This window comes from Pipistrellus hanaki (genome assembly GCF_964339955.1).
Source record: "Pipistrellus hanaki genome assembly, chromosome: 14".
In the NCBI taxonomy this organism is placed as follows: Eukaryota; Metazoa; Chordata; class Mammalia; order Chiroptera; family Vespertilionidae; genus Pipistrellus; species Pipistrellus hanaki.
In genome coordinates this window covers 18,265,609-18,390,241 of record NC_140516.1, presented here as the reverse complement: position 1 = coordinate 18,390,241, position 124,633 = coordinate 18,265,609, and the positions used below count along the sequence as shown (strand labels likewise).

Genomic DNA, 124,633 nt, shown 5'->3' with positions numbered 1-124,633 from the left:
GATGTTTCTGACTCTCTCTTCCTCTCTGTAAAAAATCAATAAAATATATTTAATAATAATAATAAAAAAAACCTTCTTTCTTGGCCTTTCTTTCTTCATCCATAAGTAAGACCACCGTCAAGGAACAGGGCTTAAGTAACTAACAAAAATGTTATGACGACCTTTGCAGACTTTAAGCAATGAGTCAATGAGTCATCCCTCTCCTGGCGTGTCTGTCTTTGGGGTTGAGGGCAGTCTTCCACCGCTCGCGACCCAGATACTGCTCTCTGGTGTCATTTCTAACCTGGCACGCCCTTATGTGTCACACACATTCCATATAGATACCCTAAAACTTTTCTCTCAGCTCGAGAGCACCTCGAGAAAAAAAAAGATAACTGACTAGACACCTTTCTCCCTCTCCCATACTCTGCTTTGACGAGAGAGAGAGAGAGAGAGAGAGAGAGAGAGAGAGAGAGAGAGAGAGAGAGAGAGAGAGAGGAGAAAGAGAGAGAGAAAGAGAGAGAGAGAGAGAGAGAGAGAGAGAGAGAGAGAGAGAAAGAGAGAGAGAGAGAGAGAGAGAGAGAGAGAGAGAGAGAGAGAGAGAGAGAGAGAGAGAGAGAGAGAGAAAGAAAGAAAGGAGGGCAGAGGGGAGGGCGCAGGGCACGGCGCGGGGCGGGGGAGGGTCGAGGGGCTAGTCCCACTCCTGGGTTGGGGAAATCCAGCTCGCGTTTTGTCTCTCGCTCGGCGGTGCAGGGTCCGGCGCAGGCAGAGCCCCAGCCTCACTCCCGGAGTCTGTCCCGGGGAGACCGCGGCTCCGGGGGGTGACCTGGCCGGAGGAGGGGCCGCTCCGGGGCCGCATGGTGCTCGCAGCCGCCGGCCTCTCCGCTCACGGGCCTGCGCCCCCCGATGCGCCCCGGCCCCGCTGCAGCCATGCACCCCTACCTGTCCGCCCGCCGCCCGCCTCTGCGGAGCCGCCGGCCGCCCCGGGGGCTGCAGCCCTGACCGCGCCGGAGCCGGTAGGTGTGCGCCCCGGCCGCCCGCCGGGCCCGGGCTCCGGAGAGGGGAGGCGGCGCGCGCTCGAAAGTTTGCTGGGACCCGGCGGGCGCGGTGAGCGGGGACCCCGCAGGGGGCAGGGGCAGGGGCAGGGGCAGGGGCAGGGGGCAGGGGGCAGGGGCAGGGGCAGGGGGCAGGGGGCAGGGGCAGGGGCGCCCTTTGGGACCCCGCGCCCAGGCCGGGGAGGGAGGTGCGGGGCGGCGCTCTCCTCGGCGGGACGTGGGCCCGGGCGCCGAGCCCGCGGGTCTCCGGGGCCGCAGGGCGGGCGGGCTCCCAGCGGCGACCCCCGCCCCGGGCCGCTGGGGTTGGGGAGCGGACAATGCCGTCGGCCCAGGGCCCGGCTGCGGGGCGCACTGGGGGAGAGGGGGGCGGACCTCCCCACGGCGGGGACCTGGGCCGGGGAGGGGGCGGCGTGGCCTGGGGGGGGGGGGGTCCCTGAAGTGCTGGCGATCGAGGCGCCAGGAGAGGGAAGGGTCCGGGAGCTTCGGGCGGGGAACTCGGGGTGTCACTTGTAAGTTTCTGCCTCCCAGGCTGGCGGAGGGGCAGGCTCCGGGGGACCGTGCTGGCGCTCCTCCCGCAGCTTTTGGGGAGGAAGCGGGTCCGGGGACAAGGGGGCAGGCAATGGAGGGAGTGTTTGGTCAAAATGGCCTTTAACAAACTCTCCCGGGGCCCCCCGGCCGCCGGCCGCACCGGCGCGGCCGTCACTCCAGCCCCGCGGGGAGGGAGCCCGGGACCTGGGGGTGGGAGGTACGGGGCGCGGATCCGCCGAGCGACACGTGCGGGGCCGCCACGCCTGGGGGGGTCCAGGCTGAGACCCGGCCAGGTCCCTCTCCCCCTTACCCCTCTCCCCTTCCCTTCCTGTTCTTTTCCCTTTTCCCTCTCTCCTCATTTCTCCCTCTTACCCTCCTGTCCGTTCACCCCTCTCTTCTTCCTCTCTCCCCCTTTCCCTTCTTCCTCTCTCCATTTACCCCCCCTCCTCCCTCCCCTTTACTCTCTCACCCCCTCTTCCCCTTTCCCTCCTGTTCCTTCACCCCTCTCCTCCCTCTCTTTCACCCTTTCCCTTCTCCCTCTCTTTTCCTTTACCCCATTAGTCTCTCTATTTCCCCTCTCCCTCCTGACCCTGCACCCCTCTCCTCTTCCTCTCTCCCCCTTTCCCTTCTCCCTCTCTTTAACTTTCCCCTATCAGTCTATTTCCCCTCTCCCTCTCCCTCTCTCCCTCCTATCCCTGCACCACTCTCCCACTCCCCCTCTTTCCCCCTTTCCCCTCTCCCTCTCTCACCCCCTCCCCTCCCCTCCACTCCCCTCCCCTCCCCTCCGTCTCTCCCCCACCCTCCCAACCCATTGAGCTTCTGGAGAGGCTGGGTGCGGTCCATATATTCCCACCACGTGAACGGGGAGCCTTCTGACCCCATAAAAATGAATGGATCACCCAGAGAGCAGATAATTGCCTGATCCGGGAGTCTTCCCCTCCCGCCCCAACTTCAAATTAGCCCTCTTGCCCAGGTCACTCCTGTGCCCCCGGCCCCCCCACCCCCGCCTTCCTCGGCCCCTCTGCCGGCGCAGGACGGTCTGCATCGCCCGCACCGCTCCGGGCATGGCGCGGGCCGGGAACGCGCCTCTGGACCTGGAGCGGGGACGCGGGGAGGTGCGCGCCGGCGGCCGCGGGGTGCGCTCCGCGCGCGGGTGGGTGGATGCGGGGCGGCCGCCCCGGGTCCCCGGGAACCCAAATGTGCTCCCCCTTCACCCCTCCCCCTCCCCGCAGTCTCCAGGGGAATAGAAAGGTTGCCTCCCTTCGGCCCCAGGATGTTAGAAAGAATATGGAAATGGCTCTTGTGAGCCAGGTTGGGTAAGAGTTCTTTAGGGCAAACTAGGAATTTATGGCCACAATTAAACCAGGGGAAGGGGGCTGCTTGCAGATAGGTGTGCAAATGAGATATTTGGAGCTCTTACTGCCGTATTACTCACACTCAGATAACACGAGTTTGGCTGCGTTTCCTGATTTTATTGGTATTGGTGAGAAAACAGAAGTCCCTTCCCTCCCCAATGAAGGGATTTTATTTTAACGAGGTGGCTTGTCAGCCTCTGGCAGGGTTGAATGGCCTGCTCTGATTTCCGTGAATCTTCAGCATCCCGTTCGGTGGGTTCATTTTACTTTGGGAAGGTGAGTGGCTCAGACTCCCGGCTCCGGGCCCACCGCGCACCCTGCGCGGTGAGAGTGAGCCGCGCTTTCAGCTCGGCTACCAGAGGGATGGGCAGGAGGCTTGGGTCACCCTGGGCTCTGCCCTTTGTTCCTTTCCTCCTCCTGCTCCAATCTTCTTTATCTGGTTTGCGTCTCCCCTCCCCCACCCTCTTCTTTGCGTCTTTATCTCTTTCCCTCTCTCTGTGTATTTAAGTTCCCCTTTTCCTCCGGTTTGTCTACCTTTCCTCTTTAATCCCAGTTGTCTGCTTCAGATTCTAGTTTCATTACTATAATTTCTTTCCTTTTCTCAGTTTATTGGCCTTTTAAAAGAATCTTTTTCTTTTTAGACATTTTTCTTCTGCGTTTTTTTTTTTTTTTTTTTTTTTTCTCTCCTTCCCAATGTGTTTTATGCTTTTCTTAGTTTTTAGAAGGGTCATTCCATCTCCATTTTAACTTCTGCCTTCCCTTTTCTGCGGCCGGTTTGGGCCCTTTTTCTGGCTCTCTGCAGGGCAGCGGGGTTGTTTTACATATGGAAGGAGCCTTTGACTAAATCTGCCGGGATTCTAGAGAGTTTCCTTGAACAGCCTTTCCATGTGCGAGGGCTCACACTTCCTGGTGGTGGTGGTGGTGGTGGGGAACTATCGAGGAACAGCCAGCAGCCGGTCCTCCTCCTCATCCCTTTAGGGGTAGAACTGAGTTCCTGGAGGAAGCTAAGCTAGGTGGTGCCTTTTAAAAAGAAATGTTTTTAAAGTCTTTTTTAGTCAAATGCAGTAGTAGCCTTTCAGTTCCCAGGAGCTGAATAGAGAGTGATTGTGAAATCAGCATTACTTTTGCAACTTGCTATGTATATGCAAATACGCGCCACTCATTGGGCCACTGCTGCTGGTGGGAAGGAGTGCAATATGATTTTAAATTGACATTCGGGCTGAATGATTACCATCAGTTCGGCCACTTCCTGTCCTGGGGGGAATTTGGGAGATCCAGAAGGAAGGAGGAATCTAGGTGAGAGAGGACTTTCTGACCTGGTGCTGTCATACTGTCCTTTACAGACAACTGATTCAGTTTAGGAAGTCAGCCTTTCATTTTCTAGGCAAGGTGATTAGTCCAATAATTGTAAATATAAAAAAGGCTCCGTGAAGAGTAAGACTGTGACTACTCAGTAAGCTCAAATGACACTGAGGCAAAAATCAGATGCTGTTGATCAATTTGGTTCAACAAATGTGACTGCTAGAGGTCACCGGTTTGGTTCCCGGTCAGGGCATGCGCCTGGATTTCCGACCCCATCCCCAGTAGGGGGCGTGCGAGAGGCAATCTATAGATATTTCCATGTTTCTCTCTATCCCTCTCCCTGGAGGGGAAGAGGGGAAGATAAATAAAACATATTTTTTTAAAAAAAAATTATAAAATTTGAATAATGAACAGATCCTTACACTGCCAGTTTGTCGTATTCACCCTGGGGCTTGTTCTTGCCACTTCTCCAGTCTGTCCTTAACCTTACTTTCTCTATGCTAGCATGGTGTTGCTTCATGTTTTAAGGTATGAGCTGGCTTCTTATCTCTTGGCCTATAATGTTTGGATCTCATACATTCCAGTCTCCTATTTCACAATGATATTTTAGGAAACTTTTAATGTGGGTTAGGTGTCTTGCTGCCCTCTAGTGAAGAGATGGGTCAAATAAGTAATCCCATAATTTTGTGTGTGTGTGTGTGTGTGTGTGTGTGTGTGTGTGTGTGTTGTTTCATTTTGTTTTCTCTTCCAGAAAAATAAGAACTCAGGATAGAGTCAATTAATTGCATATGGTTTCCCCTCATGGGCCTGCTATCTATATTCAATAGCAGTGACACCATTCTGTTATTTTCTGCTTCCCTCATATTATCCTGTAGCACTCAGACTCTTGCATAGCTCCTAGGATAGACTAAAACTGACTTTGAGAAATAATTGAAATGTCAGTTCTCATTAGAAATGAAAAATGGAATTAGTATTCAATTATAAATGTATTTTTTGTGTGATTTAAATACTCTACAATGAATAAAAGCACCCCCCCAAAAAAGAGAAAGAAAATGGAGCAATTGATAATGTTTACAAATTATTATTATTATTTTTAAAAAATATATATTTTATTGATTTTACACAGAGAGGAATTGAGAGGGACAGAGAGTCAGAAACGTCGATGAGAGAGAAACACCGACCAGCTGCCTCCTGCACACACCCCACTGGGGATGTGCCCGCAACCAAGGTACATGCCCTTAACAGGAATCGAACCCGGGACCTTTCAGTCCGCAGGCCGACTCTCTATCCACTGAGCCAAACCGGTCCCGGCTGATAATGTTTACAAATTATTAAGGAAAATACATTTAAGGAGATATGTAGGGATACTTCCATATTTAAATATGGACCTATTTTATGATTGAACTACATTTTCCCCCTCACAAATTTTTGAAAAAACAAACAACAACAACAACAAAAAAAAACCCAAAGGCTTGCTTCCTCTTCTAGAGTTCGGCTCTGGGGATAAGTTGGCTCATTACTAGAGAAGGTTATGTTTCCTTAGTGGAGCCAAGGGTGATAAAATTAGAATCTTATTTGGTGTGTGATGGTCTTTTTGGCTGGGTGGTGCCCAGTGCTTCCTCCCCTGCAGCTGGACTTTTCAGGGCTCTGTGGCCTCTTGCATCATCTTATAAAAAGGCTGTTATCATTTAAAGAGGCCACATCTTCCCCAATCCATTTGCTTATACCTTTCCCATTTCCTCCTCTGGCTCTTTTTCTGGAGATAAGGTTTGAATGGTAAACATTATCTTAATTACAAGCCTGAATTTCCAAAGCACTTCAATTTAAAAATAAAAGAGTATGTAAGAGACAGATTGATTCATAAACTACTCTTAAAAGCAGAAACCACAACACCCTCTGGCATATCCAGATTACTTGCCTTCATATATGAATTTTAATTTTCATGGATGATTACAATGCCTGGATTATGTGTTCCTAACACATTTTTAGCAATATGTTCTTGATAGAAGAGATCAAGAAAGCTAATATTGATATTGTTGAATTTCTAGAGAAAGGAATGGACTGCTTTTCATTATCTGAAAAAACAAAACAAAACAAAAAAGATTGCTGACTTTTTGGAGATTGCAAGTGGAACGGTTTTTGTTTTCTAAAGCTGTTGGTGCAAGAAAGACCATCCACACATTTTTCCAAAAACATTTGGAGAAAATATCTGATAGTTTTTCATAGCCAAAGAATTATTGCAGGAAAAAAAAATTATTTTTTAATATTTTTATTGATTTTAGAGAGGAAGTGAGAGAGAAAATCATCCATCAGCTGCCTCCTGCATGCGCCCTTGATTGGAATCAAACACTGGACCCTTTAGTGCTCAGGCCAATGCTCTATCCACTGAGCTAAACTGGCCAGAGCAAAAAATAATTTTTTTTTTTTTTTTAAAGAAAAAGGGTAAAAAGTGAGCTTAGATGCCAAGAACTCAAATGAAGCATTCTCTGGCCTGGTGCTTGTATTTGGCACAGATTTATCAAAATGTTATTTTTCTTGTGGTTAATGTTTTGTTTTTTTTAATTTTTAAAAATATATTTTATTGACTTTTTACAGAGAGGAAGGGAAAGAGCTAGAGAGCTAGAAACATCAATGAGAGAGAAACATCGACCAGCTGCCTCTTGCACAACCCTTTCCGGGGATGTGCCCACAACCAATGTACATGCCCTTGACCGGAATCGAACCTGGGACCTTTCAGTCCGCAGGCCGACGCTCTATCCACTGAGCCAAACCAGTTTCAGCTCTTGTGGTTAATGTTATCATTACTGTCTATTTAAAAAGTCTTTTAACAGGCAAAATGCTTTGTCTCTGTTGTGCTCTGTGATTGGACAGTTATAATATACAGTGTATTAGGTGGGAAACAAAAGAACTAGATTTTGCTTTGCAGGGTATGTCAGACTGGGTCAAACTGGTTCTATAATAATAATAACTACCTTAGAGCCTATTTTTCTTTTTTGTGTTTGTATTTTGGAGTTATGAACACTTTTTTTTAATCTCCCGTGCATTAAACACCTATTATTTAGCAGCCCTGTGCTAAGCCTTTAAACATAACATCTTATATTCTCATAATTACCAGTGAGGCTGGTACTATTGTGCTTCCCATCTGATTACCCATAAGGAAACTGAGGCTGTAGAGGGACCAAGGAATTTGTGAGAAGCACATGGCCAGGAATGTTTCTGAGCTGGGAACTGAAGCCAGGTCTGCAGCTTTCCAAAGGCCCTACCTTCCCCCGCTGCCCTCCTGCCTTCAGCCTCTTCCTCTGCCTCCCCCTTCAATCTCAGATATCACAGAAGGAAACTAGCGCCACTAGGCTTTCCCGGTAGGAGCCCATTGATACCTCAAAACAACTGCATTTCAGATGCAGAAACCTTGACTCAGTTAAGAGGTTTGCTGAAAAACATAGCTGCTGATCACAGGTTCAAACCGAAGGCTTTTGTGACAAAGGCTTTAGGCACTAAACCAACCAGTGCATCCCAGGATTACCTGGATTGGGTCAGTATGACAAAAACCAAAGCAACATTTGAGATTGATAGAGGGCTGTCAAATAATAGCATTAAACAAAAACAAGTAATAACATTTTTAATAAAATGAGCCTATCTCAGACACTTTCACCAAAGGACTTTGACTATATTTCTTAGAAGGACATTTTAATGAGAGGAAACAGGAAGGCATAATGTCAGTTGGAGAGTTGATTAAAATGAATAAATTCAACTTTATTAAAAACTTACGTTGTCTCATTTCCTTTCTCTCATTTTGCCACAGACTGTCGATCACTTGGTTGCAGACCAGTTTGAGTAACCATTCTCCTCCACCACGCTTTCTCACAAGTCCAACAACCTATTGGCTGTTAGAGAAGTATGGCCTGGTCTGTTGTCAGTGTGTTGATTCTGTGGTCTTTGGAGAGTCTACTGATGTGTTTTGTGTGGTGAGCTTCAGTCTCGTTCATCTTGGTCTTATTTTGGGTCAGGAGATGAGAAGGCAATCGGATGATGGCTCTTGGTCAGCCCCTTTTCTCCTCTTTTCTTGCTTATCTTGCCGCCCTCGCATTCTTTGCTGTGTGAATTATTTCATTTTCTCCTTATCTCCAATGTCCTTGGCTTGGCATTCATAGTGAGGCCCTTGGGACCTGGGTAGAAGGACTTTAGTACCAGCAGGCTTTGGATTAAGTCAGGTTTATCACTTCTGGGTGTGGGCAACGCCCACCACAGAGCCTTCCTTGTACATCGTAGGTTCTCAGCAGTTACTTGTTGGACTAATGAGTCTTATTTTAACCTAATCTGTTAACACTAACTCTAAGATTTTATGTTATTTTTGTGTGCAGTTGAAATGTGGTATTAATATTATTGTATCTCCAAGAAGTAGAGTTTCTTGGATTATATAAGCCTATTCCTCTGGCTTTAGACCAGCTTTGCTATCAAACCAATGATACCTCAGCCTTGTGTGGTGAGAGGTGAGGAAAGAGATTAAAAAATACTTTTGTTGTTGTTAATCCTCACCTGAGGATATTTTCCCATTGATATTTATTTATTTATTTATTTATTTATTTAATAGAGAATGGAGAGAGAGAGAGAGAGAGAGAGAGAGAGAGAGAGAGAGAGAGAGAGAGAGAGAGACTTCAATGTGAGAGAGACACATTGATTAGTTGCCTGCCACACACACCCCCATCAGGGCCGGGGTTGAGCCTGCAACCGAGGTACATGCCCTTGACTGGACTTGAACTCGTGAACCTTCAGTCCACAGGCTGACACTCTATCCACTGAGCCAAACCAGTTAGGGCAAGAAATACTTTTTAAAAGTACTGTATCCAAATTCATGAAGATTGAGATTTGAGCTTTAAACTCCATGTAACAACAATAGTGTGGTTTCTGATCTAAAGAAACCCCCATGCTCACTTTATTCAAAGAAATCCATCAACTTAACCAGTTGTCACAGTAAATAAAGTAGCTTTATTGTGAATCTAGAATTTAACGAATATGTTAGTGGCTTTTCTGTTTACTATATCTTTTGCAGTAAAAATCCCAGTTCCCTAATTTTAATTAATAATTGGTAGTAAATGTGTTCCAAATGGGAGAACGCATTGCAAAAAGACTCACCTCCGATTTTTTTTTTTTTGTTTCAGACCACACTTTGTGCGACTAAGCCCAACTATGGTGCAGCCAGATTCTTCTCGAAAGTGAGACCTGCCGAAGGACCAATGACTCTGTTCCCCGTGCCCTATCCTTCTCTCCTCCTACTCCGTCACCATGTCTCGATCCCGCCACGCAAAGCCTTCCCGATTAGTCAGGAGGGACGATCTAAGCAAAAAGAAAAACAGTCAGCTGAAGAAGACCTTCAAGCCCATCAACAAAAATGTGACGCCAGGCAAGACCATGAGCCCTCGGAAACTAAAGAAATTCATTCAGGCTCGAGATGTTAAGAAAAAAGCGGAACCCAAACCACCACCGCCCATGCCCGCCAGGAGCCTCCTGACCCGAGCTGGCGCAGCGCGGCTGAATCTGGAGAGGGCCGAGGCCCTGTTCCGGAACCCGGAGTCCCTAACGTGCAATGGGTTTACCATGACCCTCCGGAGAACCTCCCTCAGCAGGCGGCTCTCCCAGCCCCCGGTGGTCATAGCCAAACCCAAGAAAGTCTCACCTCCTAAGAATTTAGAAAAGCTACGTGAGTGTGATCGGAAGGGAAAGGCCTCAGGCAATGATTCTGTACCAACACAAGACCTCCCCGTCCCTCCTGATCTAGAGAATCTGATTGACGTACAAGATGCATCATCTCCAGTTCAAGATGAGCGCCGAGGGGCAGCCCAGTCTTGGTTCCAAAGGGTTGAGGATTCCAAAAGAGATTCCCCCACTCACGGTGGCCCTGCGGCAGAGATCCTTTCTGGGGAGCTGGAAGGGACACTGGCAGGGACACTGGAAGAGGCACTGGAAGGGACACACGATGGTGAAGGACTGTTCTCTAAAGAGACATTGGAGGACAGCAGTGATTCCCCTGGGATGTTTGCCCAGGAGGACCCTCCGTGTGCCCCTTTGCCCCAACGAGCAGACCTTCCTATTACCTCTGAAGGAAACAGCAGCGTTCAGGTAGACGATCTGGGCTCACAAGTAGAATCCCTGAAGCTATCTGATCCTTACCTGGACCCCGTCCCAAGTGAACATGATTGCTGCCCAACCTCCAGCTTCAATACGGTGATCCCCGAATTGGACCTTGGAAACTATTTGTCTTTCGGTGGGCGATTATATTCTACCTCATTATTAAAACTCTTCTTGGCCAGTTCAGCGCAAGGAGCCCTCGGTGCTAAACCAGATCATCTGGAGGTCCTCGAGGCTCCTCCAGATCAGCCGGAAGTTCCCGGTAACACCCCGGTCTTAGGACAGGCCTTCAGTGCTGTCCCACACCCATGGGAAATCCCCGGTGTGAATCTGGTTCATGGAGGGGCTCTGGGCGAGACCCCAGTCCCGCCAGAGATCGCTGGTGCTATTTCAGTCCAAGGAGAGGTGTTTGGTGCTATCCTCAACCAGGAGATCCTCGGTGTGGGCGGGAGTGCTGCCTCAGACCCCCCCGTCTTCCTTCCTGCTCCCCTGAACCCAGTAGCTACCTACAATGCCCTCCCAGGATGGCCTGACCCACAGAGCACCATTTCCTATGGGCTCGAGGTCCAAGGTACTATGCAGATTTTATCTTTGGGCTCAGGCCACACTCCTCAACCAACCTCAGTCTCGGAGGTCCGTGCTGAACCTCCCCCCATGGCTACGAACAACGTAGAGAGTGAGAAGCAAGTCCATCTAAGCTTTCCACCAGCCGACCCTCAGGGGTTCACGTTAGCCCCTGAGGGAGGACCGCACCCAGCTTCACAGGACCTCGCCCAACACTCCCAGGCTGGGCCCGGCCAATCGGAAGGAGGGAGCTCCCCCATCGACGCCCCTGCGGTGTCTACGCCAGTGCCACTTGCCAGTACCTCCTCTCCTCCTTCCCACACAACTGTGCTACCTGCTCTGGAAAAGAAGAAACGGAAGCGGTGTGGGGTCTGTGTGCCCTGCCAGCAGAAGGCCAACTGTGGCGAATGTACCTACTGCATCAACAGAAAGAACAGCCACCAGATCTGTAAGAAGAGGAAGTGCGAGGAGCTGAAGAAAAAGCTACCTGTGCCTAAGGTGAGCACGGGCCCAGGACCTGGGAGACATCTGGGAGCGGTGAGAGGGGTCTGTGTGGGGACAGCGCAGTATGGTGCCTTTTCCTGGGATGTGAAATGTTGCTGTAAGGCATTGTTTTTCAACCTTTTTTGGGCAAAGGCACACTTGTTTTATGAAAAAAATCACGAGGCACACCACCATTAGAAAATGTTAAAAAATTTAACTCTGTGCCTATATTGACTATATATAAAGTAATTCTCTTGAATAGGAATCAAATAAACACAAAGAAAGTATTTTATAATTACTTTATTATGAAATATTAAGTAAACAAAATAGTGAAAAATTATAAAATTCTTGTCTTGTCTGCACCTACGGCACACCAGGCAACATAGTGTGCCCCGGAACAGCGGTTGAAAACCGCTGCTGTAAGGGATTAGAAACGACCTACCTGCAGTAGGTCTGGTACATTGACACATGAGCTAATTTTTAGGAGTTCTCTCAGAAAACCAGAACATACCTTTTTTTTTTTTTTTTTCATTGTAGAATTTGATAGAGACCCGGGGAAATGGTGTGAAATGTGATTTTGTAAATACCTCCACTGTGCCTCCTTTGGCTAAGTATGTGTCTCTCTTGGAAGATTCAGGTTGGAAAATGAAGAGTGGAACAAATTCATTAACTTCGGTAGCCTGAGAAACCAGAGGAATTAAACTTCCTTTTATTTTTTATGATCCCCTTTTTAAAAAAATATATGATTTTAGCCTTGGCTGGTTTGGCTCGGTGGATGAGAGCGTTGGCCCGAGGACTGAAGGGTCCCAGGTTTGATTCTGGTCAAGGGCACATGCCCAGGTTGGGGGCTTGATCCCCTGTGGGGAGTGTGCAGGAGGCAGCCAATCAATGATTCTCTCTCATTGATGTTTCTCTCTCTCCTTTCCCTTAAATAAAAATGTTAAAATTTTTTGATTTTATATAGAGAGGAGGGGCAGAGAGAGGGAGGGAGGGAAGAAGGGAGAGAGAGAGAGAGAGAGAGAGAGAGAAAGAGAGAGAGAGAAACATGATTTTGTTGTTTTGCTCATTTATGCATTCATTACCTCTTGTATGTGCCCTGACCAGGGATCAAACCCGTAACCCAGTAACCTTGTATTGAGAATTTAGGGTCTGGCTGACTCAAAAGGTTGCATTTAAAAAGAAAGGATGAATGCCATGTTTTCCCGGCAGTCCTCCGTTGCTATCTGTGTGTAAGGAAATGAGGGTTGTAAGGATAGGTTAGCACTGAGTTTGATGTTCTTTCCTCTGACAAACAGCAATATAGTGTCGACTAAGTCACCCTTTAAAGACAGGTTCCTGGGGTGGAGATAGAATGGGCGTCCTTTTCAGAAAATTGGGGAGTCTGACCAGGACTTGTAGAAAAGCTAGGTTGCATTTAGTGCAGGTATGTATGTATGATCGAATCCTATGAATGAAATTTCTGTGTCATAGGATATGCATACTTTATTTTTATTTTTTTAATTTTTATTTATTTATTTATTTATTTATTTTTAAATATATTTTATTGATTTTTATACAGAGAGGAAGGGAGAGAGATAGTTAGAAACATCAATGAGAGAGAATCATTGATCAGCTGCCTCTTGCACACCCCCTACTGGGGATATGCCCGCAACCAAGGTACATGCCCTTGACCGGAATCGAACCCGGGACCCTTCAGTCCCCAAGCCAACGCTCTATCCATTGAGCCAAACCGGTCCCGGCGATATGCATACTTTATTGATAGGTACTGTCAAACTGTTCTCCAAAACGGCCATATCAAGACACACTTCCATCAATGCAATGGGTTTTAAGAGCAGAAAGTCTTTATTTGGAGTGGTTATCAAAGGCTGGGGGCAAGCTTTATTTCATACTAGAGGCCCGGTGCATGAAACCTGTGCTCTGGTAGGGAATAGGCCTGACCAGGGATCAAGGCCCATCTGCAGGGCAACCTGCGGGGTGATTGGGGGCCCCCTGCTGGCACCCACCTTGGCCAGCCTGGCGTCACCTACTTGCAAGTCCCCTCCCCCCCATCGCCTTGCCACCCTCATCACTGGTTTTCTCCCGATGCAGGGCAACTGGTGTGATTGGGGGGACACCCAGCTGGTCTATCCTGGGGCCTGCTGGCTGAGGGCAGCTCCTGCATTGACCATCTGCCTCCTAGTGGTCAGTGCATGTCATAGCTACTGGTCATTCTGCCATTTGGTTGATTTGCATATGAGGCTTTATTATATAGGATTTTTACTAATTCTCTCCCTTCGGTATGTTGTTACACTGTGGGCAGATTTTTTTCCTTTTTAAAAATTTAATTTATTGGGGTGACATTAGTTAATAAAATTATAAATTTCAGGGCTACAACTCTCTAACAACTCTGTGGGCAGATTTTTTTTTTTAATTCTAATTGTTTCAAGTATTACATATAATATTAAACATGTCTCCTTTCCCCCCCATTGACCTCTCCCTGGCCAGCCCCCTCGTAGTGGACAGATTCTTTTGCAGTATCCCAGCTTCCCCGCATGTGCATTGGTTTCCTAGGGCTGCCATAACAAAGAACCTGGAACTAGTGGCGTAGAATAACAGAAATGTATGGTCTCACAGTTCTGGAGACCAGGAGTCTGAAGCAAAGCGTGCTCTCTCTGAAGGTGCTGGGGAAGCATCTGCTCCAGGCCTTTCTCGTAGCTTCTGGTAGTTCCTTGGCTTGTAGCAGCGTAACTCCAGTCTTCACATGCCGTCTCCCTGTGCGCCTCCTTATGTCCCAATGCGTCCTCTTTATGAGTCATAACGGACTGGGGGCCCGCAATACTTCAGGGTGACCTTAACCAATTACTAGTTGACATTAAAACTCATCAACCGCCGGGACTGGTTTGGCTCAATGGATAGAGCGTCGGCTTGGGGACTGAAGGGTCCCGGGTTCGATTCCGGTCAAGGGCATGTACCTTGGTTGCAGGCATATCCCCCGTAGGGGGTGTGCAAGAGGCAGCTGATCGATGATTCTCTCTCATCAATGTTTCTGACTCTCTATCTCTCTCCCTTCCTCTCTGTATAAAATCAATAAAATATATTTTAAAAAAAACAAAACAAAAAACCCCCCCAAAAAAACCTCATCAACCTTTTTTGATTTCATCCTTTAAAAAAAAAAACCCCAAAAACCCCCCACAATTATATATGAAGTTTATTTTATGTTCAAAGATAGATGTCTTGAATGACCCATTCATGGAAGTTCACTTAGTCCAATGTAATGAAGCCTGTGTCCTCCGGGTACGGACGGAAACCGGTGGCACGTGTTGAGGCCGAATTTCCAGATCAGACCGTGCTGGTTTGAACAGACGCTGCAGGAACGAGAACCCTGGCCGAATTTTCTCGGGAGGCTCCAGTAGAGTTTCTGGTGACCCATCTTGCTTTCTCTATAGCAACGAGGAAAATAGTCTATTTCATTCTTGACTTAAATTATTTGTCCAAAAACACTGTCTTATTTGACTGAGCCATTTGGACATTTGACCAAACATATTTAAGGTGGATATTTAAGGTGTTTCTAAAGCATTTTATTTCGAATCTTACTGCAATGAACAATCTTCCTTTTACTCAGGAATCTTCACAATAGGAGAATCGTCCACAATGTGCCAGGAACTTAATGACTTGCAGACATGCATCTAAAGCACTTAGCAGCGATTTCTCCAGCAGAGAGGCCGCCCTCGAAAGCTCTTGCTTTGCCAAGAGACATCCTTGGCAGAGATGTTCTCTCTCTAATATGTATAAACAAACGTGCTCTTTCCTAAACTCACTACTCCTCTTACATCACATGGTGCAATGGCTCACCTGCACGGTCGCCCAAAATGGAAAGTTCAGTCATCTCTGAGGCCTTCCACTCATTCTTCTCAATTTTCCCGTTCTACAAGATCTGAGCGCTTCTACCTCTGCATTTTCTTGGCCACGACTCCAGTTGAGGCCTTTATCTCTTACTGGCACAAGTTTAGCATTCTCTTAATTGTCAGCAAGTATGTGTTGCACTTCTGCTTTGGGTTGTGCACTGCTGGGGTAGGGGCGTGGGGCGTGGGGGGTGAAGGGGAGATAGAGTTGTGAGTGAAGTAGATAGAGGAGTCAGGATGTTGAACAAGCTCTCATTAGTGCAGTTTACGTTTTTTCTGAAATCCTGATTCTCCTGCTTAAATACATTTAATACTCATCTGTATGTGTGGTATATCTCCAAATCAAAAGGAAATAGAGCAAAACTTTTAGGGCCTTCCAATTACAGATGAAGCTATTTGCCACGCAAATCAAGCTTATAAATGTAGACATCAGTGTGTGGTTTACATATATAAACTTGCTCGGGCAAGCAAGTGGACACTATTGTCAAGTTCTGTCCGAGTGAGAAAACACAGTATTTGTTAATGGATGGATGACTTTGGCTGTTGGTCATAATCTCCCAAGTGCTGTACATTTTATAGATGCGGATCGATTTCAGAGAGGAAGGGAAAGGGAGAGAAAGAAACATCAGTGGGAGGGAGAATCACTGATTGGCGGCCTCCTGCATGGTCCCCATTGGGGATCGAGTCCAAAACTCAGGCGGGTGCCCAGATCGGGAATCAAACCGAGACTTCTTGGTTCATTGATGGACACTTGGCCATGGAGCCATACTGGCTGGCCCACATATTTCATTAAAAAAAAAAAAAAACCCAAAATTCAGGGGCGGGGGGGGGGGGGGGGGGGGCTGACACCGGTTTGGCTCAGTGGATGGAGCGTCAGCTTGCAGACTGAAAGGTCCCAGGTTTGATTCTGGTCAAGGGCATGTACATTGGTTGCGGGCACATCCATCCCCAGTGTGGGGTGTGCAGGAGGCAGCTGATCGATGTTTCTCTCTCATCCATGTTTCTGGCTGTCCGTCCATCTCTCTTCCTCTCTATGAAAAATCAATAAAATATATTTAAAAAAAATTCAGAGGCGGTTGCAGGAGGTAGCCAGTCCATGCTTCTCTCTCATCACAGGTGTTTCTATCTCTCTCCCTCTTTCTTCCTCTCTCTGAAATAAAGAAAAACATTAAAAAAAAAAAAAATCTTTCAGCCCTAGCTAGAGCGTCAGAGGGCAGAGCTTTGGCTTTCAGACTGAAGGGTCCTGGGTTCGATTCTGGTCAAGGGCACATGCCCTGGTTGTGGGCTCAATCCCCAGGGTAGGCAGTGCAGGAGGCAGCCGATCAATGATTCTCTCATCATTGATGTTTCTCCCCCTCTCTCTTTCTCTCTGAAATCAATAAAAATATATTTTAAAAAGTCTTTCATACTGACATAATTCAGAGTTACAGAAAAGTTACCAGAGAAATACAGAGAATTTGGTATGTCTTTCAGCCCAAGAGACTTTGTCTCTTTATCTCCCTTGTCTCACTGTCTCAACTCTATTTTTTTTTCCTAGATCAAATTGAGATGACATGATATTTCTTTATCTCTACAGACTAAAGAGTGTATTTCTTAAAAAACAATAGGCTATCGCAACCCCCACCCCAATAGGGGGCGGGGCCGACCAGCCAACTGCCTGCAGCCCCCTCCCCCACCTGGCCCTCCCCCTGAGGGCTCCCCACCACCCTGATAGGCCCACAGCCCTTGCCCCACCCCAGATCGGCACTGCCAACCAATCAGGCGGAGGACTGGCTCGCCAACCACCCCTGGCCTTTCCCCCAGGCTACTGCCCTCTGGTTGGCACCCCCACCCCATTTGCGGGCCCGGGCCCACTGGCCCATCACCACCCACAGCCCCTCTCCATGTTTGACCCTCCCCGTCAGTCCCCCAACCCCAATATTGAGGCTGGCCAGCCAACCTCCTGCAGCCCCTTCTTCCAGCTGGCCCCACCCCAGATGGTTCTCCCCTCATGACCCCCTCCCCGCCATGGTCCCCTGCCACCCTGATCAACCTGCAGCCCTTCCCTGTGACAGACCCTCAGCAACCCCAATAGAGGGTGGAACTAGCAGGTCAGCCTCCTGCAGTCCCTCTTCCTGCTGGCCTTCTCCACAGTGGGCCCCCACCACCCTGATTGGCCTGCAACCCGCTTCCCACCTAGCCTGCCTGCCCGCATGGCCAACCCCAAGGTGGGGGTGGCGGTGGTGGTGTGAGGTCTGCTGGCCAATCACCTACAGCCCTTCCCCCCAGCCGATCTGGGCGGGCTGGCTAGCCAATGATGGGCCAGCCCTGATGTGCCCCAATGGTGCCAGGCTGGCTGGACCCCACCGGTGCACACATTCGTGCACTGGGCCTTTTGTTTTATATTATCAAGATTATTTAACCCATATACTATTCTTATTTCCGCTACAAGAAAATGTCCTCTTGAACTCCTTTAATCTGGAAACGTTCCTGAAATTTTAAGAACTATATTGAGATATAATTGACATGGAAAAACTGCACATGTTTAAAGTATGTAGTAATTTGGCAAATGTGACATTTGCATGCACTGTGTAACCGTTACCACAGTCAGAACCTATGACTGGCAAAAGTTTCTTTGTTCCTCCCCCCTCCCTGCATCCTGTCGCCTCCGTCAAGCAATGTCTTTGTCACTGTATTCGCGTTACCTAGAGTTTGATATACATGGAGTCACACCATGGAATTTTGTCTTTATTTTTGGCCTAAGGCAGCTCTTCAATTTTTGTCTTTTATGACTCTGCTACTTTTGCTAAGTGCAGATCATGTATTTTGCCCCTCAAACTTTCACTCCTTAGCTTTAGCATTTACTGGTGACTTTTGCCTAATGGTTGCCAACCAGTAATTCTCTATTTCCATCATTTCTTTTAAATGTAACTTTAAAGGAACAGCTTTTCCTTCTTGCTTCCTATTTATTTCAACATGAATGTGTATGTTTTTTTTTTTATATTCAATAAGTTATTATCATTTATTTTGATGCTGAAATTATCCCAGATTTGGCCAGGGAGCTCCTCAGCCATTTGTTGCTGTTGTCTTTTGTTTTTTAAATTGATTTTTGAAGAGAGACAGAGATTGGAGATCAAACCCATAATGTAGGCATGCGCTCTGACCGGGAATCGAACTGTGACGTTTTGGGGCATGGGAGGATTCTGTAACCAACTGAACGACCCAGGTGGGAGTCCTCAACCATTTTCTGTGTAAAATTTTATTTTCTGGCACAATTGTGCTAGGCTTTTCTGCTTTCTGTCCAGCCCCAGCACTGCGGGCAGCTGTTTTTAGTGGAGCATGGTACTTAGGAAGGTCTTGATGATAGATGCGATCATGGTTATTCGAATGTCAGTGCTGTGCTCAAAAGTTAATTAGGTTAGCCAAAACCGGTTTGGCTCAGTGGTAGAGCGTCAGCCTGCGGACTGAAGGGTCCCGGGTTCGAATCCGGTCAAGGGCATGTACCTTGGTTGCGGGCACGTCCCCGGTGGGGGGTGTGCAAGAGGCAGCTGGTTGATGATGTTTCTAGCTCTCTATCTCTCTCCCTTCCTCTCTGTAAAAAATCAATAAAATATATTAAAAAAAAAGAAGTTAATTAGGTTAGTTCTCTCTCTCATTCTCTGTCCTGCATACTCACAACATTGTTGCCCTTCATTGTGGTGATAGTCTTCATATACAGTTCAGTTTTAATTTATTTCTGTTTATTTTTCTACAGCAGGGTTCTCCCTTACTTGAGGATATTCATATTCTCTCACTTTTTCTTGCCTCCTCCTGCCCCAAAAGATCACCTGGATCTCTGGCAAAAGCTGATTCTGAAGAGTGTCAGGTTGTTCTTTTCTTGAACTCTGGCCGTAGATAGACCTACCCGTCCCGCATGAAGAGGCAGAGGAGCACACAGGCTCTCCAAGGGAAGCTCCTTCTGAGGAAGCAAGGAATAGTTGTTTAATAATCCTCTTGTTTTGGGGTGGCTCTTTGTGCTTAATATTATGATTATGAAATTATCCATAATGTTGCCTATAGTTATAGACATTCATTGTCATTTTTAGTATAGTATTCCCATTGTACATGAAATTTGTGCACTCGTGGGGGTTGTCCCTCAGCCTAGCCGGCTCCCTCTCACAGTCTGGGAGTCCACAGCGGATGTTCGACTGCTGGCAGAGGCCCATTCCCCTGGGCCTGTGTCCAACATGCTTAGCCCTGCCGCAGGGGCATGACTGGCTCTCGCCACAGCCGCTGTGCTCTGCACTCTCCAGTCCCCAGCCAGGCTCAGGGATTCTGGCTGAGCAGCACTCCCCCTGTGGGAGCGCCCTGACCGCCAGGGGGCAGCTCCTGCATTGAGCCTCTGCCCCAGGTGGTCAGTGCATGTCCTTCCTCCGTTCAGTCGATTTGCATAGTAGCCTTTTATGATATAGGATATCACAGTACATGCTGTTAATGAATAGTAATACTACTATGAACATTATCATAAATGTTTTTGGTGAATACATGTCCGTATTCTATTGAGTACATTTCTATCTGTGGAATTTCTTGGTTATAGAATATGCATAGCTGAGCTTTTGCAGATATTAGCAAACAGCTGTAGTTCTGATTATGAGTCTGATTGGAGGTGTTTGAGAGTTCACTTGCTCCACGTGCTTAACAACACTTGCTATTTTGTTGTTTTATTTTAATAATTTTGTTGGGTATGTGCTTGCATCACTACACTGCATTTCCTTGATGTCTAATGAAATTGAGCTATTTGTCATATGCTTGCTAGCTATTTGTCTGTTAAGTCTTCTTTTTAAAAAATATAACTTATTGATTTTTTACAGAGAGGGAGGGAGAGGGATAGAGAGCTAGAAACATCGATGAGAAAGAAACATCGGATCAGCTGCCTCCTGCACACCCCCTACTGGGGATGTGCCTGAAACCAAGGTACATGCCCTTGACCGGAATCAAACCTGCGACCCTTGAGTCCACAGGCCGACTCTCTATCCACTGAGCTACACCGGTTTCGGCTGTCACAGTCTTTTGTCTATCTTTAAATTGAGTTCTTCTGCCTTTTTATATCTTTTGAAAATATTTATTCATTTATTTTCTTTTTCAAACCCTTGGGGTTGACTTTCACTAGATCACAGTGAAGGATGCCTTTTTTTTTAATTTTTATTTTTTTCTTCTCCAACCACATTTATTAGGAAGATGAAACAGAATCTATGTACAGGACACAGCAGTGTCGGGGGTGAGGGGATCTCTGGGCTATTTCCAAGGAGGCCACAGTTGGGAGAAGCTGCTCTCTTCCATTTAGTGCCTGGAAAGGGGCCCGGTGCAGGGTAGGAACTGGCCAAGCAAGACTGCTTCCAGTCCACTATTCAATTCCTCTTGCTTGTCTTTGATGGCCACCCAGAATCGCTCTTCCAGCAGGGAGAGCTCACTGATGAGGTCTGTGAGGGCACTGGTGAAGGCCTCCTGGGGGCTGCGACTGGTGTGGTCTGCACAGGGATGATGATCTTGTGCTCCAAGGGGTGGGGGACTTTGTAGCCGGCAAACAGCACCTGTGGGTCCTTCAACAGCTGTGATTTAATAATGTTTCCTAGTGTGTGATCTTCTTTGTTGATGGTGAGCAAACAGGCATTGGGTACTTTGGTGTCCTTGTTAATGGTGATCTTCTTCTCGCCTTCGAACAAGAACAACTCGAAGGCAGGAGGGGCGTTCATCCTAGCATCTCAGCCGCCTCGAAAGCCTCCGCGGCCCCACCACAGCCTCCAAAGCACTTGAACGCAACCTCTTCCGGGGTGAAGGATGCCTTTTTATTTTTAATTTATAAGTTCATTAAGATTTGTTGTTAAAAGTTCTTTGATGAATAATTACCGGTATCTTTACCTTTTCAGATTGTGGGAACCCCTTTCACATCTCACGTAGTTCAGCAGTGCTTTGGCACACCCAGGACTGCTCCGGTTCAGGGTTCGGTTTCTGAAGAAGGCTGCACACAAATGAAAAGAGACTAGAAAAGTATTAATTTGGGAATATTGTGCCGGAGCCCACCTTTAGCGGGAGGACTGCCACCTTTATTTGGCCTTCCCATCCCTTTTATTCAGGTTTGGGATACACCCAGTGCCCTTAGGTCATTCCAGTAACAGGCAGATTATCTCATCAGTAAGGATTTACATGATTATTTGGTGGGGAAGTTGCCTCAGTTACCGTTGTCTCCATTATAGAGGGAGGGGTTGGCTCTGACCTTTCAGAGCTTAAAGGTTGACCACCTTCCACATTTTTCTACTAGTGAGACCATGATCGGTTTCCAGCATCAGTTGTACAATATATCTGGACTTGACTTTTATTTTTTAAAAAATATATTTTTATTGATTTTTTTTTTTTTAATAGAGAGGAAAGGAGAAGGACAGAGAGCCAGAAACATTGATGAGAGAGAAACATGGATTCAGCTGCCTCCTGCACACCCCCCACTGGGGTTGTGCCTGCAACCAAGGCACATGCCCTTGACCGGAATCGAACCACTTCAGTCTGCAGGCCGACGCTCTATCCACTGAGCCAAACCGGTTTCGGCTTGACTTGACTTTTATACATGGTGTGAGATAGGAAACAAGATTCATTATTTTTCATAAATACTTACAGTTTTCATATATACTTGAGCAGCACCATTACTGAAAGGACCATCCTTTACCTGATACAGCAATGTCAACTTTATCATAAGTCAGGAGATTGATTATTTTGGATCTGTTTCTAGACTTTGTTTTATTTGCCTTTTTGTCTATCCTTGTGTCTAAATTGACTTTATTTACCAGGCTTTATAACTGGCCTTATTAATTAGTAATGTAAGTTCTTCCTTCAGTTTTGTTCTTCAGTGATTATTTGGGCTATTTTGTTTGGTTATTTTTTTCTTCCTTTTTTAAATTTTATTTCAGAGAGGAAGGAAGAGGGAGAGAGAGGTAGAGAAACATCAATGATGACAGAGAATCATTGATTGGCTGCCTCCTGCATGCCCCTTACTGGGGATCCAGCCCTCAACCTAGGGCATGCTTGACCAGGAATTGAACTCCTGGTTCATAGGTCAACACTCAACCACTGAGCTATCAGGTGGGGGCGATAAATTTGGTAATTTTTTATTAGTGTTTAGATGAAACAGAACTGTTGGAATTTTGTTTCCCCCTATAAAATATACTTAGCCCCTTAAAGGCATATGCCATTTAGCAATATGTTAACTACTAATGTCAGGGAGAAGTAAATATAGTACAGTATTTTACTTATTTTTATGGGGGTTGCATTTTTGTCTCTCACAATAATTGAATTTCTTTTCATTGTACAACAAGGTGGTTAGTCTTCCAAAAGATATCCAAGAGATGTTGAGCAATATCTTTGGCCAAGAGATAAAATGTTGTTTTTCTGCCAAGCTTATTTCAGAAATGCAGATAATTAAAACCATTCACTATAACTCATAGTCATCTAGGAATTTGCTTTTGGCTATGGATTCCTGCTGTATATTTGTTACTTAGTATTTTGAGACATGTGCATTCCCCTGTTTTTAAATAGTGATAGAAGTAAAGCGGTGGGGGTGGGGGTGGTTTTTTAAAGATCTGGAGAGGAGATGCTTCGGCCAGGATACACTTTCACAAATAACTTTCAGTGTGTACTAATGGGAGAAAACAAAACATAGTTTTTGTACTTTTGCTTTTGAGGGTGGGATATTGCATCATGTATCTCTAGGTTGATGTTTTGGTATAATATAACTCAGTTAATTAACATTAATTTTTAAAAAAATATATATTTTATTGATTTTTTTTACAGAGAGGAAGAGAGAGGGATAGTTAGAAACGTCCATGAGAGAGAAACATCGACTAGCTGCCTCTTGCACACCCCCTACTGGGGATGTGCCTGCAAGCAAGCTACATGCCCTTGACCGGAATCGAACCTGGGACCCTTCAGTCTGCAGGCCAATGGTCTATCCACTGAGCCAAACCGGTTTCAGCAATTAACATTAATTGAATAACTAAACGAGCAGTTTTTTTTTTTTGCAAAGTGAAACCATGTCTCATTTATTCTACTTGATTTTCCCCTAAACAATTAAAGGGTTATTCTATGTAGGGTTAAACAGCTGTGTATTAAATAATACTGTAAGCCGAAACCGGTGTTGCTCAGTGGGTAGAGCTTTGATCTGTGGACTAAAAGGTCCCAGGTTCGATTCTGGTCAAGGGCATGTACCTTGGTTGCGGGCACATCCCCAGTAGAGGGTGTGCAGGAGGCAGCTGGTCGATGTCTCTCTCTCATCGATGTTTCTAGCTCTCTCTCCCTCTCCCTTCCTCTCGGTGAAAAAATCAATAAAATATATTAAAAAGAAAAAAAAAATCCCGATGTTTGGGGGAAAAATATAATACTGTAAAGGATGGTGTTTATTACCATCCTATCTTCTTAGCTAATGCAGATGATACCTGGGAAAATAGCAATACCTACTTATGTTTATGCTGGAAAAGCTGAAAGTATGATACAAACTGAACCACTGCCTGTCCACCATCTTATGGATAATGCGACGACAGTCTAATTCCAGATACGCTATTTCAGAATCGGTTGACGTATGTGTCTTATTTGATCCATTTTAGTGAGAAAAGGGACGGCCAGCCTCTGTTGGCTACTGCTTCTCAGTGTTTTCAAGCAGCCGGATCTCCCTTTGGCATACGTTGCTTATGGCATATGGAACCCATTTTTGCTACCAACTCCTTCAATTGAGGGCAGATGTTCTGTGTCCTTAACTATGCCTTTATGGAATCTCTTTGGATCGCTCCTGAGACTTCAGTAGCATGCCTAACCACAGCACTGACCATAAAGGAAAGGAAAAAAAAGCCTTTGGGGTCTAGGATCCTTGCCTGTGTAAATCCCAAGTATGTTAAAAAACCGTGCTGATCTTGACTGATTCTTACCGAGGGGGTTTATTTCTGGAATCTTGTTAACTGGGGTTCAAATCTTACCTTGCCATTTTGTGTATATCAGCTTAACTGGGAAATAAATGGGTGAAACTGGTGAACTAATATCTTTATGTAGTGTCTGCATAACCCAAGTTATATTAGTATGTAATAGTAAGCACCATAGTGTGGTTCTGTTTTTGTTGCTATGCAGTTCAATTCCACAAACCAGTTAGGGCAGCATTTCTATTTGTAATTCAGAAGTTGTAAAGATTAAAAAATATGTGCATAAATGAATCTACTAAATTTTTTTTTATACTGAATGCTTTAGTTTCATAACATTTTTTATAAGGTAGTGGACTTTTTTTATTTTTTATAAATCTGGGTTCCCATGTCAGATTATTTCCTCAACACTGGCATCAGTCTTTTATTTCAAACTAAAAGTATTAGCATAACCAAAATACTGAGTTAGCATATCCCTAAGGATTTCTAAATCTTTGTCACATTTGGAAACCTGATGTTTCTGGTACAGGTATTATTATTTTTATTTTATTTATTTATTTATTTTTATAAAAAGAAGTAAGGAACTGCTTTTTATTTTTTATTAAATTTTTAAAATATATTTTATTGATTTTGTACAGTGAGGAAGGGAGAGAGATAGAGAGCCAGAAACATCGATGAGAGAGAGAGTCATTGATCAGCTGCCTCTTGCAAACCCCCTACTAGGCATATGCCCGCAACCAAGGTACATGCCCTTGACCAGAATCAAACCTGGGACCTTTCAGTCCCCAAGCCGACGCTCTAGCCATTGAGCCAAACCAGTTTCGGCTATTATTATTATTATTATTTTTTTTTTTTAGAAAGTCAGGTCCATTTTCTTTTCCCAAAATCAGAAACTAGAGTTTAATTACATTCTTTTTGGTTCACTGATCTTAATACTTTCTCTAAGATGGGGACTGAGCTGGCATATCAGGGTAGCTTCTAACTAATGACTGGATACTGGCCACCTCAGATTAAGTACTCGGTGTATTTTTAGCTACCATGGAAAAATATTTTAATTTTTCTATTATTATATTAGTGCTTTGGTCTTGCTAAACTTTCCACATATTTTTGGTTACTAGACAAGAATTCCGAAATCAAATTTGATCCTACTTTCAATGATTCCAACACTCGCCTTTCTTTTCTTTTTCTTTTCTGTATTACAGGCATGTTCACATGGAATAGATTGTTATTTTTTTAAAAATATGTTTTCATTGTGTGTGTGTGTGTGTGTGTGTATGTGTGTGTTTAAGGGAGAGGGAGAAGAAGAGAGTGAAAAAGGAAAAATACCCCACCCACGTTAATGTGAGAGCAGAACATCAAACAGTTGTCTCCGGCACATACCCTGACCAAGAATCACACCAGAAACCTGGGCATGAGCCTTGACCAGGAATTGAATTGGCTGCCTTCTGGTGAGTGAGACGATTCTCAACCAACTGAGCCACACTGTCCAGGGTCCAACACTCATCTTTCCTATGATGCTTCAGAAATCATAAAAATAGAATTTCTACATCCGAGTTTTTTAATCTGGATGGGCTGCAGTGCTCCCTTGATCCCATCTCCACATAATTTATATGCAACAAGTTGTTTTTATATGTATTTTTTAAAAAGATTTATTATTATTATTTATTTTATTTATTTTTTTTACAGAGAGAAAGGGAGAGAGATAGAGAGCTAGAAACATCGATGAGAGAGAAACATCGACCAGCTGCCTCTTGCACACCCCCTACCGGGGATGTGCCCGCAACCAAGGTACATGCCCTTGAGCGGAATCGAACCTGGGACCTTTCAGTCCGCAGACCGACGCTCTACCACTGAGCCAAACCAGTTTCCACATCACATATTTTTTTAGACTTTGAAGGAATGAAATTGACAACTGTTCCTATCGTTAAGTAAAAAAACCATTATATTGAGAATTTAGATATTTCCCAACGTGCTTATCCGTGTGAGAATGGGTCTGTTTGTCGTGGAGTGATGCTCAGACTGCCGCGTGCGAAAGAGATGTTCGTACAGGGTCAGGCAGAGTGCCTGCTACAGAGGACGTTCTCCAACATGGCAGTTATTGTTGCATCGGGGAAGGGATTTGCATATTGCTCTAACTCTTTGCCCTCCTGCCCCTCGGTTCATGTGATTTAGAGGGAAGTAACTGAAATCCTCAGAAGTGGCCGTCACAATACCAAAGCATGTTTTCCCGCTGGAGACGACGTGTCATTAATGAACCGGCTTCGCTGTTCCCATGTGCTGGGGAATTACAGTTGTGGTTCCCAGCCAGACGCCGGGGCCGCAGTTATTTTCTTGTCCTTCCATAATGAGAGGGTTTGGTGTTTCTGCTCTATTCTACACATTTACACCGGACAGCTTATTTTCATATCAGATTTCACATGCCACACCACTGTGAGGTGAGTTTTCTGCTAAAGAGCGGAAGAAGGAAGAATCAAGGCAGGAGGAAGTGGGAGGACAGACAGGGGAAGCCCGAGATCAGCCCCGCCGAGGCATTTTGGATGGAGTTGATAGTTTGGATTTAGAGGGGAAAGTGTGTGTTCGTTTCTTCTATAGCTGCAGGAGTAAGACCTTATTTGAAAGTTAATGCAGAATTTCAGGGAGATTTGTCTACCAAGGAACATAGAAATTAAATTACCTTCTTTATTCACCTGATTCCACTTTCCAGGGACCTTTCCAATGCAGAGTGAGATGTTAAACAAAAATCAATAAAGTCAGGAACACAAAATAATAATGTTTAACTTCTCTCTCTCTCTTTATTTTTTATTAATCTCCAACCAAAGATATTTTTTATTATCTTTAAGAGAGAATAGAAGGAAGGGAGAGAAAGCAAGTGGGGTGGGGGCTGGGGAGGAGGGAGTGAGTGGGTGGAAAAGAGAGGGGAGAGGAGAAGGAGAGAAACATCTATGTGAGAGAGACACATTGATTGATGTCTCTAGCACATGACCCGCCAGGGCTGGGGATCAAACCTGCAATCCAGGTACATGTCCTTGACCCGTGCACAGCTTACACTCTAACCACTGAACAACACTGGCCAGGCCTCCCTCTGTCTCTTAAAAATATTTTTTAATACATATTTTTATTGCCCTAGTTGGTTTGGCCCCAGTGGATAGCACTGCGAACTGAAGGGTCTCAGATTCGATTTCTAACAAGGGCACATACCCAGGAGGCAATTAATTGATGATTTTCTCTCATCATTGATCAGCTGCATTTTGCACACTTCACACTGGGGATCGAGCCCACAACCCAGGCATGTGTCCCAAACAGAAATCGAACTGTGACTTCCTTGTTTATAGGTAGATGCTCAACCACCGAGCAATTGAGCAGTCATTCATAATTTTTCCCTCCCTAGCTCCTGGCAAGCATTAATTTGTTTTTGTCTTTGTGAATTTGCCTTTTCTAGACATTTCTTAGATTCCATTCCATCCCTCACTTAGCATAATGTTTTCAAGGTTCATCCATGTTGTAGCATGTGTCAGTACTTGGTTCAAAGTTCTGAAGTCTGGGAAGGTCAGCATTAAGATGCCAGCATGGCCGTGATCGGTTTGGCTCAATGGATAGAGCATCGGCTTGGGAACTGAAGGGTCCAGGGTTCGATTCCGGTCTGGGGCATGTTCCTTGGTTGGGGGCATATCCCCGGTGGGGGATGTGCAAGAGGCAGCTGATCGATGACTCTCTCATTGATGTTTCTAACTCTCTATCTCTCTCCCTTTCTCTCTGTACAAAATCAATAAAATATATTAAAAAAAAAAAAAAAAAAAGAAAAGATGCCAGTATGGCCCTAGGTGGTTTGGCTCAGTGGATAGAGCACTGGCCTGTGGACTGAAGGGTTCTGGGTTCGATCCCAGTAAAGGGCACATGCCCAGGTTGCCGGCTCCATCCCCAGTGTGCGGCATGCAGTGCAGGAGGCAGCCAATCAATAATTCTCATCCTGGATGTTTCTATCTCTTCATCTCCCTTCCTCTCTGAAATCAATAAAAATATATCCTATATATCCTATATGACCTGTCTCTATGACATGCACTGGCCACCAGGGGGCAGATGCTCAATTGAAGAGCTCCTCACTGGTGGTCAGTGCGCTCTTGCTGGGCCAGCCTGGCTAACAGCTGGCGAGCTCAGCGGAGGTTCTGGGAGCCTCTCCCCTGCTGCAGGCGGGCGGGCGGGCGGTAAGGAGCGAGGGGTCCTGGACTGTGAGAGGGATTGGGGGTGTGTGTGGGGGGTGGAGCCTAAGCCTGCAGACAGACATCCCCTCTGTGCTCCCAGACTATGAGGGCCTGGACTATCAGAGGGCGCAGGCCAGGCTGAGGGGCCCCCCAACCCCCAGTGTACAAAATTTCTGGTCAAATTCCTCTCACCCTGGTTCATAGCTTGCTCCTCCGTGTGCCCATGATAAAAGAGGCTAGGGATCTCTCTGGAAATTTTTTATGAGGCACTAATTTCATTCATGACTTAAGCCCCTACAAAAGCTCCACCTCCTAATAGCATCCCATTGGGCATTAGGATTTTAGCATATGACTTTTAGGCAGACAGACATTAGGGAAGTCCTTTGCTCAATTTAAAATTGCCTGGTCTTTTTTTTGAGCTGCAAATATTCTTTTTTCCGTTGTGGACACTAGACCCCTATTAGATAACTATTTACCAACGTTTTGTCTCTGAGAGTTGTCTTTTCACTCTTTTGTTATGTCCTTGGAGACACAAAAGTTTTCCATTGTGATGAATTCTATTTTATCTATTCCATTGTGATGAATTCTATTCTATCTATTCTTTGATTGCTGTGCTTAACCTTTTCTTTTTCTTTTGTTTTCTAAAGTTATAATTTTATTATGTAGAAGCTTCCAGGGCTCCCCTGAAGAGCCTAGACTTTTTTTTTCTCTGCCTTCATTTCCCTCCTTACTTAGTGCCTGGCATTTGGGTAGATAGGAAACACATGCATATTGGTTGAATGGGACGATAATGATCAGCAATGTGGAACTGGTGTGTAGTAAACATTGGTTACTGAAGGAATTAATAAAAACTATCATGTATTGAGTGCATTACCCAGTACTGGCATTAAGCACTGGCATGCTCATTGTTTCATTTGATTCAATTCTCATAATAATAGTGTGAAAAATACATTCTCTCATTGTTGCTTTTGAAAGTACCAATGATGAAAATTTAAGGATGGAACAAAAAAGTAACATTTCATACTGGAGTGGTGGAGAATTAAAGGCTGATTGTATCTCTTCATATGCATGATCAGTGAGCCAGCCTGTCACCTAAGTATCTTAAAAAAATAAATAAATAAATAAATATATATATATATATATATATATATATATATATATATATATATATTGATTTTCCACAGAGAGGAAGGGAGAGGGGTAGAGAGCTAGAAACATCAATGAGAGAGAAACATCGTCCAGCTGCCTCCTGCGCATCTCCCCTGGGGATCTGCCAGCAACCTAGCTACATGCCCTTGACCGGAATTGAACCTGGGACCGACGCTCTCTCTGGTTTCGGCTGCCTAAGTATCTTTTTATGCTTTTCTCCCCAGAGCCCTCTTCACGGCCACACTGGTGCGTGACTTCCAGTAGCCACAGTGCTCCTGGGTCCTTGCACATGTTACCTTTGTCTGGGATACATACCTTTCTCTATATATATTTCAGCAAGTCCTGCTTCTCTACCCTTAGGTTTCAGTGGAAATGCCACTTCTTCTTGGAAGCCATCTCTGTCCACTAACTTTCTGGGCTCATCCACATTCTGTACCACATCAGGATTGTCTGTTTCTGTCTATCCTGAGGTGGTAGGTTCCAGCAGACGGGCCCAGTATTATGTCTGTATATTGGAGGGGCTCAAAGTTTATTAGGTTGTTGTAAAGGTTTTTAGTTATTAAATGGGGGAAGTCCATTTTATTTTATTTTATTTTTTAAAATATATTTTATTGATTTTTTACAGAGAGGAAGGGAGAAGGATAGAGAGCTAGAAACATCGATGAGAGAAACATCGATCAGCTGCCTCCTGCACTCCCCCCCCCCCCCCCCCCACCGGGGATGTGCTTGAAACCAGGGTACATGCCCTTGACCCGAATTGAACCTGGGACCTTTCAGTCCGCAGGCTGACGCTCTATCCACTGAGCCAGACTGGTTTCGGCGGGAAGTCCATTTTAAAGAAATACATTAACGTGCCCTGGCTCCTGTGGCTCAGTGGTTGAGCATCATCCTGTGCACCAAAAGGTCTCCGGTTCGATTCCTAGTCAGGGCACAAACCCGGGATGCAGATTTGATCCCTGGTAAGGGTGTGTGTGGGAGGCAACCAATCAATGTTTCTTCCCCCCACCCCCTCTATCTCTTAAAATCAATAAAATTGTATCTTTCTGGAAAAAGAAATGGCTTTACAGCAGCGGTTCTCAGCCTGTGGGTCGTGATCTACTAGCAGGGTCACCTAAGACCCTCGGAAAACACAGATATTTACATTACAATTCATTAACAGAATCAAAATTACAGGTATGAAGTAGCAACGAAAATAATCGTGGCTGGGGGCCACCGCTACATGAGGAGCTGTATTAAAGGGTCTCAGCATTAGGAAGGTTGAGAACCACTGCTTTAGAGGGAGAAAGAGCTGCTGAAGATCAGCCTCAGGGAAGGCGGGGGGTGGGGTGGTGGTGGTGGTGGTGGTGGTGGTGGTGGATGGATGGAGGGGTGGGGGGTGGGGATGGAGGGTGGGGATGGGGGGAAAGCCAGGGAAGGCTGTGAAAGGGGATCAGCAGCCCTTACCCAGACTAGTGGTACTTGATCCAGTCTGTGAGGGGTTTCTCCAGTGTTAGTCCTCCAGGTTCCTATTCTCATAAGAAATAAACTAATAACTTAAAAATCTCCCGTAGAATTGTGAAAAGCATAAACCGTCTTTTCCTTATTCTTATTGATCAGAAGTTTACAGTATGATACTTGGAATATCTTTATGATTTTATCACTGTAAAACCTATAACCCCTCCCCCCCCAAACACACACACACACACACACACACTACACCAGAAGAGAAATGTACCAGGATTTCATGGGAGAGTGGCTAATATTGGAAGGATTTTGTGCTGCAGAGATGACAGTGTTGAGGAAGAGTGAATGAACTTGAGATGACTTTAGAAGACCCCTCCTAGGCAGTGTTTGTCTAGTTTCTTGTGGGTATAGAGTTGCTTATGCTTAGGAAGAGAAATGCAATTTTGAAATTTTTAATAAATTTACTTCATAGGGAACAAAACATTTTTTTTTACAAAAAGCACACCTAATGTTATGTTGCTTTAAAACACCAAACTTGTAAAAATATGAGTTATTTCTCTATCCTAAAAATGAAGCATGTGGTTTGAAGACATATCTGTTTTTTTGTTTTGTGTTTTTTTTAAATCCAATTACAGTTTACTTCAATATTATACTGTGTTAATTTCAGGTGTATGGTATAATGGTTAATCATAATACTTAACAAAGGGTTCCCTCTGAAGATAATTCTGTTAAGTTTATTTTGTGATATCTATAAGTATCTATTGCTGGATATTGAAAATGAGCAGTTGTAGAGACAGCAGCCTAGATGGTTAAAACTAGGCTCAAGTCAATTTCTAACTTGTGCAGTCTGAGCTAAGCAGTTACCTTTTTGGACCTTAGTTTATCTATAAAATAAAGTAGTAGTTAGGCTGCCTTTTCTGATTTTTAAAAAAATGTTAGTTCTTTTATAAATCATTGATTTTTTAAAGAGAAAAGATATCTCATTTTGTAATATTTTGAAGGATCTAATACACGTGTAGTATTACAAAATTGAATATCAACTCGTGGAATTTAATAATCATAATCCACTGTGGGGAAAACAAATAGATCGAAGTGAAAAAATAAGTTCTGAATAAGTAAGACTATAACACAAGGTTTCTTAGTTTCTAATTTGTTGTTCTTGCAACAGGATCTAGTTGTATGAACTTTGCCCTAAATAATAATAAGAGAATAGCTCTCTTGACGTCCAATTTCTCGGCTAGAATTCTCTCCAAGTTCACTGTTATGTAAAACCTCAGCTGAGCTTGTCAACTCTTTAAGTACAGTATAGTTTTTAGAACAGATGGTCCCAACCAAAAGAGGTTACCCATGAATTCTGTATTCAAACACGTGCAGATCTTCAGGGTGTGGTATCAGTTGGATATTTGGAGTTAGTGTGAGTTCTGGTCACGTTCATTAACCCTTTGTATTTAGCTGGGTTGAATTTTGTCATAATTCAGTAATTCATTTTATGGAACACTGCACACAGACCTTTGATGTTTGCTTATGCTGCTAAGGACAATGTTGTATGAAGTCATGAGTATCTCATGACTGTCCATGTCCATGGGGCTTTAAAAAATGACCTTCTCACCAGTGTGTACACCTAACACTAGGAGCCTGGTTTTATTTTATTTTTTATTTTATTTTATTTTATCTTATCTTATTGAAGCAAACATGGATTACATAGGTAATAGATTGACCTTAAATATGTAACTATATCTTAATGTATCATGGCCACTCAACTGGGGAAATAAATGTTGATCCTTTAAAAAATTATATTTAAGTATTCCCAGGCTAAACAACAAAAAAAAAAAAGTAAAGGAAAAAGAAATGCAGGGCTGCTCTAGCCAGTTTGACTCAATTTGACTCAGTTTGACTGAAGGGTCCTGTCCTGGGTTCGATTCTGGCTGTGGGCTCAATCTCTGGCCCTGACTTGGGGTGCATGGGAGAAGCAACCAATGTTAAATATTTTTATATTCATTGACAGAAATCAGATCTCTCTCACATCCATGCTTTTTTCATTCCCTCCCTTCCACTCTCTCTAAGTAAAATGATCAATTGATCATCAATTCTCAGTTCAGGATTACAAAAAAGAAAGAAATGCAGGGTTTATCCTTGTATGCATTATTGGTGGGAAGGTGATGGTATAGTTGCTATAGAAAATGGCTTGTGCACTAGCTGGTTTGGCTCTGTGGCTAGAGCATTGGCCTGCAGACTAACGGGTTCAAGGGCACACGCCTGGGTTGTGAGCTTGATTCCTCGAAGGGGTTGTGCAGAAGGTAGCTAATCAATGATTCTCTCATCATTGACATTTCTATTTCTCTCTCCCTCTCCCTTCCTTTCTGAAATCAATAAGAAAATATTTTTTAAAAAGAAAAGAAAATGGTTTGTCAGTTCTGGGACAAGTTAAACAGAATTATGATCCAGCAATTCCATTTCATGTATCTGCTTAAAAGAAGTGAAAATAAGGACTCAAATAGATACTTGTACACCCAATTTCAGTAGCCAAAAGATAAGAGACAACCCAAATGTACATCAGCAGAAGGAGTGATAAATCAAATTTATAAACACAATGGAATATTATTCAGCCTTAAAAAGGAATGAAATTCTGATATATCTTGCAACCTGGATGAACCTTGAAAATACCATGCTGTCCTGGGTGGGTGGCTCAGCTGGTTAGAGTGTCTTCCTGTGCTCCAAATTTGTGGGTTCAATTCCTCTAGGCTGCCAATTTGAACAGGAGGCAACCTTTTGATGTCTCTCTCCCTCCCCCTCTCTCTCTCTCTCTCCCCCTCTCTCTCTCTCTCTCTCTCTCTCTCTCCACAATCAATAAGAACATATCCTCCGGTGAGTATTAAAAAAAACAAAGCAAAACCTAAAACATTATAAAAGTGAAATAGGTCAGACACAAAGGGACAAATATTGTGTGTGATAATTAGAACAAGCAAGTTTATAGAGACCGAAAAGGAGAATATAAGTTAGCGATGACTCAGAGAAGACAAATGAGGGGTTGTTGTCCGATAGCTGCAGCGTGTCTGCCTGGGATGGTGAGAGGCTCCGGGAATGGAGAGCAGTGGTAATTTTACAACTTTGTTAATGTTCTTAATGTTACTAAATTGTACACTTATAAATGGTTAAAATGTCAACCTTTGTGTTAAAATGTTTAACCACAAAGTCTCCAAAGAAATAGAAATATAGGGTTTCCACCTATTTTTTTAATATATATATATATATATATATATATATATATATATGTATGTATTATGGATTTCAGAGAAAGGAAGGAAGAGGGAGAGAGAGATAGAAACATCAATGATAAGCCGAAACCGGTTTGGCTCAGCGGTAGAGCGTCGGTCTGCGGACTGAAAGGTTCCAGGTTCGATTCCAGTCAAGGGCATGTACATTGGTTGCGGGCATGTCCCCGGTAGGGGGTTTGCAAGAGGCAGCTGGTCGATGTTTCTCTCTCATCGACATTTCTTGCTCTCTATCTCTCTCCCTTCCTCTCTGTGAAAAATCAATAAAATATATTAAAAAAAAAAAAGAAACATCAATGATAAGAAAGAATCATTGATCGGCTGCTTCCTAAGGGGATCAAGCCCCCAAGCATCTGCCCTTGAAGGAAATCAACCTGGGACCCTTCAGTCCAGAGGCCAATGCTCTACCTGCTGAGCCAAACCACCTAGGGTTTCACCTATTTTTAAGAAAACATCATATATATATATATATGATTTCAAAGGGGAAGGGAGAAGGAGAAAGAGATAGAAGCATCAATGATAAGAGAGAATTATTGATCAGCTGCCTCCTGCACGCCCCCCACTGGGAACTGAGTCCGCAACCCAGGCATGTGCCCTTGACCATAATCAAACCCGAGATACTTCGGTCCCCAGGCTGAGACACTATCCACTGAGCCAAGCCGGCCAGGACTTAAGAAAACATCTTGCACCCACTTTTAAATCCCGCGTTTGATCCTGTTTCCCTACCTATCCCATCCCCGCAGGTTTTCTTCCTGTGGGCTCTGAGGTTGAAGTGGCTTTGGTGGGTGTGGTGAGGTCAGGATCCACTGGCTTTGCTACCAGTAGGGTTGCTTCTTGCCCTGGTTAAATGTTTTGAGGTTGGAGGGTGAAGGAGGGGCCGTTTAAAATGGAAAAAACAATGCATGTTGGAATTCCCATCCCAACCTCTAGAAAGCATGCTTTTGTGGCAAATGGAAAGGCTGGGGATCAGGGGCGATGACATACAGGCCTCAGTGCCCTCCCCGTGTCTGGTGGTGGGAATCTGTTCCGAATCCAACTGCAAGTGGGAAACCCATCTTGGGCCGCGCAGCCAGGGAGGCCCGCCTGCCAACCCCCAAATGCGCCGCCGAAAGGTTTTGGCCCCGGGAGGGTGGAATGAAGGCTGTCTGTCTTCCCAAGACCCGGCAGCTGTCAAGGCGGCCGTGCCGGGGCTGTCACCGGCCTCGCCGCTGAATCTTGGCAGTGACCTTGAGACTTGCCGGCTCTGGGCGGCAGCTGTCCTGGTTCTTGCTCTTTCGCCACTGTTGCATGGCCAGAGCTAAACTCTCCTGGCTCTGCCATGCACAGGGCCTGGCAAGTTCCAGCTTTGGTGCCGGCTCCCCCAGCACCCACCACCCGCTGGGCATGGGGGCAGCTCAGGTGTGTGCGTGGTGGTGGCGCCCTGTTCCTCCTCTGGCTCCGGGTCTCAATCCCTGGGAGGTGGGATTTCCCTGTCCATCAGCCTGGTCTGCCGGGTAGCTTGGGGGGGTGGGGGGTTGGGGGGGAGGGGATGCTTAGTGACAGTTGAGGGAGAGATTTCTGTGGGGAAATGAAGGTCACTGCCATGTCCAGAGCAAGAGATACATCTTTTCTCTCCAGCCACACAGAATGGCAAGTGTATTTTGACACCCCCCCCCCTCCCTTCCTGGTCCTCATCCTGTCCTTTTCCTTGTCCGTGGCTTTATTATTATTATTATTATTATTATTATTATTATTTTAAATCTGTCGTTGTCATCGGACGCTTATTGACAGAAGTCGGACCGCTGTGTCCGGGCAGGGCGCCCGCTGCAGAGAGGTGTGGCTCCGGGGGAAGGAGGCACACACGCAGCCCGGCAGCTGAGCCGCCCCTGTCCTCACATGACCTCCCGCCTCCAATATCGCCAATATTTCGCCTTTGCCTTATAAAGTAAAAATGCACAATACCTTCCAGGGCCTCCGCAAGCCCAGATGCATGCACACACACACACACACACACACACACACACACACACACACACACACACACCCCAGCGCCGCTATGTCTCCTGTATGTTGGAGGCAGGGCTGCGCCGCGTCCCCTCCGCCCCCTCCCCAGCGCCCGGGCGCGCAGACCTGCCCTCGGAGCCACCCAGGGGTTAGCGATCGGGGAGGCATCATCGATCGGAAGGATGGGATGGCGGGGCCCCGGGGCCCCGGTGGGCATCGCCGGCGCCGCCGGAGCCTCCTGTGACTTCTCGGCGGCCAGATCCTCCTCCTCCGCAGCAAACTCCATGTCGCAGCTTGGGGCTGCCTGTGTCCCGCGGTGAGAGCGAGCGGAGCCGCACAGGAGATCCTTTGTCTGGGAAGGCTGGGCAGGCGAGACCGCTGCTTGGGAGAGGAGCGGCGGCGGAGCCCTGCCCTGCCATTGGCTGCCCTCTCCGTGGGGCTGTTTTTGCAGAAGGCATGCCCAGCACGGCTACAGTGCTGGCAGGCCGGGGCCGCCCCGAAGCACCATGATAATCACACCAAAAAGCAGTGTGCAGGGCTGTTCCCCTGTGGAGGCTGCCTCTGCAGAAGCGGGCAAGATGGCTACCTCGTGGGCTTCGCCGTGAAGAATGCAGAGGCTAATTAAGACAGGCTTTCCGGGGGAGAAAGGGTATTTCCCGACTTCGTCTCTCTGCAAGGCTGCTTTTTTTTTTTTTTTTTTTTTTTTTTTTGGCCAGTGACTTTTAAGTATATGCATTTTTCCATCAGCTCTTGAGCTGCTGCTTAGCAAACATGTTGATGCTTTGACATGGTCTAAGGAGTTTGATAGAGCAATAGTCAAAATCATTTTTTTGGGGGGGGGGATGGGGGTGGGAGGTATTTTTTTTTGTTGTTCTTAAATGGAAGCTCATTTTGCAATTTGATTTTTTTTTTATTATTAATTTTTTTTTAGGTTATAAAGGAAAACAAGAGGCCCAAGAGGGAAAAGAAGCCCAAAGTTTTAAAGGTAACCAGCTATTGATTCAATCATATCAGTTTTTCCATTTCATCTAGTATTTTTCTGTCCCTGAGGGGTAAATCTGGAGTACAGGGGATGTGAATGTTCCCAGATTTTTCAGTAAATGGATTTTCACTCAAGGAAAGGGTTTTCTCTCTCTCCTTTTTTTTTTGATGTGTGCTGCATAATGTGCATATTAGCATCCTTTATTGTCAACTCCACACCAATCTGCAGAAGGAAAAGTTTATATGCAAAGTGTGCTGAATAAAATGTTTCCCTTTGTAGCTGCCTTTGTAGCATCTGCATTTGTGGTGTTTCACCAGAGTGTCAACTTAAGCTCCTGAGGAGAAAGACACTCTTTCAAGTTGACAGTTATGATCCATTATGATTTTAATAGACTTTCCATTAGACACTGTTTTAAAGCGTATGATTTTCCTTTCCAAAGGAAAAGATCCTTAGAGATTTTTTAGTTCAACCGAAAAATGTGTAAGCCATTGAGATCTTACAGCCAAATGATCCTCGCTTAATCCTAAATCATCATGCCATCATCTTTAATTTTGACATTCATAGAGCTGTAGGAATATGCATGTTTTCTTTATTTTCAGTCGTTTACCTGATGAGTCTAGAGCCGTCACTTAATCCGATAGAAGCTAGTAATTCCTGTTATGAGCTTTGTACAGTGTGGAAAAGGGTTAACTTAAAAGCATAAGGCACTGCTAAAAGTTGGAGGCTGGCTTTAGTCTAGCAAGTGAGTGCTAAAGGTTTCACTTCCAGTGGTGTGTTGCTATGATAAATGTAAGCAACCTGAGCAAGCAACCTTTTCGACTCAAGAAGACATTAGGCAATAAGACTGCTGGTCTGTAAGATTGTATTGTGCACCTGTAATGTGAAGTGCCTTAACCTTGTCATAGCTTTTCTTTTGCAAACGAAGTTTTAGCATTCAAAGAGGAACAGCATGTTGAATTGTGAATGTGGCAAATTTTTATTGCCCCCGTTGTTTCCCGGTGTGCAGCTTGAAAATGTGGTGGGCACGGAGAACCAAACCTTGCATTGCTCTCTAATTTTGTCTGATCACCTCGAGTTTCTGTTTTCTGTGTGTACACAACATTGCCATTTTTCATCAACCAACGCGCATTGATTTAATATTTACCGTACAGTCATCAGTGTGCCAGGCATGATAAGGGAATGGAATTGCCTGGCACAGATTCTTGTTTGGCCTGGACAAATAGAATACTGGTTATTTCCAAAGTGAATTAAACCCTCTTCTGTGTGTGTGTGTGTCTTCGTATGCGTTTTTTTCTTCTTCTTCCCCCTGCATATTGATCCACCCGCCCCCAACTATATCAGTATATAATCAAAAGTCCTACTTGGGTGTTTTGTCTTTTTTTCTTTTCTTTTAATAGAGACATTATTTTATTAGATTTTTTGCAGAGAGGAAGAGAGAGGGATAGAGAGTTAGAAACATCGATGAGTTAGAAACATCGATGAGAGAGAATCATCGATCAGCCGCCTCCTGCACACCCCCTACTGGGGATGTGCCCGCAACCAAGGTACATGCCCTTGACCGGAATCGAACCCGGGACCTTTCAGTCCTCAGACCGATGCTCTATCCACTGAGCCAAACCCGTTTCGGCGGTTGTTTTGTCTTGATATCTTCAAGGGAGAAATAGTTTTAGTCCTATTGTTAATAAATGGCTTGGAAATTTGTGGGAGGAAGTAAAAGGAAAAACTATATGGACAAACTAATCTAGACTAAGCTTGGTAGCTTAAATCACCCATCTTTGCGAGGACGCGGAATCGGGCCATGGTAGTACTACTTAATTCTGTGTTTGTTTTGTCGGTGTGTGGGTGTGCTGTGACCTGAAATAAATTTCAGAATAATAAATACACGGTGTGTTGCTTTTTTTGAATAATGGCAGTGGACTCTGACTTGTTAAAAAAAAAGCGGTTGAAATTCATGTGCCAGAACAGAACTGAATTCTCTCTCACTTTCCTCCATAGTTATCACTTATTGTACAAGAGTCGGGGGATGCCCTGAAATGGGGGGAAATATTTTTCTAATGTTGGCATTTTAAAATATTTTATCTCTATTCTGTGGACACATTTTAAAAAAAATTTTTAAAGAAAGCTTTCTCTGCTTTATAGAAGAAAAATTTGCTATTTTCGCTTGGTTGTGTAAAATACAGTTAGAGCAAATGTAGAATATTATAAAACCCTGAAGGAGATGTTAGCCAAACGAATTCCACATTTTGGGGAGGAGAGAGGGGGGAGAGTACAGCCTTCAGTTTAAGTTTGTCCGGACACAGACTTCATAACCAGCTGGCTGTACCCAGGAGAGCAATGACAGGACCTACAGGTCACAACTGGTCTCCTTTCTAACTCTCTCTTTGCCTTTGGCCTTGTGCCAGGGATCTAGTCTGCTTCCTCTGACTCTGGCCTCTTGGGTTTTCAAATATCTTGGGTCCTTTGTTTTTGGTGTTTTTGTTTTTAGGGTAGATGCTGTAGGTTACCCTGACTAACTTTCATCCTCATCATCTGTGAAGAAGTGGTTGGGTAATAAAGATTCTGATTAAGGAAACTGGGTATAGAATTGAAGCTCTCACTGATAAACACAGACTAGTTGTGGGCTCACATTTCTTGGTGTGTCTCACACCTCATCTTTGAACAATCTATATCTGTGACCTATATTCGTTCTACTGTAACTCAAAACTGTAAATTATAGACATTGATCCCAAATTCCTGACGAGAGAGACCCTTCTCCTCTCGCTGTAACGACAGTTTCTGGGAATCAAGGCAGGGATGGAGGGGGTGGCAGGCCAGCACAGACTCACGCCCCTCCCCATGCTATGGGACCAGCTTCCTGCCCAAGGCCCATCAGTGATCACAGGGGTGTTTTCATATGTAATCTGCGGCTTCTTAGCTGTGCTACAATGCATTCCATGACTCCTGAGTAAAGTAAAGGTGTGAAATAATTTCAGGCCTTGGTTCTTGAAATTTGACTTGTGAGTGGCATCATCTGGAACTTCCCTTGGTCAAAACATTTATGTAACAATAATCTTTGCTTTGTGTATTGGGGGTAGAAGGATATAATCCCTCAGAGAACGTCCATTTTGGGGTAATATCACTTTGGTTAGGTTGTCAGTCTTTACCCCCCCTCCCCCCCAAAGAAATTGGGGGTATGGAGGGTAACTTAATAAAGGAGTTGTTTGCACAAGGTGTGGGCAGGCTTATGGATAAAATAAGGTTCTAATGACAGCAGAGAGCCATTGCCACGCCTGGGCCTGCAGGGGCGGGAGGGGTTGGGCGCAGGGAGAAGGGTTGCAGGTGAACACAGCCAGCGGAGGTTCTGCGGTGGGCCTTGGGTAAAGGACCTTCCTGCACAGAGAAAGCTGTAGCGTGGAGGGAGTGGAGATAAATCCCGCCAGTTCCCTGTTGCTTTCTGTGGTTGCTCCGCCTCAGAAGTGAAAAGCAGAGGGAGCGCACTGATGGAGTACATCCTGGTCAGCCTTCCCCGGCTTGTAAGGACCAGGCGGACACACGGCATATGCAGCATCGCTGGTGACCAGAGGGCAGCCTGGGAGGGTCAGAAATACGTAGTACTAGACCCATGCGTACGTTACAGGGGGCCGTGGGAGACATCTGTAACACTGTCAACAACAAAATGAACTTCTAAAAGCTTTTTAAAAAGAAGGTAACATCAGGCAAGGCTGGGGGAAGTATATAGAACTCTATTATTTTTTTTCAATTTAACTATATAGAACTATATGCCCAAACCGGTTTGGCTCAGTGGTAGAGTGTCGGTCTGCGGATTGAAAGGTCCCAGGTTCGGTTCCGGTCAAGGGCATGTACCTTGGTTGCGGGCACATCCCTGGTAGGGGGTGTGCAAGAGGCAGCTGGTCGATGTTTCTCTCTCATCGACGTTTCTAACTCTCTATCCCTCTCTTCTCCTCTCTGTAAAAAATCAATAAAATATATTTTTAAAAAAAAGATTTTTTTTAACTATATAGAACTATATACTTTAATTTTTCAATTAAAATGTATGGAACTCTTATATTTTCAATTAAACTATAAATCTAAAGTCATTTCTAAATAAATGTGAGCATCCCTGAGAGAGTACCCTATTGGTACATTCTGTAATTAGATGCCCTTTTGAGGCTGGTAAGGGACATTTTCTAGCGATTTGATTATAAAATACCTTCTAAGTAGTATTTGGAGTCTGAGTGAACACATGTGAAGCAATATCAGTGGTAGGAAACCAGGACGCAGACACAGATGATTTAGAAAAGATGAAAACGAGGTGATCTGCCCGCCAGCTTCTGCTCTTCGTTTTCTTCCTTCCTTAATGGTGGTGATGAAGGAGAGCAGGTGATGTGGAGTGATGGGGAGTGGGGAACATATAAGATGTATATTTCACTTAGTGCAAACACTGGCATATTACATATATATTTGTTAATCTTCACTCGAAGATATTAACTGTTGGGCCCCATCGGTCCGGGTCATGCTTACATACCTTGAAATATGTTTTTAAAAGGAAAATCAAATCATATATTAATCAGTTTCATACATCATCCTGATTTGCATGACGTAGTGACATTCAAAATATTTAGTATTACTACATTGCACAATCAATGCTTAATAAATCTTCTTTCCTGAACACCATTCTTATTAACATTCTTAAATATTTTAGTACAGACGAAATGCTGGGGCAACAATAGTCTCTGCCTTCAAGGAGACTAAATGGTGCTGAGGAAAGGCGGGCCAATAAGAAAATTAAAGACAAATGGATAAATTGCAAGTTGTGGTAGGAAACCAAGAAAACTGCTGAGAGAAGGAAAACACCGTCGAGGGACAGTTACTTGATATCTTTGAGAACTATTCCCTTCCTTTATAAAGCAGCACAGACTCTTGCTGCCTTAAAAGTATCAAATTCACTATACTTGAGCTATCTTATTTATTTTAAAAACCCATTAAACTGTAACATAATGGAAGATAACAGTTACTGAAGGCTTTTCTCTGCACACTTAGCTAAATTTTTGTTTCAGTTAGTAAAACAAATCATTGGGGGAAATGATACACTTTTATTTTTTAATTTTTTATTTATTTTTATATTTTATTGATTTTTGTACAGAGAGGAAGGGTGAGAGATAGTTAGAAACATTGATGAGAGAGAGTCATCGATCAGCTGCCTCTTGCATACCCCTACTGGGGATATGCCTGCAACCAAGGTACATGCCCTTGACCGGAATCGAACCCGGGACCCTTCAGTCCCCAAGCCGATGCTCTAACCATTGAGCCAAACCGGTCTCGGCGATACACTTTTCTTAACTGTGGTTATAATGTAACATTCCACGACTTAGAGCAACATGTTGCAAGTTTAAGTGATAGGCCATTGTTGAGGAAATAAAACATGCCATTTTGATAGAGTCCTCCATGGTCCTAGGCAGTGGATCTCATACTTCTGAATATAACGGACAAGGGTGGAGGGGGACAGGGATGATTGAGAGTCTGTGGTGAGAGTATCTATAACAGGATTCCAGCTTCCTGTATACAAATGGGAAGAAAGTAATCTCAATACAGGATGCTCACATACATTTAATAATTTAGACTTATGTTTCAACACATGGTCCTTATTTTCCTCATTATGTCTTACGCTGGCATAAGCTGTCAAAGCCGTGTGTTCACCCATCAGTGTTTATTCACACAGTCAGAGTCACACATGCGGCTTCTGGTTTGCATATGGGGAAATAGAAGGCTAGCATTTTTGCCCAGAGATGATCAGACTGGTTTCAGGGCTGGGCTGTCACTAATCCAGCTCACACACAGTCAAATCATTCATTTATCATCGGAGCATGTGCATTTCCAGTGACTCAAGACTCCGCTCGGTAATTTCTAGGAATGTTCCCAACCAGAGAGAATCGGAGTGAATGAAAGCCAAGTGGGGTGAATGGGCTTGAGGGAAATTTCACTGAGGCCACAGAAAAAGTCTGCTGGATTCTTTCTAGCACAGAAAAGGACATAACGTCTTGCATCTTGAGTGCTCATGCTCAACTGATAATTGTACGCTGGATTCGTACTTTTTTCTGTGATCTATCTTCCTTATGGCATCACTCTTCATATTCTGACAAAACCTTACTAGCCTCTTAATTCATTTTTGGATTTATAATCCATTTGATAAATTTTTTTAAATTTCCAACATATGTCATAGAAATAATGTTTTTAAAGATTTGATGGCAAGATTTAGCTACCCATGCAAGAGAATTAAGATTACAGTCTCTTCTTTAAAACTGTTCTGATGCTTTATGTGGGGTTTGTTTGCATTTTTATATTTTTTAAGTTTATCTTTATTGTTGAAAGTATTATAGATGTCCCCCTCTTTCCCCCATGGCCACCCCCATCTCCCTCCTGTCTGTCCCCCTGATGCTTTGTAACTTTAAATAATATCTTCTTTAGTCCTTTGTGAACTCGAAATAGGTATTTCTTTCTGTATGTGACAAATTTTAAGGGAACAGATGCTATAATTTTATCAACTACCAGAGGCCCAATGCATGAAATTTTTGCAAGAGTAGACCTTCCTCTTTCTCCCCGGCCCACCCCTACCGGCCTGCCCCTACCATCTTCCCTCCGGCACCCGGCTCCCGGCTCCCGTTGCAGCCCTGGCTTCGTTCAGAGGTCCTCTGGAAGGACGTCCAGTCTAATTAGCATATCACACTTTTATTATTATAGATATTTAAAATTTAGTGATGTCATATGAATTTGATTAAGGTATAGGTTCTTATGATTCTAAGGAATTAGATGTTAAACTTATTTTGGAAACTTAGTTTTAGTTCTTTTATTTAAGTATTACGTTGTGTGAGTGTTTAATTTTAAACATAGTATACACACATAAGATCATGGAATTGTTATGGAGTTAAATGAATTTAATACATGTAAAGTGCTAGGACAGTAATTTCTTAATCAGTTGAAATTAATCAATTCAAACATTTATTATATCTTTGAATACAATAATAATATTGTATTCAAATTATATAATATTATAATATTCAATTATAATATTATGTGAATCTTTTAGAAATGTGTATTTTCTTAACAGTATATTCATTAAAGATTAGTACATCATAAATGTTAAAAAAAAAAAAATGATGGTTAGCTCTAACTGGTTTGGCTCAGTGGATAGAGCATCAGCCTACGGACTGAAGGGTCACGGGTTCAATTCCGATCAAGGGCATGTACCTTGGTTGTGGGCCATCCCCAGTGGGGGGTGTGCAGGAGGCAGTTGACCAATGTCTCTTATTGATGTTTCTAACTCTCCCTCTTCCTTCCTTTGTAAAAAAAAAATCAATAAAATATATATATTTTAAAAAAATGATGGTTAGTTTGAATTCTAGGACTCGGCTTAAAACATAAAGGTAAACTGAGATGAACACATTTGAAATGATACAAGTTACAGTGATGTTTTATACCTTAAATATGATTTCTTCCCGATAACATCACATAACAGTGCTTACTAAATTATTAACAAAATTATCTTAAGTATCTGAAGCTGTTTTCTTTTTTTTTTTCTGTCTTAGAAATGTTTTGGCCCTGGCTGGTAGCTAAGTTGGTTAAGAGCATTGTCTTCATACACCAAGGTTGTGGGTTTGACCCCTAGTCATCGCACATTTAAGTAAGAACCAATGAATGCATAAATAAGTGGAAAAACAAATTGGTGTTTGCTCTCTCTATATAAAATATAAAATAAAATAAAAAATAAATTTTTTTTTAAATTGATTTCAGAGAGGAAAGGAGAGGGAAAGAGAGACAGATGGAAACATCAATGATGAGAGAGAATCATTAATTGGCTGCACCCCCCCTCTCCCCCCACCCCCCACTGGGGATTGAGCTGGCAACCTGGGCATGTACCCTTGATCAGAATCAAACCCAGGATCCTTCAGTCCCCAGGCTGATCCTTGATTCCACTGAGTCAAACTAGCTAGGACTTACTGAACACTTTAATATATATATTATATTAATGATTTCAGAGAGGAAGGAAGAGGGAGAGATAGAAACATCAGTGATGACAGAATCATTGATCAGCTGCCTCCTGCAAGCCTGCCCCCCCCCCCCCCCCCCCCCGACCCTTGGGGATCAAGCTTGCAACTTGGGCATATGTCCTTGACTGGAATTGAACCCGGACCCTTCAGTCCTCAGGCTGACATTACACATTACGGTCAAGGGCACATCTCTGGGTTTTGGGCTTGATTCTCAGTAGGGGGCGTGCAGGAGGTGGCTGGTCAGTGATTTTCTCTCATCATTAATGTTTCTCTCTCTCTCTCTCTCCTTTCTTCTCTGAAATCAATACAAATATATATTAAAAATCTTTTTATTGTTTTTTTCAGATTGAAAGGAAGAGATAGAGAGAGAAGCATCAAAGATGAGACTCATTGATCAGCCACCTCCTGCACATCCCCTAGTGGGGATTGAGATCATAGCCTGGGCATGTGATTCCACCGGGATCTAACCTGGTTCATAGGTCCATGCTCAACCACTGAGCCAAAGTAGTGGGCTGTTTTCATTATGCTTTTAACTAGATTATAAACCTTTTCAGTTTAAAAGAGCATTTAACTTTGTGTCCTGCGTAGTGTCTTCATGTAATATCTTGTGCCTATAAATCAATAAATGTCAATTTAGCCCTCGCTGGTTTGGTTCAGTGGATAGAGCGTTGGCCTGCAAACTGAAAGGTCTTGGGTTCGATTTTGGTCAAGGGCACATGTCCAGTTGTGGGCTCTAACTCCAGTAGGGGGGGCTATGCTGGAGGCTGGCAATCAATGATTCTTTCTTTTTTTAAAATTTATTTATTTATTTATTTATTTAAAATTAATTATGGTCTCACATAATTGTCCTTATTCCCCCATTTTCATCCCAAACCCCTCCCTAGATACGCCCCCCCCCCCCCAAATGATTCTTTCTTAGTCACTCATGTTTCTCTCTCTCTCTTTCCTATCTAAAATCAATAAAAAATATATTAAAAAATCATTTGATTTGAAGATCAAGAAATCTGGCTAATAGCTCTGGCTAGTTTGTCCCAGTGGATAAAGCATCAACCCTCGCTCAGGGGCTAGAGCATGCATGGACCCTTGGAATGTAGGGTCTCGGGTTCTGCTCTGGTCAAGGGCACATACCTTGGTTGCAAGCTCCATCCTTGGCCTTAGTCTGTTTCTGAGAGGCAACCAATCAATGTGTCTCAAATGGATGTCTCTCTCTCTTTCTCTCGCGCTCTCTCTCCCTCTCCCTCTCTCTCAAAAATACCAATGGAAAAATATCCTGGGGTGAGGATTAAAACAAACAAAACAAACAAACAAACAAATAAATCTGGGTAACAGTAAAATTCAGGATTGAGTCAGATTCCACATTTTGCTGTTGAGGTGTTTGTTGGAGACTGCCCAATACATCATAGATTGGATTCTAAGTTCAAATTTGGAGATTAGCAGATTAAAAAAAATAAATGTAGTTGAGTAGACTCAGAAATTAAATTGATCTGCTGCATCTAGAGCAGTTGGTTGCAGGGAAATGGAAGACAACAGGATGCCTTAATTATTAGCTCACTGAAATAAAGAAATGAAAAATGAAGCAGTGGTATTTATAGAGCCATGGGGAAACACAAAAGTATTGCTGGCTTGAAGTAAGGGTTCTGATGAACATTATAAAAATCTGAGGCTATTTGATTAAAATGATTTGAATCTATTTCAAATGTTAATTTCATCATTCCAACCATGAAATAGAGATTACGCCCTCACTCAATGAATGGATGGTGTGAAATAGCTAGCTGCTATTCATGAGAAATTTAATTCAGCTGTCGAGGGTTTATTTAAAGCTTCTGATATTTGATCACTTCACTAAAACAACTGAGGGATTTTGGAAAGGTGAGCTAGTTACCTGGGACACTTTTCCTGAGAAAATTTTCATTATGACACATGCTACGGTTATGTAACGCCTGGCAGGGCCTTGTCAGTTTGACTCAATAGATTGAGCTTCAGCCTGTGAATTGAAGGGTCCCAGGTTTGAATCCTGGTCAGGACACGTGCCCAGGTTGCAGGCTCAGTCCCAGTAGGGATCATGCAGGAGGCAGCCCATCAATGATTCTCATCAATGGTGTTTCTATCTCTCTCCCTCTCCTTCTCTGAAATCAATAAAAACATATTAAAAATAAAAATAAAAACAAAACCTGGCAGGCTAACTTCTGCTCAATATAATGTCTAGTGAAAGTTTAACTTAAAAATGAAAATTAATATCTGAAGATTAATTTATGTACTGCTGAAAGTAAAAAAAATATATATATATAAACAATGTTTTCCTATTTTGACTTTTCAGCCAGAAAATGAAGCCAAATTAATTGGTCAAGCAGTATAATATGCTAAACTCTGAAATGAGAAAATATCTAATCTTTCTACTTATTTTTGGCAACTTCATTAAAGATTTTTAAAATATCAACATAATTTTAAACATCAGAAAATCTGTATAAGAATAGTACAGAGTATTCTCATACTTCATTCACCCACTTTACCTAAATGTTAACATTTTATCTTGGTCATCTGTCTCTCCACATAGATTTTGCCCTCAAATATATTTTATTGATTTTTTTCCAGAGAGGAAGGGAGAAGAATAGAGAGTTAGAAACATCGACGAGAGAGAATCATTGATTAGCTGCCTCTTACCCCCCACTGGGGATGTGCCCGCAACCAAGGTACATGCCCTTGACCAGAATCAAACCTGGGACCCTTCAGTCTGCAGGCCGACGCTCTATCCACTGAGCCAAACCTGTTTTGGCCTCCTGAATTCTTTAAGTTTCAGACATGGTGTCTCTTTATCCTTTAATATTAAAGTGTGTATTTTTTACAAGCAAGAACCTCTTTTATATAACTGTAGTATAATGATCAGGGAATTAAGATTGATAACAATATTATTGCTATGCAATCTATTGATCAGATTTTACCAATTGTCCTTAATAATAAGTTTCTTAATTTGACTATTCAGTGGCTGCTTATCCTTTTTTGTGTGTGCTTATCCATTTTTAAGGAGAAGCCACAGAAACAAGTTTGTGTCCTTAAGGAATCATATCTAGAGATACATTATGCTCCTGTGTCCCATTAATACGGTTTTAACATTGATCTCTTCATTAAGGTAGTATCTGTCAAGTTTCTCCAATACTAAATTATGTTTTCATATAGAGATTAACTATCTTTTGTCAAGATATTTTATATAAGTTCTGCTTCTCATTGATGTTCAGTATCCATTTATGATTCTTGCCTGAATGAAATATTAGGACGGACCCCATTTTAACATAAAATTTCTGTTTTGTATTTGGTTACCTTTAAGGCACCTTGATTTTCTTTGGGGCCGAAAAATGGCATGTCTTCAATTTTATATTTAGATTAAATGCATGAAACTTATAAGTAATAATGAACAAATACTGTGGCTCTATTTAATGTCCTCAAAGACAATACAGTGAAATGGTTACTTTTGGCTTAGAAAATGTGGTAAAATGTGGGTATACTTGGGATGTTGAAAAAAAAAAAAGCATATAATTATGATGATGAGGCTTACTGGGCATAGAATTCCAAGGGAATGTGACAAGACTTCATTCCTTCTTTATCTCACCTTTTCTGGCTTTAGTCTTCCACACAATCTATCCACTGAGCCAAACCGGTTTCTGCTGTGTATATTCTTTAGAGAGTCCGTATAGATTACAAGGTAGCATTCATGTTGATGCATATGTCCGTTAATGTTTTTATTTCTGAGTAGTGTTCCATTGTAAGAATATACCATACTTTTGTTTATCCATTTTCTCATTGAGACACGGGAACGGTTTCCAGTTTTTGGCTATTAGGAATGAAGCTGCTATGAACATTCTTTTTCAAATTTTTATTGATTTCAGAGAGAAGATGGCGGAGAGAGAGAAAGAGAGAGAGAGAGAGAGAGAGAGAGAGAGAGAGAGAGAGAGAGAGAGAGAAAGTGAGACATCAATGATGAGAGTCATTGATTGGCTGCCTCCTTCACATCCCACAACCTGGCCTTTTGGCTGACAGAATTCACCTGTGACCTCCTGGTTCATAGGTGGATGATGCTCCACCATAGCCATGTTGGCTGGGCATGAACATTCCTATATATATATTTAATGTCCATATTTTCATTTCTTTTGGGTAAGTAGGAGTTAAATTTCGGAGTCATGAAGCAGATGTATGTTGAATACTTTGAGTCTGACACCTTTCTCAAGTTGAATGTACCATTTTATACTTTCAATGTAATTATGAAAATTTCTGTTGCTTCACCGCTTCAGCATTTGGTTTGGCAATGTTTTCGTTGTCATTCTCGTGCTAGCTACATCCTTAACCATCGTATGGCTTTATAATAGCTTTATAATAACTGAGTTAGAAACGTTGATGAGAGAGAAATATCGACTAGCTGCCTCCTGCACACCCCCCATTGGGGATGTGCCCGCAAGCAAGGTACATGCCATTGACCGGAACCGAACCCGGGACCTTTCAGTCCGCAGGCCGACGCTCTACCCACTGAGCCAAACCGGTTTCGGCTTATAATTTATTTTTGATTAATATTATATATATGATATAAAGATAGCAACATCATACATTATGGTGACATTTTTGGAACAAGAGAATTGTCCAGGAGAGTTAATTGGCTTCTAGTTTTTCATCATCCTATATAATAATCCTATATAATAAAAGCGTAATATGAAAATCGACCAACTTGTGCAATGACCGTTCGCCATGACGCCCACTGACTACCAGCGGGAAGATGCTCAATGCAGGAGCTGGGCTTGCCAGCGGTGGTTTCGGGTATGGGAGCCTCTGTGGAAGGAGCCGCAAGCCAGGCTCACGGTTGGCAGCTCGTGGCTCATAGCAGGTGGCTGGCGGCTGGTGGCTGGCGGCTGGCGAGTGCAGCTGCGGTGGCCAGAGCCTCTCCCACCTCCACTGCAGGTGGGCAGGAAGGAGCGAGGGATCTGCGAGAGGGCACAGGCCACGCTGAGGGACATCCCTCCCTCCCCTCCAGATCACGAATCTCGTGCACCGGGCCTCTAGTTAGAATTACTAATTAGGTAAACATACTCTGGGGAACACCTTTATTGAAAGATGTTATGTAGTCTACGCATGTCATGTAATATTGAACCTGCACTAACAGCATGAAAGAAGTTAAAAGTGAGGTGGGGTGGGTGATTTTTTTCTTCCTTTTTTATGCTAAGGGTTTGGGAATTTTAGTAGTTGCATACAGTAAATAGAACTTATCTTGCAACGTTATCATTTGCATTTAATCTTTGAATTAATGAATGACAGAATTTAGGAGGAATTGAATTTCAAGACGTTTAACGGTAGGTGGGTGGGAAGGGATTAACCAAAGAATTTATATGCGTCACCCATGGACACACCATTGTGTGGTGAGGGCCTGGGGCATGGGGTGGTGGGGAGGGGGAGATGGGAAAAGGGGGTGGTGGTGGTGGGGTTGGTAAGGGTACGGGCTAGAAGGGATCAAAGGAGAAAATTAGGTTACATCTGTAGTACTTTCAACGATAAGGAAAAAGATGTTTGCTTGGCCAGCATGGCTCAGTGGTTGAGCGTAAACCTAAGAAATGGATCTAGTTTGATTCCAGGTGCTCGAATTGCCTACTTGATTCCCAAGCAGGAGGCAGCCAATCAATGATTCTCATGTTTGATATTTCTATTTCTCTGTCCCTCTCTCTTCCTCTCTGAAATCAATAAAAAATCTATTTTTAAAAAGAAAGAGATGTGTAATAATAATGTACAAACTTGGTCTGGATAGAGTTCACATTTGTAATTAAGATAGCTGATATCCCATAATACTGACCGTACTTGGAAAAGAGAGCACTTAACTATCATCATAGATGTTTATGAAATCGTGGAGCATAAAAGAGGCACCTGGAGGTTTAAATAAAGGCAAATACTTACTAAGTGGTTAACTTCACAAAAGAACTAACTTTAATGTCCACGAACTAACTTTTAAATGGTCAGCGTCCATAATAAATTGAAAAATATGCATACTATGATTCATTTTTTCCCCCCACCTGAATTTGGCAAGGAGAAAGAACAAGGTTAGTAAATATGGGTAAAATGAATTAAAATAGGATAGTCTTGGTACTCAGAAAATAAGTTGTTATGGTCTTTCTGGAAAGCAGTTGGAAAAAGTGTTTTTAAATTTATGTATAAATGAGAGAGAGAGAGCAAAGGAGAGCAAGAGAGAAAGGGAGGTGGGGGGAGAAACATTGATTTGTTGTTCCACTTATTTGGACATATCACTCTGTAAGACTAGGGTGTACATTGTTGATGATTTTTTTTTACAGCGTTGATTAGATATATGTGTATATGATGAAATTATTACCACATATTTGTGTCCTTTTAGAATGTGACTGAACTTTTCCCTCCCTTTTAGTATCTTGTAGCCTTGGTCTCATTTATTACTAAATTTTCTCATATCTATATTTTTCAAATTCTTGTTAGATTTAGAAGGTCTTAGATGCTTTTTGTCTTTTTTTTTTTTAAATAATGGAGAGGGAGTTTTTACAAATGTTGACTTCTCCCTTCTTTTAAAAAAAATATATTTTATTGATTTTTTACAGAGAGGAAGAGAGAGGGATAGAGAGTTAGAAACATCGATGAGAGAGAATCATCTATCGGCTGCCTCTTGCACACCCCCTACTGGGGATGTGCCCGCAACCAAGGTACACATGACCTTGACCGGAATCGAACCTGGGACCTTCCAGTCCGCAGGCTGATGCTCTATCCACTGAGCTAAACCAGATTCGGCTTAGATGCTTTTTGAATCTCTGCTATTCCAGAACTGCTAGCCCCTGGCCAGGGTCCTGTGTTTAATTCATTAATCCAGTGTTCAGCCCCTCTGGTTGCTTTTTCCCAAGCTCATTTGTTTGAATCAGAAGTAAAATATCAAGAGGCCTTGTAGGAATTGCTTCATTATTAATGTCCAAATGTATAACATCTGCTGAGGCTTCCTCAGAGTCCTTGGCTGTCCTCTCATTTGCTAACGGCATCAAATGGTTTAGAAACAGGACACTTGAGTCAACCTGGCAGCTTTCCAGAGAGGTGTGGAATAGAGGTATCTTGGGGTGAGATTCTAACTTCGTGATTCATCAAAGAGAGATGAGAAAAATTCAGCGATAGCAGAAAACAGTGTTCACAGAGTAGGAAACCATTCTTATTTATTTTCTTTTGAAATACTATTTTTTATTATCAATATATATTTTTTATTGATTTCAGAGAGGAAGGGAGAGGGAGAGAGAGACAGAAACATTAACAGTGAGAGAGAATCATTGATTGGCTGCCCCCTGCTTGCCCTACTCTGTATGGAGCCTGCAACCTGGGCATGTGCCCTTGACTGGAATGGAACTCAGGATCCTTCATTTCACAGGCCGACACTATCCACGGCGCTCAACCAGCTGGGGCTAGGAAACCATTTTTAGATGTTATTTTATTGATTTTTATTAAAAGTCTTACAGCTGTGCACACTTTTCCGTCGTTCTCAAGGTGTAGGATATTAAAATTTTGTGATTTTTCTATTTTATTGTGTAACATCCATCTTTGGGAACTGTGGAATTCAGGACTTTGCTCCTTTCTGATTTCTTTTTTTTCCTTTTCCTTCATTGGATTTATATTCCATGATATATATAATTTTAAAAAGGAATTAAAAGTAACATAGTCCCAGATATAAATTTGTCTTCTTTTATAACCCTTAAAAGACACACCTAAGAGGAAGGGGGAAAGAGCAGTGCCCTGTTTTGTAAGTTTGTTATGAATCATTTTAATAGATTTTTGAATAATGCTTTCATTTTTATCTGGCACTTTATTTGCACCAGGAAATACATGAAACAATGACGGCAACTGTGTATATTTCAAATAAACCGTGTTTATTTCAAGCAGGTGATATTCTAGTAGACACTTACTATATCTTTGTTTAGTTGTAAATTTTTTGTAATGGACAATTCATCTTCCCCGATTCACCCAGATGGACCTAGTATTAATAGTTGTCAGAGAGGCTGGGAGAGGGTGGGAGAGCTAGAAACATCAATGATGAGAGAGAATCATTGCTTGGCGGCCTCCTGCAGGCCCCCTACTGGGGATCGAGCCCACAACCCAGGCATGTGGCCTTGATTGGAATCAAACCCAGCACCCTTCAGTCCACAGGCCAGTGCTTTGTCCACTGAGCCAAACCAGCTAGGGCTGTCAGACCTTTTTTGTTGCATAATATAAGGACATATGCAAAATGGTATCATACTGTAATGCTGTTTTTCCATATGCTTTTCACAGTTCTTTAAAGTTCTAAAACACAAATTCAAGAGTTTTGCATGAAACTTTTGTAAAGTTCGGAAACATTTCAACAAGAACACTTTTAATCCCCAGTCAGGTGGTTAAGAAATAGCACATTGCCAGTAGTGTAATCATCTGTGTATGTCACCGTACCACCTCCTCCTTCCGGTCTCTAAGAAGAAATGTCTTTCCTGAAGTTAGGATAATAATTTCCTTGCTTTTCTATATAAAGTTTTACCACTTCCGTATGCATCCTTAATAATATAGGTGGTGGGGTTTTTGTGTTTTTTTTTTTTTTTAATTCAAGCCACAGACTTTATTAAGATTTCATCCATTATCCTACTTGTCCTCTGCAGTGAGAATATTTCAGATCCAGGATCCAATCCAGGATCACCCGTCGCATTTCAGCTGTCATGTTTCTTTAGTTTTCTTCATCTGCGTCAGTCTTGGTCTTTCTTTGTCCTCCCAGTTGTGCCGTTTTGTAGAAAGGGGCCAGCGTTTTGCAGATTGTCCCTGGTTTGGGTTATTCGGATACCCCATTTGTCTCGGGTTATGCAAAGGTGGTGGGAATACCCCAGAAGTGACGCTGGATTCTTCAGGTGATCCTGTCAGGTGGCAGGCGATTGTGACTTATTGGTGATGTTATCTTTGATCACCAAGTCCTGGACATGTCCCCCAAGTTTCTGAAAGAGTACTAACCTGTGGGGAAATCATTCGATGTTTTGAGAATATCTTATTCCGTATAGTACACAGGTGGCTCTTACTGAATCAAATTACCGTATTGATTTTCAAACTCTGTCATTCCTTCTGCATTTATATTAGTACACATTTATATACTTCCGTATGGATCTGTGGATTCTGACTTTATTCAGTGGGTTATAACTCAGTACTATTATTACTTTGATGCTCAGACTGTCCCAATTTTGGCCAGTGGGAGCTCCTTCAAGCTGGCTGGCTCTGTGGCTGTCACCGTTTGGGCACAAGATGATCCAGGCTTACTTTCCCCACCCCCGCTCTGGACACAGCTCTTTTTGCTAAAAGGACCCGCAGGCTGACACTCGATCCACTGAGACAAACCGGCTAGGGTCAAGTGTTGGTACCCTTTTTTATTTTATTTTTATTGATTTCAGAGAGGAAGGGAGAGGGAAGTGAGGTAGAAACTTCATTGATGAGAAAAACATCTATCGTTGATGGGCCAGCCGCCTTCTGCACGCCCCCTACTGGGGACAGAGCCTACAACCCAGGCAGGTGCCCTGATCAAACCCAGGATCCTTCAGGCCTCAGGCTGACTCTCTCCACTGAGATAGACTGGCTGGGGCCAGGCTCCTCATTTTTGAAATTCCTTTTTCTTTTTGCTACTTCAGTTGGGTGTTTTCCACTACCTTGTCTTCCAGATCACTAATTGGATTCTCTCCTTCATCCAATCTGCTATTTATTCCAGCTAATGTATTCATTTTAGTTATTTTATTCCTTCCTCATTGATGGCTGGTTCTTTGTTGTTTTCTATCTTCTGGTTGAAGTTCTCACTGAGGTCAATGAACATCCTTATAACCAATGCTTTGAACTCTATCTTATTAATTGCTTGCGTTTGTTTCATTTAGTTTTTTTTCTGGGGTTTTGTCTATCTCCTCGTTTGACTTTGTGTGTGTGTGTGTGTGTGTGTGTATTTTAATATGTTTATTGATTTCAATGTAAGGGAGAGGGAGAGAGAGATAGAAACATCAGTGATGAGATTGAATATTGCTCAGCTGCCTCCTACTGTCCCCCAATGGGGATCAAACCTGCAATCCAGACATGTGCCCTTGAGTGGACTCTAACCCGGTACCAGTATCCTTCAGTCCGTAGGCCAATGCTCTATCCACTAAGCCAAACCAGCTAGGGAATTGCTTTTGGTGGAACAGCAACCTCCACTGGTCTTGAAGGAGTGACCTGTGTAGCAGCTGTGTATCCTGGGTATTCTTGTCACGTCAGCTGAAGCCGGAGCCTGAGTGGCCACAGGCAGGGGTCAGGGACAAGACTTATTAGCAGAGCCTGGACCTACAGTTGCAGTAGGAACAGGCCACATGACTTACCAGGGTCTGGATTTATAGCCAGAGCAGGGACAGGCCACACTGGAAGCTGGAGCTGGTGTGAGTCATAGGGATTCCCAGAGGTAAACCACTGAAGGGGGTGTGGTCTGCAGCAAGTCCAGGGGACACGCTGTAGCTGAGTGGGAGCTGTGGCTTGAGCCCTATGCGTTGGGTTGAGGGGAATTCCTGGCCCTGGAGCAGTCTGTGTGGTGTCTCTCTCTCTCTATCTCTCTCTCTCTCTCTCTCTCTCTCTCTCTCTCTCTCTCTCTCTCTCTCTCTCTCTCTGTTTCTCTTCCTCCCTCCCTCTCACTTTGATAACATAGAAGCTCAGTTCTTCAGGAGTGATTGCTGTCTGTAGGTGTGAACTCCATGTGTTCTCGAGAGGAGGTGAGTCCAGGGTCTCCCCATGCTTCCCTCTTGGATTGAAGCCATAATGTAGTTCTTAAGGATAAATTCCTAGGAGGGAGAGTCCAGTGGTGGGCATATAGTTAAGACACCTTTCCTTAAAAACATACCGTGTGTTTTGTTTTTTTTAAGATTACAAAGTAATCATGTTTATTATAAAATGGACCTCATTATACAAATTAATTAAAAGTCACAGAAATGTAGGATGCCAAAAGTGAAATTAACTAACCCCATACCAAATAACATACGTTTGGTTTATATTCCTATGACTATGCTGACATTTATTGTCATGTTAGATTGTGCTGTATTACTTTTTTGCAGCTTGGTTTTTTTCATACTAATTTATTGTGTACTTCTTTAGGGGTTGGTATATGTGGATCTCCATTGTGATTGAGAAATATGGATTTAAGAATACTACTGAAAGACCTAAAGGGAATTAGCAGTAAATTTAAAATAGAAACGTGTCTTTTAAAATAATAGGGGGTAAAGGAAATGAAAAAGAAAAATAATTCATTTAGCAAAAAACCTGCCCGGACCAAACATTAATTAGGAGAAATGCCACTCTCATATAAATAAAACTGCTTCTAAATTAAGTGATAGGTTGTCCATAAGGGACACTCCTAAAGCAAGGGGAATTGAAAGGCAAAGAATGGGCAAAAGTATTCCAGAGAAACGTACACAAAAATAGAAGGTACCTCTAGGGGTGACATTTTAAGTTTTGGTAACTATTCCCTCTGTAAATTTATTTATTTATTTATTTTTAAAATATATTTTATTGATTTTTTACAGAGAGGAAGGGAGAGGGATAGAGAGTTAGAAACATCAATGAGAGAGAGTCATCGATCAGCTGCCTCTTGCACACCCCCTACTGGGGATATGCCCGCAACTAAGGTACATGCCCTTGACTGGAATCGAACCCAGGACCCTTCAGTCCCCAAGCCGATGCTCTATCCATTGAGCCAAACGGGTCTCGGCTCCCTCTGTAAATTTAAACTTGATCCAAGGACAGTAAGTTTATCACCCCTAGATATTTTCAATCCACATTCTTTGTTAATCTGACATTTAAAATCCACTGCATTGTTTTAATTTTTAAATTGTGACTGAGTTTTTCCAGTTTTATTGAGGTATAATTGACTGATACAGATGTAAGATATTTAAAGCATGAAACATGATGATTTGTTATATGGTCAGTATATTGTATGTACCTTGTCCAGAATTCCCCTAATTGAATTAAACACTTCTATCACCTGTCCGAACACATATTTATCTTTCTTTTCATATAATAAGAAGATTTAAATTGTACTCTTTTAGCAAATTTCAATTATACAATACAGTGTTACCAACTATATTGTCACCACGGTATATAGTAGATCCCCAGACCTCATTCATCTAGTTTTTCTTTCTTTAATCCTCACTGGAGGATTTTTATTTTTATTTTATTTTATTGATTTCTTACAGAGAGGAAGAGAGAGGGACAGAGAGTTAGAAACATCAATGAGAGAGAATCATCTATCAGCTGCCTCTTGCACACCCCCTACTGGGGATGTGCCGGCAACCAAGGTACATGCCCTTGACCGGAATCGAACCTGGGACCTTTCAGTCTGCAGGCCAAAGCTCTATCCACTGAGCCAAACCGGTTTTGGCTGGGGGATATTTTTTAAAGGTTGATTTTAGAGAGAGTGGAAGGGAGGGGAAGAGATACAGAGAGAGAAACATCCATTGATTGCCTCCCACAAAAACCTGGCTGTGGCTGGGGTTTGAACCTGGAGTAGAGGTACATCCCCTTGACCTGCAAACAACTCCAAGACCCTTCAGCCTGCAGGCCAATGCTCCAACAAACCAGGGCAGCCCTCATCGTCTTATAGTTGAAAGTTTGTATGTACCATGTTACTAACCTTTCCCTAGTTCCCCTACTCCCCCAGCCCCTGCCAATCACTTTTCTATTCTCTGATTCTGCGTTTGATTTTTATTTACTTTTTTATTAGATAGCACATATAGGTGATAGCCTGCAATTTTTGTAATTCTATGTCTGACATTTCACTTAGCGTAGTGCTCATCAGATTCATCCATCTTATTGCAAATGAGAACTTTTGAAAAAGTTGACTGATAGGCTGGGCCCCATTTTGGGGCTGAGTCCATCCAGTTTTCCAGATGACGAAAAGTAAAATAAATAAAAAAGTTGACTAATATTCTATAATATACATTGCATTTTTCAAAATTATATTTTATTGATTATTATTACTATTTTTTTTTTTTTTTTTTTTACAGAGAGGAAGGGAGAGGGATAGAGAGCTAGAAACATCGATGAGAGAGAAACATCGACTAGCTGCCTCCTGCACACCCCCTACTGGGGACGTGCCCACAACCAATGTACATGCCCTTGACCGGAATCGAAACTGGGACCCTTCAGTCCCCAGGCCGACGCTCTATCCACTGAGCCAAACCGGTTTCGGCTCCATTGCATTTTTTAAAACCCAGTTTTCTGTGGACACACTTAGGTTGTTTTCTTACCTCCACTATTGAGAATAATGCTGCCATCTCATTTTGATGACAAATGATTTGCAGTTTCCTGATGATTAATAATAATTAGCACCTTTTCACGTACCTGTTGGCCCTTTGTATTGTTGGGAAGATAAAGTCTTCTCAGCCCTTACTGCACATACACACAGACATTTATATCATTTGTTCTTCAAGTTGGTTTTTTTTTTTTTTTATCATGATATGTTTTAGACCTTTTGCCATTTCAGGACATGACATTTTAATGGCTACTTAAAATTCTATTATATAGATATAACATACTATTCTTTATTAACTCCTCTATAATTTTGAAATATTTGCCATTATGATGCAGCTCAAATAAACATTCCGTATATATTTTTATTATAGAAAACTCCAAATCTAAAAATATTTTAGAAATTATTACCTTTAAAAAAAATATATATATATAGTTTATTGATTCTTTACAGAGAGAAAGGGAGAGAGATAGTCAGAAATATCGATGAGAGAGAGTCATCATCAATCAACTGCCTCTTGCACACCCCCCACTGGTGATGTGCCTGCAACCAAGGTACATGCCCTTGACCGGAATCAAACCCGGGACCCTTCAGTCCGCAGGCCAATGCTCTATCCACTGAGCCAAATCGGTTTCAGCAAGAAATTATTACTTTTATGAAAAATGGAAAAATAAGGAGACTTCCCATTATTGTAGTTAGGTATTGAAATACAAGTAGGAAAAAAAGGACTAAATCCATCATGATGTTGTATGTGTGTGGGTGGGAGGCAACTAAGAGATGTGTCTCTCACACGATGTTTCTCTCTCTCCCTCTCCCTTCTACTCTCTCTAAAAATCAATGGAAGCATAATCTGGGTGAGGATTAACGTGCACACAGAAAAAAAGAAGTTAGATTAAAAACAAACCAAAGACCAAAGTTCTGGGTTAGACGGAAGGTGACACGAAGTCAGTGATGTTGGCCTGAGGAGGCAAGAAAATGCAAGTACATCTAACACAACTTTCCTCACCAGTCCTGCCATTTAAAGAGTCTGTTTCCAGAAAGCCACCTTCAGAAAAGAAGTATTGGGAAAATTTACATTTGGAAAGGAGGAAACTCTATTCCTTTATTCTAAGAGAATATTTGCAAATGAATACAGCAGAGTTGGAAAATTATTCACCATAAAAGATCTGTGATTCTTTAAAAAAAAAAAATCATGTGATTTTATTAATAATTATTAAAAAATATTTTTTTATTGATTTCAGAGAGGAAGGAAGAGGGAGAGAGAGAAAGAAACATCAATGATGAGAGAGAATCATTGATCAGCTGCCTCCTCCATGTCCCCTATGGGAATTTGAGCCCTCAACCCAGGCATGTGGGCTTGACCAGAATAGAACCTGGGACCCTTCAGTTCACAAGCCCCGATGCTTTATCCACTGAGCAAAACCAGTCAGGGCTATTTATTCTTTTTTTTAAATTTATTATTATTCATTTTTTATTTTTAAGATAAACATCCAACTTTAAAAAAATGAGTATTTATTTTAATCCTCACTGGAGGGTATTTTTCCATTGATTTTTTTTTTTTTAAAGAGAGATTGGAATAGAGAACGAAAGATGGAAATATCGAGGTGAGAGAAATACATCTATTGGTTTTCTCCTGCATACACCTGACAAGGGCCCAGAGTAGGGACCAGCTTTCAACCAAAGTACGTGCCCTTGACCTGAATTGAACCCGGAACCCTTCAGTTTGCAGGCCAACACTCTATCCACAGAGCCAAGTCACCTAGGGGCAATATCCAACTTTTTATTTATTTATTTTTATTTTTTTATTATATTATTATCTGTGTACATATTTTAACATTGCCCCCCTCCCATACATACCCTCCCTCAATATCCAACTTTTTAAATGAAAAATTTCAGACATAAAACAAGTTGAGAGAATAAGGCAATGAACACCACTTTACCTATGTTCGTAATTTAATAGTTGTCTTTTTTTTTTTTTTTTAATTGTGTAGGGACTCTTGAAAAGTTAGGTCCCTGAATAAGACCATTCTATGCAATCGTAATACCATTATTAGAATTCCCTAATAGTATCTAATATCTAGTCATCTATACTTAGGTTTGCTCATTTGTTCCCAAAGTAAAACACACATTTTGATCCTAGAGGACAAGACCAAAGTTCAGTATGAGGAGATGCAAACGAAGGGCCATCAGTGGGTAGGATAAATATCCTTGCATAGATAGTGAAGGAAGGAATGCTCCATTTTATCTGAGATTGGCTGGGGGGTGTGTGTGTGTGTGTGAAAAAACCCTTGATCCTCTATCACCTGGATGATTGTTTAGAAATACCTGTAGAGGTCACCTTTCTTCCAAGTTCTCTGTGTGTTTTGGGGCAAGTTGGGGAGGGACAGTTGCGAGACCAAAGGTCATTCTTTGTTGAAGACCAGACCGGCTGCCTCAGGTGACCTAGGGGCGGGCGGGTGGGGCTGATGCGGGAGCTCTGTTGCTCCCAGAGGCATCCTGTCCAGTGAGGCTGGGTGGACCCTGCTTGCTGGACTGAGATTTGTGAATTTTGCTCTGAGGATGAAGGCTTAGGTTCCCCTGCCGAGCTGCTCTTGGAATCGTCATAGAACTTTTACCTTCAGGCCTAAGGGAATGTTGGAGGGGTTAACAGAAATGGGGAATCTTTTTTCTGCTAAGTGCCATTTATGTATTTATAACATAGTTTGCTTAATATAATTTACTTAATATTAATTTATGCTGCTATGAAAAAAGCCCCTAGATTATTGAATTTCTGCTGCCTTGGCAGGGCTAGACCCAATGATTGTGTGTGTGCCTTATATGGCCCTCTGGCTGGTCACTCCCCACCCCTGATTTAGAATCTTGATTTTTCTAGGGTGATGTTGGTGTTTAGACAGGTGCAGTGTGGAATTCAGCCTAAAGCAGCGACATTTCCATTTAAAAAACAAAACACCCTTAAATAACTGCATTGTATAGTAATACTTGAAATGTAGTAGTGTGACTAAACAACTGACTTTGTGATTTGGTTTGATTTTAATTAATTTAAAGTATAAAGCTGAAGTGAAGTGAAATATTTGTCAATTAAATATTTGTTTTCTTTTGCTATCGCTACCTTTTACATGGTTATCATTGAAAATGTAGCTTGAACTGAGATTTATTACGTGTGAAATAGACATTGAATTTCATAGATTTCATATTAAAGGAGTAACATATCTCATGCTTGGGTTTTGGGCTTTGCCCCCAGTGTGGAGCCTGCAGGAGGCAGCTGATCAATGATTCTTTCTGATCACTGTTGTTCCTATTTCTCTCCCCCCCCCCATTCCTTAGTGAAATCAGTAAAAATATATATTTAGAGAAATGTGGTCTCCATTATAGCTAGTACCTTTCTCTCCCATGATACCCTATCAATATTTGATGAATGAATGAATGCACTGAGGAAGAAGCCCTAAGAATGGAGAATGCAAGATGAGTGGCTAAGTTTTCAGGAAAACTCTGCTGAAGCTGTGTTATCATTGAGAGGAGGGGACCTTGGTTCTTGTCTTCTTGAAGGAAATATTTCAACAATTTTTTGGCCAAGCAAAACATCCTTAGGACAGTGAAACAAGGAAGGGCCTCGAAGAAGCTACAGGAGAGCCGAGGCTGGGCTGCCCAGCTCCCTGGGAAGTCAGAGGAAAGGAGTCTTGGAGACAGGGTTAGGGGCCCCAGGCAAGTCGCAGCTGCCCATTGCTCCCGTGGTTACAAGCCCCACGGAGTCCCTTAGAAGCTAGGCCCTAACTATTAGGGGATATGTGCCTTTGGAGGAAGGAGAGCAGGACCGGAATGGCACAGGCATGCCCACTGGAGGAAGAGAGTGTGGGACCCTGATTTTCAGGTGTTTGGGTTTATTTTTACTTTTTATTTTTGTTTTTATTATTATTAATTATTATTTTTTTTTTAGAGAGAGAGAGTAATGGACAGGGAGAGAGAGAAACATCAACATCAACAGGCTGCCTCCTACATGCCCCCTACTGGGGACTGAGCCACAACCTGGGCATGTGCCATGACCAGGAATCAAACTTGCGACCTTAGTGCTTGGCCCAAAGCTCAATCACTAAGATACATTGGCCGGGCTTATCTGGCCTTTGTTTCTGTCTTAGATTTCACATGCTACTGAAGGCCCTCCCTTAATCCTCACTCCACTCCTTGTGACAAACTCCTACACACCCTTCAGAGCACTCTGAAATGTCACTTTCAGGAACCCTGCACTGACGCCCCTGCCCTGTCCCCTGCTCTCCAACCCTCTAAACCCCTACTCCTGCCTTCCCCAGTAGCCAGGAACTCTTTTTAAAAAAAATTTTTTAAATATTTATTGAAAGTATTACAGGTCCCCTTTTTTCTCCCATTGACCCTAATAGCCCAACCCTGCCCCCACCCCGAGTCTTTAACACCATATTGTCTATATCCATGGATTATGCATATATGCGTACTATTCATGTTTCTTACTTTATCACTTCCCATCCACCCACCTTCCCTTGTCCTCCCTCTGAGGTTCCGCTGTCTGTTCTATGTTTCTATGTCTCTGGATCTATTTTGCTCATTAGTTCCCACATGAGTGAGATTATGTGGTTCTTGTCTTTCTCTTATTGGCTTATTTCACTTAGCACAATACTGTCCAGATCCCTCCCTCATAGGTTAAGAGATTCTTCCTTTTTTTTACTGCTGCATAATATTCCTTAGTATAAATCCACTATGGCATTTTTATCTAACACTCATCTACCGATGGGCACTTTCCAGATCTTAGCTTTTGTAACTTATGCTGCTATGAAAGGGGTGCATACATTCTTTCTGGTTAGTGTTTTGGGTTTCTTAAACTACATTCCTAGAAGTGGAATCAGTCAAATGGAGGCTCAATATTTAATTTTTTGAGTTAATACCATACTGTTTTACATAATGCTGCATCAGTCTGCATTCTGACCAGCAGTGAACTAGGGTTCCCTTTTCTCCACATCCTTGCCAGCACTAGACATTTGTTGATGCTAGACATTCTGACAGGTGTGAGGTACCTCGTTTTAATTTGCATCTCTCTGATGATTAGAAACATCTTCTCATATGTCTCTTGGCCCATCTGTATATCTGCTTTGGAGAAGTGTTTATTCAGGTCCTTTGCCCATTTTTTAATTGGATTGATTGTCTTCCTTTTGTTAAGTTGTATGAGCTCCTTATATATTTTGGATATTAACCCATTATTAGATGTATCATTGCCAAATATGTCCTCTCATTCAGTGGGCTCCCTTTTCATTCCGTTGTGTCTCTTATCATTGATGTTTCTTTTCCCTCTCTCTTCCTCTTTCTGAAATCAATAAAAAGCCTTTTTTTTAAGGACAAAGACATTAGGGGGGAAATAAAATTAATAGTTTCTACCCCTTTTGCCCTTTGTCTATACTTAGGATGCTCCTGACTATAATAATTAAAACTTGCTTAAACAATAAACAATGCATTTTCTGACATAAGAAATTGATATACACGTGATTCCAGGTTAATAAATATAGCAATTTGAGGTTATCAGATTTCCAGATCTGTTTTTCTGCACTTTGGGACTTTTTTTTTTTTTTTTTTTTTTAATGGACTGCTTCACGAAATTGCCTGTCATCCTTTCACAGGGGCCATGCTAATCTTCTCTGTATTGTTCCAATTTCAGTATATGTGCTGCCAAAGCGAGCACTCTGGACATTTTTATAATTTACTAGAGACCCATTGCACAAAAATTGTGCATGGGCGGGGAAGGGTGTCCCTCAGCCCAGCCTGCACCCTATCCAATCCGAAATCCCTCAGGGGATGTCTCACTGCCGGTTTATTGGGCCTAAATTGGCAGTCAGATATCCCTCTCGCAATTCGGGACCACTCGCTCCTAACTACTCACCTGCCTGCCTGCCTGCCGGATCACCCCTAACTGCTCTCTCCTGCCAGCCTTATCATCTCTATCTGCCCTCCCCTGCCAGTCTGATGGTCCCTAACTGCCCTTCCCTGCAGGCCTGGTCACCCCTAACCGCCTCTGCCTTGGCCCCCATCACCGTGCCTTAGTCCAGAAGGAAGGCAGAGTGACCAGAAGATGTTTGGTCGAGATGGTCTAATTAGCATATTACTCTTTTATTAGTGCAGATAATGTGGTCCCTTCACTAGAACTTTAAGAATGAAAACATTATCCAATAGCATATTTCAATGAAGATTTTTTATTTAAAGTCTTGGTATTTAGGGAAGGTCTTGTTGGGGTTGGGGGGCATCAATACAATATTCATCAGCTTTATGCTGTTGTACCAAAATGAGATTATTCTCTTAACTTGTCTCTGCTTAGGTGAGTACACTAACTGGATTTCTGTTAGCAATCTCAAGGAGTAGGGCGATTTAAGCTATTTACCCTCTGTTTGGGGCTCACTGCAAATCATTTATTCTTAAGTGTCCTTGGTTTAGGGAAGACAGGATTTACTAAGTGGCTGCAAACAGTCTGTGTCTTCCGTTTCCCTAGTCTGCTGGTCCTGTAATTTTTCTAGCTTCTTACTCTATAACATTGGAGGCTGAATCTGGTTCTTGAATGTACGAGGCTCCTCAGAAGATTTATGGGTTATTAGGTTTTGAGATTAAAGCAGATTTGGAGAAGTAGTAACTAGTTAATTTTTAGACTTGATTGTGTTGTAATTGCCTAGTGAAGATGTCCAGTTGGTGGATGGCAGAGTTTGAAGTGTAGGAGACAGATCTTGTCTGACTGTGAGAGACATCAGCCACTAGGTGTAGGTTGAAGGCAAAGACTCACCGGTTTTGTGAATCGAACCCGGTATTTCTAGAATGCTCTGTTTCAGTGAGGAATGTGTAAATACTTCTATGCATATCACCATCAGCTAACTGCTGAATAACTGTGTTTAGAAAGCCTAGCCTGAAAGAGTGGTTATTTATTTTTCTTCAAGGGGAAAATTGGAGACCCAAGGCCATATGTACAACATGGAAGGAACTGAAAGTCTTTTTTGGTATCTTGTAGGAGAGTGAACTAATTGTCTGTGACCTCTGGAGGGAGTTAGATAATCAAATTCCTTGAATATTATCTTTGATCTTTGATTATGGAGCATTCTAGGCTGGAAGACTTGATAATAGGATTAGTCATGGGACAAATCTGAAATCTTTACTATTTTTTAGTGCCATTAAAAAACCCCCACAAAACTAATGCATTTGGTGCCTGACTCTGATTGTATAAGACCATTTTCAATTTGTTTTTTCTAATTTTTTTTAAATTAATGTGGCAATTCATACTGGGGTATTACTTAATACATTTTCATTGAATCTTAGTTTCCTAATTATATGAAACTGAAATTTTGTAAGAAAAAGGTTAGGAAAAAGGTAAAACATATCAGGGCTATCCAGAAATAAGGAATGTTATTGTCTGAGGAACATTTGGAGAAAAAATGGACAGTGACCTATGACCACATCCTCAAGAAGTAGATCTTAAGTTGGATTCTAATTTTCCCTACTTTTCATAATAACTTCGTGTGAACCCAGTGTGCATATATTGAATTTGGAGTGAGGTGAAATTATTTTGAATATCAATACTATGCTGCTACAAATCACAAGCAGATGAATAAAAGTAGGTCATTTGGTTCACAAAGACAATAATTCCCACAATCTGAGAAAAGAAACTACCATAGGAATTTGTTGTTATTTCTTTTTTGGGGGGAGGGGGGGATTGTACTTTGTAAGTTCTAAGCATCTATCTTAATCTCTGTTCAGTAAACATTATTAAATATTAATAATCAATTGACTTTGTTATAATGTTAATACTTACTTGATGCTGAAATGATTATTTGTAGAACACTGCCTTGGAGTTAAGCATTAGGATATTGTTAGACCTCTGGTTTGAATCCTGGCTCTGGCTGAAACCGGTTTGGCTCAATGGATAGAGCGTCGGCTTGGGGACTGAAGAGTCCCGGGTTAGATTCCGGTCAAGGGCATGTACCTTGGTTGCGGGCATATCCCCAGTAGGGGGTGTGCAAGAGGCAGCTGATCGATGACTCTCTCATCGATGTTTCTAACTCTGTATCTCTCTCCCTTCCTCTCTGTACAAAATCAATAAAATATATAAAAAAATAATAATAATAAAAAAATTTAAAAAAATGAATCCTGGCTCTGAAAGTATTGATTTGACATTGAGTAGTATTATTAAAACCTTATCAGAGCCGAAGCCGGTTTCGCTCAGTGGTAGAGCGTTGAGTGTTGGTCTGCAGACTGAAGGGTCCCAGGTTCAATTCCGGTCAAGGGCATGTAATTGGTTGCGGGCACATCCCCGGTAGGGGGTGTGCAGGAGGCAGCTGGTCGATGTTTCTCTCTCATCGACGTTTCTAACTCTCTATCTCTCTCCCTTCCTCTCTGTAAAAATGCAATAAAATATATTAAAAAAAAAAAACCTTATCAGAAACTTTCTTATAAAAAAATTGAGATATTAATGCTACTAATCTCAGGAGGAAAAGCAAACGAGATAATTCGTATAAAGTGGTGTGTGGCAAGTGGTTAATGCTCAATACATAAGCATTAACTAATAATACTCTTTTCTTAATTGTGGAGTTGAGCCTGGAATTACTAGAATTTTGTTATATGTTGAAGGACAGATGGAAAAGATCTACCTGATATTTATTTTTACCTTACAGTTCTTTTGTACACAGAAAGTTCCAGCAGTATATGCAAATACTCTCAATAACCCTGTCCAGTAAGTGCTATAACCAGTTCTGATTTATCTTAAGGAAACTGACTCAAAAGAGACTTCCCAGGGCAAGCCCTTGCTGTAGCCCACATGGTTGGTAAAATATAAATAATTTTGGGCAAGTCGCCAAATTTGTCTGGTTCCAGTAAAGTCCGTGTTCTTTAAAATATTATGAAACAATTACGGTACCGGTATACAAAAAGGTCAAGGAGTTACAAACTGAACACCAGAGTCAAGTTATTAACTTTAAGCATGGGAGGGATAGTTCATGAAAAGACAGTGTCTTTCCATTTAGACGCCTTGAAGTGATAGGCTCAGGAACGCAGCTGCGGTCAAGGGTGAGGGCTGATGCCCTGTGATAATGGAGTTTTAGGGCGTGTGGAGGGCAGAGAGATTCAGCTGAAAATTTGCAGGTTCTTTAAAAGAACAGGTTAAATCTGTGGTATTTAAGGAATGACTGACTTTGATAACCAATAACTCACACCCTTGGGAGTAGCCAAAAGGTGTCTTTTGCTATTCAGAAGAAATACCTTTCATAAATATATTTTTATTGATTTCAGAAAGGAAGAGAGAGGAGAGAAGCATCAAGGATCAGTGGCCTCCTCCACGCCCCTTACTGGCAATCAAGAGGCAATTTTTTAAGAAAAGTATATTTTATTGATTTTTTTTTTTTTTTAGAGAGGAAGAGAGAAAGGGGCAGAGAGTTAGAAATTAGAAACATCGATGAAAGAGAATCATCGATCCAGCTGCCTCTTGCACACCTGCTACTGGGGATGTGCCCACAACCAAGGTACATGCCCTTTACCGGAATCAAACCCCAGACCTTTCAGTCCGCAGGCCTGAGCTCCATCCACTGAGCCAAACCGGTTTCGGCGAAGGAGGCAATTTGCTAGAGTGACAGCTTGAGGCAGATTTGGGGTCTGGAAGATATTTGACTGGGCATTCTCTGTACTGCTCCATAATTCCAGGGGAAGACATCCAGAGACGAGGAGCCCGTGGTCGAGAGGTCTTCCTCTTTGGTCAGCCATGTTTTCCAAGCAATTGGAACCAATCAACTTCAGTTGATGCAGTTTTTGGTTAATTAGAAGTGGCCACTCCCTTTAGTTACTGTGTCCCTTCCTCTTTGCCCCACCCCTAAGATAAAAAAATTACTTTGGGGCATAAGACCCTGTGGCCAAACGAGGGTGGAGTTTTTGTTCGGGATAGGCGTATAAAGAGCAGAGTAGTATAGCTCTGAATCTGCAGTGAACTAGTCTTCCTCTCTGGCGGAGAAGGGGAGAACTTCCGAAATCTCTGTCATGGCTCCAATTCAGCCCATCTGCAACAAAGACCAACAGCCTCATGGCTCCGAGGTAGGAGGGGTGGGAAGGCCTTCTGACCCGGGTCCTTAGTCACCTCTTCCCCAAGAGGGCCTGCCTTTCTATGGCCTTTGACCCCCTCGTGGTGGCTGTAGGCAAACTGGAGAAACAGAAGTCACAGGGAAAACTAAGAAAATAGTGGGGCTACAAGGCTTGGTAGACAAAGTATCTTCTTTTTATGCCGAAAGGAAAAGGAGAACTTAACGGTTGGACTTGTGGAGTAGACAGCTTCTGGGAAAGCAAGGTAGCTGTTTTGCAGGTTCCTTTTGAAGGAGGAGTTTGGGTGTGCTGATTTTTTAAAATCTTCATTGTTGAAGGTATTCCACCATTACAGTAAATCTTCCCGCTCCCATTGTGTGTGTGAACTTTTTATTTTAGAATCTCTTTGGGTGGATCCTTGGTGAGTAACTGGGTCATCTTTTTCCTTTGGTTTAAATTTGTTTTTGTTAGCAAGTGGTTGTGGTCAGCCTTGCACCTTGGTGGTTTGCAAACCATGGGCTTTCCTTGGTGCTTAGTATGAAATATGGGGGGTAAAATATAATATATTACCATGAGTGTGTCAGAGTAAAGTCACCATTAGTAGAGGTACCGGTGGGTCTATCGAATTTTTTCTCAAAACACTCTATTGTGAGGTTGAGAACATTGATCCTGAGTCCCTCACTTTGGAGTATACATAAATAACTTGTGGGCATAAATAACTTGTGTTCTATGTGTTACTTGTTGAAATTACTTTTTACTGAATGGGCGGATGGGGGTAAAAACATATTAGATACTACAATGAGGCCATAGTATATAAACAGGTTATCTATAGTATTAAAATTTCATGGGGAGAACTAATGGGAGTGAGGGGGGAATGTTTAAAGGAGTCCTGGGGGGGGGGGGCAAAAAAACCAAAAAAAGCAGACTGAGAAACACAGACCCTACCTGTGATCAAGGTCTTAGTCATGTCTGTGCCTGGTTATGTGCCCTGACGGGGAATCAACATGAGACCTTTCAGTGCACCAGCCCACCCTGCAGCTTACTGAGCTACTGGCTAGGGCAGTTTTCCAATGGTCTTGAAACACTTTACTTCTTTTCTCAAAAATACATTTTTATTGATTTCAAAGAGTAAGGGAGAGGGAGAGGGAGAGGGAGAGGGAGAGGGAGAGGGAGAGGGAGAGGGAGAGGGAGAGGGAGAGGGAGAGGGAGAGGGAGAGGGAGAGGGAGAGGGAGAGGGAGGGAGAGGGAGAGGGAGAGGGAGAGGGAGAGGGAGAGGGAGAGGGAGAGGGAGAGGGAGAGGGAGAGGGAGAGGGAGAGGGAGAGGGAGAGGGAGAGGGAGAGGGAGAGGGAGAGGGAGAGGGAGAGGGAGAGGGAGAGGGAGAGGGAGAGGGAGAGGGAGAGGAGAGGGAGAGGGAGAGGGAGAGGGAGAGGGAGAGGGAGAGGGAGAGGGAGAGGGAGAGGGAGAGGGAGAGGGAGAGGGAGAGGGAGAGGGAGAGGGAGAGGGAGAGGGAGAGGGAGAGGGAGAGGGAGAGGGAGAGGGAGAGGGAGAGGGAGAGGGAGAGGGAGAGGGAGAGGGAGAGGGAGAGGGAGAGGGAGAGGGAGAGGGAGAGGGAGAGGGAGAGGGAGAGGGAGAGGGAGAGGGAGAGGGAGAGGGAGAGGGAGAGGGAGAGGGAGAGGGAGAGGGAGAGGGAGAGGGAGAGGGAGAGGAACACCAGTGGTAAGAAACATTGATCTGTGCTGCCTTCAGCACACCCCCCACTGGGGACTGAGTCAACAAAACCGGGCACATGTCCTTCACTGGAATTGAACCTGGGACTCCTCAGAGCGCATGCCAATGCTCTATTCACTGAGTCAAGCTAAGCTTTTTTTTTTTTTTTTAAAAACATATTTTATTGATTTTTTTATAGAGAGGAAGGGAGAGAGCTAGAGAGCTAGAAATGTCGATGAGAGAGAAACATCAACCAGCTGCCTCCTGCACAGCCCCTACCAGGGGTGTGCCCGCAACCAATGTACCTGCCCTTGACCGGAATCGAACCTGGGACCTTTCAGTCCGCAGACCAACGCTCTACTACTGAGCCAAACCGGTTTCGGCTGAGTCAAGCTTTTAAAAATATATATTCTTATTGATTTCAGAGAGGCAGAGGAAGGGAGGGGGAAAAAGATATGAGAGAGACACATCAATTGGTTGCCTTCCACATACACCCTGTGTGGGAGATTGAACCTGCAACCCTTGAGGCTTTGGGCCCATGCTCTACCACAGAAAAACTGGCCAGAGCTAGTCCCAACGCTTGCTCAGGTGGACACACTGTTCGTTTACAATCCTCCTTGATGGGCATTTTTATGCCACAGAAATTGCTCAACACTACAAAACAGGGCTCCTCCCACACGTCCCAGGCTGGATGTTAAACATTTACCCGCACACCACTGATCAGAGAACGGTATCTATAAGACCCATGTTGACAGTTCTACGTATCCTTCTTGACATTTTATTTTTTAAATCTTTTTTTTTTTTTTTAAGATCTATTTTTATTGGTTTCAGAGAGGAAGGGAGACATGGAAACTTCAATGATGAGAGAGAATCATTGATCGGCTGCCCCCAGCCTGCCCCCTAGTGGGGATGGAGCTGATAACCCAGGCATGTGCCTTTGACCGAAATCGAACCCGGGATCTTGAGTGTGCAGTCTGATGCTCTATCCACTGGTTTTGACGCTCTAGCCAGGGCTAGGCTTTGATTTCTTAACCTGGAGGTACTTTCAGGCTTAGCTTTGGGTTTGCGACTGCAGGTGAATACAGCATTAGAACCACCTCAGAGGCCTCCTTGCTTAGTTCATGTAATGGTAGTTATGTACTAAATTTTTTATTATGGGAAAATGTGAGACAAAAGCAAAGCATATACTTTTGTGGCTCTTTCTGGCCTCCCTCACCATCTGCCCTCCCTCCACTCCTATGTATTGCTGTCCTGACATATTTTACACAAGTATTAGTCAATTGACATATATGTATCCCTGCATCCCGTTTTTCCTTCTGCTCCACTTTGGAATTCGGTACTACATAAACTACTCTGCATTTAGCTTGTCTTCACTCACTATACCCTTGGAATCTTCCCATAGAGAGCTTAATCAATTTTTGTATAATGTTAAAGGAAATATGTTAAAATATTATCAGAGTTTAGTCCGGTCTGGGACTTCTGATAGCCAAGCACCTTCTGTTCTCTCAGTGTTGAGTATTGCTTCTCACCTCTTCCTATCTACCCCTGGTGTTAGTTTCTTTTGTGATTCTTCTGAGTTTCTTTATACAAATATGAATATATATAATTTCCCTTCACTTTTTACTTGCATATACAGGTCCTCTATGTTTTCCAACACATCCTGTACATCCTGGCCGTTAGCGATGCAATTGTGTTGTTGTTTTTCTGATTGCTGCAATGGAATTGTTTTGTGTTTTCCTGATTGCTGCAAGGTATTATGTAGCTGTATCACAACTGAATTAGTCTACTAGAGATGGGCCTACATGGCCAAACTTTTTTGTATTTGCTGTTCTGATCAGTAAAAAATAGCTTAGTTTCATTTGCATTTTTCTTCAGGTTGATCACTTTTTCGGTGTTGACCTCAGGCTGGTGGTGACGATTAAATGAGTGTTATACACGGCTAACATTCATGGAATTGTTAGGTCGCAAAAGCTCATTTTTGTCACATTATCTAATCTCCATCACAATCTATACGATCCCTTATAAAAAGAAAATACGTCATCGCCTGGGTGACATAATTTCTCAGGATTGCTCTTCCCTTCCCCACCTTAGCGTTCAAGATTGAAGAGATAGCAATTAAGCTGGTTTCTTTTCAACACTCACACTTAAACATAAATGTTTAGACATTATTTAGATGTGTTTTAAAATATGATGATGTTACACATATATTTTCAAATACAAGCAAAATGTTATTTTGAAAGCCACCGGAGTAGACGAAGTGAGCGGGGAGGAAGTGAGCAGCTGGGCTGCATGGGTTTAGGGAGGAATTTACAGAGGCAGGAGAGGGCCCTTGGAAAGCAAGGAGATCCTAAAGGAAGAGGGCCTGGGCAGAGGGGGGGCCTCTTTGGGTCTCTGGGTACTCTGTCCTAAGGGCTTGTTGAATATTTTTAAAATTGCTTTTTTATTATTCCATACTTACTAATTTCATTTTCTTTTAGGTAACCGCTTTACACATTTCATATACCATACTACTAATTAGTCATGTTTTGCCGTTCCTTTTTGTCATGGCCTGAATTTGGATTTTCCCCCAAGTAGTGGTAAATCTGTTCACTTGGGCCGAAGCCAGTTTGGCTCATTGGTAGAGTGTTGGTCTGTTGACTGAAAGGTCCCGGGTTCGATTCCGGTCAAGGGCATGTACATTGGTTGCGGGCACATCCCCGGTACGGGGTGTGCAAGAGGCGGCTGGTCAATGTTTCTTTCTCATCGACGTTTCTAGCTCTCTATCTCTCTCCCTTCCTCTCTGTAAAAAATCAATAAAATATATTTTTAAAAAAAAATCTGTTTCACTGTGAGTGGCAGGTTTCACTATGAACACAGTTTCACTATGAGCAGCAAGAACAAGAGCAACCATTTTCTTTCTCCTCCCCCTCCTCCCCCTCCTCCCCCTCCTCCTCCTCCTCCTCCTCCTCCTCCTCCTCCTCCTCCTCCTCCTCCTCCTCCTCCTTCTTCTTCTTCTTCTTCTTCTTCTTCTTCTTCTTCTTCTTCAGAAGGCTTGCTCATACAACTGTAATTGTTGGATCAATTTTATTTTTTTAATATATGTTATTGATTTTTTTTTTAATGTCTCTTTTTAAAAATATATATATATTTTGCCGAGACCGGTTTGGCTCAATGGATAGAGCGTCGGCTTGGGGACTGAAGGGTCCCGAGTTCGATTCTGGTCAAGGGCATGTATGTGGGTTGCGGGCACATCCCCGGTAGGGCATGTGCAAGAGGCAGCTGGTTGATGACTCTCTCTCATCGACGTTTCTAGCTCTGTATCTCTCTCCCTTCCTCCTCTCTGTAAAATATCAATAAAATATATATTTTATATATGTGCCCGCAACCAGAATGGAACCTGGGATCTTTCCGTCTGCAGACCGACGCTCTATCACTGAGCCAAACCAGTTTTGGGGATTTTTTTTTTTTTTAATAGAGAGAGATAGAGTTAGAAACAGCGATGTGAGAGAATCATTGATCAGCTTCCTCTTGCACACCCCCCACTGGGGATGTGCCCGCAACCAAGGTACATGCCCTTGACCGGAATTGAACCTGGGACCTTTCAGTCCATAGGCCGACGCTCTATCCACTGAGCCAAACCGGTCTCAGCTATTATTATGGGTATCTTGCCATGCAATCCCTGCATTGAAATATAGAGTAATGTCTTTACTTTGTGTCCCAATGTAAACGTACGAACAGGTTAGTCACACTTTCTTGCATAGAAACGTTATATTTGTTACATTATAATTTGCTTACATAAATTTCTATCTTTTTGTTTTTGCCATTTGGTTGGATAAAAAGTGTTTATAGGCATTTGTTTGTCTTCTCGCATTTAAGTAGGTTTAGATTCTTTGATTTTCAACTTCAGTAAATATGCCCATTCTCTACTCACTATTATATTGAATGATTTTTCTTATTAATTTTTTGGAGCCCTTTTACATGATGACTAGAAACTCTCGCCCTAACCGGTTTGCTGTAACCATTATCAGTCTGTGGATTGAAGGGTCACGGGTTTGATTACATTCAAGGGCACTTGCCTCGTTTGCGGGCCCAGTTGCATAGACTTCCAGCACTGTGTTGATGTTGAATAAGAATCGGTAAAGTGGACATCCCTGTCTTGTTCCTGTTCTTAGTGAAATGGTTTTAGTTTCTGCCCATTGACTATCGTGTTGGGTGTAGATATGTCATATATGGCCTTTTATCATTTTGTGGTTTGATTCCTCTACTATTTATTATTCCCACTGTACTGAGAGTTTTTACTAAAAATGGGTGTTGGAATTTGTTGAATGCTTTTTCTGCATCTATTGATGCGATTGTGTGATTTAGTCTTTGAATTTATGTGATGTATCACGTTTATTGGTTTGCGAATATTGTAGCAGTCTTGCATCCCTAGAATAAATCGCTGTTGGTCATGTTGTATGATCTTTTAAAAAAAAATTAATAAAAAAAATAATAAAAAATATATATATAGTTTGATTTCAGAAAAGGAGGAGAGGGAGAGAGAGATAGAAACATGAAGGATGAGAGAGAATCATGACCAGCTGTTTCCTGCAGATCCCCGGCTGTGGATCAAGCTTGCAATCCAGGCATGTGGCCTACCTGAATTGAACCTGACATCCTGGTTCAGAGGCAGACACTGAACCACTGGGCTACACCAGCCAGGCATGAGCCTTTTAATATATTGCTGGATGCGACTTGCTACTATTTCTTTAGGATTTTAGCATCCTTGTCCCATGGATGTTGGCCTGTAAAACTCTTTCTTAGTAATGTCTTTATCTGGTTTTGGAATTAGGATAATGCTGACCTCTTAAAAAAAGAATTAGAAGTTAGTGTTCCTTCCTCTTTGACTTTTTTTTTTTTTTGAATAGTTTGAGGAGGATTGGTGTTAATTCTTTGGAATGTTTGGTACAACTCCCCTGTGAAGCTGTTCCAATCAGGGTTTTTGTTTGCTGAGAGTTTTATTATTATTATTATTGTTATTATTATTATTGATTCAATTTCATCAATTGTTATGGGTCTATTCTTTCTAATTCAGTTTTGGAAGATTGTATTTTTCTAGAAATTTGTTCATTGTGTCCAGGTTGGCATATAGTTTATCATAGTCTTTTCTTACAATCCTTCGTATTTCTGTGGTATCAGTTGTTACTTCACCATTTTCATTTCTAATTTTATTTAGTCTCTATGTTATATAAGAAGCAACCAATGCATGCATAAATAAGTGGAATAACAAATCAATGTTTCTCTCGATCTGTCAAATTAATAAATTTAAAAAAAATTAGCCTTAACAGGTTTGGCTCAATGGATAGAGTGACGACCTGAGAACTGAAAGGTCCCAGGTTCGATTCCAGTCAAGGGCATGTACGTTGGTTTGTGGGCACATCCCCAGTAGGTGTGCAGAAGGCTGCTGATATTTCTCTCTCATCAGTGTTTCTAACCTTCTATCCCCCTCTCTCTCTGTAAAAAATCAATTAAATATATATTTTTTAAAAAAGAATCAGATAGCCAAAACTGGTTTGGCTCAGTGGATAGAGCATCAGCCTGGGGCCTGAAGGGTCCCAGGTTCGATTCCAATCAAGGGCATGTACCTTGGTTGTGGGCACATTCCCTGTAAGGGTGTGCAGGAGGCAGCTGGTCAATGTTTCTCTATGATCAATGTGTCTAGTTCTCTATCCCTCTCCCCTCCTCTCTGTAAAAAAATCAATAAAATATACATAAAAAAGAAAAGGAAAAAGAATCAGATATAGTTATTTTCTCCTAAAATTGTTTAATATTGTTTGATACAATTGGATAAAGCTTACATATTTTATATTCTTTTTTTTTTTAAATATGTTTTATTGACTTTTTACAGAGAGGAGGGGATAGAGATAGAGAGCTAGAAACGTCGATGAGAGAGAAACATCGACCAGTTGCCTCCTGCACACCCCCTACTGGGGATGTGCCCGCAACCAATGTACATGCCCTTGACCGGAATTGAACCTGGGACCTTTCAGGCCGCAGACCGACACTCTACCACTGAGCCAAACCGGTTTCGGCCATATTTTATATTCTGAATATAACTATTGCAATTCTGAATTCTGGTAAGTTCTTAATAAATGCTCCTGGTTTCTCTATGGAATCAGTTGTATCATCTTTTTTTAACAATACATCTCCTAATTTGTTATATTCATTTTTTTTCTCACCTTGGCATTGAGTAGGACATCCTGTGCCATGTTTAAATGTTAACAGTATAGAAGTTACCTTTCTATTTGCCCCTGACATCGTTGTTTTAAAAATTTCATACATTGGCTTTTAGTAAGGTTATGCAATCATCATCATGTCCTTTTTTTTTTTTTGAATACTGTTTTATTAATTTCAGAGAGGAAGGGAAAGGAAGAGAGAGACATAGAAACATCAGTGATGAGAGACAATCATTGATCAGCTGCCTCCTGCTTCTGCATGCCCCACACTGGGGATCGAGCACGCAACCCGGGCATGTGCCTTGACTAGGAATAGAACCATGATGCTCAAACACTGAAACACGTCAGCCATTTTGAATATGATTTCTTAATGGGTATAAGGTTTCTCTTCCGACGATGAAAATATTCTAGAATTAGATAAGAGTCAGTTTTTGCACAGCATTGTGAATGTACTAAAAACCACAGTAATGTACAATTTAAAAAGGTAGCATTGAATTTTATTTTATTACAATTTTATCTCAGAATAAATTTTCAAAGGAATTGTATCGCTACCAACTCAACAGAATAACCAAAATGAAAAGACAGAAAATACTAATTGCTAATGAGAATGTAGAAGAATTGGAGCTGTCATAATTATTGGCTGAAAGTGTATTGATAACCAGTTTAGAAAAAATTTTGCCCTATGTGTTACAGTTGAAGATATACAGATATACTCACCCACTCCTAGCACCCAGCATTTTCACTCCACACAATGCATATAATAAAACTACAGGAGTATACTTGTAATAGTCAAAAACTAGAAACAACTTAAATGGGCCTCTACAGTTGAAAGGTCAACATAACGAATTACTATACAAAACTATGAATTACAAGTGTTCTTAACAAGTTATGAAGTTCCAATGGCTCGTATTGAGGTATTTAAATGGGTAAATCTCCAGTGAGTGAAAGGCAGTCAGTTATGTAGTTTGATAATAAGCAAAAGAAATCTACCATGTCAAAGCAATGGTTTGCCTTTGGCACTGTAATGATGACTGGAAGGAAATTTCTTGATTGGATTCTTAGCATATAGGTGTTCTTTTGGGAAAATTCAACATTATATTCTTGGGATTAAGTTCCAGTGGCTCTTATTGAAAGATTTAAATGGGTAATATGCATATTTGCTGTGTTTGTTTTACAGGCAGATTTTAAAAACAAAACAGTCAATGGCCCCGAGTCAGTATCCATGGACTACAGTGGATGTGGTCATGGGGAAGAAAAAAGATTGGAATTGAACCCACAGCCCCCTGAAAATGTAACTGAAAATGACGGAAGTATGACAGGCATTGAAGTGGAGAAGTGGACGCAGAGCAAGAAATCCCAATTAACAGATCAAGTCAAAGGAGAGGTGAAGGCGATTGTGACAGAAGGGGGAAAACTGCGGAACTCTGAAGATGACCCGAACGAAGTCCTACCTGAACCTCAAGTTTTGTTTGCACAAACAGTAACAAATGGCATTGAAAATGCACACTACATACCAACGGAAACAGAGGTGTCTGTTAAAACATTCAGCACTGAAGAGTGTGACAAGGTGTCTGCGAACAATTCCTGTGGCCCCCTGGTAGACTCGGCCAACCAGAACAATGCCATGAGCTCCGCTGCTGCTAACGCACGCGATCACCTTCCGGGCAGAAGCGATGTTTCCGTCTTCCAGCAGCCTGACTCCGAGTCTTTTCCTGATCCCGCAGACTTCAGCTGCACCAGCCCTACTGGTACACCCACGGCAAGGGAGCAACCAAAACCTCTAGAAAATATACCAAGTACAGAACCAAATCATGGATCTCCAGTTCAACAACATCTTCTATCCCTCGTGACGGACAGGACATTAACGCAGGAGCAGGTGGATGTGATCGAAGCTTTGGCTCAGCTTTCCGGAACCCCCGCAGCAAACGCCTCACCATCCAAGTCTGAGGAGGACGAAGAAAATGATCAGATGTCAGCTGGTGTGCTTAATCAGTACACCAAGTATACAGCTTTATTCTGTTCTATCAAGGACCTCGAAGAACGGTTTTTGCAGGGGGGACCTCACAGCCTTTTCCATGGTCCCTCTGCAGAAAAGCAGAGTTCATGCAACACGGTGCTGTTCAATGGCCAAAGTAACGTCTCCACGTCCCATGGAGGTGGCGCAGCAACTGACCAGGTGTCCACGGAGCCACAGGAATGTTCAAATGAAGAAAACTCCACGTCTCTTTTTACACCAAATTCCAGTTCACCTGAAATTGACACCAGTAAAAATGCTGCTCAAAGTTGTAGTACTCAAGACAGCTGTTCAGAAAATTTGCACGAGTTGCCACCAACAAGTGGTGAATTGGGGTCCTGCAACCAGTTACTGGATAGCAGCCACACGTTGGCTATAAAGGATGAACCATCATGGTGTCAAGATACAGTTCATAGTCAAATAGAGGAAGATGTTGCCGCACAGTTAACACAACTTGCCTCGGTCATCAAATTCAGATGTCCAAAACCAGAGGAAACCAACGAAGCAAGTACATCAGCAAACCTTGTGTATAATGTGCAAAAACACAGTCAGGAGAAGAACAAAATAAAAGCGAAACCGCGCTCCAGTGTAAAAAATAACCATGGCTCATCAACAAAGCAAAAGAACAAAACGCGGAAAAAGACAAAATCCACCCCATCCAAAGAACGGCGGAAGAAGAAGCCTGCAGCCACAAGTTGTCAAGAAAATGCTCAGAAAAGGCAGGAACAGTTGTCATCCGAGTATAATAGGTTACATGACATTTGGATAGCGTCCAAATTTCAAAGATTTGGTCAGTTCGGTCCCCGTGATTTCCCTCTTCTGTTGGGGAAAGTTCCTCCTGTATCCCCAGTACGGGCACCACTGACTCCAAAAAAGTTGGCAATCAAATACGAGTACTTTTTCCCTCCACTTGCTCAGATCAAATTCGAGCGAAATTCTGACTTAGAACGGGAAGAAATGATGAACGTTGATCACTCCACATCCCATTTACAAACAGAATCCAATGGGCGGGCGTTTAAAGAAGAAGTTCCTGATTCTCCGGTACAGGCCGTGGTGAATGTCCATCAGAAAGCCCATCCTGTCCTCCTGTCCTCCTCTCTCACTAACCAGTGTGCTAATGTGATGCCTGACCATGACCAAACTCAGTTCCAGCAAGATGGTGAAGACCAACCCATGCACCCGAGCCTGCCAGCCTTGCCCAGCACCTCTCATGAGACCCCCTCCTCACACCCGGGACAAGTTCTCAGAAATGTAAACGTAGAAAGTTCAGGTGGGATCACGGTGGTTTCTACCACAAATGAAGAAGACGTCTCTTTACCTAGTGTCGGAGCATCCCAAGTTGCCTCAGTAGAAAATGCACACAATTTTCATAATTATGCCATGAACTTTTTAACTAATTCTACAAGAAACCTGGTGTCTACCACGACAAATTCTGAATTGCCAAGCTGCAACTGCGGTAAGTGCGTGTGTGTGGTGTGTGTGTTTCTTTACATGCATTTCATTGCCACCGGTCATGACCAAATCATGATTTGTTTATTGTGGTTTACATGAGGCACTTTGGCCCTATTTCATGTTCTAGCTAAGGTGGACGACCTAATTCTATACTACACATTTTTCTGTCAGACCTTGCTGCTCAGGTAAATTGGAAATTCAACTCCTAATCAGGAAACTTTCTCAAGTGGAAAATTAGCTGATTTCACTCAAGGCTGTTTATTCTGAATATCATAAGAGTGAATTCCTTTTATACTTTATTATTACACTTTATTCCCATATTTAAAAAATGCCTGTCCGGCATGGCTCAGTGGTTGAGTGCAAAAGGATTTCAAACCTGAAAGCTTTTTGCTTAAAATATATTTTTTATTGTGAGATATAACATGCATACAGAGATTATAAAATATCATCTACAAACTAACAAATGACCGTAAAATTTTTTTTCTATAACTGCTACCCCCCAGTCAAGAACTATAACTGGGATATTTCTTTTTTGTGCCTTCTGGTTTTATGCTCTGCAATATAAAGGGTGTGCCTGATCAGTATATGAAAAAATTCATAATACTGACTAGTTGAAGAATTCGCAAAGCTTTTGGAGTTTTAAAATATTGAGTTGTTCCCCCTGGCCATTGTGGCTCAGTTGGTTTGATGTCCTCTGGTGTGCCAAAAGGTTGCTGGTTTGATTACCAGTCAAGGCACTTGCCTAGGTCAGTCACAAGCCGCTGCTCTATTGACTAAGGAGTTTACCACTGGCCTACATCATGGCCTTGATCACCAGTAGGTGGTGTGCAGGAGGCAGTCAATCAATGTCTTGCTATCACATAGATGTTTCTCTTACTCTCTCTCTAAAAATTTTAAAATCATTAAAAAATATTACAGTACTAATGGACTAAGCTAGAATTCAGAGACAGGCCATCCAAACTCCAGTCTATGTTTGTAATATTCACCAGCTGTTGCTTAAAAATCTGAGGTCAAATAGTAAAAGGGATTTTCTGCATGTCATGACAAATGGGAAAAAGATCTGTAGAGTTTATATACCTGAGAAAGTCTAATGCTACCATGTGCATAGCTTCAATGGGATGATTGACTACTCTAGACTCTTTCCTTACACATGGTAACTAGTCACAGCGAAGCATCCAAGTTTATTGAGTATCTGAAGTTGTGTTTTTAGGAAAACACAATAATTACATGTGAGCTTATTTGCTCATTCTATAGAAATAGGGAAGTAACGAAGAGAAACAAAAAGCAGACTCACTCAGAAATCATCCCAAGTGGGACCATCCCATGGAAGGGTAAACGATTTCTCTGGAGGTATTATGTTCTAGCAAAATAAGGGTAATAGCCTCTATCTAGGTTAGGGTACCTCAAATTTATCATTATTGGCATTTTAGAGGGAATAATTATTGTAGGGAGACATGCATTGTCAAGTGGCATTGCTGGCCTACACACACACACACCCTGGCCCAGTTGTCACAGCCAAAAATATTGTCAAATGTCCCACCAAGGAAAATTCACCCTTTATTAAGAACCAGTGTTCTAGCCGAGACCGGTTTGGCTCAGTGGATAGAGTGTCGGCCTGCGGACTGAAAGGTCCCGGGTTCGATTCCGGGCAAGGGCATGTACCTTGGTTGCAGGCACATCCCCAGTAGGGGGTGTGCAAGAGACAGCTGATCGATGATTCTCTCTCATCGATGTTTCTGACTATCCCTCTCTCTTCGTCTCTGTGAAAAATCAATAAAAAATGTTTAAAAAAAAAAAAAAAGAACCAGTGTTCTAGATAACTAGTAATAAATTAATCTATTTAATAGACCTTGTCGGAGAAGCCACAAAATTTAATCCCAAACTGTATTTGGTGCCCAATCAAAATAGTTCAATGATGACATTTCGGTGTAGGCGGGTACACCCAGGCCCATAATAATTCCACAGTGATTCTTAGTTAGGCATAATTCAAGAGACCAAGTTAGAACACTGTTTTCTAATAAATCTGTAATTCACAAAAAATCAAGTAGTACGGAATTGTGATGTAAACATCTGCTAAAAATAAAGCCTGCTTCAGTTTTTCTACACGAATTAACATTATACTGACTTTAATTTTGTTTTAATTTTTTACCTTAAGAATTCTTAGATTTTTTTAGTACACCTGAAACTAATACAAAAAATAGAATGTATACTGTAATTGAAAAAATAAAAAATGTTGCTTTATAATTTCTTAGATTTCTTTTTCAGTGATTGTAAATATTATTCTATTGTTTTAATAGCTTTATTGTTTTCCACCACATAAACATCTCCTAACTTATTTAACTTAAAACTTATTGACAGATGTTAAGGTATTCTCTCTTTCGGTATTACAAATAATTGTAATTAGGAACATTCTCGTGTACATTTGCATTATAAACACATAATTGTGCAATTGTGGACTAGAACAGATCCTTAGTGGTGAAATAGTTGGGCTCAATTAATGGGATTCTGAAACTGTGCTTTTAAGTATATTGTTCTTGGATAAATTTGAATTTTGTACCTGAATTATTAATAGATTTCATAAAAGCAAGAAATTAAGAGAACAAACATGACCCACATCTTAAAAGATATTTTCCTCCTCTGATTTTCAGGGTAAGAATGCATTAGGAAAATAAACTTAAATTCAGGGCTCATTGCCCTAGACTTTAATGGCAAAAGCTTAACAAAACCTGTCAAGATTCATTGTTCTGAATTGGAAAGAAAAAAAAAAAAACAGGGAGGGAGGGAGGGGGGGCAAAAAAAAAAAAATCAATAAAATATATTAAAAAAAATTAAAAAAATAAAGTTATATCTCTATAAAAAACAAAGAAACAAACAAACAAAAAAACACACCAAAATTATGAATTAGTTCTTCCTTGCCCCTATGCAGTTCTGTAAAACTCTGGGTCTAATAATCTTATTCCTTCCACAGATCAAAAAGAAAAAGGCCCATATTATACGCACCTTGGGGCAGGACCAAATGTTGCTGCTGTCAGGGAAATCATGGAGAATAGGTGAGGAAATCCGCTTCCCTGTAAAGTCCTTACTGCGGGCCAGACTCCACGCAGAGGGCTTACCTCCGGGATAAACGTGAGGTGAACGCAACACCTTCAGGAGTGGGAGACGGTGTTTCTTAGGGCCCCGCACCAGAGTCGCTTCCCTGGCGTCCCTGCTCAGCCTCTCGTCACAACAGCCACTGGGCCCTCAGCAAGACACTCAGAAAGCAAGGCTGTCTTCGTCAAATTAAAACAATAATAAATTCAGAAATATTCGGGTTTTTTTTTTTATATTATTGCATAATAATAGTAGAAATAGTACAAAACCGGATATAACAAAATATCTGCCACACAAAACCAAGTTTTTAACAAAAATAAATAATGACCAGAGTTTGGTTTTTGTCCTTTTACAAATCCATATCTTGTGCACATTAATATGTTAAAAATATGTGTTACAATTATTTCCTTTTCACTGTGTTTTGTACTCAGGTATGGGCAAAGAGGAAGTGCAGTAAGGATAGAAAAGGTTATATATACCGGAAAAGAAGCAAAAAGCTCTCGTGGATGTCCTGTTGCTAAGTGGGTAAGTATTTCGTATTTATACATTTCTCAAAATGGATTTTTCCGTGTATGAAACTTTGTTTTCCTTGATGTTAGAGAGAGAAGGGAGAGGAATAGAGATAGAGAAACATCAATTGGCAGGCTCCTGCCATAGAGTTTACATATTTCTGGTTTTCCAATTTATTTCTCTTGTGTAGCTGACATGTACAATCATGTAATTTATTCTTCTTTCAAAATTTTATGCTTTTAATTTCTATCATTTAATATACTTAGTCTACAGACTAACTGCAATTTTATACTTCTTATTTTGTTTGTCTCATTAGTGAGAACTTTCCATGGGTTTCTCATGATGATTGAACATTCAGTTAAAGCTCTCTCTGGGAGGGGAACATTGAAACTGAGATCTGAAAAATTTGAATTGCTCTCTTAAAATAGTATTGCTGTGGTATTCATTATTGATTTCTTTTTTTCTTTTTTTTTTCCCCCTGTGGCATGGAAAAGTTTTGAGTATTAGAATTAATAGCCCGCTATAGTTGTTCACCCCACACCTTGGAACTATTGATAGAAATTTAATGAAAAATTGAGTGAAAGGATTAGGTTTCTGAATAATTAAGTCCTACATATGGATCCTTTATATAGGATTTATTTTTTTTAAAGGGGTTAAAGCAAATGGAGATAAATCATTTTAATATAAGAAATCTAGTAAATGTTCAACTAATGGATTTTATTTCCCCAAATATACTTTCATCTTGCATAGCGTGCATTTATCATGTATTCATTATTAAACTTAAACATTGTGTGATTTCATGTCTGTGTGCAGACTTATATTTGTTAATAATTGTTTGGATTCTTTTATAAATATACATTTTTAATTGCACATGCTTTTATTATTCTTATTATTAATTTGCTTTTTAAGATGTGTTTTTATTGATTTCAGAGAGTAAGGGAAAGGAAGAGACAGGAACTTTGATGGTGAGAGAGAATCAATGATCCACTGCCTCCTGAATGCCCCACACTGGGGATCGAGCCCAGAGCTTGTACCATGGGAGGTTAACTGTGGGAGTGCACTGACCACCCAGGGGGCAGCTCCTGCTCTGAGTGTCTCTCCTCTGGTGGTCACTGTGCATTATGGTGACTGGTTGTCCGGTCGTTCAGGCAGTTTGGCTGTAATGGTCGCATAGGCTTTTATATAGAGATAGTTGAATAAAAAGTTCCCTTAAAAATGAACCCTAAGCAACTAAGCTAACGTAAAAGTAGCGCTAATAGTATTTAGTAGACAATATGTTTTACAACAAAACAAAGTGAAAAAAGTCAGTTAGCATCCCTGACAACATCAACTTATTAGCTTTTGCCAAACTTTTATTGCTAAACACCATTGATGAAATGGTCTTCTCACAAGTCAGCCAGAACACCAGGTGCCAAGTTTGGGCATAGATATAAGTAGCACCATGGTACAGGCCAAAGGCAAGCAAGTCAGGGATTAGGCAGAGTCTTAGAACAAAGGAAACAAAATGGGAAAGCTTATGTTATTGTGTAAATCTAGGGGGAAATAGTGTGAATTGCTTTGAGAGAGGAGCTATCTGTACAGCCCATCAGAATTCTCCTCCCTGCTACTGCCATTACTCCAAACCTCAATTGGGGAGGGGAGTATAGTGTAAGGCAGGGGTCTTCAAACTACGGCCCGCGGGCCACATGCAGCCCCCAGAGGAGTCTGATCCTGCCCGCCAGGTTTTTTGGGCAGTGAGCGCAGCCAAGGTGTTACAGTAGGAATTAGTAGTTCATATAGTCTGGCCCTCCAGCTCTCTGAGGGACCGTGATCTGGCCCCCACTTTAAAAAGTTTGAGGACCCCTGGTGTAAGGAGTTAATAGAGCAGAGTAGATCAAAGAGACTATACCATCCAAATCTCAGGGAAGAGATAACTAGCCCCTGAGAAAACTCGAAGTGACAGTAGAGAGTAAGAGTATGAAACATCTGTCCAAGGCTAACGATTTTGGGATAGTGTTAATGACCACCTGGAATAGAAACATTTCTAGGAAAGAAGAAAACAGTATTATGGAAAAAGGCAAAATAATGTGAAGAGTAAGTAGCTCACTAAGTTTTGCTGTTCAATCAGAATTTGCTGTTAGATGCCGAAACCGGTTTGGCTCAGTGGTTGAGCGTCGGTCTGCGGACTGAAGGGTCCCGGGTTCGATTCCGGTCAAGGGCATGTACGTTGGCTGCGGGCACATCCCCAGGTGGGGGATGTGCAGGAGGCGGCTGGTCGATGTTTCTCTCTCATCGATGTTTCTGGCTCTCTATCTCCCTCCCTTCCTCTCTGTAAAAAATCAATAAAATATATTTATTAAAAAAAAAGAAAAGAAAAGAATTTGCTGTTAGACTTTTTGTGTGTGACCCCTAAAAAGAGAAGCAATAACCTGTTCTTTCAACACAAGGAGGCAAGTGTAGCAGGGTAAAAAATATAAAAGAATCCCTACTGGGTTTGGCTCAGTGGATAAGAGCATTGGCCTGAAGACCGAAGGATCCTAGGTTCGATTCCAGTCAAGGGCATATACCTTGGTTGCGGGCATATCCCTAGTAGGGGGTGTGCAGGAGGCAGCTGATCAATGTTTCTAATGCTTTATCCCTCTCTCTTCCTCTCTGTTAAAAAAGTCAATAAAAATATTTAACAAAGAAAAAAGGAAACTACACAAGTCATAAATGTTCAGTTCAGTGAAGTTGTACAAAGAGAACACGCCTATGTAATCTCCACCCAGATTAAGAAATGAACATCCCCGAAGGTTGAGGTTCATTTTATTGTAATATACATAGGTAGCCTTAAATAACCTTAATGGGTGAGGTGTTTTGGTTTGGTTTTGTTTTGTTTTGCTGGCCAACAGTGATCTCTGGTCATCCCACACTTGATTTCAGAGTTCCTCCTAGCTATGATTTTTTTTTATAAATACATTTTTATTGATTTCATTTATATATATAGAGAGAGAGAAAGATCAATGATGAGAGAGAATCATTCATCGTCTGTTTCCTGCTCACCCCACACTGGTGATCAAGCCCATGACCCGAGTATGTGCCCCTACAAAGAATTGAACCACAACCACTGAGCCAAACTGGCTAGGGCACATCTTCCTAATATTGACAGTATTTTGCATATGGGTACTCATTAGTTTTTCTACGTTTATATACTTTTTAATTCGCATTAATTTACTTAGGATATTACCTGAACCTAAAATATGCATTGACTATTCATTGTTCCACAGATTGACTTTAACTGAAATGATATTTTTTTCCAATACAAGAAATTTCCCAATTCACCGTTGGTTTATGCAAAGACTTATTCTTTGCTATTCCTGTATCGTTCCTGACAGAGGCCTGTCCTTGACATCATAGGAGTTGGTACTTTCCATCCAGATACTTGCCTGTAGTTTGTCTCTTCCGCTATGTATGTCCCCACTGATCCAGACACTCTGTCCTGGAGCTTGTCTTCCAATACTGAGGACCATGAACACCAAAGTCCCAAAACTTTGGCCAGCACAAGAACAATATTTTTTAACTTATTATTTTGAAATAATTTCAAACTTAACGCAAAAGTGGCTTGAACAGTACAGAGGTTTTCAGATAATCTTCATTGACATTTCCCAAATGTAATGTACTACCACATTTGCTTTGCTTTTTCTTTACCTCTTCTGCCTTCTATCTCCTTTGCTCTTCCTCCTATTTTTCCTGTACACCCTAATAGCGATTTGTAAGCAAGATGGCCTTTACCATAAAAGCATTGGTATGTTTTCAAAACAAGGGTATTTCTTAACCACAGTAAATTGTCTTTCATAGTTTCTATTATTAAAATCTTACATAAACTTATAACAATTAATCCTAGTACAAGATTAATATCTAATCTTTAGGTTTTATATCCAATAACATCCTTTATGGAAAAATTAAACGTTTTTTGTCGTGATTCAGAATCCTATCCAGGATCACTTATTTACATTTATTTGTTTATCACATTTAAAAAAAGACATTTTATTAATTCCATTGAGGAAGAGCAAGAGAGAGAGAAAGAGAGAGAGAGAGAGAGAGAGAGAGAGAGAGAGAGAGAGAAGAAACATCAATGATGAGAGAAAATCATTAGCTGGCTGTTTCATACATGACCTCTATAAGCCACTTTTCAAAGTTGAGAGCATCAGGTCTTCATTTATCTCTCCACATCTGATTGCAGTATTATTTGCCCCCCTGATATTTGCTTGTGCTGTTTATATCTTTAGAAATTAATAGGAATTATTAAAGATCAAACATAACAATAGTATTGACCCAGAACTCTCTTATTCAAATAGCTAGAGGCTGGGTGCATGAGATTCCTGCACTTGATGGGGGAGGGTTCTAGCAGTCCAGGAGCCTTTTGGGGGGTGTCCAACTGACAGGACATCCAGCGGGGATTGGGCCTAAGCAGGCAGTCAGACATCCTTAGCGCTCCCATAGAGGCGGGGCTCCGACCACTGGTCACTGTGCTCACAGCTGTGAGCCCTGCTTCTGCGCTTCTGGCTGGACAGCACTCCCTTGTGGGAGTGCATTTAACACCTGCCCCCTGGTGGTGATTGTTCATCATAGTAACCAGTCATTCTGCTGTTCAGTTGATTTTCATATTACCCTTTAATTACTTAAGATTTTAAAGATCTAGTGAAAATACCAGATGTAGGTTTTAAACATGGGCCAAAATGTGGAAATACAAGTAATAGCAATACAATGGATTTTTAAATAGTTATTTGTTTTATATGCATTCACATAGTTTTGAAGATCTCCAGAACTTTTTTCTTGCAAACATGAAACTATATCCATTACATAACTCCCTGTTTTCCCATTACCCCAGCTCCTGATAGCCACCATTCCAGTTTTCATTTCTTTTTGATTGATTACTTTAGATAACTCTTATAAGTGGGATCATATAATATTTTTCTTTCTGCAACTGACTTATTTCACTAAGTATCATTTCCAAAAGGTTCATCCATGTTGCAGTGTTTGAAAGGATTCTCTTCTTTTTTTTTTTTTTTTTAAACATTTTTTTATTGATTTTTCACAGAGAGGAAGAGAGAGGGATAGAGAGTCAGAAACATCGATGAGAGAGAATCATCGATCAGCTGCCTCTTGCACACCCCCTACTGGGGATGTGCCCGCAACCAAGGTACATGCCCTTGCCCGGAATCAAACCCGGGACCTTTCAGTCCGCAGACCAACGCTCTATCCACTGAGCCAAACCAGTCCCGGCTGAAAGGATTCTCTTTTTAAAGCTGAAGAATACCCCATTCTGTGTATATACAAATTTTGATTTTGTTTATTCATTCATTTATTAATCAACATTTGGGCTCCTCCCCTGTGACTATGAATATGGAAACATCTTTTCAAGACTCTGCTGTATTAATTCTTTTGGATATATTCCCTGCAGTCTGTTTGTGGTTTGTTTTTTGTTGTTGCTTTTTTTTTTTTTTTTTTTTTTTTTTTTAAGCAACCTTAACAATTTCTATAGTGGTTGCTCCATTTTATAACCCCACAAACATATGTAGTGCTTTTAAATCATTTTTTACTTTGCTAATAATGTTAACTATATTTTCTTAAGCTCACCATGTGTTTGGATATTCTATAGTGTCCATTTAATTGTGTTCTCATTTGCAGAAGTTCTTTATTTTGGATAAGACTATTTTATCAATTTTATGTATATATTAAATATTTCCCTCACTTGCTTGCCTTATCTTTTGCCTGTTAATGTTTTCGATGAATAGATGTTCTTAATTTTAAAATAATCCAGCTTAACTTTTTCCTTTGTAAACAATTAAATTTGGTGTTCTATTTTGCTCGCAGGTCATGAAGCTATTTTCTTTTAAAAACTTTTTGCTTTGTCTTTCATTTTTAGATCTACAATATAACTCAAGTTACATATTTGAAGTAAGGGTCAAGATTCACTTTTTTCTACATGTGTATCTACATAGTATTGTTTATTGAAAAGATATTTTGTATGGTCAAATTTGCCTAAGTCCAGGTGATCTTTTTTATACTGATCTCCTGAACTCTCTATTCTATTTCATTAATCTTTTCATCTGCCCTTGTACTAATTTGACACTAACTTAATTACTATAGTTTTGCAATAAATCTCGATATCTTGTTGACCACTTTCTCTGCCTTTTCTTGGCTCTTAATGTTCCTTTGCATTTTTATAGAAACAAGTTTGTCAATTTTCACCCAAACCAAAACAAGTTGACAGGATTTTGATTGACAATGCATAAAATTAAAAAAAAAAAATTTTGGAGAAAATTGACATTAATAGTTACTAATCCATCAACATGGTATCTCGCTCCATTTTGGGGTCATCTTGAATGTATTTACAGTTGTCAGAGGTCTTTTACTCAGTTTTGACTGCTATGAAAAAATACACCAGGCTGAATAGATTATACAGAACGGAAATTTATTTGACATAGTGATGGGTTTTGGAAATCTGAGATTAGGGAGCCAACATGGTGGGTTTAGGACTCTCTTCTCTTTGTGTCTTCACACGATTGAAGGAGCTCAGAAGCTCCATGGGGTTTCTTTTGTCTTATGATAAAATAGGTGTGACAATTCCTAATGACAATGTAGAGAAAAATCACAGGAATTGCAGGAAAAATCTCTTGTATTTCTGTGTTCATTATTCTATTTAGTCAGCCTTCCACTCAAGGAAGAGATCCATAACTTTCTTCAGACGCTAAATTTGATACCCAAGTGTATTCTTAATGTTAGGAATCTAACTAGATTTGTCCTGGGGTGACATGTGTATAAGAGAAGTTAGACTGTTCCCCACCGCATCCTCTGGTACCTATTTTGCAAAACTGTATCAACAGTGACATAAACAGAGTTCTTTGGTATCCTTTTACAAATAATAACCACATCCCGCAGATTTCTTATCTGTTGTTCGTTAGTCAAGGCATCTTGGATACTCTATCGTGAGTTCTTTGAAGAAAGCCAGGTTGACAACAGAAGGTCCTATATAGGCTTCGACCCTTTGTGAAACAGTAATTTTAAAAAGTAGAATGCACCACAGAGCTTTAAAATCAGTGGTCCTTGTGTTTAACCTTTGGTTTCTTGTTTTCCATCAGTGAATACGTTCTGCTTTTGCAGGTTTTGAGAAGAAGCAGCGAAGAAGAGAAAATTCTTTGTTTGGTTCGGGTGCGTACCGGCCACCACTGTCCCACAGCAGTGACGGTGGTGCTGATCCTGGTGTGGGACGGCATTCCGCTTCCCATGGCGGACAGGCTGTACACAGAGCTCACCGAGAACCTGAGGACCTACAACGGCCACCCCACGGACCGCAGATGCACTCTCAATGAGAAGTAATCATCTCTGTTTTGTACTGTCTTCACATTCAGACTTCTATCACATAATGTAAAATTGTTCATTAATTACCAAGCGCTTATATGGGAGAACAAGATTCTAGGTATTGTTTAAAAATAGTGACCATTTCTTTAGAGAAAGATATCATTCCATAGTGAGTGAAGACCATTTTAGGATATCCTCCCTTCGAGTATTATTTTATTGATTCTTTCTTTGATACTGGGTCCTGCTCACCTCAAGAATCGGGAGCAGCCGAAACCGGTTTGGCTCAGTGGTAGAGCGTCGGTCTGCGGACTGAAAGGTCCCGGGTTCGATTCCGGTCAGGGGCATGTACATTGGTTGCGAGCACATCCCCAGTAGGGGGTGTGCAAGAGGCAGCTGGTCGATGTTTCTCTCTCATCGACGTTTCTAGCTCTCTATCTCTCTCCCTTCCTCTCTGTGGAAAATCAATAAAATATATATATTTTAAAAAAAAGAAGAAAAAAAAAAGAATCGGGAGCAGACTAATTTTTCCATAAAGGAAAAGCTTCCTCCACGGGGAACTGAACCACTTCTCATTGCATTCAGCATTGTGAGAGAGTCTCTATCTATTTATTTTAATATATTTTATTGACTTTTTACAGAGAGGAAGGGAGAGAGAGTCAGAAATGTCCATGAGACAGAAACACCAATCAGCTGACTCCTGCATCCACCCCCAAACTCCCGCACATAACTCTGACCGGAATCAAACCTGGGACCCTTGAGGCCACAGGCAGATGCTCTATCCACTGAGCATCCATCGGACAGTGTGTATTTGTTTTTTTAATCTTCAACCTTATTTGTGTCTCAATTTTAAATGGTATGTAAGGATATTTTTCTATCAAGATAAAGAGTAATTCACCCATGTTTTCTTTTAGAATTTTTGAAATCATAAATATTTAAAAGCATAAATCTCTATTTGAAATTTATTCTGTCAATATTAGGAAGAAGAAATTCATTTCGATCCTTTTTTCCATTTATTCCAACACTACTACTTTGTAAAGGGTACTCCTTATTGTCCTTGATTTGAAATGCTACTTAATTATATATGGAAATTATGCAAGTGAGTATTCGTATTTGAACTCTATTATTGTCTTGGCTTTTCAGCTAGTGAATACCACATTTCTTAAATTGTATATGCTTTATTTAATATGTTTTTATTCATTTCAGAGAGGAAGGGAGAGATAGAAACATCAATAATGAGAGAAACATTGATCAGCTGCCTCCTACACAACACACACAAGGGATCAAGGGATCTTCTGGTTCATAGTTTGACACTCAACCATTGAACCACACTAGCTGGCCTATATTTTAATATTGGTAGGGCTAGCTTGCCATTCTTACTGTTTTCCAAGACTTTTTCTTCTTTTCCCCCCCTTGTGCTTTCAAATAAACTTCATAATCAACTATGTAGTATTAAGATGAATCTAATTATATTTTTAATGGGACTGCATTAAATTATAATAAATGGACATCTTTATGATAATGAATCTTCTTATCCCGTAAATGTTTTTTGTTTTGTTTTGTTTTTTCAAGTTTACTTGTGTGTCCATCAGGGTTGTTTTAATGTAGTTTTCCTCAAAAAGGTCTCTTTTTTAGAAGAAAGGTCATTATACAAAATATAATAAAAAGATATCATTCCTTCTTATTCCCACACTAGATGAATTAGTATATTTCTCTGTTCATTTATGCTTATATTTTCATTTCATTATACTTTTCTTTTTAATGGCCACAAGTTTGTGTAAATCTTTTTTGTTATTAATCCTCACTTGAGGATATTTTACCTTTTTTTTTTTAGATAGAGGGAAAGACAGAGAGAAACACATCTATTGGTTGCCTCCTGCACATGCTCTAATCAGGGTGAAGGCTAGGGATGACCCTGAAACCAAGGTACGTGCCCTTGACTGTAATCGAACCCAGGACCTTTTGGTGCAAACCAATGCTTTATCCACTGAGTCAAACTGGCTAGGACTGTACATAATTTTTAAATGTTTGCTAATTATTTTATGTGAGTACACAATAAATTTTTATTTGTGTACCCACATAAAATTTTTATTTGAAGACACTGCTTTTAAATGATACACATGTATTGTCTTATTTAATCTTTTCAAGAATCCAATAGTTGTATTTCACCCAATATAGATCTAGCATTTTTTCAATAATTATTTTTATAGAAAATATGTAAGAATGCTTAAATGAACCCTTACCTAGATTACCATTGTTAATGGTTTGTTATATTTGCATTTATACTCATAGGCACATACCCACATTTATGAATATATGCATATTTTTATTACTGATTTTGAAATATTTTCTTCTGTATTATTTGTGAGCTAGTTTCACACTTAAAACATTTCCCCCTAAACAATACTTTAAAAGTTCTAGTGTCCCAGTGCATAGATTCCTGTACATTGAAAGGAGATTAATCAAAAGAAATATTTTGATATTGCTATTCACCCTTTCTCTTTAATAGAAGTGTCAACCAAATTCTCAATTAACCATTACAAATAGAAACACACATGTGATTGGCGCTATCTAGGGCTTTATATGTATTACACATGTGTGAGTCAACTTTTATGCATAAAGATATCTTAAAGCAATCTTTTGTATAAACCCAGTACAGTAATCAAAATCAGAAAATTTAACTTTGATTTAAACAATTAAAATGAGCTAGTCTACAGTTCATATTTAAATATCTGTTTTCCAATAATAATCTTTAGAAATTTTCCCCCACTCTAGATTGGGAGGATTAAGGTTTTTTTTTGTTTTTTTTTTTAATCTTTTGGTTGTTTAATCCTTTAATCTCACTTCTTTATGTTACATGACATTAACATTTTTTAAAGGGATGAGTTAATTTTGTACAGTGTTATTCAGTTTTGGCTTGTCTGATTGTTTTTGCCTGATTCAATTCAGTTCAGAACTAATTCTAGTCTACGGCCATACCACCCTGAACTTGCCTGATCTCAATTCAGTTCAGAAATTACTCGCATACTAAACTCAAACCATAAAATTTGGACTTTTGAGTCTATTTATTCCATTTCAAAGATACTGACTGCTTAAGGTATTCTTTGGAAGCTCTAAGTGACTTCTCATACAATATGTACTATTTTTTTTCAGGCCTCAGAGGATTATATTGATGAGTTTTATAAATGGAGGAGGTAAAGTCCAAAGTGGTCATGAGTGTTTTATTTTTTAAATATATTTATTGATTTTTTTACAGAGAGAAAGAGGGACAGAGAGAGTTAGAAACATAGATGAGAGAGAATCATCAATCAGCTGCCTCTTGCAAATCCCCTATTGGGGATGTGCCCGCAACCAAGGCACATGGCCTTGACTGGAATTGAAACCGGAACCCTTCACTCTGCAGGCCGACGCTCTATCCATTGAGCCAAACCGGCTTCGGCAGTTATCAGTGTTTTAGATCTGTATAGTTTATTACAGTTTATTACAGTTTATTTATTTATTTTTCTCATTTTTTTATTAAGGTATTATATGTGTACATATCTGACCAATCCCCACTGCACCCCCACTCCCATACATGCCCTCCCTCCCCAGAGTTTTTCGTCCATTGGTTATGCTTATATGGATGCATACAAGGTTGATCTCTTATCCCCCCCTCCATATCTCCCTCCCCTCCCCACTGTAATTTAACAGTCTGTTTCTTTTACTGTCTCTGTATCTATCTTTTTGTTCATCAGTTTATAATGTTCCTTATTATCCATAAATGAGTGAGATCATGTGATGTTTCTCCTTCCTTGACTGGCCTATTTTACTCAGCATAATGTTCTCCAATTCCATCTATTACAGTTTATTTAGATTTGCAATCTTGAGCATTTTATTTAAATTTTTAAAAAATATTTAATTTATTTTTAAAAAGCTGATTGCAAATTGACTGAACAGCAGAACAACCAGTTGCTTTAATGTGCACTGACCACCAAGGGGCAGACACTCAATGCAGGAGCTGCCCCCTGGTTTTCAGTGCACTCCCACAGCAGGGAGCACAGCTCAGCAGGATTTGTGTCATCTCTAAGGACCCCTTGGGTGGGGATGTCCAACTGCCTGCTTAGATCCACTCCCCCGAGGGGTCCCAGCCTGGTAAAGGGCCCAGGCTGGGCTGAGGAGACACTTTTTTCCCAGTGCATGAATGTCGTGCACTGGGTCCCTAGTTTAGTTTCATTATATTCACGTAGTTAGCATTGTGTGTGAGTGTTTGTTTGTTTTTTGTTTGTTTTTTCAGATTTCAGGCATTCCCACCTGTTTATTTTTGTTTTTTTGTTTTTATTGATTAAGTTGTTGCATATGTGTCCTTATTCCCTCATCACCCCCACTCATGCCCTCACCCCCAATAGTCTGTGTCCATTGGTTAGGCTTATATGCATGCATACAAGTCCCTTGGTTGATCTCTAGCATTGTGTTAACAGTAGTTAGATATAATAGTAAGAGATGTGTTAAAATCAGTTTATTATCCATGTGTACTTTTAAAGTTATATAAATCTATCTGAAGTATTGTCCTGCTTTGTCAGTTCATTGTCTTGCCATTACCATCTTACAGACGTACCTGTACATGTCAAGGAATTGACCCTGAGACTTGTGGAGCTTCATTCTCTTTTGGCTGCTCATGGAGTATGTTTTTTAATGGCTGTAAATTTGGTAGAAGCTCAAGCCCTAGAAGATTTAGAATTGATCCAAGTTCTCCCTTACATGTAAGTGCCCTTTTAACATTTGAATTATACACTGAATATGTATATTTTAATATTGTTTTTTCTATTGCTATATATATTTTAATATTCTTTTTAAAACATTTAAAAGAAATATACATGTATATATATATTTCTTTTAAATGTTTTTCAGGAGTAAAAATATTAAGTATTAAAAGTACTGACAAGACAGTAAAAATATGTACACTTATGGAAATACATCATAATTATAAATCAATTAGGTAAATCCATCAAGCCAAATTCCAATTGTCCCTGGCTCCCTCCTCCTTCTCCCCTAACCCCCAGAGATAACTATTATTAAAAGAACATCTAGCATTTTATACCCAGCCAAAGTAGGAAGCCATTTCACAGACTCAGAAAGTTTACTACCCACAGACCTACTATGAAAGAATTACTAAAGGACGTATTCCAGAAAGAAGATATGTGAGACCGGAAGCAATCTGTCCGGGACAAGAGGCCATGGTGAGCAAAGCAATTACTCAACCTTATTGCTAAGTTTAAATAAGTTGAGTACTTACATTAGAAATAACAAGCTATAAGTATCATTCCATCTCTTAACAACTCCAGTGTGCATAGTCAGGGGGCGGGGTGGGGCACCTGTAACACTAAGTGTGGTGATGTTTTATGCTGTGTTTGGAGTGGGAACGGTTTAGATACTTATTAACTCCAAGATCAGTGTTTTTCAAACTTTGAGCTCTAATTGTAATAATAATAAATAATAATAATAATTTATATCACAAACCACTGTATAGATATATATAAGGAAATAATTAAAACAAAACTATTGGGAAAAAAGACTTAACCTTATTATAGTTCTTATTAAGTATCTCTACAATGCGGTAACATTTTTTAAAAATTTCATTTATTTTTTTAAATGCTAGTTGTGACCTACTAAACTGATTTCATGGTCCTCTAATTCATTATACCCACAGCTTGGAAAACACTGCTCTGAATGTCATTAAAATGTATTTGCATGTTTAACATTTTTTTTAGATGAATAAAAATAGAATTTATAGCTTTGAATTATTTAAGGTGGGTGTATTTTAAAAGCAAACGATCCATAAATTATTGAAGGGAATTGACACAAAATCATTATGACAGGATAAATGGAAAAGAAAACAGCAGGAATTAATCATAGTATATCTGGAACACAGGGATTAGAATATCTTTCAAAAAGGCTTACTATATGCGTGCAGGTTGAGCCACAGTCAGGGCATATTCCCTGGTACAGGCTCAATCCCCTGCTTTGGGAGTGCAGCCGACCAATGATTCTCTCTCTTCGTGGATGTTTCTGTCTCTCTCTCCTTCTCTCTTCCTCTATGACATCAAACAAGCTTATTCATGGTATTAAATGAATAATGGTCTCTTGAAAGAGACAATTTATTTAGCATTTTCTATATTCCCCATCTATTGCAAGAAAACAAGGAAAATATTCAAGAGACAAGACTATTACTTGAAAATAAAGTACCATAGAAGTCTAAAAAAAAGTTTATTAGACATTTAGGAGGAAAACTGTTAAAAAAAATTAGTAACGGGCATATAAAATACTTTATAATGGAAAGCTGGTCTGTTGTGTCAAAGATCTGACACTTAATAATGGGATACCAGCCGAAACCAGTTTGTCGTCCTGCGGACTGAAAGGTCCCAGGTTCGATTCCACTAGGGAGTGTACAAGAGGCAGCTGATCTATGTTTCTCTGTCATTGATGTTTATAATTCTCTATTCCTCTCTCTTCCTTTCTGTAAAAAATCAATAAAATATATATTTAAAATATAATAATAATAATTCTCATCATTGATGTTTCTTAAAATAAAACAATTATAATTTTCATTCCAAGTATATGATAAAACTATAAGCATGTAAATAGTTTAATAATATTGACATGACTAAAATTTCTGTTCTACCATAATAATTCTGTTATGTAATTAATAGATGTGAGATCAGTTTTTGTTTATGGTTATCATTGATAATTAGTAACATTTATATAGTGCTTATTATTCAGGATGAAGTAGTGCTCATTCCAGGAACTGAGTGAAGGCCGTATGAATCTCGGCAGGCAAGAGAGAGTGAGGTGTATATAATGTCCTTTTATGCCACTTCCAAGATCTTGGAAGTTTATTGAAAGGTTTTAAGAGAGTTATATAATTACACTTGTAATTTAAAGAACTCTCTATGGCTATACCCTTTGAAAAATGGATTGCAGTTGACCAAGAGTAGGTTCAACAAAGTGAGCTAGTAGCTTGAATTATGATTGGGACAGAGGAAATGGTGAGCAATGGTTGGTCTGGGGAGAATTTTAAAATTAGAGGGTGGCCCTGGCCGGTTTAGCTCAGTGGATAGAGTGATGGCCTGCAGATTAAAGGGTCCTGGTTTGATTCTGGTTAAGAGCACATAACTAGGGTGAGTGCTCCATCCCCAGTGAGGGCATGCTGGAATCAGCCAATCAATGCTTCCTTCTCATAATTGATCTTTCTATTCTCTCTCCCTCTCCCTTTCTCTCTGAAGTCAATAAAAATAAAATTCGACGGTGTTTCTATTTCTTCACTAAAGGTTATGCTGAAATAGTGCCAGCTTGGTAGAGGACTGGGTAATCTCCTGGTCAGGTGGCAACATGTCATGGATGTAGATTGAGTGGTTCTTGCGATCAGATATAGGGTGAGAAGAATAGAGAGATGTTGGTTTGAGCCCGAACAGGCAAAGATCTGATTTAAAAGAAATATGTCTGAAACACATTTTTCTACTAAAGCAATTAGAAAATCAGGATCTATTTGCCTCTTAACCTCCTCACCACAACCATTTCCACTCAATAGGATTATAAATTTGAATTGTGACACTATATTGTTCATAATATTTTACTGGCAATAAAACACCCTACACAATATTTCAAGTGTTAGAAAACAAAAATCTTTTTAAATATGTATCCTATAAAATAAAAGGCTGATATGCAAATAGACTGAACAGCAAAACAGACCATCACTATGATGTGCACTGACTACCAGGGAGCAGACAATGCAGGAATTATCCCCTGGTGGTCAGTCAACTCCTATAGGGGAAGCTCCACTCATCCAGAAGCTGGCCTTATGGCTGGTGAGCTCGGTGGCAGTGGCCGGAGCTCCCACCTCTGCAGCAGCACTAAGGACCCCTCGGGAGATGCCCACCAGGGGGTCCTGGACCACAAGAGGGCACAGGTCAAGCTGAGGGTCTCCCTGCTCGCCTCCAGTGCACAAATGTCATGCACTGGGTCTCTAGTTTAAATAATTCTAAAGTTTTTCCCCAAACAAAGAAAATAACGTGTGTGTATAAAGACAGGAACTGTATTTCAAGTAGGATCCTAACTTTCCTCATTCTATCTAGTACACTACATTAAGTACCAGATAATTAAGAGACAGATGAATGGAACAGAGTACTCTAGATATAGGCTTGCTTGCTTTGTTTGTTTGTTTGCTTGTCTGTCTGTCTGTCAGTGGAAGCATCAACATACAGTGGTGCCTCACACAACGAACTTAATTCGTTCCAGGAGCAAGCTTGTTATGTGAAAAGTTCGTTATGTGAAACGCGTTTTCCCATAACAATACATGTTAAAAAAAATAATTCGTTCTGTAGCATAAAATATGCTAAGATGACATATTTTTATTTAGATACATCTAAAAACATAATTTTTTTAAAAAAAAAACACACATTTTTTTAATTTTAAGACAGACTAAGTAGAGTCTACCGAATCTTGCACATCTTCATCCATTTTCTGCTTTTTGGCCGATGGTTTCATGAAAAACCTGTCCAAAGTTCGCTGTGCGAGGCGTTCGTTATGCGAGGCACCACTGTAATTTTTTAGGAAATCGAAAAGGTTATCCCTGATTTGTTACAGTTGCCAAGTTTGAGGCTTGTTAGACACACTCAAAAATTAAAATTCTTATGTGGACGTTGCTGTTATTCCAGTAGCCAGTATCATTGAATATGGATCTCATTTTTAGCAACATGAGCAAACCTGTAACTAACCTCTCATATTTAAAATTCTAATTAGCTTATAACATAGAATTTTAGTTTGAAAAGACTGAAAGGAAGCCTAACAATCACTAATTGCATAGATTCTTAATAAACAATCCACATTGTTTTCTATTGTAGCTCTTTCATCAGTGTAAGTATGAAGTGTGCATCACCCTACATATCATTTACGTAATCTTGAGCTCACCTCACATGATATTGTGAAAATAACCTTTATGGACTGTATTTTCCTATAGGAAAAAAACCTGGAAGATAATTTGCAGAGTTTGGCCACACAATTAGCTCCAATTTATAAACAGTATGCTCCGGTTGCTTACCAGAACCAGGTATGTGTGGGGACCTTATATAATACATTTAAACATTAATGAAATTCCTTTATAAATAAAATCACTCTTAATAGGAAACCTTTCCAATTGACCATTTTTTTTGTTTGTTTGTTTTTTTCCAATTGACCATTTTTTAATTGGACAGCTTTAACATTATCTAGGATTTTAAAGAAATATTATTGTGGCAATTGAATTAAAACATCATAGAATTATGATTCGCTCTCAATATGGAACTCAGAAAGCAGGAATATGTGATTGGTTCAACCCATGAAAATTAATCAGCATGCCACACCATATTAATAGAACAAAGAAGTAAAGTGAATTAAAGTCATTGAATAATCCAAGTCTTAACTAATAAAAACATTCAAGAAACTAACACTATAAGGGAAGTGCCTCAACCTGGTAAAGGACTTCCACGAAAAACTCAGAGCTAACTGAACCAATGATAATAGACAAAGTTTTCTGCCTAATATCCAGGACAAGATAAAAATGTCAAATGTTACCACTTGTGTGAAACATGTTGATAGAGGTTCTAGTTGGGGAAGTAAAAGACAATTAGGGAAGTTAAAGAAATCCAAACTAAAAACGAAGGGATAAAACAATGTCTAATTACCAGTGATATGATACTGTATCTAAAAAATAGTGTACACACACACACACACACAGAATTAAAAATCAGTGTTAACATAACAAACCCGCGCCTGAAACCTTTATGTCACTTCAACCACTTTAATCAATTAATTAATTTATTAATTAATCAAAAAATAAATACATCATTTAAGCCAAAGAGCTGAAAAGTGACTGCAGCAAGGTTTCTGTAAAGAATGATCAATATGCAAAATCGTTGCATTTGTATACACTAGCAATAGACGATAGAAAAATATAATTGAGAGAAAGTAGACCATCAGAATTTTTAAAAAGGATATCAACAAGAAAAGAGGGATTGGATGTTAACTGAACTTATGGTGGCAATCGTTTTGCAATACATCCACATATCTCATGGCCACATTGTGCACCTTAAACTTACAGGTTACATGTCAGAATTATGTCAATTAAAATGGCGGAGCAGTGGGTGAGTTTACACAAAGACAACCACAGAATGGGAGGAAATATTTATAAATCTTGTATAAGATCAAATAGTTTCTAATTTTAAAGAAGCATCAACCCATATTTTTTATAAATCTTTATTTCATTTGTATTATGAATAACATGCTCTCTCTCTTCAATTTCAGCTTTTCATTTACTTTTATAAATGTATTTTCTATACTTCTTCATGAATGTATGTATATTTAATTTTATACCCTTTGAAAATTGCATACATGATTAAGGCACACTCTATATTTTTCTTTCTAATGGCATTATTTGGCTACTTAAGTCAATAATAAGTGGGCATTAGTATAGCCGCCCTACCTTCAGCCATAGTAATTACCATTTTACCCATGTGTCCTCAACCTCTTTATCCTGGATGTCACTAAACCACACATTCAATCCAGCAATACTGTCATTGAGGACAGCTCTGAAGTTACAAACTGTAATTAAAGAACTTTGTTAGGAAGTGATTTTTACGCTTTAATGAAACTCTGTCTATTATACTGAGTCATACTTTAATTTTTACTTTTTTTTTGTTGTGTTTTTTTTTTTTTGTGTGTGTGTGTTTTTGTGTTTTTTTTTTAGGTACAATTTGAACATACTGCCCAAGAATGTCGGCTTGGCAACAAGGAAGGTCGTCCTTTCTCTGGGGTCACTGCTTGCGTGGACTTCTGTACCCATGCCCACAGGGACATTCACAACATGAACAATGGAAGCACTGTGGTACGCACCTGCTCCCTTGTGATTCGAAAACCTCCATTGCTATATGCTTAGGCGGAGGCCTTGTGTACGACTTGTAACATCGTTTTGTATGTTCTGTTCCACAACATAGTAATCAATAGTTTTATTTTATTTTTGAAGTACTGTACTTCCAAAAGAGTTGCAGAATTAGCCTTCAACGTATATTTTGTTGAAATGCTTGAATTACATATTTAATCGAGGTGTGCTTGCTAGGAGGTAGGTCTTATCTGAATCTTCAAAGCAACGATTCTGTGCTATCAATCTAGTAGTTAGAAAGTAAGGCAACTTAAAGTTTTTTTTAAGGATATATATTTGAAAAATATGTTTTCATTGATTTTAGAGAAAGGAGGGGAGAGGGAATAGAGGAATATCGATTGGCTGCCTTCTGCACACCCCCTACTGGTAATCCTGGCCTGTGCCCTTGACTGGATTGGAACCCAGGACCCCTTCGTCCAAAGGCTGAAGCTCTATCCACTGTCCATGCTCATTCTTTTCCACTGTTGTTATTCCGGTCATGGGGCTCATGCCTAGTTCTCGGCATAATTATAAATTTCCCCATCTTAAAAAAACTGAACCCTTGAAATTCTACTGTCAAATTTTCTTCCCCCTGTCTGTTTCTTACATTTCTCATGTTTAGACCTTATCCTTATCCCTGTCTTAGACTCTCTACAAATAAATGGATTGACATAAACATTTACCAGTAAAAGATTTGATTTTTAAAAAAATATATATTGTATTGATTTTTTACAGAGAAGAAGGGAGAGAGATAGAGAACTAGAAACATCGATGAGAGAGAAACATCGACCAGCTGCCTCTTGCACACCCCCTACTGGGGATGTGCCCACAACCCAGGTACATGCCCCTGACCGGAATCGAACCTGGGACCTTTCAGTCCACAGACCGACTCTTTACCACTGAGCCAAACCAGTTTTGGCAAGATTTGATTTTTTTTAACAAGAATGTTTTTAAGTTACTAAATTTTAAAATATTGAGCTGCATGAAAAGGCGCGGGGATGGGGGGAGATAAAAAATAAAATAAAATAAAAATAAAAAATAAATAAAAATTTTAAAATATTGAAATCAAGTAAGTTCAGTATTTCAAACCTTGCTAGGCAATTTGACTAGAGATATTCAGAAAACAGTAAGATTTTAAAAGATTTTTAGCGTACCTGATTTGACCTGTATTTTTCAACCTTGGAAATCAAATCTCGGGAACAATTGTATATGCTTTTAATGACATTTGAAAATTATCATAGAAATAGTAGTTTGGCCGAAACCCATTTGTCTCAGTGGATAGAGCCAAACCGGTCCCGGCAAGACAGAATTTTCTTAACATGTCTTATTTCTCATTCAAACAATTTAGCCCTGGCCATTTTCCTCAGTGGTCACAGCACTGGTCTGCACAAAGAAGGATCATGTGTTCTATTCTCAGTCAAGAGCTGGTACCTCAGTTGTAGGTTTCCAATCCTCAGTAGCCAGTGGATGAGTGTTTCTCTTCAGGTTTTTTCTTTTGTCTCTCTCCCCAACCCCCTTCCCCCGCTTCTTCCACTGTCTGGAAATCAATGTGAAACAATATCCTCAGGCCCTAACTGGTTTGGCTCAGTGGATCGAGCATCTGCCTGCAGACTCAAGGGTCCTGGATTCAGTTCGGGTCAGGGGCATGCACCTTGGCTGTAGGCACATCCCCAGTAGGAGGTGTGCAGAAGGCAGCTGATTGATGTTTCTCTCTCATTTATGTTTCTAACTCTATCCCTCTCCCTTCCTCTCTGTGTAAAATCAATAAAATATATATTTCTTAAAAATATCCTAGGGTCAGTGTTATAGAAACAAAAACACAAGTCAGGCAAATTATAATAAATATAATTTACTTCTATTTATGATAGAAGAAAAATGGAACAGAAAGAGAAAATTTATCAAGATACGATACTTAGGCGTGCATTGGTGGTTCAGTGGAAGAATTCTCGCCTGCCAAGATACGATACTTAAGTTGTTTTTTAAAAAATAGATAAAATATATGTCTTGCTAGAAAAGATCTTTTGTGCTTCCTCTTTTGTTTCATGAATTTATTTAGTGAAGGCAGAAAAGATACTTATAAACTTTACTTACCAAAGAGAAATGAAGAAGACCTAAAGGAAACACAGCAAAGTAGAAAAATTATTATAATTAAACTCCCTCTACCTGAAGGAATTTGACATTATTTAAGTATTAAGAATTAAGGTTATGTATTAGCTATAAAGTAGTTTTTTTTTTTTTTTAAATATATTTTATTGATTTTTGTACAGAGAGGAAGGGAGAGAGATAGAGAGTCATCGATCAGCTGCCTCTTGCACAACCCCTACTGGGGATATGCCCGCAACCAAGGTACATGCCCTTGACCAGAATCGAACCCGGGGCCCTTCAGTCCCCAAGCCGACGCTCTATCCATTGAGCCAAACTGGTCCCGGCTAAAGTAGTCATTTCTTAATAGTTAATATTTAATATGAAGGCAGTGAACAACAGTTCACTAGCTTTGTTTACTAAAGGTAAGATATAATGTAACAGCTAAAATGCTTAATAGTTAAAATATTGTAAAATATATAAACATGCATTATCATTTACTTAAAAGTCAAGTGAAAATTATAAGGGTCTTGTTTACAAACAATTGATAAGTTCATAGTATTTACTATTTTTAAATCTCTTAATATATAAAATTGAACATCAAATTTGAATACAAATCCCTTGCGATATGGCGGTGAGATGGTAGGAGTAACTGGTGCGTGTGCAGGACCTATATTTTCCATGTTTTCCTTCCTGTCAGGTTTGTACTTTAACACGAGAAGACAACCGCTCCTTTGGCATCGTTCCTCAAGATGAGCAGCTCCATGTTTTACCCCTGTATAAATTATCGGACACCGACGAGTTTGACTCCAGGGAAGGAATGGAAGCGAAGGTCAGGTCTGGGGCCATCGATGTCCTCAAGCCCCGCCCAAAAAAAAGGACATTTTTTAGGCAACCAATTCCTCGCTGTGGGAAGAAAAGGACGTCGAGGAGGACAGACGGCTTCACGTGCAAGATGAAGGCTATGGAGAAGAAGCTCATTCCTCGAATCAAGCGGAAGAATAACTCCACAACACACAACAGTAAGGCTTCATCACTCACTTTTTAAAAATATATATATATATATATATATATATATTTTATTGATTTTTCACAGAGAGGAAGAGAGAGGGACAGAGAGTTAGAAACATCGATGAGAGAGAATCTTCGATCAGCTGCCTCTTGCACACCCCCTACTGGGGATGTGCCCACAACTAAGGTACATGCCCTTGACTGGAATCGAACCCGGGACCTTTCAGTCTGCAGGCTGACGCTATATCCACTGAGCCAAACTGGTTAGGGCCATCACTGTTTCTTTTAGATGAGGCATGGGACTGCTTGTTTTCAGTGCATCAGTTTCCTTTTCGGAAGTTGAGTGTTTCCTTTGTACTATATTCTTCTTTATCTTTGCTACTCTTAGTAATGGGCATTATAGGAAGAAATCCTTTATGTCAGTTATCAGGCAATTAAGTTAGTTTATTGTTATATCTCTTTTGTTAAAAAAAAAATACATATTTTTATTGTTTTCAGAGAGTTAGGGAGATGGAGAGAGAGATAGAAACATCAGTGACTTGAGAGTACCATCGATCACCTGCTTCCTGCACGCCCCCTACTGGGGATGGAGCCAACAACCCAGGCACGTGGCCCTGATCAGAAGGGAACCCGGGACCCTTTAGTCTGCAGGCTGACACTGGATCCACTGAGACAAACCAGTTAGGGCTCATTTGTTTTTAATATAACTTTGTTAGAGTTCAAACTATATCTATGACACCAAATATATCTATACTAATAAAAGGGTAATATGCTAATTAGACCAGACGTCCTTGTGGACAAAGCTGCAGCAGCTGCGAGGGCCGAGGAGGGCCGGCAGTGGCAGCAGCAGTGGGGTGATGGGGGCAGCACCTTCCCCTGATCGGCCCAGTTGCCTCCCATAGAGGGAGGTCAGACTGCTCCCCATGGGGAGTGGGCCTGAGCTGGCAGTAGGACATCCCCTGAGGGCACCAGGACTGTGCGAGGGGTCAGGCCAGGCTGAGGGATGAATTTTTTGTGTGCCAGGCCTCTAGTTTTTACATACTTACACACACCAAAAGTCAACAAAAATGCCCCATCTCTATTTTTTTTCAAAAACGTGTTTTTTGATTTTTTTTTTTGTTGTTGTTGTTGTTGTTTTTTAATCTTCACCCAAGTATTTGAGAAAGAAAGTTGGGTAAGAGAGATTGAGATGTAACATAAATCATTCCCTGACCAGAGATCAAAACTGGCCACCTAGGTATGTGCCTGGTCCGGGAATCAAACCTAAAACCTTTTGGTGCCCAGGAAGATGCTCTAGCTAACTGAGCCATCCAGAAGGGACAACATGTTCTTTCTTTCTTTTTTTTTTTTTTTTTTTTAAAAAAAGCCCTAATCCTTCCTTTTGGTATACACGAAGTGACATTACTTCCTTGAAGTCTTCCTTGATCAATTTAAGTAGCCTGCTCAACCAGTTTTACTGAAGTATTTTGGGTATTGGAAATGTAGCCATGGCAATAAGGGCAGATATTACTGTAAAAGAATTACATTTAAATACATCACAGATATTGGTTGCGGGCACATCCCCTGTAGGAGGTGTGCAAGAGGCAGCTGGTCGATGTTTCTCTCTCATTGATGTTTCTAGCTCTCTATCTCTCTCCCTTCCTCTTTTGTAAAAAATCAATAAAAAATATATAAATACATCACAAATATTCACTAAGGGTAAGGAATTTCCGTGACATCCTGAAGGACATGAGAATCTGCAGTGCTTTTATTTGGAAAAATAGCACTCTAGCCAGAGGAAATGGCATAGGCAGGAGGCAGGAGTTTCCCTTGAATTCTTGATGCTCGCAAGGAGTCCATTGTGGTCGGAGCAAGTGTGAAATGGGAGAGACAAAAGGGTTCCACATATCTCAGGCTTTGCAGATTGCTGTAAAGACTTTGGTCTTCATTGTGAATGAGAAGTTTACTGGCGATTTCAGTATAGAAAACGGATATGATGTGACTCAAACCTAACACGCTGGTTACTAGGTTAAAACTAGAGTAAAGTGGGGCAGTGAAGAGAAAAGTAGGGTCATCCTAAAGGCTATCCTAATAATTCAGGAGAGGACCAGCATGGTTGAAAAGGATATAAGGAAATACCTAATTCCAGATATGATTGGAAGGTTAAATCAACAGGATTTCTGATTAAATTTGGCATGTGTCCCCACAAAAGTGTCAAGGTTAACGCTGATGTTATTGGCCTGAAGAAACTGGAAGTGTGGAGAAACCAACCAACGTTAATGAGGAATGGGGAGAGGAGAACAATAAAGGAAAGATATACAGGAAGACCAGAATCTCATTTCTGTCTGACTTTCAAGCCTCTGTGATTGAGTATGAACCAGGAGGTTACTATTTGATTCCCAGTCCTGGCATATGCCTCGGTTTCTGGCTCAATCCCCAGCAGGGGCCTTGCAGGAGGCCACTGATCAATGACTTTCTCATCATTGATGTTTCTATCTCTCCTTTCTTCCTCTCTGAAATCAATAGATATATATTTAATTGTCCCATCTTTAGTCAGTAGAAACCTGGCTTATAAATTGCTTTTTCAGAACCCCCAACTGTCTTTGATAGCTTCTGTTCTGGCCAGATGTTCCAGGCTCATCTATAATCTCTAATAATAAAAGAGTAACATGCTAATTAGTCCTGATCTAACAGAAGTCTTTTGCATGTCCAACTTCCTACCGGTTACAGCCGAAGGGGCCAAGGCAGAGGCAGTTAGGGGCAGGATCAGGCAGGCAGGCAGGCAGAGGTGGTTAGGAGCCAGCTGTCATGTATTGGAGAAGGATACAGGCCAGGCTGAGGGACTCTCTGTGCACGAATATCTAGTGCACCAGGCCTCTAGTCAAATATAATCCTGTTCCACTTCTAAAATCAGTCTTTTCTCTAAAGAGCCTAATGGAAAAAATACACCATGAATTTATATTGATATTCAAACAGATCAACTTCTTTGATCTTTATATTTTTAAGATGGGTTGTTTATTTGTTTGTTTGTTTTTTTAAATGGGAGAAATGACAGTGAGCACTTTTTTTATAGAGTGCTGGTTACATTCTGCTTATAAATAACAATCATATAATTTTTATCTTTGTGTCATTCCCAATTAGATAGCATCTTTACATGCTATTTTTAAAATAACGTATACCACCCAGGCATGTTAGTTCTGTGTGTTGGGAGTCTTGTCCTACACACCAAAAGGTGTAGGTTCAATTTCCGTCAGGGCACATACCTATGTTGCAGGTTTGATACGTCAGGTGAGGTGCATATGGAAGTCAACTGATTGATGATTCTTTCTGTCAATACTAGGTGCCTGGTGCACAAAATTTGTGCACTAGGAAGGGGTCCCTCAGCCCATCCTGCTCCCTCTCACCTACTGGGAGCCCTCAGGGGATGTCCTATGGACGGCTTAAGCCCGCTCCTCATTGGGAGCCGACCTAAGCCTTAGTCTGGCCTCCTTTTGCTTGCGGCGACCGGGTTGATCAGGGGAAGGCGCCAGCCCCATCACCCCTCTGCTGCAGCCACTGCCAGTCACCGCAGATGCCAAGGTGTTTTCATCAGCACGGACTCCAGTCCCTTCGCCGTGAAAAAATGACAACTTTCTTTAAGCATTTTCAAGATGTGTCTTTCATAGCATGTGACATTTCTTTCTTTATTTTTCGTTTTATCCTCACCTCAGGATATGTTTCCATTGATATTTTCCCCTTCCCAAGCCAGAAACCTCTAGCACAGGCTTGGGAAGGAGTTCCTCGCCTGCACCTCCGATCGCAGGCTCAGCCCCTTTCTAAGGCTAAAGCATCTGCCAAGACCTTAGGCTTGGGAAGTGGTTCCCCCACCCGCCCCTCTGACCGCAGGCTCGGCCGCTTCAAAGCCTAAAGCCTCTGCCTGATGGCCGACTGGGAGTGATCTGGGTGGCTAGGACAGTGTTTTTCAACCATTTTTGGGCAAAGGCACACTTGTTTCATGAAAAAAATCACGAGGCACACCACCATTAGAAAATGTTAAAAAATTTAACTCTGTGCCTATATTGACTATATATAAAGTAATTCTCTTGAATAGGAATCAAATAAACACAAAGAAAGTATTTTATAATTACTTTATTATGAAATATTAAGTAAACAAAATAGTGAAAAATTATAAAATTCTTGTCTTGTCTGCACCTACGGCACACCAGGCAACATCTCGCAGCACACTAATGTGCCGCGGAACAGCGTTGAAAAACGCTGGCCTAGGAGGTTCCCGGGACCCAGGCATGAATGCAAATTAACTGCCATCTTCGTTGCGTTAATTTGCATTCTCACTCTGCTTGGCTGTGGTCTAGCGAAGGTACAGTCAGTTTACATGTTTCTCTGTTATTAGGTAACCTATCTCTCTTTCACTTCCTCTCTATTTATAATCATATCCAAAATTGAAGATACAATTTCTTTTGGTTAACATATACCTTATTTGTAGTCATATGTACAATATTTGGCCCATAACATCTTGACCCCTTTGTAATCTTTCCCATAAAACCTTTCTTTTACAGTTTTATTAGGCTTAATGAAAGACTCATCACTATTTTACCCTTTTTCCCCGCTCATTATTTGTATTTGTCGACAACTTAACTTCCATAATAACAGATGCAGCATGGGTTTCTTGATGTACCACTCACACCCTGGGTCCTATGTATAACTTCTCTTTGGAAAAAGGAACTATGCCGAGCCAGTTTATCACAGTGGACTGAAGGGTCCTTGGTTTCATTTTTAATGTTTTCGTGTGTGTTTGACGTTAAGTGGCACAAAATTGGCCAACATTTCCATTGTCAGTGTTTTGTTATAATTCTTTTTTTTTTTTTAAATATATTTTATTGATTTTGTACAGAGAGGAAGGGAGAGAGATAGGGAGTTAGAAACATCGATGAGAGAGAGTCATCAATCAGCTGCCTCTTGCACACCCGCTACTGGGGATATGCCCGCAACCAAGGTACATGCCCCTGACCGGAATCGAACCCGGGACCCTTCAGTCCCCAAGCCGACGCTCTATCCATTGAGCCAAACCAGTCTCGGCTGTTATAATTCTTTGTACTCTTTAGCCCTACCTGGTTTGGCTCAGTGGATAGAGCATTGGTCTATGGACTGAAGGATCCCAGTTTCAATTTCAGTCAAGGGCACATGCCTGGGTTGTGGGCTTAATCCCCAGTGGGGTCATGCAGGAGGCAGCCAATCAATGGTTCTCATCATTAACGTTTCTATCTCTCTCTCCCTCTTCCTTCCTCTCTGAAATCAATAAAAAATATATTTTTTTAAAAAAATACTCTTTAGCCCTAGCTGGTTTGGCTCAGTAGACAGAGCTTTGGCCTATGGATGAAGGGTCCAGGTTGGATTCCTATCAAGGGCACATGCCTGGGTGTGGGGCTCAATCCCCGATAGGGGGCTTGCTGGAGGCAACCAATCAATGATTTCCTCTCATCCTTGATTTTTCTGTCTCTCCCTCTCCGAAATCAATAAAAATAATAATATTAAAAGTAACTAAAACAAAATTTTAAAAACGTGAAACTGAACCAAATTTTGTCTTCAAAGGTTCGAACAACATTCAAACTTCCTCACCGATCCCATCCATTCCGCACCCAGTGCAAGAGGCAACCTTATCCCCAGACTTATCCTCGTCCGCCAACACCGTTTCCACCACAAAAGATGCCTCGGTTTCGGGCGGGTTTCCAGAAAGAAGTAGCAATCCCGACTTCACGATGTCTTCTGGGAGACACAGTGATGCTAATGCCGCCGCCGCCGCTGGGGAATGCCCTGGAATTGCACAGCCTGGTGAAGTGAGTCCTCTTCCCACTTTGCCTACTCCCATGTCCGATCCCCTGGTGGGTTCTGAGCCTCCCGCTGGTCCATCTGAGCAGATGCCTTCTCATGAGCCCAACCAGCAGCCCCCACTCATCACCTCTGCTCCTGCACTTGCTTCCTCCCTGAAGGAAGAAGATGGGCAGCATTCGGCGGCAGCTGAGCCTCCATCAGATGCCCCCCCATCCCATGGCCCCCAGGCATCCGCTGTGCAGAAGTTGCCCCACCTTGAGGAGTATTGGTCAGACAGTGAGCACATCTTTTTGGATGACGAGGTTGGCGGGGTGGCCATAGCCCCGGCTCACGGCTCTGTTTTAATCGAGTGTGCCCGGCGGGAGCTTCATGCCACCACTCCCGTCCGACACCCCAACCGGAATCATCCCACACGCCTCTCTCTCGTCTTCTACCAGCACAAAAACCTAAACAGTCCCCACCACGGTTTTGAAAAAAACAAGATTAAGTACGAGGCTAAAGATAAAGAAGCTAAGAGTAAGAAAATTAAGGTCTCCGATCAGAGCCATCAGGCAGCTAACGAGGGTCCCGAGCTGTCCCCTGAGGTGATGGAGCTGGAGGAAGAAGTTCCTTCCCGAAAGGCGGTCACCTTGACCCATGACAATGTTGTCACCGTGGCCCCTTACGCCGTCACCCACGTCGCGGGGCCCTATAACCATTGGGTGTGAAGGCGGTCCTCCCCTTCCCAATGCCTTTGCTAGCGCAGTGTATTCTTCCAAGGTGCTGTTACAGGGAAGTCATGTTGTTGTTTACCAGATCTTCATCTCACCCATTCGAAGGCTGAAGTAAAAACAGACAAAATGAAGGAGGGTGGGTATTTCTTAACTGTGACTATATATATTTTGACAATTGATAGAAGGTGCACATTTTAAGCAAAAATAAAAAAAAGTTTTATAGTTTTAAATACATAAAAGAAATGTTTTGGTTAGGTGTTAACCTTGAGAGAATCACTCAGTTTGGTGCTTTCAATAAGTCTGTTTACTATGAAACGAGTAATTTTTAGAGGCTTTTAACTGATAATGTGCTATGATGTAAAAAATCAAGATATATACAGTGTTAACTCTACACAGCTCCTGGTGCTTAACCACATCGACATAGTTCATTATAAGCTGAATTATTATTTCATGGTGCCATGGTTTCCGCATCTTCCAATCATTGCTAGAAAATAGGCATTTTCCTTTGAAATAAACCAATGAAATGTTTTCTCTCTTAAGGTATCTCCTGTATAAAATAATTCGTTATTATTAGTAATGGTTGGAGGCTGTTCGTAAATTGTAAATATATATTTTAAAAGCACTTTCTATTTTTAAAATTAACTTGAAATAGTATAGTATAAGAATCCAATTGTCTATTGTTTGTGCATATTTGCATACAAGAGAAATCATTTATTCTTGCTGTGTAGAGTTCCATCTTATTAACTGCAATATGTATTCATACATGTGTATGGTTTGTGTTTTTTAATGTGTTCTTTCTCATTCAAATATTAGCTACTTATATAAAATCAATCATGTGAAAATTGTTAATTATCTCAAATTGGAATCGGAAAGCATATCATCCACATTGATTAATATTTTCTTGGGAACTAAGTAAGTGTGAGCTCTTGCTGAGCAACGTTGACCCCAATTTACTTTCACTGTAACTTTCTCAATATAATCTATGAAAGGTGTTTCCAAAAGGAGATTTGGCATGATAGGATTCAAAAGAGTCAAATGCTTCTAAAGTTTCAAGGTGATTAAATACAAAAATTAAGTAGTAAGAACCCTACCCATCCCAAATTGCCTTATTCTGAAAGTCATTCTAGTAGAGACTAAGAATAAAATTTTAGTAGAAATATTGTGAAAATTAATTCCTTATCATTACACACACAAAACAAATAGTTGGTATGTTATAAATTAGTTAATCCAAAGTAGTTTAAACATATTAGTTTTGAGATAATTGCCTATGATCTAGGTTTCAGGAAAATAGGCATTCTGATTATTTTTTCAGTCGTCCCATTATTTCTTGTGTTACTTTTTCTGGTTCAAAAGAGATTGCCCAAACCAAATTTTAGATCGAGAAGAAATTTCAGTGAAATACTTGATTCTGTTAAAATGCAGAGGTGCTATAACCTTCAAAGTCTCAGATTCCTTGGGAGTATGGGAAACCTAACGGTGCTTCTCCTCTGGAAATGCCATAGGAAGGCCATAACCGCTAACACTCACGATTTTGGTGCAAAAGCAAACAATTCCAGTAAGCTCTCTAAATAAAATTAATCATAAATTATTAAAATAATATATGGTGCAAAGTATCAGTTTCAAGCTTTTGACTAATCAATGTAAGGGAATATGAAGGGATTGTAAATAGCAAAATGTCATTGATAGTCCATCTTGTATAAGTTGATTTTTGCTTTTGAATATGTAAAATAGGGTAATTCATTGACTTGTTTTAGTATTTTGTGTGCCTTAGATTTCTGTTGTAAAACATGTATATTTTTGTGAACCTATGGTTTCTTATACATCTAAGTTTATAAATAAGTGATTCTTTATTGTTTCAGCTGCTTAAATAAGATATTTACTTGTAGTAAACCATCAAGAATACACCATTGTGATATTTTATTTTAGGCCTTACCTCTCACTAGGAGTTATTTTTTCACCAGACTTAATGGATAAAACTTAAAGATACTTTATCCATCCACCCATCTATCCATTCAACACTTATTGAATGTCTGCAAATTTTAAGTAAATGCTTTTGTTTTATTTGTATCACCACCCATAACAGTAAACTTGAAGAATTAAAATCCTAGAAGATACTCTTAACACACATTTTAATAAATAAATAAATAAACACATTTCCTTCAAAACACACCATTGTGATATATGTACAGCAATTCCGATCAGTGTCACTAACTTAAAATAAGTTTCCTTAACAATCTAAACCTGAAGCACGAGTGTTGATTTTAGAGAGTACTGGGATTAACACCTGCTCAGCTAATAAGCCCATGGTGGGAACCACACAGGATTCCTGCATTATTGAACTCTTTCCTAAATTATCCATCCCATTGTACGCCCTGTAATTTTTTCAAAGCTCATGCTTAAATGTTCTGCAGCATTGTGATTGTATACTGGCTACTCTTGCTGTAAGAGTGCTCTTTTTCATGAAGCAAGGAAATAAATTTGTTTGAAATGACATTGTCACTCAGAAAACTGGCTATCTAATATTTCTATACCGCTATTATATTTTACTGTAATGATCACATTTTGTTTTACGTGTTTTGGTTTTTTTAGCAGTCAGTCTTCTGCCTTTGGGTTTTCAACCTTCTACTTTCGTTCATGGTGTGATAATAGAATTGCTTGATGCATGACTCCCAAGTTAGCCCAACCTGTTCATAATATGTTACAAACTTACCAATGATGGGAGAATAACTCCTGTCAAGTGTAGAATCCTATGAAATATGCTGCCCTTCAAGTCCTATTTCTAATGGCTCATAGGCTATCATTGGAAATAGTATTTCTTGTTTTCTTTATCTACATCCTCTTTCCAATTCATCCACAAAGTACCAACTATATCATGACATAGACCTGTTTGAAATATATCAGCGATTTTCCACCTTTGTGCTATGAGAATCATACCCTTTGGGTGTGTGTGTGTGTGTGTTTGTTTTTTGTCAGATAGGCGAAAGATAATATACTTTTTGGTGTGTTGCAGAATTTTAGTAACTGGTTTATTTGTACCATGAGGTAAAAAAGGTTGGAAATCGCTGAAATATTATTGAAAATGGAACCTAACAGGATGTATAGCTGTAGGTTAATTTTTGCAACATATTAGCAAAATGATTGCATCTTAAACAACCTTCCAACATCTTTATGAAATCTGCATGTGGGTGCAATAATTTCATTTGTTAAATATAGAATTTTTCTAGATGAGAACCATAAGCAATTTGCTTGAGACATAACCCCAGTACATACTCAATTGAACCGATACTCTTGTAAATGAGATATTGACTTAATTCATATGAAGTATCCTCCTTTCTAATGTTATTACTTCATAGATCCCTACCCATTATTTATTTTACACAATAGCATGTATGAAAATAACCTCAAACTATAAGTTTAGTCTTTATACATATTGTAGTATTTTATCGGGGACAACATTTTGACATTGCATGACAACTTCCACTGATAACAGGCTTGGCATTTATTTGGATATGCCAAAGTAGCTGTATTTAACTGTTAATATACAGCTACTTTCTATTTCACAACTTTTTGATGCATGCAAACCTTTTTTTTTGTCTAGTTTTAGTACATTGTGAGTTTCGATCTTTTGTAAAAATTGATGGCGAGAATTGTGACATAAGCTAATGTAATAGTGGTGCCTCACAGCACTGGAAGACACCTTAGAAGTCATCGAATTCAATCAATGGGGCCCAGAAAGCAGGTTTTAATGTCAGTGTGAAGTTATTTTTTTAATTATAATTTAAAGAATCAAATGAAAGTTAGGATGACTGTATGAAAATAAATGTGATTTGATCGCCCATACAGTATTTTATCAATGGGAATTAACCTAATATTTGTACAATTTAAGAGTAAAATGGCTTTGGTTTTGGTTTTTGAAGAGTTTTTTTTTTTTTTTTTTTGGAGAGGTTTAGGGATAGAAGTAATAATGGATCAAGATGTCCCTGCCTTTAGAGCCTCTTGGGCCTTGCATGGGAAATTTAGCCGACTTTTACTACTAAGCCATCCTGTTAACACATCTTATAAAGTGTGGCAATAGTCTTGTCTGCTATTTCAGTAAATATCAAGTACTTAACACAGTACAGGTTTTTATTCCCCCTGGAACAAGTGGTAGGCATTTATAAGAAGTTAGACGATTGAATGGGTAAGATAATCGGGGGAAGTATATATTTCTGTTGTATATACTATTTAACCATAGTTGTACATACAGCCTATCTATATGTCTTGCCTAGTTTGCCCCACGATTCAGTCCCAGCATAGGCCATTTTAACGCGGCTGTCCACACATTAGAATACTGTCTTATTGTGCACAGCTGCTAACCTTGCCTGTGAATGTATTGTACTTGTAACTCCAACATCAACGGTATCCCCCAAGTGATAAAAATCAGTGCTCTGATTCCTAAGAGTCTGGATTTATCCAAATCAAATTATGCTCCATGGTGAGCGGTCCTCTAATAGGTTCAGGAAATGATGCCATCCATTGCTCTGGCATGCAATTCAGAAAGAAAGGGTATGAGCTTTATCCGAAGCTCAGTGTGTGTTTTCTTATCATGTAATGAGGTTAATCGGCATCTTTCGCGTGTAAAATAGAGACCCATTTCCTCTGTTAATTTTGGACGTGGTGAAAATGTCTTATATCCACCGCTTCACCCTTTTTGTCCACATTGAACTCTACAAATTTTAATTCTCGTCATTCTAGTATCTGAATGAGGTTTTCTCAGACCCTGTTTCTTATGGGTACCCAAATACCATTATTTGTTCCAAAAGACCTGAGACTTATTCCTTCAGGTAATCCAAAGGTATTCCTTAGTTTGCCCTAATTGTCACTGCTTTGAGGGTCCCGCAATACGTTTCTCTTGTGGAAGTCTGCAAGGTTAGTATTTCTAGCTTTAGAGGTCCCACACATTTTCCCTTAGTTGGCTCTCCTCCTTTCCCATCCTTTCTGTGATATCCGTGATCCCGCCTGGGTCACAGGTTTCCTTCTAGCTTGTGCAGCCATTTGTCCCCTTGAGTAAAGCAAAGGAAAATTTAGTCCAGGGTTAGGAACTTTATCAGATGTTAAACATATTAGCTGGTTTAACCCATGCCTGTTTCAGTGCAACATTGGAAACTTGCTTTACAGCATAAACCTGTTGTTTATGCTGTTCTAAAAATAGAAATTCTGCTCCTATCTGCTGTTATTAGATGAATTCTTCTTCTCCCCCCCCCCCCCCCCCCCGCCATAGCTGTCAGAAACATTTGCATTATTAGAGATAACAGTATTAGAAAGTAATTTGGTTTCTTCTCTAGCTGGCTGGATATAAACTTATAATCTGACCATAAACTCTGCCTACTATTTTCTTTTTCTCATTTAACAAGATGGCAGTGTCACTAAATGCACTTTAATTCTTTTTACACGTTTTATCCTTTCCTCTTGATTCTCCCCTTTCTCTGTCCTCCATATACAAATACGCCCGGCTCATTTAAGAATAGTCATCTTGCTCACCTGTCTTCCTGTCTTTTAATATTGTGTTTCTGAAATTCTTTATGGAATTATACCAAAAGGAATCAAGAGCTTTTATTTGTTCTTAGTTAGAGGCAAAATTCAGTTTTTAGTAATAGATATGATCACAAGACCACAAATTACAATAGCATCTAGTGGTCTCTATGTGTCTCAACAATATTTGACTCCAGACTCATTTTTAGTGTTTGAGAGCTTTATAAAACGTGCAAGCCCTGCGTGGTTTGGCTCAGTGATAGTAGAGTGTCAGCCTGTGGAGTGAAGGGTCCCAGGTTTGATTCTGCTCAAGAGCACAGCCTTGATCCCCAGTATGGGGTGTGCAGGAGGCAGCCAATTGATTCTCTCATTGATGTTTCTATCTCTTCCTTCCTCTCTGATATCAATAAAAATACATTTAAAAAAAAAAGTTGTGCAATAAGTTAAATATTCCACTACTACTTCTATATGGCTTTCCTATTTTTGTACAATGCATCATACTAATGGTTAACCAGTGACTTTCTTAGTAACAGTTGATCTATAGAAGACAATATTTTTTTTGCACAATTTTCCTCCTTAATCCCAGCCCAATTTTGTGGATAGTATATACTTTCTAATGTAAATTTACCCCTTTGGAATTTATTATTTGCTGGCAAAAATAGAATCTATTTCAATAATCTGGGTGAGAAAGGTAAAAAAGTGAACTGAAAGTAATTATTTAAAATGTTTTTACTTCTTAATTGAATTTATTCAGGTCAGATTGGTTAATAATTGAATATCTCTTAAAGATGGGAAAAGTCAGTCATCAGAAGCTCTTTTAAGTACAATGGGAAAAGTTAAGGGGCAGAAATGAGGAAGAATTGTGTTCCTATCAGCAACCTGCAAGTTTACTCTAGGAGCTCAACACCAAGAAATGCTTTTAATTTTTCTTCTTTCCAGTCCATACCAGTTTCCTCTGGGAAAAAATAGCTCAAAATGAGGAACCAGCCCTAGCCAGTTGGTTCAGTGGGTAGAGCGCTGACCTATGTACTGAAGGGTCCTGGGTTGATTTCTTTTTAGGGCATGTGCCCTGGTTGCAAGCTCAGTCCCCAGAGGCGGACATGCAGGAAGCAGCCAGTCAATGATTCTCATTGATGTTTCTCGCTCTCCCTCTCCCTTTCTGAAATCAGTGAAAATATATAAAGGAAAATGAGGAACCATGTGATAGTAAGAAAAACTATAATTAATCTAAAATTATAATTAATTATAATTAATGTAGGATATGAAACTGCTTTATTATTTACTATTTCATTCTCTCTAGCACTTAGGAATTTGACAGAATGTTTCCAACTTACTGGTGAGAAAACTGTCAGCAAGTCAACCCCTCAGAGTCTAAAACGTTTAGAAGTTTAGTATCTGCGGACTGGTAAATGCATTCCTGCACCATAAACCATGACTTAGACAGGGCTACTAATTAGAAATTTTATCAGACCTGGTCTAAAAATAATATGAAACCTTATATGCAAAACATGATTCTGAAGTATTTTGTTTCTACTATTTTTATATTGGAAGTAATTCCATCCTTTTTATTTTGACAAAGAAAAACCTCAAATACGAACAGTCCTGAAATAGAAATAAGGTAGGCAGGATTTTTTTTTTTGGAGTATGTATTTTTTTTTAAGTGTTACAACTTTAATAACTTGTATTGTAAAATTTCAAACTTAAAAAATCTTGGGAAACTAGAAATTTCAACATCGTTCACAGGGTTGTGATTATCCATTTATTTATTTATTTAAATGTATTTTTTATTGATTTCAGAGAGGAAGGGAGATAGATAGAAACATCAATGATGAGAGAATCACCAATCAGCTGCCTCCCACAAGCACCCCACTGGAGATCTAGCCACAACCTGTGCTCATGTTCCTGAGCCTTCAATTTGCCTCTCTATTCACTGAGCCAAACTGGCCAGGGCCACATGATTATCCTTTTTATTTATTTTTAAGTATTATTTTATTGATTTATTTTTATTTTTATTTTTTTTTAACAGAGAGGAAGGGAGAGGAATAGAAAGTTAGAAACATCGATGAGAGAGAAACATCCATCAGCTGCCTCATGCGCATTCTCTACTGGGGATATGCCCGCCACCAAGGTACATGCCCTTGACCGGAATCGAATCCAGGACCCTTGAGTCTGCAGATCTGAAGCTCTATTCACTGAGCCAAACCGGTTAGGGCTCTGCTTTGTCTTTAACTCCATGAAAATTTTTTTCAAAGCAGTGTTATATGCCTGTGGAGAATTTAAACAGGAGTCATCATTTTCTTATAGTTCCTTACGTTTGTCCTGTCTTATGTGATAATACTGCTCCTCCTTGCTAATATTGGGTCCTCGGGCTGGAGCTCCTTGTCCCCTTTGCTGAATCTTGACTATAATTCTCTGTGTGTGTGTTTTCATTTCTGCCCATGTAGTCTGAAATCTTTATTCTTCTTGACTCCTTGTCAGCCCGCTACAGTTGTGCTTCTGACCCCTCACTGACCTTGAGCCTTTCCTCAGTTCCCAACATCTTATTTTAAAACCCCATCCCGATGGGAGAATAGAGTGGCAGACCCTTGGGGTGAACAAGCATTACTGGCCCCTCAGCTGGCCCCGCAGTCTTCCACCATCCCCATGATAACACAGATGCTGGCTTCCATTTGGTAGGTATTATTGTTTTGGCTTCTTAAAGTCTTTAAAACTTGCTTTTTTAAAAAAAAAAAATTGGAGTTTCTTCATCCAATAACTCTTTTTAAAATATATTTTATTGATTTTTTTACAGAGAGGAAGGGAGAGAGATAGAGAGCTAGAAATGTCTGATGAGAGAGAAACATTGACCAGCTGCCTCTTGCACATCCCCTACTTGGGATGTGCCCGCAACCAATGTACATGCCCTTGACCGGAATCGAACCTGGGACCTTTCAGTCTGCAGACCGACGCTCTACCACTGAGCCAAACCGGTTTCAGCCATCCAATAGCTTTTTTTTTTTGGTAATACTACACTGCCACAGGGTACACACTTTTCATCCCACTCGCCCCTTAATTTCAGTTCTTCAATCTGGTCGTCACTCCTTGCCTTTTAGGAGGGATAATACTCCATGTTTTGCTCAGTCTTCCCTTTGTGAACAGATGTGCCACATCTGGATCCACGCATTGTAGACCATGGTCAGGTGCACAGAGCCCCTCCAGCCCAGCTCCTTTGGCGCAGCAGAACCAGGGTGGCCCATGGGAGGGGACATCATTTAGGTAGCCAGCTATTTTCTTGTTCATACTCAAGAAGGCCTCCCCAGATTCCCAAGACCTATGCATTAGGGCTTAGAATAAGTTCTGTTGTTCCCTGCAAGAACACTTTCATAAAGGAAGACCTTGTACTACAAAATAGAGGGAAATCTAAGTGATAATTGTTTTAAAGACATTGTTTAAAAAGCTGAAGTCAACAACTCAACGTCGAATGTGTTTATTATATTGAAGTGCAGTTCTCTTTCCCCACCCCCCATTTTTAAAAAATGTTTTTGTTTGTTTCAGAAAGAGGAAACGAGAGAGAGAGTTATGGGAACAATGATGAGAGAGAATCACTGATGGATCGGCTGCCTCCTTCATGCCCCGCACTGGGAATCTATCCTGCGACCCGTCATGTGCCCTGACCTGAAATAGAAGTTTGACCTTTTGGTTTATGAGTCTACGCTCAACCGCTGAGTACACGGGTTGAGCTAAGTGCATTTTTCTTGAAGGAATTTGCTGGATCTTTCTGGTTCCCAGGCCTCGTGGTAAAAATGTAAGTTTGGCCCTAGCTGGTTTGCCTCCGTGGATAGAGCGTCTCCTGCAGACGGAAAAGTCCTGGGTTCAATTCTGGCTAAGGGCATATGCCTGGGTTGTGGGCCCCATCCCTAAAAGGGAAGCATACAGGAGGCAGCTGATCAATGATTCTCTCTCCTCAATGTTTTTAACTCTCCCTCTTCCTTTCTGAAATCAATAAAAATATATTTAAAATAAAATTTAAATTTAAAAAAAATGTAAGTTTTCCATCTGAAGAGATAGTACTGTCTCCCACTTATTTGAATTTGTTTTGTTTTGTTTTTTACACTTTGATTCAGCTATATACAATCTCTCAGTCAACGGTTAAACATACCCTTGCCCAGAGAGTTAAATAAGATTAGATGTATTTGTAAAAATTTTGGTAAGGTCTTTATAGATACAAACAGGTAAGATATTTTTGCTATTTCATCATTCATTATACGTTACTAATGGACAAAAGAGGCCAAATTACCCTAAATAGTCAAATTCCACTTTTGGTGACTCAGTTCAGTAACTCAACAAATGCCTGTTTACGATATTATAAGATGGCTGACTACATATGATTTACAAAAACAGCTCTTAAAAAAATTATTTTTTATTGCTATGTATGGTCTTTTTTTTAATTTTTATGAAATTACGATTTGATAGATGCTTCAAGAGAAATATATTTTTAGAAGTGATTTTATAGTAAAAATAAAGGGTAGCTTTTGCATTGTGACATATGGGTGGATGGTAATCTTTGGGTAACCAAGAAATCATAAAGTGTGTCCTAAAGAGAAACTTAAAATAAAACTATTCAAAAGAGAGAAATGCATTAATTTCTAGTTTCTTCACTTACTCTTATGCTATATGGAGACCTACCCATAGATTGCATATCAGTAACGTGGTTCCAAGGAAAAGACTGAGTGCTTAACATGAGTGGAAGTAAAATATTTACAGATCCTTCAGCAGGGTGAAATAGAGTAGTGTTAATTTCCCAAGAGAGAAATATCAATTTCACAAGTTAATATTCCTGTCTCTAGATGACTTTTTTTTCTCTCTTTGGAATGTATTTACTATTTATTTTGTACCTTTAATTTTTTTTATTTTTAATTTTTTTTGCTTTGGGGGACTTATTTTTACCTCTTGCTGCCCTACTGTATTAAATATCCTATACAATGAAATAGTATGAAAAAGATTTTTAAACTCTAAAATATCACTTTTGTTGTTGATCTAACATGGGGGAAGCAGTTTAAAGAAAAAGCACTTCATGTAGAAGGGAAAAATGTTTTCAATTCAGGATCAAAATGTAGTGCTCTGTATACAAGGGAACACTTACTAGCAGTACTTGAAGACTTGTGAGTTGAAATTGCATGTTACTTGAAAGATCGAATTAAGCTAAGTTTTGGTGCACAGCAGTTGTACATGATTTCATGTTTATGTAGCAAAAGGCATTGAAATGTACTAGTATTGAAATATACATGTAAAGATAGTTGTGGAAATTGTCTATTATATTTTCCTTGTGTCTCATTTATTTAGAGCATAAAGTTTCTTTCTTTTTTTTTTAATTTGTTCTAAAGGATAAGGCGAAATGAATACTGTAATTGAAATTATATTTTAAATCTTTGTCATGAGTTTTTTTTTTATAAAAAAGCTATTGCAAATTGTATCATTCCTGATTATACAGAACTTTGTGGGTGATTTTAAATAAATTTTATACTTCTATTTTGCACCTGGTAGTCTAATTTTTCTTTCCACTACAAAATATTTTTAAAATTTTGATATCCAATCAAATATCCTCACATTTTTAATGACAAGGGACTATAAGAATTGTATATTTGAATCCATACATTTATATATAATTTTCCATACATTTATATATAACTTTATATATAAATGTATGGATTGTCTTAACAAAATCAAGATGGCCATGTATATGGAATCTTGATTATGTCTAAGAAACCTTGCATTTTATTTAATTCTCACAGTGACGATAGGAAGGGCTCTTAGCAACCCCGTTTTAGAACATAGATCTGTTCTAAAACTTTACTTATGTGCACACCTCTACCTACTAATTGGCAGAGCTAATAATCAACTTGGATTTAGGCTGAGTTGCCTTCCCTTGACTTTATCATTATTTTATTTATTTTTTAAAAATATATTTTATTGATTTTTACAGAGAGGAAGGGAGATAGAGAGCTAGAAATGTCCGATGAGAGAGAAACATCGACCAGCTGCCTTGCACACCCCCTACTGGGGATGTGCCCGCAACCAGTGTACATGCCCTTGACCGGAATCGAACCTGGGACCTTTCAGTCCGTAGACCGATGCTCTACCACTGAGCCAAACCGGTTTGGGCGACTTTATCATTATTTTAATAAACCTAATCCTGAACACAGTATGCTAAAGTATTCATTAAAAATCTGGACCAGCCGAAACTGGTTTGGCTCAGTGGATAGAGCCTCACCTGCGGACTGAAAGGTCCCAGATTTGATTCCGGTCAAGAGAATGTACCTAGTTGCGGGCACATCCCCAATTGGGGGGTGGGGAGGGGGTGCAAGAGGCAGCTGATCGATGTTTCTCTCTCATTGGTGTTTCTAACTCTCTATCCCTCTCTCTTCTCTCTGTAAAAAAATCAATAAAATATTTTTTTAAATCTGAAGGAAAAAAATTGACATAGGTTTTTAGTGGTATTACACTATCTTAAAATAATAAGTTACTTTAAATTCATCTAATTTGAAACCTACTTCCCCATTGTAGCATCCTGGTAGACCTCTTCCTTCTATAACAAGAACATCTTTATCCCCTTGCCCCACCTCTTCCCCAGGTTAGGGTGGCAACTAGAGACTAAATTTTCCTCCTCTTTCCTGACTGGTTACAAGGAAGACAGGGCTTAGGCTGACCATACATACATGGGCAACACCCTAGGGCATGGCAGAACATCTAAACTGAAGGAACTTGTAAAATAAAGTATTATTTTCTATTATTTTGCTTTGTTAAATAGCTCAGTCAATATCCCAACTAAACATCCACTACATCACACAACTATTATATATTTTTATTTTTTTTAAATATGTTTTATTGATTTTTTACAGAGAGGAAGAGAGATGGATAGAGAGTTAGAAACATCGATGAGAGAGAATCATCTATTAGCTATCATATATTTTTAATAATCTCCTGGCCAAATAACCAGTTCCTTCAATGTTCCTCTGGTGAAATGGTTTTTTAGATCCTTTATCTTAATGCTCTTTTTTTTTTTATGTCACAGATCATGACATTTCATTGATTAAAACATTCCCATGGCTTCTCGCTGTACTTAATAGGAAGCCAAACTACTTAGTGTGCAACGCTCTTGGTGACCTTGCTTCTGCCAACCTATCCACTCTGTTGACCATGCTCCAGCCACCCTAAGTTTCTGTAGTTCGTTGAACAGGCCAAACCCTTGTCTGATCCAAAGCATTTGTACCTGCTGCCTGGTTCTACCTGTAGAAACTCATATGGCTAGCTCCTTCCTGTGGTTCTAGTATCAGCTCAAATATCATATCATTGGGGGGAGGAGAGATAGGGTACCAAATTACTTTATTTGAAGGAATGTTACAAATTAAATACATGAGTGGATGATTTGGTGCAAGTTATAGAAAAGGTAAAGGCTATAGACATGCAGGCATTGCTTTGGTGACCAGGGAAGTCAACCCCATGGTTATTGGTAGCCAGCCCAAGGCTTAGCTCTCAGCACTGTCTCCCAGGATGTGCATGTCAAAAAGATACTCTACTGGCCGAAACCGGTTTGGCTCAATGGATAGAGCATCTGTCTGTGGACTGAAGGGTCCCAGGTTCGATTCCGGTCAAGGGCATGTACATTGGTTGCGGGCACATCCCCGGTAGCGGATGTGCAGGAGGCAGCTGGTCGGTTTCTCTCATCATCGATGTTTCTGCCTCTC

At 40.9% G+C, this 124,633-nt stretch overlaps 1 protein-coding gene and 1 pseudogene across 2 annotated transcripts; one reads left to right on the top strand and one right to left on the bottom strand.

The window, feature by feature from the left end:
* The first annotated feature begins 9,442 nt into the window (after positions 1-9,442).
* Positions 9,443-114,412, top strand: TET1 (tet methylcytosine dioxygenase 1). The gene is made up of 12 exons (XM_084904238.1): positions 9,443-11,407; positions 37,160-37,213; positions 77,649-79,941; positions 82,906-82,987; positions 83,459-83,552; positions 90,663-90,874; positions 95,446-95,596; positions 95,987-96,073; positions 99,850-99,939; positions 101,614-101,751; positions 104,567-104,888; positions 110,446-114,412. The coding sequence occupies exons 1-12, from the start codon at positions 9,503-9,505 to the stop codon at positions 111,390-111,392; spliced, it is 6,375 nt and encodes a 2,124-aa protein (XP_084760364.1). The 5' UTR covers positions 9,443-9,502; the 3' UTR covers positions 111,393-114,412.
* LOC311632594 (DNA-directed RNA polymerase II subunit RPB11-like) lies at positions 20,438-21,032 on the bottom strand (annotated as a pseudogene). The gene has a single exon. The product of its transcript is annotated as a DNA-directed RNA polymerase II subunit RPB11-like (transcript).
* Positions 114,413-124,633: the final 10,221 nt, after the last annotated feature.

Excerpts from the sequence above, each read along its gene's own strand:
- TET1 (XM_084904238.1), top strand. The coding sequence starts at position 9,503 with ATGTCTCGATCCCGCCACGCAAAGCCTTCCCGATTAGTCAGGAGGGAC. Across the intron at positions 11,408-37,159 it reads AAAAGCTACCTGTGCCTAAG|GTTATAAAGGAAAACAAGAG; the intron begins GTGAGCACGGGC and ends ATTTTTTTTTAG. Across the intron at positions 104,889-110,445 it reads TAACTCCACAACACACAACA|GTTCGAACAACATTCAAACT; the intron begins GTAAGGCTTCAT and ends TTGTCTTCAAAG.